This window comes from Hyperolius riggenbachi, chromosome 11 (assembly GCF_040937935.1).
Source record: "Hyperolius riggenbachi isolate aHypRig1 chromosome 11, aHypRig1.pri, whole genome shotgun sequence".
Classification (NCBI taxonomy): Eukaryota; Metazoa; Chordata; class Amphibia; order Anura; family Hyperoliidae; genus Hyperolius; species Hyperolius riggenbachi.
In genome coordinates this window covers 226,225,759-226,355,341 of record NC_090656.1, presented here as the reverse complement: position 1 = coordinate 226,355,341, position 129,583 = coordinate 226,225,759, and the positions used below count along the sequence as shown (strand labels likewise).

The following is a 129,583-nucleotide window of genomic DNA, read 5'->3' as shown; positions in this document are numbered from 1 at the left end:
TCCCTGTCACTCACTCACTACCTAAAGGGCCAACCTGTCACTCACTCACTGCCTAAAGGGGCTCCCTGTCACTCACTCACTGCCTAAAGGGACTCCCTGTCACTCACTCACTGCCTAAAGGGGCTCCCTGGCACTCACTCACTACCTAAAGGGGCTCCCTGTCACTCACTCACTGCCTAAAGGGGCTCCCTGGCACTCACTCACTTCCTAAAGGGGCTCCCTGTCACTCACTCACTACCTAAAGGGCCAACCTGTCACTCACTCACTGCCTAAAGGGGCTCCCTGTCACTCACTCACTGCCTAAAGGGACTCCCTGTCACTCACTCACTGCCTAAAGGGGCTCCCTGGCACTCACTCACTACCTAAAGGGGCTCCCTGTCACTCACTCACTGCCTAAAGGGGCTCCCTGGCACTCACTTACTACCTAAAGGGGCTCCCTGTCACTCACTCACTGCCTAAAGGGGCTCCCTGGCACCCACTCACTGCCTAAAGGGGCTCCCTGGCACTCACTCACTACCTAAAGGGCCTCCCTGTCACTCACTTACTTCCTAAAGGGGCTCCCTGTCACTCACTCACTACCTAAAGGGACTCCCTGTCACTCACTCACTGCCTAAAGGGGCTCCCTGTCACTCACTCACTGCCTAAAGGGGCCTCCCTGTCATTCACTCACTGCCTAAAGGGGCTCCCTGTCACTCACTCACTGCCTAAAGGGGCTCCCTGTCACTCACTCACTTCCTAATGGGGCTACCTGTCACTCACTCACTACCTAAAGGGACTCCCTGGCACTCACTCACTACCTAAAGGGGCTCCCTGGCACTCACTCACTGACTAAAGGGCCTCCTTGTCACTCAGTCACTACCTAAAGGGACTCCCTGTCACTCACTCACTACCTAAAGGGACTCCCTGTCACTCACTCACTACCTAAAGGGGCCTCCCTGTCACTCACTCACTGCCTAAAGGGGCTCCCTGTCACTCACTACTTAAAGGGACTCCCTGTCACTCACTCACTACCTAAAGGGGCTCCCTGTCACTCACTCACTACCTAAAGGGGCTCCCTGTCACTCACTCACTACCTAAAGGGGCCTCCCTGTCACTCACTCACTACCTAAAAGGGCTCCCTGTCACTCACTCACTACCTAAAGGGGCTCCCTGTCACTCACTCACTCCCTAAAGGGGCTCCCTGGCACTCACTCACTACCTAAAGGGGCTCCCTGTCACTCACTCACTTCCTAATGGGGCTCCCTGTCACTCACTCACTTCCTAAAGGGGCTCCCTGTCACTCACTCACTACCTAAAGGGGCTCCCTGCCACTCACTCACTACCTAAAGGGGCTCCCTGGCACTCACTCACTACCTATAGGGGCTCCCTGGCACTCACTCACTGCCTGAAGGGGCTCCCTGGCACTCACTCACTGCCTGAAGGGGCTCCCTGGCACTCACTCAGTGCCTGAAGGGGCTCCCTGGCACTCACTCACTACCTAAAGGGGCTCCCTGGCACTCACTCACTACCTAAAGGGGCTCCCTGGCACTCACTCACTACCTAAAGAGGCTCCCTGGCACTCACTCACTGCCTGAAGGGGCTCCCTGGCACTCACTCACTGCCTGAAGGGGCTCCCTGTCACTCTCTCACTGCCTAAAGGGGCTCCCTGGCACTCACTCACTGCCTAAAGGGGCTCCCTGGCACTCACTCACTGCCTAAAGGGGCTCCCTGGCACTCACTCACTGCCTGAAGGGGCTCCCTGGCACTCACTCACTACCTAAAGGGGCTCCCTGGCACTCACTCACTACCTAAAGGGGCTCCCTGGCACTTACTCACTACCTAAAGGGGCTCCCTGTAACTCACTATCGGGGTCCCTGTCACTCACTACCTAACTGGAGGCACCTGTCACTCACTAGCTAACCTAGGGGTCCCTGTCACTCACCACCTAACTTGGGGGGCTACCATATTAAGGGGGTATTCTGCCTATTTATGTGAAATGCTGTCTATTTATGTGCCTCATGACTGCTGAATTTGTCTTGTTGGGAGCCTTATGGTTTGTTGGGGGCCTCAAGATTGCTGAATTTGTCTTGTTGGGGGCCTCATGATTTGTTGGGGGCCTCATGATTGCTGAATTTGTCTTGTTGGGGGCCTCATGATTTGTTGGAGGCCTCATGATTGCTGAATTTGTTTTGTTGGGGGCCTCATGATTTGTTGGGGGCCTCATGATTGCTGAATTTGTCTTGTTGGGGGTCACATGATTGCTAACTGCGAGACTATGGGAAAAGCTGAATCCTTATCATATGAGACAATAGCATTAAACCTACTTTTTTAGCTTTTTAAAACAGAAAATAAAACTGGGAGGTTCTAAAAAATTGAATACATTTTTCAGGAGTAGGATGGATGAAATTGTTTATCTTCAGTTTATTTTCAACTTGGATTTTCCATAATGTTCATGTATGAGTTAAAACGTTTGTACAGTATTTAGTTTATATTGCTGTTGCCACTTTGCGATAAGTGACTTTTGGGTTGCAGTTTGGGCACTCGGCCTCCAAAAGGTTCACCACCACCGTCCTAATCTAATGTCCCACCATTGCTAGGTTCATGCAAATTTGTCTCCACCCAATACCACACCTATTTTCTGGTCCATGGCCCACCCATTTTTCGGTGCGGCGCGATAAGCACGCCGCACAACGTGATCCTCATATTTTTGGCACGCTAGCTGCAGTGTGCTGAATTCTGCTGCCTACAGTATGTACAGTACACGCTGTTCTCTAGTGCTTGCACTGTGTGCTGATTTACCTCCAGTGTGTACAGTGTAAGGTGTTACTCTGTGTCTTTACTGATTGTAAACCAGCTACAGTATATTGTATGCTGATCCCTGCTACTTTCAGTGTGTACAGTATTAGCTGTAAAGCCTGGTACACACATACAATTTTGATTAGCCAATTTTAGCTCTGTTCATAAAATTCATCATCTGTTGGCCCACTTACTGCACGGGGGTGGTAAAATTGGGGGTCAGTGATTGACCAATCAAAATTGTATGTGCGTATACATCTTTGATCTATGCCTATACTGATTGTAAATTATCTAAATAAAGGACAGGGGGCTCCATCCAATATTTCGATGGGCAGGCCCGTTATCTGTAGCTTACACCGCTGCTAAGTTCATGTACATTTGGCCCACCCACTCACCTCATGGCCACGCCCATTTTTTTGCCGCGACGCATATACCTCCCCACCTGGTGCCCACAGGTGCCCCCGATCTCCAAGGACCCTAGAAACGCCCCTGGTTGAAAGTATTAGAGGCAGAGGATTAGCTGAATAGCCAGGCAACTGGTATTGCTTAAAAGGAAATAAATATGGCAGCCTCCATATCTCTCTCACTACAGTTCTCCTTTAACAGCTGGAGAGCCAAGTTTTCCTGCCTGTCAATGCACTAGTGTACAGCATGCCTGCCTGTCCCTCCATCATTGCCATGTATTGTTAACTGTTGTATCCTCTATAATAAAACCCCTGTGTCTCTGCGTCACGTTGTCCCTGTGTAACTGGGTCCGTGTTTTTTTTTTGTCATGTCAGAAAAGGCTACCTTGTCAGATTTAGCTATCAGTAGCAAAATCTGACAGTAATGCGTCAGACAAAGTGACCCTGTCACAGTGGCGTACCTACCATAATGCTGCAGATGCTCACAGCACCAGGTGTAGCCATGGCTAGGGGTGCCGCTGTGGCACTCAGCCAGTGTTCTCCCCCTGGGACCTTTTATTTATAGAGCAACATTCAGGAAAATAGCAGTAGGCAGTGTATGGGACTGTATTACTTCCTGCACTAGATGTAGCACCCCTCCCCCTTCCTGCCCCATGGGCAATGTGTCTCCTCCCTCTCTACACACAGCCTGCAGTGAGTGAATGTGTAGAGCAGCAGGGTGAGTAGAGAGAAGGATTGCTGTGCTACAGCTGGGACATTAGCAGGGAGAGGTGGCAGGATGTGTTTCTCAGCTCCCCCTCCACCCTGTTGTCTTCCCCAATGACCCTTTACAGATTTTTGTGGTTTCTTTTAACAGCACTATTGATGTCTGCAGTCCTGGTGAGAGGTCTTCCTGCCATTTCTCCTCTCCCACCAGGCTTCTCTGTCTTGTGCCTCTACCTCTTTATCCGCCCTCCTCCTATGCATTCCCCTCTTTTGTAGGTTTCCCTTTTCTGACTGTCCTTAGAGGAGCTCAGTCTTAATTGTGCCATAGTCTAATGTCCTACCATATTATTATTATTATATATGTTTCATAACTGTTCGCTCTGTCCACATCCTGATGACTCCTTTTTCCCATAAATGTGCAGCGACACACTCGCAGGGGCGTAGCTAGGGGGGGTCGGGGTAGGACAAGTGCCCCCGGGCGCCGGGTCCCCAAGGGCGCCCAGCTGAGCTGCGTTTTTTTTTGTTTCTTTTGGGGAGGGGAGCAGCGCAGAGAAGAGGGAGAGCTGTGCGGACGGTGGAGAAGGGAGCCATCTCCCCCCCTTCCCTCACCTTAGGGTGCTCTCCCTCCCTCGCTGTCCCCTCCATTATTGTCCGGGTGGCTGGCAGCGGCAGGCGAAACTCACCTCCGTCTCGCTCCGGCGCCGGAAGTTCGGGTGCCGCAGCCGCTGCTCTGGTCTGGACCGGACCAGACCGAGTAGCGGCAAATCCATCCGGCACTGCGACGAGACGGAGGTAAGTTCCGCCCGCCACTGCCAGCCACCCGGACATTAATGGAGGGGACAGCGAGGGAAGGAAAGCACCCTAAGGTGAGGGGGGGGGGTGGCCCCCTTCTCCACCGTCCGCACAGCTCTCCCTCTTCTCTGCGCTGCTCCCCTATTGCTGGGGGGGGGACCTGGCTACCTACTCTGGGGACATATAACCCTGACTACATATACTGGGCACATATACCCCTGGCTACATATACTGGGCACATATACACCTGGCTACATATACTGGGCACATATACCCCTGATTATATATACTGGGCACATATTATAACCCTGGCTACATATACTGGGCACATATACCCCTGGCTACATATACTGGGCACATATATCCCTGGCTACATATACTGGACGCATATTATACCCCTGGCTACATATACTGGGCGCATATTATACCCCTGGGTACATATACTGGGCATATATACCCCTGGCTACATATACCCCTGGCTACATATACTGGGCACATATAACCCTGACTACATATACTGGGCACATATACACCTGGCTATATATACTGGGCACATATAACCCTGGCTACATATACTGGGCACATATACCCCTGGCTACATATACTGGGCACATATAACCCTGACTACATATACTGGGCACATATACACCTGGCTATATATACTGGGCACATATAACCCTGGCTACATATACTGGGGACATATATCCCTGACTACATATACTGGGGACATATACTCCCCACTACATATACTGGGCACATATACACCTGGCTACATATACTGAGCACATATACCCCTGACTATATATACTGGGGACATATACCCCTGACTACATATACTGGGGACATATACCCCTGACTACATATACTGAGAGAACATATACACCTGCCTACATATACTGGGAACATATACCCCTAACTACATATACTGGGCACATATACACCCCTGGCTGCATATACTGGGCACATATACCTCTGGCTACATTTACTGGGCACATATACCTCTGGCTACATATACCGGGGACATATACCCCTGCCTACATATACTGGGCACATATACCCCTGGCTACCTGTTCTGTGGACATCTATACCACTGGCTACCTGTTCTGGGGACATCTATACCCCTGGTCACCTATTCTGGGGACATCTACACTGCTGGCCACCTATTCTGGGGACACCTATAGACCTGGGGCTACCTATTTTTGGGGAACCACTGCTGTCAGATTGAGTGTATTTTGGGGAACTGCTGCCAGGTGAGAGGTGTCTACCATATTAAGGGGGCATTCTGCCTATTTATGTGAAATGCTGTCTATTTATGTGCCTCATTACTGCTGAATTTGTCTTGTTGGGGGCCTCATGGTTACTGAATTTGTCTTGTTGGGGGCCTCATGATTTGTTGGGGGCCTCAAGATCGCTGAATTTGCCTTGTTGGGGGGCCTCATGATTGCTGAATTTGTCTTGTTGGGGGCCTCATGATTGCTAAATTTGTCTTGTTGGGGGCCTCATGATTGCTGAGTTGGTCATGTTGGGGGCCTCATATTTGCTCATGATTGCTGAATTTGTCTTGATGGGGGGGCTCATGATTGCTGAATTTGTCTTGGAACATGCTGGAGGGTACATACTGAGGGAGGGTGGGTGAGCGTGAGCCTGATAACCTCCATGAACATTTGGCTCCACCCTTAAACACGCCCACATTTATTATGTGGCCACGCCCCTTTTGGCGCGGCGCAGCCTTCACCTTAGGGGGCGCATTGATAGTCTTTGTCCCCGGGCGCTGAAAGCCCTAGCTACGCCTCTGCACACTCGGCGCCCCAACCCGTCAACCCTCCCATCAAAAAATGATGGGTTGTTTGGGGGGGAGGTTTGGTTGTCTATTAATAATCAGCACCAGGTGTCAAATTCCGTAGGTATGCCACTCTCCTGTCAGAAAAGGTAATCTTGTGAATCTGCCCTACAGTAGCCAATATTTTTGTTTTTCCTTGCCGTCACTTGCCACCATTGTTTTAGTTTAATAACCACTTCCTGTTTTGCAGGAGAGAGGATAGCAGTACACCCGCAGGAGCCCTGAGGAAGGGGGGCATGCGTGGCAACTTTCGGCCACCTATGAGCTGTTGGGAAGTGGTTGAAGTGTACCTGAAATGAGAAGTGTCTCAAGTATCATTCATACATAAAAGTTCAGCGCACATCCTTTCATTAAAGTCTTCAAAAATCATAGTCTTGCAATACTTTCCAGCAGTGGCTTCCACCATAGACACCCAAAGTTAAACAGACTCACCAGACGTATTGGTGGGTTTAACTTTGGGTGTCTATGGTGGAGGCCACTGCTGGATAGTATTGCAAGACTCAGTGATTTTTGAAGACTTTAATGAAAGGATGTGCGCTGAACTTTTATGTATTAATATTTGAAAGACTTTGCCTGAGTCTGGAGATAGCACACTCACTGGAAAATTGATGTTGATATATGATGGCTATAGCGCTTTGAAATTTTTATGTGTCTCAGATAAGCCTGAAAGATAAATTGAATTATCGCGATCACGTCTTTCCACATGGGGGAAGTTTGAAGAAGTAGCTTCAAACTTCCCCAAAGTCCTGGCAGGTGCAGCCCGCAGCGTTGGACATACCTTCCGCTCGAGTCGAAATGCTTTCAGACCTCTATAGCCGTCTGCCGGCTCTTTTGCTTGGCAAAACTCCAGGTTCCTGTATGTCACATGACATACAGGAAGTTTTCCGTGCATTCAAGCCTGCAGGAGGCGAAGTGGATAGATGGGGATCGCTGGACTCGTTCTTGAAGCTATGTCCAGAACTGATGCAGCTTGGGGGACAGAGGAGGCACAGAGACAGACACAGGAGACACAGAGAGAGACAGAGAGAAACACAGCGGGCACAGAGACACAGAGGGGGCAAGAGAAAGACCCAGAGGAGGTATAAAGAGTCAAAGGGGAAACAAAGCTTGATTTGAAGGAAATCGTGAATCGAATCGAAATTTCAGACAGAAATCGCTCAATTCAATTTTTTCCTAGAATCATTCAGGCTTAGTCTCAGATATCATACTTACCTGGGGCTTCCTCAATCCCCCAAGAGGCCGCACGTCCCTCGCAGTCTCCGCTGGTGTCTCTTATCACCCGCAATTGTCCCCGAAAGCCTGGCCAAATCACGCTTCATTGCACATACACGACCCGGCACGCTCCCGCGGCTGGGAGTATTCTGCGCAGGTGCAGAACACTCTCGGCAGGGGGGGGGGGGGGGGGGTTTGCACCTGGCCGGGCGGTACATGCACCAAACAGCGACTCGGCCAGGCTTTTGGGTATTAATGCGGGTGGCAGGAGACAGCAAGAGTCGACCGGCCTCAAGGGGGATAAATTAAGCCCCAGGTAAGTGTGGAACCTGAGATGCTTCTCGTCTCAGGTACACTTTAAAGGACCACTATCCCAAAAATCATAACATTTTAAAGGAATACTGTCGATTCACATATTTCTTTCAATTGACACAGGAATTGTTTGGGAAGTGCTGCTGGTGTATACATTTCAGTAGCAACTTCTTTGTTTACTGTTATCAAAATACTTTCAAACTTTACTGACCCCAAAACTGACAGCTGACTGAGCCATGAGGAGAGGGGAAATTCCCCTTATACTAGATCAGTTAACTCTATATGTGTAGCTCTGTGTGTGATAGAGAGAGAGAGAGAGAGATCTCCCAACAGCTGCAGATCCTGTGTCCTGTGTTTCTAACTGACCTGTCTGAAGAGAGCAGAGGAAATGTAACTAATTCTCACAGCTTTTCATACTGTTTTTGCTTTCAGAGTTTGATATGTTTGATATTTGCTTTCTGTAGTCTGATATGCAACTCTGGCTGTGCATTGAAGCAGACACCCCTTCTGCAATTGATTTGTCCCAATATAGCTAAATCCTACCCTCAATAAATTACAGCTTTTGCCTCTGATATTTAACATGAAAAGTAGGAAAATGTTTACACCGCTACTTAGACATTGTTTGCACACTGTCATTTTAGAACACTTGGGTATTGATCGTATTCCTTTAAGTACATGTAAACATCTGCCGCTCGTCCTCCCCACGTGCTGCCGTTGAGGGGGGTCATCATTCTTCCTGTCCTGCATTCCAGCTCACAGTAAGAGCACCCCTAGGAGCTCCAGGCAGACACAGTAAAGTGCACCGGGAGGAGGGGGGGGGGGGGTTGCATTTCACATTAGGGGGCCAGCATCGGGCCAGCAATGCAGCATCACCAGTCTGATACCTAATTGATTTCATGCTGAAATCAATCGTGAATCAGCCTGCGGTGTATGGGCAGCAAGCAGATTTCTCGCTAATTAGATTCGATCAAAGAGAGATTTGTCTTTTGGTCGCATCTGCCCATCATCGCTAGATGTATGGCCACCTTTACAATTTTCATAGAAATATAAACAGGAAACAAAAAATAAACTTTGATGATGACACAAAATACCAGATTTTATAGAGAATTTATTAGGTACAGCTGTCAGTACATTACTGGCAGTATACGCTGAGCTGCTGATCAGTGTTCAGCAATAACAGTGAGGCAGGTAAAGGATCAGCACCCCCCTGCAGGAAGCTGTATATTAATGATGGGAGGAGCTCCAGCATCCCTGCATTAATATAGCGTCCCCTGCTGGAGATGAAGAAATACAGTCGTGGTCCTATGGCCGCTTGTTCGTTCGCGTCTCCCGTCACAGCGGCGCCTCTGCTAAGCGCTGCCATTCTGAACCAGCTGCAGATATTCTTTGTGAAGTTTCTCCTGCGCTTCATACAGTTTCCGGAGCTTCTTGGCTTGACCTTTGCTGAGTTCCTTGCCCTCTGTGTCGTGCGTGGGAAACCCCTAGTGAGGAAAACCAAAAGCATGAACCTTGATTCGCTACAGCAGACAACTTCAAATATACATATTATATATATATATATATATATATATATATATATATATATATATATATATATATATATATATATATATATATATATATATATATATATATATATATATATATATATATATATATATATATATATATATATATATATATAACCTGCACAAATTAAGAACCTACAATTCCTGTAAAAACTTTCATTGTTTTATCAAATTTCCATAAAATGTTATCTTTTTTTTTTTTGTATTGCCTGTGGCCACGTTGACTAACTTATGTCCAGATCTACTGTTAATCCAACCTTAGGCCTGGTATACACTATGCAATTTCCCAATTATAAAAATACAATTGGGTACAGTCCTTTATATAATGAAAAGGGTCAAAAAACACAGTCCTTTTTAGGAGGCAATCCACCTTGCCCACTTAAATCTTTGTTACTTTAAGAAAAGGACTAAGGGTTTACAAAAAAGAGCAACTAGAATGCCGTTTTCTGGTACAAAAACTTCTTCATATAAACTTTATTGACACATATAGCAAAAAATAGCAAAAAGCATTAAAAACGATATCTTTGGTTCCGCATAATTGGTCTTCATACAATCAGCAATATCAAAACACCAATGACTAAGGCCGATGATGGTAATATTCTGGCTTGGCTTGATATTTAGCTGCGACCCCTGGTCGATGTATGTATTAGAAGCGGCAACGACACATGTTCGTTTCGGGCAATTTTACAAAATAATTATGCCCTTCATCAGGCCGTAACACACAGTTCTGCAAGGCTCAGCTAAAAAAAAAAATGCCAAAGATATATAAGCATATATAAGATATATGCAATTTCCCATCAGATCGTCGAGTCAATAATTTCCGCATTTTCTGATAATATTACACAGAAGATAGAGATGTCGGAAATTATTGATTCAACCCATTGATTGGATGGGAAATTGCATGGTGTGTACTAGGCCTAATGCCCTTTTCCTAACCCACAGATGTCAAATTCCAGTCCTCGATCTTAAAGGAGTTATCAGGCGATCTAAAGAAAATAAGTGCTACTTACCTGGGAATTCCTCCAGCCCCAAAGCTCCCAGCACGTCCCTCCGCCACAGCTCTCCCATCAGCCATTCGCCGCAGCTTGCTCCCGGTCCCCGGCGATGACGTTAGGCCGACCTGGTACTGTGCCTGCGCGAGCGGCGCTGTCAATCACCGCCACGTGGGCCGGAGCGGACTGCGCAGGTGGTAGTAGATCTGCGCCTGTGCAGTCCGCTCCGGCCCACGTGGCGGTGATTGACAGTGCCGCTCGCACAGGCCGAGTTGGAGGTCGGCCTGACGTCATTGCCGGGGACCGGGAGCGAGCTGCGGCGAACGGCTGAAGGGAGAGCTGCGGCGAGGGACATGCTGGGAGCTTGGGGCTGGAGGAAGCCCCGGGTAAGTAGCACTTATTTTCTTTAGATCGCCTGATAACTCCTTTAAGCACTGCCTTATATATGGCTCTCGAGGACGTGTGGCCTAACCCAAGAGCTGTAAGGCAGGGACAATACAGGGACCCCATTATGGGGATACAGGACCACATTTATGAGGAAAGCCTCATACACACGCCTGACTAAAGTCGGCTGAGGGAGCCGATAAGGACCGTCTCAGCCAATAGGCGTGTGTACAGAGGCCCCCAGCGACAGCGCTCGGCAAGCAATCCACCAGGCGGACCGACTTTTTTGAAGAAGCACCTGCCAGCAGTGTGACATCACGCACTCATAGCAACAGAATGTATTGTTAGCTACACAGCTGACGCGTCTATACATGCTGCCCAGCGACATCACCCAAGGGAATTGGCTCCGACGGGTGGCATGAGTTGTTAGGAGTGTACTCACCTTCATAAAACTGTCCCATCAGAATCTGTGTTCTTGTGTGGTCACTGCCGATTGGCTAGTTTCCCTCTATAATCACAATAGGCACACAGAGCAAGATAATTCACCATCATCTGGTCAGCATTGTGTGTGGAATGAGGCAGAAGGTGATTGGATCACAAAACATGGATGCCTCCCAGTATTATCAGTTAAAGGGAACCTAAACTGAGAAGGATATGGATGTTTCCTTTTAACCAATACCAGTTGCTTGTCAGTCATGCTGATCTCTTTAGTTGCAGTAGTGGCTGAATCACACACCTGAAACAAGCATGCAGCTAATCCAGTCTGACTTCAGTCAGAGCACCTGATCTGTATGCTTGTTCAGGGGCTGTGGCTAAAAGTATTAGAGACACAGGATCAGCAGGAGAGCCAGGCAACTGGTATTATTTTAAAAGGAAAAATTCATATCCTTCTCCGTTTAGGTTCCATTTAATACGTCAGTGAGATCTGTCCTCTATCCAGTCTGGCTGGAGCTCGGATTGTGTATTTATGATTGGAGAAGATACAATCTTTATTGTTCCCATTTCATGTTTCTGTTCCTGGCTGTCCATATGCAGGGCCATTACTGAGCAGAGAAATTGTAGGCTGTTGCCTGTAGCGTCATTTTCTCTCATGGACACCGCTGCACTTGTCACTGCTGAACAACAGCTCCCAACGTCCCCCTGCTCATCAAAATGCCTCCTTCCCTTTTGTAATAGTGTTGTCCGGATCATGAACGATTCGGATCTTTGATCCGAATCTATTTTGTGAGTCGAATCATCCGAATCATCAAAATGAGTGATTCGGATCGAAAAAGGGGCGGGGCCAAGAGTGACACGCCCCCTTCTCAGCGGGCAGCGGGGTCTTGGAAGCAGAGCAGAGATGGATCGCTCTGTGGGAAGGGAGCCACCCTTGCAGGGACAGGTAGATGAGAGAGAGGGGACATCGGTGCCACTGCCAGATATGTGTAGAGCACACATACTGGCTATAATCTGCTGCTCATTAAAAGCTGTCTGTTCCGTAGTGCTGCACAGTCTTCACATGGGAAGCTTTTGGCTCAGCACAGCTCAGTAACTTTGCAGACACTGTGATTGATCCTCCTGCACTCGGCACTAAACAGCTGCACTTCACTTCTGGGAATGCTTTCTTTCACTGTAGGACGTTTTCTTTCAAAGTGTACAGATGAGCATATAGGAGAAATACATGTAAAGCATATGACTTCAGCATGTGGGTATTGTGTGCAAACAAACATTTCTGCTCTCTGCTCGTCCCTCCGCCCTTCTCTGTCCACTCCCTGCCCTCTGTCCATCTTCTCCCCTTCTCTGTGTGTCCACCCCCCTCCCCTTCTCCTGTCCACAGACCTGTCCTGCTGTTCATTTCACCCACGAATGCTTCAGTAGTAAAATGATCCGAGATTCGGATCAAAGATCCGGATCTCTTCAATGATCCGATTCGAATCATCCGGATCATTGAAAAGATCCGAACTTCCCATCTCTATTTTGTAACAGGCAGGGCCAATAGTAAATAAGGTAAGGCTGCTGCTCACCCCGCCCCCCACTGCTCAACTGAAGAGATTGGGTGGCTGGCCCAATGGCCATATCGTTCCTCATTAAGCAGCACAGGGAAACTGTGCAGGAGGCAGAAGGCACAGTTGGAGCAGGACAGTGAGTCAGTGAATCGCTGGGTATCCTGTGTGGTGCTGTCCAGCTGCTGCGGTACTGAGGTCAGAGGTTGGGCTGTTTCAATTCAGGATAAGTTTCAAGATTCTATGCCTTGCCTAGAAATCTGTGCACAAAACCTACCCTACATACATCCCAGAACTTGTTCACAGGTATATACCAGGCCGTTTCCTCCGCTCCTTCAACAACCTTCATCTAACTGCCCTATGCATTTCCTGCTTCCATGCGCACCTGCAGGATTTCTCAAGAGCTGCCCCCACCCTCTGGGACTCCCTTCCACCGCCCATCAGACTTGCCCCCTCTCAGGCCAGGATTTACATCACAGGAGCCTATAGGCACAGATGTTCTGGCACCCTACACTTCAGCCTCCAAGAACCTACCAACCTCCGCCGAATAAAAGCTGGTGAAACAGGGAGCAGGAAGGACAGTACGGGCCACAGAGAGCGCAAATGGCTTACCAAAACTGCCAGGAGAAACAGCCGTTATTTAATTGTAAGGAACATTATTAGTTCAGGTACTTTGTAATGCCATAAGACAAGTTCACATTGATGTGCGCTACGTTATAGAGCCCATAACACAGCCCACATGCAGCACATTATCACACCCTTCAGTCCTAACTGCACAACACAGCGCACACACACATGCAGCACGTTGTAAACACACCGCTCAGTCCTCACCGTCTCATCAAACTTGGAGTACTTGTCGGTTTCGGATTTGAACATTTCACTCGGGCTCATCTTCATCTTCAGAAGCTTTGCAGCCTGAAAATACACCTTTTATTCAAGCCTACAAAGTAAACCGTTCTCATATTTATACTTCAGTCTGGTTCACACGTCCCAGCCAATAATGCAATATCATTTTATGGTTTTATTTCAAGATATTAGCTGCTTAACCACTTCAGCCTAACTGGACGAGTATATTCGTCCAGTGTAATTGTGGACAGTGCACCACCAGTTTGTTACTAAATAAGGAACATGTGGTATCATTTTATCCAGGACCAGTTGTAGAATACATTTTGGTGTGTTTCAAAGCTTGGACCCACAACACATGAGAAATTGGTAGGGACAAACTCAATCAAACATAAAAATTAATTTTCAAAATAATAATCAAACTTGGTAAAGTATTACTGTAGTATAGCTACACAAGACATATGGGGTGACATTCTAACATATGGGGTAACATTTTAACCGTAATAAGTAGTAGAATAGATTTTAGGGTGTTTTGGGTTAAAGGCTATGGCCTCAATTCACTAAGATCATGCTGGAGATAATAAGGCAAGAGAAAACTTACCTCCACACAGTGAGAGAGTAATCTTATTTCTTCATTCCTTAAGTTACCTCCTCTGTAGTTATTTTACCTCCTCTGTAGTTAATTTACCCTCTCTGTAGTTAATTTACCTCCTCTGTAGTTATTTTCACACGCCTGTCATTAACTCTGGAGTTATTTTAAGGATTAGAGAGTTAACTTAAAGACAGAAAAGTTAACGTTAGGCTTGCCTGAGGTAAAATGTTTCCTGAATATTACATGCCTTATCACCATGGTAACAACTCTAGAAGAGTTATTAAAGACAGGAGATAAGCTTAGTGAATTGAGGCCTCAATTCACTAAGATCATGCTGGAGATAAGGCAAGAGAAAACTTACCTCCACATAAGAGACAGTTATCTTATCTCTTCACTCCTTAAGTTACCTCCTCTGTAGTTAAGTTACCTCCTCTGTAGTTATTTTACCTCCTCTGTAGTTAATTTACCTCCTTTGTAGTTAATTTACCTCCTCTGCAGTTATTTTCACATGCAGTTAATAAACAGCCTGTCTTTAACTCTGGAGTTATTTTAAGGATTAGAGAGTTAACTTAAAGACAGAAGAGTTAACTTTAGGTTTGCCTGAGGTAAAATGTTTCCTGAATACTACATGCCTTATCACCATGGTAACAATTCTAGAAGAGTTATTAAAGACAGGAGAAAAGCTTAGTGAATTGAGGCCTATGGCCTCAATTCACTAAGATCATGCTAGAGATAATAAAGCAAGAGAAAACTTACCTCCACACGTGAGAGCGTTATCTTACCTCTTCATTCCTTAAGTTACCTCTCCTGTAGTTATTTTACCTCCTCTGTAGTTAATTTACCTCCACTGTAGTTAATTTACCTCCTCTGTAGTTATTTTCACATGCAGTTAATTAACAGCCTGTCTTTAACTCTGGAGTTATTTTAAGGATTGGAGAGTTAATTTAAAGACAGAAGAGTTAACTTTAGGCTTGCCTGAGGTAAAATGTTTCCTGAATACTACATGCCTTATCACCATGGTAACAACTCTAGAAGAGTTATTAAAGACAGGAGATAAGCTTAGTGAATTGAGGCCTATGTCTTGTATTCCTTTTAGTGACAAACTGAATCAAAAGCAATAAAAAAATTTGTATATTTTGTATCAAAACTTGTAAAATGAAAACAAAGTGAAAGAATATAAAAGAAAATAACTATATTGTTACCTTAGGAACTTGGCTTTTTAATTATGTATGCAATAAGGATATATTACTGTTATTTTTGCAAATAAGGTTTTGTAATCATTGATAGTGTACAACGAGAAAGCAAAAAAACGACACCTTTAATTCCAAATACAGTATTGTCACCATACATTGTTCTAGGAACATAATCTAAATGTTGTAATAACCAGGATGGATAAGCAAATAAAATTTGTGGGTTTAACTTATAGTTAGTGCTGTTTATTGTAAAGCTGTAATGGATGTAAATGGAGAAATCGTTTTTTTTTATTTTTCCCTTATTTTACTAAACAAGAATATTACTCACTAAAAGCCTAATTTGTCCTGAAAAAAACAATACATAGATCATTTAGGTGTGATAAGTAGTAATAAAGTTTTTGGCCAATGAATGGGAGCAGCGCTGATTTGTGAAAATTGCTCGTCCTGAAGTGGTTAAAAAACAGCATACACAGTATAAACTGACCCATGGTGGGCTAAATTACCCATTACTGAATGTGCTACCGCTGCTCACTGTCATAGTCAAGGTCCCCCTCCCCGATCCCCTTAACTCTGCAGCCACTCCAGAAGTTCCTCTGAGCGAAGCAGAGCAATGAATGAACTGAGCAAGAGCTCAGAGGGGGTAAGAAGTGCCCGGAAGTGGAGAAAACAGAGGTAAAAATAAATAGAGATGGCTTACCTCAATGACATGAATTTTAATATGCACAGGCAATGTGTTTCGTAAGTCTGCGCCCGCTTCCTCAGGACAAATAAAGTGCCAGAGTTGTATCAGAGCCGGGTAAAGAGCGTTGCCTGTGCTTACCAAAATTCATATTGATATGAACTGTTCGTTATTGGGGTAAATCACCTCTATTTTTAGCGTTTTCAACTCGGTTTTATCTACTACTGGGCGCCTCTTACCCCTTTTGTGCTTTTCACCCTCCTTTGGGAGGGGTGCATGCTGGTAGCTAGTGGCTTTGCCACCGATAGGACATTTTATTGTCTTTCCCAAGAGTGTGACCAAATCCAGCTCCAGCCGTACAGTGAAGTTGAGTTTTAAGATCTGCACCTGCTTTCAGCGGTTACCGTGTTTCCCCGAAAATAAGACTCTGTCTTATATTAATTTTTCATCCAAAATATAAGGGCTTATTTTTGAGGAGGTCTATATTTGCAGGGGTAGCCAAATCTTCCTTTAGTATACAGCCAGTTCCCCCCCAGTACATACCGGTAGCCAGACCTCCCCAAGTATATAGCCAAATCCCCTAGTATATAGTAAGCTCCCGTCTCCCCCCTCGCTGCTGCTTCCGATTTACCTCCCCTGCTGCTGGCCCCCTCCTCCAGAATGTCAGATCCCCCTGCGGCTAACGCTGGGCATAAGTCAGCTCTTAGATCAGCAGTGAAGGTGGCTAAAGTTGTACAGTAACAACGCCACCCTATACAGGAAGCAAACAGAGATCACTTCCTGTATACTGGCTCTGTTACTGTTTAAGGTTAGCTGCCTTCACCGCCAATCTAAGATCTGAATTATGCAGAGATAGCCACAGCCCGCGGGGGGTTCCGACTTTCTGGAGTAGGGGGCTAGAAGCAGGGGAGGTAAATCGGCCACAGCATCAACATCATGGTGGCAGGGGAGGGGGGGGGGGGGGGGTAAACGGGGAGCGCAGCAAGGTCTTATTTTTAGGGGAGGTCTTATATTTCAAGTACCGTATGCTTAAAATATAAGATAAGTCTTATTTTTGGGGGATGTCTTATTTTAGGGGAAAGACGGTAGTTGCCTCCTGTGCAACCTTTCTTTGTGAGTACCCTATTCCTTTTGTTTTCCAACACTCTTCTTGTGACATACTGCACCATTTGAGCTCCCTTTGTCTCTGTGTTCTTTTTTAAGGTGTCTGGTCACCATACCGTGCAGTGCACAGGAGCTGAAGCGATTCAGACATCGATCCCTTGGGGCTGTATGGGAAACACTGAATATCCTGTTGAAGAAGAAGAGGACTGGGGACGGAGAAGAGCAGCGGCAGGACATTCAGTAACAGGCAATCTAGCCCACCATGGGCATGACTGCACAATTTTTCCGTCAGTTCAGGAGTACTATAATCTGTTAGGGCTTGTTCACACTAAGCGCGATTTCGCTCTTTTTTTTTTAGTGTTGGCGATTTTAAAAAATTGCCTTAGAACCACTATTGTTCTCACATAAGCAATGAGCTTTCTATCCAATTGCAAATACGGCTCCTGCACCATTTTCTGAGCGTTTGCGATTCAATATGAAGTATAGGGAAATCGTTGCGACTTCCCAAGCGCTTAAATGAATAAATACTTGATTCACAAAAGCGTGCTAAATGTTAGCACGCCAGTGAAAAGCCGCTTATCACGTGCAAACTGCCTCTTCGCGCGCGTTAAGTTTTGCGCCGCTTCGCGTGCCAAGTAGCGTGATCAGCATACTTTGCACGCGAAGCGGTGCGCGCTATACTTTACGCGTGCTAGCACGAGAACAGTAACAGTTTTGCCCATGCAAACTACTTAGCACTCTAGTTTGCACGTGCAAAGCCTTACCACGCGCTAACTGAGTTAGCACTTGTTAGAGAATCGAGCCCATTGCATTTATTCATTTTCGGGTCACGTCAGGAAGAAAAAAAAAAAACACCGCTCCACAAAAGCGCTTTTCCGAACGAATTGTAATACTCTTGTAATAGCGCTTAACACCCCTCCCCCCTATAAATCTCTCTGCGCTTGCGATAGCGCTGGCAATTTATAACAGGGCTGTATAGTCGTAGTTGGAGTCGAGGAGTCAGAGTCTGGGCAATTTTGGGCAATCGTAGTCGGAGTTGGAGGTTTCATAAACTGAGGAGTCGGAGTCGGATGATTTTTGTACAAAATCCACAGCCCTGTTGAGTATTAGAGTAAGGAGTCAGAGTCGAGGAGTCAGAGCCATTTTGGGTACCTGGAGTCGGAGTCGGTGGTTTCATTAACTGAGGAGTCAGAGTTGGAGTCGGAAGATTTTTGTACCGACTCCACAGCCTTGATTTATAATGTGAACAAGGCCTTACTCTGCGCCTGAACTGCAGGTTACCTCTTGCTCCTGCTTCTTCCGGGCCGCCTCTTCCTTCTTCCTCTTCTTCTCTTCTTCAACCTGGAGGAGCAGACAGGCAGCTTTAGGAAGATTCAGTCAATAACATTTAACTGTTTGTACAGACATCAAACTATCAGCCAGCGTGATCATAACTGAATGCATCAGTCGTTATTTTATTACCTGTACAAATTTCCCCTATTGTGTATGGTTGGATGAATGGTTGATTTGGAGGGTTACAACATTGAAAAGATAGACCCAATAAAAATGGAGGAGTGTGTATGTACAGCAGAGTCCCCAGTATCTGGCACCGGCGGGGATCGCCTGATGCCTGTGCTTGCCGGATGCTTGAGCACCCGGCTGAAATAGCACAACCTCCCCCCTCAAATACTTACCGAGGCTGCAGCGATTGGCTGTCAGTCTCCCTGTACCTCCTCCTGGGCTCCTAGCGGCTTCCCCAGTGCACGGAAGCCGGAGTGTCAGCTGACCCGCATCTGGTCACGTGACACTCCGGCTTCCATCCACAGATGCCGGAAGCCGCTCTGAGGCCGCGGGGAGATAGAGGGAGACTGCCAGACATTGCTGGAGCCTCTGTAAGTATTTCTAAGCCTGCCAGCAGCCACAGAAAGCCCCCCCCCCCCCCCCCGCCCCTTTCCCCAAGGAGGTTCCCATGATCCCTCACGCATGCCGGCTAGTTGAGACTTCCGGTTGCCTGAATTCCGGATAACGTGAATCTGTATGGGTAAGTGTTCAATAAGAAATAAGAGTTACGTTTGTGAATTGGTACAATTGTTACCTTTACGCGAATGCCGCGTTCCAATGCCAATTTTCCGTGTCGTTTCAGGTGATCCTAGAAGCAACAGGCTGCTTCCATGATCGCTACGTAAAACACCGCCATGTCCCCCTGCGGGAGTTAGTATTGACGCCTGCCAGGAAGCAACACCGGAAGAGGCCAAGTGCTTTTCTGCACACTTGTACAAAAGCATTTCAGCAAGACACCCGTCTTAACCAGCCCTTAAAGTGTTCCAGAGCTGGTACACAAAGAGTCAATACTTACCCGGGGCTTCTTCCAGCCGCATAAGTCCCTCGCCGTCCTCCCACTCAGCCCTGGTAACTGTCTCAGTCACTCACATCCAGTCTGGGTCTTCTGCGTATGCGAGGACCTCATGCGCATGCACAGAAGGTCACGACTGAAGCGACTGAGTCTATTACCAGGGCTAATCGTTGCTGAACAGCAGACTGCGGGAGGGCGGTGAGGGACTCACACATGCTTATGGGGCTGGAGGAAGACGCGGGTAAGTATTGATTCTTCAAAGAAAACCTGTAACGAAGAAAAAATCCCCTGGGGGGTACTTACCTCTGGATCCTAATGAGGCTTCCCCCGTTCTTCTATGTCCCTCCTTTTCCAGCTGCAGACCCCCGAAGTGCGGCGATGTAAATATTTACCTCCCGGGATCCAGCGCAGGTGTACTAGCGGATCTCCCTTCAGGATAAGGCGGAGATAGCCGAACCCAATCGATCTGCTCTACTGCGCAGACGCGAGTCCTCTTGCGCCTGCACAGTATAGCAGATACGATCGGGTTCGGCCATTTCCGCCGTACCCGAAGGAAGAGCTGTTGCTACTGCGCCTGCGCTGGATCCCGGGAGGTAAATAAAACAGCGCTTATCAGGGGAGGATTCCGGGACACTTCGGGGGAGCCAGCGCTGGACTGCCTGCAGCTACAGGGATGGGGAAGCCTCAGTGGGACCCTGAGGCTTCCTCCTCCCAAGGGATTTTTTTTTTTGTTATAGAGTCTCTTTAATGCCCGGTTACCAGCCCCGTTTCCTGTGATAGAAGCTGCAGAGCTGGTATGAAAAGTGCTTCTGCATCTACATAGAAAACTACACATTGGGAAAACAGGCAGGGAACACACTTGTCTTTCAGTTTTCCGCGCACGTTTTCCTGCATCCAAACACACTTGGTGTGCAGTAAATGTATGCAGGAAAACGTGCATGTTTTTTTCACAGCAGCTAATTTAATTGATAGAAAAAACTGACAAAAATGTGCAGAATTATCATGCAGAATATCAGTTTTTGTTCTGCGCGTGAAAAACACATTAAGTGTGAACTAGCTCACTGATTAACATGAGTTAAGTCTGTGCAGAAAACGTGCATGAAAACAGTCAAGTGTGTCCCCTGCCTCAACGTCAATTCCAGCAGCTCCCGACCAATCAGCTGGTGAATTAACCGGCAGCCAGAGGCTTGGATTGGCTCATTATTCTCTCACCGGATCAGCATGTGAGGAGAAGATGAGGCTGTTAGTGAAGTGTTAGCAGCTGGGTAACCCCTCCCATATCTGGACCCCTGGGCTGGCCTAATTAGAATATGTAGTACAGCCTCCTTATTGCTGGATGAAGTGTTAGTTACCTTTTTCTTTTCCTCTCTTTCCTTCAGTAACGTCTCCTTATCCACCAGCTTCACAACTGTGGGAAGACCTGCAAGACAGGACCATCTCTACTGATGAGCGGACTGTATTGTGGCAGTGGCTGGATAGTGTAATGGTTAAAGGACACATCAAAGCAATTTAAAAATTCAAAAATCCACTTACCTGGGGCTTCCTCCAGCCCCTGACAGCCGTCCTGTGCCCTCGCCGCAGCCCTGCTCACCGCTGGTGGCCCGGGTCCCCTTCGGCGCAGGATGTCCACTGTGCCTGTGCAGTAGTCCTGCACCTGTGCTGTACGGTCTGGATGACATCAGCGCGACCAGTGAGCCGCACGCTGGAGCGCAGAAGAAGCCGACCTGCCGAGGTCGGCATCTCCACCGGAGGGCACAGGACAGATGCAGGGGGCTGGAGGTAGCTTCAGGTAAGTGGATTTTTTTATTTTTAAATTGCTCGGACCTTCCCTTTAAGGGCACCGCCTCTTATTTGTCTATTGTTCTTTACAGAGCTATCTCATCTAACCCATCAGCCCATTTTTCTGCTTATACTGTGTGCAACTGTTGCTCACTGCCCCTCTCCTTCTCACTGCACCCTACCCCACAATACCTGCTCACTGCTGCACACTCCACACTAACCCACAATACCTGCTCACTGCTGCACACTCCACACTAACCCACAATACCTGCTCACTGCTGCACACTACACACTACCCCACAATACCTGCTCACTGCTGCACACTACACACTAACCCACAATACCTGCTCACTGCTGCACACTACACACTAACCCACAATACCTGCTCACTGCTGCACACTCCACACTAACCCACAATACCTGCTCACTGCTGCACACTCCACACTAACCCACAATACCTGCTCACTGCTGCACACTCCACACTAACCCACAATACCTGCTCACTGCTGCACACTACACACTAACCCACAATACCTGCTCACTGCTGTACACTACACACTAACCCACAATACCTGCTCACTGCTGCACTCTACACACTAACCCACAATACCTGCTCACTGCTGCACACGCCACACTAACCCACAATACCTGCTCACTGCTGCACACTCCACACTAACCCACAATACCTGCTCACTGCTGCACACTACACACTAACCCACAATACCTGCTCACTGCTGCACACTACACACTAACCCACAATACCTGCTCACTGCTGCACACTACACACTAACCCACAATACCTGCTCACTGCTGCACACTACACACTAACCCACAATACCTGCTCACTGCTGCACACTACACACTAACCCACAATACCTGCTCACTGCTGCACACTACACACTAACCCACAATACCTGCTCACTGCTGCACACTACACACTAACCCACAATACCTGCTCACTGCTGCACACTACACACTAACCCACAAGACCTGCTCACTGCTGCACACTACACACTAACCCACAATACCTGCTTAATGTCCCTCCCTGCTTACTGCACACAACCCCACAATACCTGCTTCACTGCCCCTCCCCTGCTCACTGCACCCTACCACACAATACCTGCTCACTGCTGCACACTACACACTAACCCACAATACCTGCTCACTGCTGCACACTACACACTAACCCACAATACCTGCTCACTGCTGCACACTACACACTAACCCACAATACCTGCTTAATGCCCCTCCCTGCTTACTGCACACAACCCCACAATACCTGCTTCACTGCCCCTCCCCTGCTCACTGCACCCTACCACACAATACCTGCTCACTGCTGCACACTACACACTAACCCACAATACCTGCTCACTGCTGCACACTACACACTAACCCACAATACCTGCTCACTGCTGCACACTACACACTAACCCACAATACCTGCTCACTGCTGCACACTACACACTAACCCACAATACCTGCTCAATGCTGCACACTACACACTAACCCACAATACCTGCTTAATGCCCCTCCCTGCTTACTGCACACAACCCCACAATACCTGCTTCACTGCCCCTCCCCTGCTCACTGCACCCTACCACACAATACCTGCTCACTGCTGCACACTACACACTAACCCACAATACCTGCTCACTGCTGCACACTACACACTAACCCACAATACCTGCTCACCGCTGCACACTACACACTAACCCACAATACCTGCTCACTGCTGCACACTACACACTAACCCACAATACCTGCTAACTGCTGCACACTTCACACTAACCCACAATACCTGCTTCACTGCCCCTCCCCTGCTCACTGCACCCTACCACACAATACCTGCTCACTGCTGCACACTACACACTAACCCACAATACCTGCTCACTGCTGCACACTACACACTAACCCACAATACCTGCTCACTGCTGCACACTACACACTAACCCACAAGACCTGCTCACTGCTGCACACTACACACTAACCCACAAGACCTGCTCACTGCTGCACACTACACACTAACCCACAATACCTGCTTAATGCTCCTCCGCTGCTTACTGCACACAACCCCACAATACCTGCTTCACTGCCCCTCCCCTGCTCACTGCACCCTACTACACAATACCTGCTCACTGCTGCACACTACACACTAACCCACAATACCTGCTCACTGCTGCACACTACACACTAACCCACAATACCTGCTCACTGCTGCACACTACACACTAACCCACAATACCTGCTCACTGCTGCACACTACACACTAACCCACAATACCTGCTTAATGCCCCTCCCCTGCTTACTGCACACAACCCCACAATACCTGCTTCCCTGCCCCTCCACTGCTCACTGCACCCTACCACACAATACCTGCTCACTGCTGCACACTACACACTAACCCACAATACCTGCTCACTGCTGCACACTAACCCACAATACCTGCTCACTGCTGCACACTACACACTAACCCACAATACCTGCTTAATGCCCCTCCCCTGCTTACTGCACACAACCCCACAATACCTGCTTCACTGCCCCTCCCCTGCTCACTGCACACTACCACACAATACCTGCTCACTGCTGCACACTACACACTAACCCACAATACCTGCTCAATGCCCCTCCCCTGCACACAACCCCACAGTACCTGCTTCACTACCCCTCTCCTTCTCACTGCACCCTACCCCATAATACCTGCTCACTACTCCTCCTGCTTACTACACCCTAACCAACAATACCTGCTTCACTGCCCCTCCCCTGATCACTTCACCCTACCACACAATACTGCTCACTGCAGCATACCCCAAAATACCTGCTCACTGCACCTCCCCTGCTGCTAACTATTACCCCCCAACAGCTAGCTACTCACTGCCCCTCCCCCACAATACCTGTTCACTGCTCCTCTCATTCTCACTGCAACCTACCCTACAATACCGGCTCAATACCCATCCTGCTCACTATACCCTAACCCACAATACCTGCTCAATGCCCCTCCCCTGCTCACTGCACCCTACTACCACAATACCTGCTTCACTACCCCTCTCCTTCTCACTGCACCCTACCCCACAATACCTGCTCACTGCCCCTCCCCTGCTCACTACACCCTCCCCCAAAATACCTGCTCACTACCTCTCCTGCTCACTACACCCTACCCCACAATACCTGCTCCCTACCCCTCCTGCTCACTACACCCTAACCAACAATACCTGCTCAATGCCCCTCTCCTGCTCACTACACCCTACCCCACAATACCTGCTCCCTACCCCTCCTGCTCACTACACCCTAACCAACAATACCTGCTCAATGCCCCTCCCCTGCTCACTGCACACAAACCCACAATACCTGCTTCACTGCCCCTCCCCTGCTCACTGCACCCTACCACACAATACCTGCTCACTGCTGCACACTACACACTAACCCACAATACCTGCTCAATGCCCCTCCACTGCTCACTGCATCCTACCCCCACAATACCTGCTCACTGCACCACATCCCACAATACCTGCTCACTGCCCCTCCCCTGCTGCTCACTATTACCCCCCCCCCCAACAGATAGCTACTCACTGCCCCTCCTCCACAATACCTGCTCACTGCCCCTCCCCTGCTCACTACACCCTCCCCCAGAATACCTGCTCACTACCTCTCCTGCTCACTGCTGCTCACTACAACCAAACCCACAATACCTGCTCACTACCCCTCTCCTGCTTACTGCACCTTACCCAGCAATACCTGCTCACTACCCTTTCTCTGCTTACTACCCCTCCTCCACAACAGCTGCCCACTGCCTTTCCCATGGATTGTGCTGCGCAGTTCTTACCTTCATGATCCTCAAGGCGCACGCCAAGTTCTGGGAGGACGTCGTCCCGCAGAGCGTCACACAGCTGCAGCACCCCCAGCACTGGAAGAGACAAGGTGGGAATTACTATCAAATCTCTCGCTTTCCTACAGCAGATCCGCCACTTCATTACCAAATGTAACAACACAATCATGTAAAAAAAAAAATGAATATGAAGTGGTTTAAAATATCTACTTTCCCTTTCCCTGGAGCCTTATCTCGTGATTACCAGAACTCAGTCAGGCTGACCGTAAGCCCCCAAAACCATTGGCTACTGATGGCATGAAAAAGTCGCTATAACGCTGGAAAAAACTGCATCACAAAGGAAGGGACTATGTAATCCCTTGATCGGGTCCGCTATTTCCACCTGAGCCCAATTAGAAAGCCGCACCTGCACTAGAGCCGGGGAAGGTAAATATTGCAGGTGCTACTGTGCCACACCCCACATCCTTGACTGTCGTTTCGGGAGCTTCCAGCGCTGGATAGCTGGGATGGAGGAGGATAGGGGGAGCCTCTTTAGGATCCAGAGTTTTCCCCTCCCGAGATAAGTATCCCCCAGAGGGTTTTTTTTTTTACTTACAGATTTTCTTTAAGTAACCCTTCAATAGACCACATGTATGAATGTGCTGCATTTCACAAGTGGATTTATGTTTTGTAGTGTGAAAGAGTCCTAAAAGGTTCCCTTGGAAACATGTACGTGTCCATATTTATTATGTACGCCTATGGATGAGGGCGGGTTTCTTATGCGGAAGCGCACTGCCATTGGCCCGCATGCTTCAGTGCGCTGATTGGACTCCTCTGACGGCGGTTTCCATGGCGACGCGCTTCCCTGACGCATGTATCTGCCAATTACGTGAGAGAGGACGGGGCATCTTGAACTGTCGGATGTGCGTCTCCGCTCTAACGCTTATATTCCCCGCTGTTAGTTTCTAACACTTGTGCACATTGGCCTCGGAAGACGCTTGGCATTAACCCTGCGAAACGGTTGTAAGGCCGTGCACCTTTTAGTGCCCACTGCTGCCTCCCCACCATTCATCCACAGTATGGAGACTTGAGTATACAATTTTTACCCTGCACTTTGTCTGAATACAAACTGATGCATTTTTTTGCTGCTAGACTGCATGGCTGCTTCTTTGTACTGCACATTGCTGTCATTAAACTATAGTGCCAGACTTTTCTTTGCCTTTTCAATTTTCTAAAAGGGTCCCTCCTGGGCCTCATGGATGGTCGTCAGGACCATTCCCTTATTCGTGCTCCAGTCCATGTATGAGCGCAGCTGCACTGCGCAGGACAGGTGCAAATACAACCCACGCCTGTGCAGTAGCACGGAACAACTCGTGTACGTAAAAATAACCTTTAAGTCGCTCAGCAACAGTATAGTGTGCTCTGCCCCACGGCACCGTGCCAATCAGAATCCGCTTTTCAGAAGTGACTCTGTACGGAGCTGCTCTGCGTTGTCTCACCTTTGCTCTCTCGGGCGATCTGTCGGACCCCCTCTCTGAACTGGGACAGAACCTGGAGGTACGGCATCACTGTGCTCTCCAGCTAAACAGAAGGATAAAATGCTTTAATTGCAAGAAAGTGCTATTAATAATGAGCAGACCCGCCCATAATAGGGAGGAGTCACGGATGTGCACAGATGTAATGAAAGACTAGCAACAATATGAGAAAGCCGACTTACAGCCACCACATACACTATGGATAACATGAAAAGCGCAACACTCCCTGTGGCAGGAAACACAGTCGAGGGGCCATCCCCTCACTTTCCCTGGGTTGAGGTCACATGATTATGCCTACAGGAAACTGCAGATGCATGCTGGGAGAAGATTTTACTATCTATACTGAATTTTTCCCAGTGTGCATATGAGTCAGCTGCTTCCTGTAGGCATAATCATGTGACCACGATCCAGGGAAAATATAAAAGTCAGTCCCTTCTAGCTTCAACACAAAATATTTAATTAAAGGACCACTATTGCGGAAAAAAAGTTGGCAGTTATAATCTGACAGAACCAACAGGTTTTGGGCCAGGCCCTTTCCTCATGGGGGATTTTCAGTGTTTCCAGCATTTCCTGAAGAGCAGTTGCAAAGTCTAACTGACAAAATAGTGTGCAACTGAGAGGCTGGCTGGTGTCTTACTATTTTGGCAGTTTAAATGCTGTTCAGGAAATACTGTTGAAAACAAAGAAAACCCTGAGAAACCCCCATGAGGAGCTGGATTGGGCCAGAACCTGTCGGTTCTGTCAGATTTTAACTGCCTACTTTCTTTCATTATAGTGGTCCTTTACATGGAGTGCCTGGTACCAATGTCACACACAACACGTAGGTCTGTTACACGCTGATTTACATAAGGACATTGGAGCCTGACAGAAGCTATATGAGAGCAGTGCCATGTATGTCCACTAGAGGAGCAGGAGAGCTGCGAGATGGCGGAAACTGACTGTTTATCTAAGCCGCAGGTGTCCAACTCCAGCACTCAAGACCCACATCCATGCCAGTGTTTAGGATAGACTGAGAAATGTCTTCTACTTGATGAACCCCACCTCTCCTGATTCAGTCCCATCCGTTAACTTGAGCTGAGACAAATTTATGTGAGGTGCTCTGCCCTTCAGTACTAGAGTTCAAAATCCCGAGCTGATCCTGAGACCAGATACATCTGTATCTGGGAGCTACAATCACACTAGTCTGAGTAACAGCATACACAGGACACATTGTGACTTAAAGGGAACCTCAACCGAGTAAATGATTTAAAATAAACACATGATGTACCTGCAAATGAATATTACATACTTACCTCACCATCAGTTCCTTTCAAAAGCTCACCATTTTCATCTTACAGTGATCCCTTCAATGGGGGCTCCTTTCCACTATTTCAGTTGCTGTCAGTTATAACTGAACGGACAACTGATGTGCAAGGTAATATTCTTGTTTCCCTATGGCTCACATAACGATAATACAGTTTAACAGTGTGTGCTGACCAGGAAGCTGTTACGGGGTAATCACCATTTTTAAAAAGGAGGATGAAGAATTCCATTGATCACAGTGGACAAACAGGACGCGGGAGAGGAGGAACATTGATGAGTAGACTCTGCGGGAGGCAAGTATGACCTGTGTATGGTTATTTTGACTTCTATTTTACAAATCAGGTTCACTTTATGGTGTCCATATACAGTATCTAGTGATGTATGGGCAGCTCGACAAATCTCACTCTCTCTGACCAAATCTGATCGGAGATAGGTCTGTTGGCTGCCCATGCGCCGCAGGCTGATTCCCAAACAATTTTAGCATGAAATCTCCCAGGAATCGGCATTGTAACACCACATGGTCACCCTCAGCTAGGGCCGCCTTCAGGGCATCACAGGGGGGACTGCTTTATGGGGCCCTAGTGAATCTGGGGCCCAGCAAACAGTGCCATAAATGGGCTGCCCATTAAAGTGATGAGAGGTGCCGGGATGCTGATCCTGGAGTTAGTGATTAAAGTAAATCTGCAACAAATGGGAGAAAAGGACTTTTACTTACCTGGGCCTCCTTCAGCTCCCTCCATTCCCTTCCGGTCCGATCCGTTCTGCTCCTATGAAGACCACACAATCCAGCTGGGTTGCGGGGCACTAGCTGGGAGCGTACTGTGCAAACGCAGTTGCTGTCTTAATGAACTGAACATACGCAGAACGCTCCCAGGCATGGGAGTGCATGAAAAGCGGTCACAGGAACATTAGTGTGTTCAGGCCTTCAAAGATTGTGATTTTCCATGGGGGGGGGCACATGGGAGTGAGGGGACCCAGGGCTGGTTTTCCCATGAGGCAAGATGAAACATTCGCATCAGGCGGCAGAGATTGCAGGGGCAGTATTTGTGTACTGTGTTTACACCAACAGCATGCAGTCAGAGTAGGAAGAGAACGAGACTCACAGCCTCACAGCCAGCCAGTGTGCTATTGTGTTGAGCTGCAACATGTCATGTGAGAACATTCATTGAAGCAGAGTAAATTGTCGGGGTGCTGTGCGATTGTTCCAAATCGGGTGGGGGTGAGGGGCGCATCCTCACGTTTGACTCAGGTAACAAAAAGTCTAGAACCGGCCTTGGGTGGGCCCAGTATGGGGCCCAGTGGGTTTGCCCAGTATGGGGCCCTCAAATTTCTGATGGCGGCCCTGCCCTCAGCCGATGTCCCTCAAATGTTAGATGTCCCCCCAGCACATGCATGTAAATACTTTACCTGTCTGCTGCACCCGAGTCTAGGCATTTGGGTCCCATATGACTGATGACTTTATAGCTTATGGGGCGTGTGTATGACATCTATATGCCAGTAGTCACGAAGGACGCGAATGTGGAAGTATGGTGGGGACAGTAAAGTATTTACATGCACATGCTGGGGTGGGGCATCCGACATTTGGGGGGACAGCGGCCGGGGGATCCTTCCCGTTTGTCAGTCATCGTGATATTGCATGCAAACCCAAACCACCACATCCTCCCGAGATTTCCCAGTATATCAGATCGATACATTCCACCAATTTCAGCCCGAAAGTGGTCGAATCGTCGATCAAGCAGGCTTGTGGCAGAACCAATTTTCTATATCTGATTCGATAATAATAAGCGAATTGCATTGTCGATCAGCCGCAAAATCGCCAGATGTATGGCCACCTTTACAGGCTGCAGACTCTGACCAGCATACACAAGCAGAACAGAGGATTAGCTTGACTTGTAGCAGACAATGAGGCAGAATTACTAAACAGACACATCAAACGCTAATTCTCCAACGCTGCGGCTTACATTCATGTTCTGTCCGCTTCCTCCCACCGGGAATCCAATAGGCTCCTCCCCCTCTATGGCACCGAATATCTGAAAAGCAACCGTATACATTGTGAGTGGCCAATTACACTTTCCACACACACAGCAGACAATTAGCAGGATTGTGTACCGACCCATAAAATCCCTAAAAATAATATAAACATAAAATAGGTATACTGTAAATTCAAAATTATTTAGACAAGCTATAAACCCTGGAGTCTTTATAAGAATTCCCACATGATTGAATGCAGTCTAGAGGAATAAAATGACCGGAGGAGAGAGGACAGTCATACAGTAATCTGTTCTTTGAAATATCTGGATCTATTTAAAGGACATCCGAGATGAAAATAAGATGATGAGATTAACAATTGTAACTATTCTCCAACTCCTAAAAATGACTTTTCTTTAAAGGACTTACGAGGCCAAAATCTGCCCCCAAAACGTTAAAAAAAGTTAACTACCTGCATGACTTTGTAAGGCACGGAGGACGCCGTCCGCACCCTCCGTGCCGTTCCGCCTGGTCCCCTCTGCTCAATAGCTCCCCTGAAAGGCTGCGACCCCATGGTCCGGGTCGATATCTGCAGCTTGCATAAAGATGGCCGCCGGAGCTGGCCACGGCTGCGCAGTCCGCATAGCCGCTACTGCGGCTGCGCAGCTCTAGGACCAACCCTCCGATCCACGCTGCCTGTTACGTGGATCGGCTCTAGAGCTGCGCAGCCGCAGTAGCGGCTATGCGGACTGCGCAGCCGTGGCCAGCTCCGGCGGCCATCTTTATGCAGGCTGCAGATACCGACCCGGACCGTGGGGTCGCAGCCTTTCAGGGGGGCTATTGAGTAGAGGGGACCAGGCGGAACGGCATGGAGAGGGCAGACGGCGTCCTCCGTGCCTTACAAAGTCATGCAGGTAGTTAACTTTTTTTATGTTTTGGGTCCAGATTTTGGCCTCGTAAGTCCTTTAAGATATCTTACAGTTTTATATTTAAATCTACTTTTTAAGTTTTTACTGTTTAATTGTCTCTGCTCAATGACACATGCATTGAAGTATGCCAGAGCTAAAATCTATGAACTATTGACCCTTTGTATCTCTTTCCTGCTTTCAGACACCATTTTCTGCCAGGAAAGTGTTTTATGGCTGTAATTCCTTATCAGTGAGGGTTACCCTATAGTCCCACCCAGACAGAAACTTGCATACCTGATGTTTAACACTTTCAGGCAGAGAAAGGAAAAAAAAAGGAAAACAGCATAGTTATTTGTGTGCTTGGCACTGCAGGTACACGTTTATCTCACCATGTCACGTCACTTCGGTCGTCCTTTAAAGCGGTTTCTAGTGATAATAGCTGTAAAGTTCCGCTTTGTCAGAGGATCTAGACAGCTGCCTCAGATCAAGAGGAAGTTGCAGTGCTAATAATCTACTGATGGATGAATAAAGCTCTAATTCTTTACCTCAGTGCCCGGCACCCCTCATCGATAATGCATGGATAATAGTGCCATGCAGACCTCTCCGTATAGCAGCACACGGACCGGCTGAGGGAGGGGACCATGGGATAACTTACCTTCAGCATCCGCGTCAGGTAGGTGCTGATGCTCTCCAGTAGCATCCTGTTGGGCGGCTGTTTGGCGGCCTTCTTGGACGCGATGTATGAATTGGACAGGCTGACGAGAGAGCGCATCTCTTCCATGACGGTTCGCGTGTCGATGTTATCGCACAGAGCTGCGTGGACGGCCGCCTTCTTGTTGTAGAAACTGCAGAGAGAGAAATGGTGGGATTGTTATAAAGATGGCTGCCAAGCATGGCTCCACAGAGCACAGGAGGAAGAGGGACGGTCTGTCTGCAGAGCAAGCCTGGAATGTATTCCCACACAAAGATCTTATGTTAATGTGTATTTCCGGATTGAGCACGTGACACACTGGTAAATGCTGCCAGAAATACAGTAAGTTAATTACCTTGCTTTTCCCCTCTCAACTGAGCATACAGCAGTAAATGCATACAGACACGCCCCCTGGGGTGGAGCTATATGCATTCACTTATATGTATAGATCCACCCTCAGGAACCTGTCCAAGCTCTGTAATCTCAGAAGTTAAATCCACACTGAGTGTACTGCTAGACATGCCCCCTGGGGTGGAGCTATATGCACATAACCTATATGTATCCATCTGTCCTCAGAAACCCACCAAAGCTCTGTAACCCCAAGAGTGAAATCCACACTGAGTGTACCGCTAGACACGCCCCCTGGGGAGGAGCTATATACACACACACACAACTATATGTATAGATCCACCCTCAGAAACCTGCACAAGCTCTGCAATCCCAGGAGTGAAATCCACACCGAGCATACTGCTATAGACACGCCTCTTGGGGTGGAGCTATATGCACATACCTATGTGTATGATACGCAATAGACATTTAAAACATACGTCTGAACTAGGCCTTCAGCGTATATCTGAAAAGCATAATGCCTGCATTAAACACACTGACAAGCCATTACCTTATTTCTATCCGCCTGAACTTGGTTCTGGTTTGCCAGGTGCCCTCCGTGAATTTTAGCATCTAATGACTGCAGGAAAGACTTTAGGCCCCTCCTATCCCCGCCCACACAGTGACAAGGCTACACCACTTCATCATGCTTGTATTAAAGAGATCCTGTAGTGACATATAGTAGAATGCAGTAAAGAGGCCCTGTAGTGACATATAGCAAAATGCACTAAAGAGGCCCTGTAGTGACATATAGCAGAATGTAGTAAAGAAGCTCTGTAGTGACATATAGTAGAATGCAGTAAAGAGGCCCTGTAGTGACATATAGCAGAATGCAGTAAAGAGGCCCTGTAGTGACATATAGTAGAATGCAGTAAAGAGGCCCTGTAGTGACATATAGCAGAATGCAGTAAAGAGGCCCTGTAGTGACATATAGTAGAATGCAGCAAAGATGTCCTGTAGTGACATATAGCAGAATGCAGTAAAGAAGCTCTGTAGTGACATATAGTAGAATGCAGTAAAGAGGCCCTGTAGTGACATATAGCAGAATGCAGTAAAGAGGCCCTGTAGTGACATATAGTAGAATGCAGTAAAGAGGCCCTGTAGTGACATATAGCAGAATGCAGTAAAGAGGCCCTGTAGTGTCATATAATAGAATGCAGTAAAGAGGCCCTGTAGTGACATATAGCAGAATGCAGTAAAGAGGCCCTGTAGTGACATATAGCAGAATGCAGTAAAGAGGCCCTGTAGTGACATAGTTGAATGCAGTAAAAAGGCCCAGTAGTGACATATAGTTGAATGCAGTAAAGAGGCCCTGTAGTGACATATAGCAGAATGCAGTAAAGAGGCCCTGTAGTGACATATAGCAGAATGCAGTAAAGAGGCCCTGTAGTGACATAGTTGAATGCAGTAAAAAGGCCCTGTAGTGACATAGTTGAATGCAGTAAAAAGGCCCTGTAGTGACATAGTTGAATGCAGTGAAGAGGCCCTGTAGTGACATATAGTTGAATGCAGTAAAGAGGCCCTGTAGTGACATATAGTTGAATGCAGTAAAGAGGCCCTGTAGTGACATATAGCAGAATGCAGTAAAGAGGCCCTGTAGTGACATATAGCAGAATGCAGTAAAGAGGCCCTGTAGTGACATAGTTGAATGCAGTAAAAAGGCCCAGTAGTGACATATAGTTGAATGCAGTAAAGAGGCCCTGTAGTGACATATAGCAGAATGCAGTAAAGAGGCCCTGTAGTGACATATAGCAGAATGCAGTAAAGAGGCCCTGTAGTGACATATAGTAGAATGCAGTAAAGAGGCCCTGTAGTGACATATAGCAGAATGCAGTAAAGGGGCCCTGTAGTGACATATAGTAGAATGCAGTAAAGAGGCCCTGTAGTGACATATAGTAGAATGCAGTAAAGAGGCCCTGTAGTGACATATAGTTGAATGCAGTAAAGAGGCCCTGTAGTGACATATAGCAGAATGCAGTAAAGAGGCCCTGTAGTGACATAGTTGAATGCAGTAAAAAGGCCCTGTAGTGACATAGTTGAATGCAGTAAAGAGGCCCTGTAGTGACATATAGTTGAATGCAGTAAAGAGGCCCTGTAGTGACATATAGTAGAATGCAGTAAATTATTCTGGATACTTTTACATTAAGTATCCTGGTTTCAGCATCAGATTCACTTCCTCCATCTATATATTGCTGTGTATTGTTATGTAGCCCTGTAACATCCCCAGCAGGAGAGGGAATCCAGAGAGGCCGGCGACCTCTGACTTCTGGAAATACAGGTCTGTGCAGCGGTCCACACGTGTATCACTAAGCCATGGGCCAGCCAGTGCAGTGACTGAGCCCCACCTGTTGTTCAGGTCGATCTCCGTGGATTCCCATCGCACAAAGCGGCCGGTGGTATCTGTCGGGGTCCTCAGGACATCCTTCACATTTAAAAAGAATTCCTGGAAAACAAAACCCACCGTTGCTTTAACCTTCAACTCCGGCACATGTAAATGCACTGACAGGTATACACTTATACTCAATCAAAAATGGCTCCTTTGGCCCAAAGCAGCAAAGCTTCCTGTCCCTCTACGGTTTCTGCTACCACTGGAATCCCCCTTTATGTAGACCAATACCAGAACACCTAATATAAAGAATGTCACATGATTTACTCCTATCATTGTCACTGACCATCATAACTCGCTATTGTTTGCTGGATGCTTCTAACTGAGGGCCCTTTCGCACTGGCGTGGTGTGGCAAACTGACGCAATGCTACTGCAGCCTAATGTATCCTTATAGGGAAGTCCATACCAATTTAACACTAGCGCAGAACTAAGGTACCGTGTGGGACCCGCAGCGATCTGCGTCAGCCCGGAAGTCATGTTAGTCTAGGGCGACACACTTTTCTTTACAAAAAAAAAAAAGTTGGCATCGTAGCGCGCAGAAGTGTACTTTTACACTACGCTTCCACCTACCCGAAACAGGAAGTGACCGCAAGTGCGCATCACTTCCTGCTTGGCTGATTGCCAGAGAACACCGTGTACTAACGCGGTGTTCCCTGAAGGCCTGTTTTTGGCAGTGTGATGTGCGCGACGCACCGCTAACGCCAATATACAGTGTGGAAGCAGCCTAAAAGTAACAACTAGGGATCATGGGAAGTGAAGTCCTGTGTCTGCTTTCAAATTCTTTCAGTATCCTGACAATAACACCATGTCAGCCTTAAAGAGAACCCGAGGTGGGGATCGTACAAAGAAATCTATACACAGAGGCTGGGTCTGACTATAGTGCCCAGCCTCTGTTGGTAGGTGAATCCTCGCTAAGTCCCCCCTGCGCTCTGCTCTCCCCCATAAATTACAGCCGTGCTGGCGATACACAGCGTGTCGCAGCGGGCTGTATTTACCTCACTAGTGTCACTCATGGCGCTCCCACGCCTCCTGCAGAGCGCCGGCCTCCGCCCACGTCCCTTCCCTCGCCGCTGATTGGAGGGAAGGGACGCGGGTGGGGACCGGCGCTCTGCAGGAGGCGGGGGGAGCGGCGTGAGTGACATTAGTAAGGTAAACAGCGCGGCCGTAATTTATGGGGGAGAGCGGAGCGCAGGGGGCACTTCAGGGGGATTCAACTAGCAACAGAGGCTGGGCACTATAGCCAGACCCAGCCTCTGTGTATAGATTTCTTTGTACGATCCCCACCTCGGGTTCTCTTTAAAGAGAACCAGAGGTGGGTTCTAAGAATGCTATCCGCATACAGAGGCTGGATCTGCATATACTGCCCAGCCTCTGTTGCTATACAGTTCCCCCCAAAGGCCCCCCTGCGCTCTGCTTGCCCCCCATAAATCATACACCGAGCTGTCGACACACAGCGTGTCACAGCCGGCTGTTTACCTCTGCATCTATCAGTCTCTGCCGCTTCCCCGCCTCCTCCATAGCTCTGGTCCCCACCCGCGTCCCTTCCCTCCCCGCTGATTGGAGGGAAGGGACGCGGGCGGGGACTGGAGCTATAGAGGAGGCGGGGAAGCGGCAGAGACTGACAGATGCAGAGGTAAACACCCGGCTGCAACACGCTGTGTCTCCACAGCTCGGCGTTTGATTTATGGGGGGCAAGCAGAGTGCAGGGGGGGGGCTTAGGGGGGGGGGGGGGGAAATCGGTATAGCAACAGAGGCTGGGCATTATATGCAGACCCAGCCTCAGTATGCTGATAGCATTCTTAGAACCCACCTCGGGTTCTCTTTAAAGCAGTACACTAGCAGTAGTGCTATTGGGAGGAGTTTATGCTGTCCAGTTGTGTACTGGACACAAACACACACAAACACACAGTCTTTCTTAGATTTTATCCAGAGCTCCCCTTAAAGGGGCACTATGGCGAAAAATTGTAAAATTAAAAATATGTGCAAACATATACAAATAAGAAGTATGTTTTTTTCGGAGTAAAATGAGCCATAAATTACTTTTCCCCTACGTTGCTGTCACTTACAGTAGGTAGTAGAAATCTGACAGAAGCAACAGGTTTTGGACTAACCCATCTCTTCATAGGGGATTCTCAGGAATTTATTTATTTTCAAAAGCACTTAGTGAATGGCAGTTGCTTTGCACAACTGCCAAAAAACTGTGTAGTGAGCAGGGAAGCTGGCCAGGGTAATTGTTTTAATCCTTTTTAGGGAAAATCTTTATAAAGAATAAAAGCCTTGCTGAGAATCCTCTATAAAGAGATGGACTAGTCCAAAACCTGTCGCTTCTGTCAGATTTCTACAACCTACTGTAAGTGACAGCAACATAGGAGAAAAGTAATTTATGGCTCATTTTACTCTGGAAGAAATTTCTTATTTGTATAGGTTTGCACATAATTTAAATTTTACAATTTTTCACCATAGTGCCCCTTTAAGTCACAGCAAGAGGCCACTTACACTCATGAATTTCTCGTATTGGACGGCAGACTCCATCGTGTTGGTGGAATAATCCAGCGTGTCCTTCCAGGAGTGCATGAGGAACGCCAGACGCAGCTGCCGGGCTGTGGGAAGAAATGGCTGCAGGGTTAGGCTGGGTTCACACACGTGTACAGTTCCAGGGGAATAATGTGAAATATCTCATTTTAGTAGGAGAGTTAAGCTGGGATGATCCTTTCCACCAGTTTCCTTGTACATTGCAGTGTGCTTACAGTTCCACTGCCTGAAACTGTGACTCAGTGTACCACCCTGCCTCATAACCCCCCTGTCTGCTGTATGCACCCTGAGCTCTATTCTAAGCCGGGAGGATGTAAGAAACAGACTCTCGCTGCCATGGAGGAGGGGCACAAGGGACAACGTGTCACGGGCTGGCAGAATGAAGGGGAGGAGTTTCCTGTATCTCTGCAGTGTAAACACGCTAGGTGAAATGATTATAACCGCATCCGCTGAGAACCTAGCGTATGTACGGCCCCCCCAGACACCCCATCCAGCGATCAGCGCAGTGGATCAACTCAGCCTACAGCAATGCCCCCAACCCGCCTGCTGCGTGATGATACTTGTGCATTGCACCGTCACCGCCCTGCATAGCAACAGAGTGCGCTGCTACCCTACACCTGGAGACGCATTTGTACAGCCTCGGCCCTGCAATGTCACCTGAGGGGTGGGGTCCCGGCTTTACTCTCTCACGCCGAGGTCCGGGAGACGACAATCACATGACTACAGAGCCGCATTTTGTTAAACACTAAAGGTAGCCATGCATCCAGTGACTTGGCTGTATGATTGACTATTCAGTTAGATCATTTTATAGAATCGAGAAGAAATCGTGTGTGTTCCGGAATTCCCAATCGATGAAAAGTGGCTGATTTGATGTCAAATCGACCAGCTTAGTCGATTGAGCAGGATGCAAGATATCTGTCAATCGCACAGGAATCAGCTGCTGTTCACATGCCATTCGATCGACTCTTAATCGATTTTTGCATTCAGAGCATGGAGGCACAACATCGGTCAAATTGAATGTGAACCTGGCTAGGTTGGCCCCTGCACCGGAAGCCCGCAGCGTGGGACATGTCAGCTGCCAGGGGCTGGAGGAAGCCCAGGTAAGTAGATCTTTTTTTTAATTGAGCCTGGACATTCCCTTTAAAGAGACACTGAAGCGGAAAAAAAATATATGATATAATGAATTGGTTGTGTACTATGAATAATTACTAGAAGATTAGCAGCAAAGAAAATATTCTCATATTTTTATTTTCAGGTATATAGTGTTTTTTCTAACTTTGCATCATTCTATAATATGTGCAGATTACACAACACTCAGCATTTAAAATGAGTCTTTCAGAGCAGTCTGTGAAGTAATGACCTCTCCTCTGGCAGAGGAAAAGTAAACAGTTCAATTACAGTTGAGATAATAAAAGTCAGATAACAGCCCTCTCCATGACTAAAGCAGCCCATACACTCAGCCGATTTTCTGGCCGACCGATCGATCGCGATCGATCGATCGATCGATCGCAAATCGGTTGGCCAATCGACCGATCGACGGCCGATTTCGATCGATTTCGATGGATTTCCATCGAACTAGCAGGGTGGAAAATTTAGGTCGATCTGATGAGATTGCTTATCAGTTTGCATTGGCCTTAATGGAAATCTGATGGCAAAAAATGCCATCAGATCGAATTTCAACAGATTTCAAACTGAAATCTATTGGAATTCTATCCTGGTAAAAAATGTTCTAAAAACGCATCAGATAGATCATCAGATGCATTTCTTATCTGTCTGCTGCCAATCTGACGAGTGTATGGGCACCTTAAGTTAGTCGGAGAGCTTAATAGCTTTTTTGCATAGAGATAACAACTGGAGTTTCTCAACTCTTCCTGTACTGGAAACAATTAGACTGATGTATCTGATCTTAATGTTTTTTTTCTTAGCTGTACTACACATACAAATCATAATATCATCATTTTTTTCCGCTTTAGTGTCTCTTTAAGTAACATGAGGGGTTAATGGCTGCAATACTGTATGCAGCACAGTTATTAACCCCTCATGGGCCTTAAGTGCAGCTGTTTATTCTTCCTGGTAGACTTATACTTGAGCCAATAAAAAAAAATCCAGCTTAAGAGGGTCCAATATTGGAGTCGACTTATACATGATGTCGACTCATATTCAAGGATATACGTAATCCACTCAACCATCTCCCGGAGGAGCTGCGGTCGCTACCTGTGTTTCTCCGCAGGGCATCTTTTATAGTGATGAAGTTCTTCAGTGATTTGGACATTTTGCAGCCCGCGATGGTCAGGTGACCCGTATGCAGGAAGTAGCGCACCCAGTGGTCGTTATCAAAGTAGGCCTAGAAGAAGTGACACTGGTCAGCTGACAGGAAGAGGAAATGCACAAACTCAGCCACACAACTGGGGAAACTCTCATCCAATCCTACCTCTGACTGAGCCAACTCGTTGTCATGATGGGGGAATCGCAGATCAAAGCCTCCCCCGTGAATGTCCATGGATTCTCCGAAGATAGAGCCCGCCATCGCTGAGCACTCGATGTGCCACCCAGGCCGACCCTGCGATACAACAACAGTGTGAGACACATAAGCAGCCTGATGTGCATAAAAGCGAGCTTTATAGTGGATAATGGTACACCCTCACTTACTACCTTGAATGGGGCAATTAATCAAGTCATCTTTTATTAAAGAAGCGCTGCAGTGGAGATAACATAATGAATAAAACTGCTTATTGTTTATAATATTCATTTATAGATTATCAGTGTCTGTAAAATCTTTCCTCTTCCTGATTTACATTCTGGTGGTGACATCTTTACTTGTGCCAGGTGATCTGTGTGGAATGTTCATTACTGAGAGTTCTAAGCATAGAGGGAGATACTGCTTGCCTGGCAGTTGGAAAAAGCCGTTATTTCCCACAATGCAAGAAGGCTCACAGACAGGAAACTGTCAGGACCATGGTCATGACATCACACTGTGGGAGGAGTTTTACCACAATATCAGCCACAGATCACCCCACTGATGATCTATTAGAGAAAAGGTAAATATTTCTCGTGGGAAAGGGGGCATCAGCTACTGATTGGAATGAAGTTCCTCTTTAAAGGGTTACTTATAAAAAATGAGGTGCACCTACTAAGTTCCAGCAAATACAAGACACGTGGCTGGCAGCATACGAGAGGAATCGCCGCCGGTAGACTTGGGCACAGGGTACAGCCGGTATATGGCTGATCCTGCTGCTGCACAAGTCCCGGCGGCGTTAAATACTATTCCCCCTCCAGGCTACCATGGATGGTGGGGAATGAAATAATTCGGCTTCCAGCTATTGCTGGAGGCCAAATTATTGTGTTTTAAAAGTAACTTCAGCTCCGTCTGACGGCGCCAAAGTTACTCCCTGTGCGCTGCTATAGATGTAATTCCTATTATGGCCTATGGTGGCGCCCAAGTCTCCAGCGCTGGATTCACTGTGTTTGTGGCTGGCCTGTGCAGTTACTTCAGTTACATGCCACTATGTAGACTCTGTAACAGTCTGAGGAGTAACCATATAATCTGAGAACAGAATTTGTATGAGATACGGTGTGACCCCGCAGTACCCACATTATACAATGCCTTTCTGTAGACGGTTTGTACCAGTTCTGTGCAGCTGCCATGTTTCAGCAGCCATGGCATTACATCAGGTGGAGGGAACGGATCATCCACTCACTGTCACTGGCTCCTCAAAGGACACCTGAAGTGAGAGAGATGTGGAGGCTGCCATGTTTATTACCTTTTAAACAATGCACATTACCTGGCTGTCCCGCTGATCCTCTGCCCCTTACACTTTTAACCATAGCCCCTGAACAAGCATGCAGCAGATCAGGTGCTCTGACTGAATTGTGACTGGATTAGCCGCATGCTTGTTTTTAGGTGAGTGATTCAGACACTTCTGCGGCCAAAGAGATCAGCAGGGCTGCCAGGCAACTGGTATTGTTTAACAGGAAATAAATATATCAGCCCCCATACTCCTTTCACTTCAGGGGTCCTTGAACTTTTTCCTCTCCCCCATTATTCAGGTATCCTGGCCTTGGCTGGCGTCATTCTTTAAAAAACAACTGTAGCGAAAGAGATATGGAGGCTGCCATTATTATTATTATTATTATTTTTAGTATTTATATAGCGCCGACATATTACGCATGTGCCATATTTATTTCCTTTTAAACAATACCAGTTGCCTGGCTGTCCTGCTGATCTTCTGCCTCTAATAATCTAAGCCATATCCCCTGAACAAGCATGCAGCAGATCAGGTGTTTCTGACATTGTCAGATCTGGCAAGATTAGCTGCATGCTCGTTTCTGGTGTTATTCAGACACTACTGCAGCCAAAAAGACTAGCAGGGCTGCCAGGCAACTGGTATTGTTTAAAAGGAAATAAATATGGCGGCCTCTATATCCTTTCAATTCAGTTGTCCTTTAACCCCCTTGGCGGTCTAATTATTTTCGGATTTTCTTGTCTAAAAGCGGTGCAATTTTTTAGCATGCCTTTAGATCCTAAAACCTGGAAAAAAAATAAAAATAATTACACTGCAGAGAGATCTGCAGCAGCCCAGCACTCACTCACCTCCCTGGGATCCAGCGCTGCAGTTCTCCCTCCATCCTCCTGGTGGCGCTGTAACCCTATAGTGAGATTGCCAGCTGTCGTCATGGTGAAAGATGGCAATCTCACCAGGGGAAGAAGAGCCTCGGAGGAGCGGAAGAAGAAAGGCAGCCGACGTCAGGATCTTCTAGTAGGTGAGTTAAAGGATTCCACAGCCGACAGGCTGTGGTATAATAGAAGCTGCAATGTGTAGAGAAAGAAATACACATACTTACCGCTTCCCTCGTTCCCTGCCGTCGGGTCCCGCTCGTCTCCTACAGCTGCCGGTACCGGCCCGACTCTCCTGACCTTTCACCGGGATATACTGCGCTGCGCATGCGCAGCATGTCCTATACTCTTCGCTTCTGCCGTGCCATCATGGGATAAACGGGGGTAGCAGGCACTCACTCCCCCTCCGCTCCGTCACCAAATGGCCGCTCCCAGCGCTACTCCAGCTAGCATGTCACGCTAGCTTTATACTGGAGCGCACACGCTGGGAGAGGAGGAGGCGGGGGAGGGTCCGTACTTCTGCCGTCATGATGGGACGGCAGAAGCGAAGAGTATAGGATGCGCAGCACAGTATGTCCGGGTGGAAGGTCAGGAGAGTCGGGCCGGTACCGGCAGCTGTAGGAGACGATCGGGACCCGACGGCAGGGAGCGAGGGAAGCAGTAAGTATGTGTTTTTCTATCCCTACACACTGCAGCTTCTATTATACCACAGCCTGTCGGCTGTGGTATCCTTTAAAATGCATTGCTCTGCATAGACCTCCTGGCGGCTACCACTAATTCAGCTTGGGATAACCTATCCTAGCTTGTTTTTCCACCCCGAGCTTAACTAGTGATAACCGCTAAGGAGATTAAGTGCCAGGATAAGAAATCAGCTTGACTCTACCTTTCCCCATGGAGAATCCCAGGACGGCTCGCCGGGTTTAGAGGCTTTCCACAGGGCAAAGTCGTTGGGCGATTGCTTCTCGCTGAGCCGATCTGCAGAGATGCTGAGGTCTCCTGTGTGGAGGGGATGGATAGACAGGTGAGTATACAGTGAGGTCACCTTCAGCCCACAATACCAGCTTTATTTATAGAAGAGATTCTGCTACCTTCTCCCTCCTGAAGGGCCTTCTGATCCCCGACGGCCTCTGGCACCAGCTTGGCATAGTAGTGGTTATCGCTGGCGTGGAATTTGGCCGTACTGAAGTACACAGAGCCGTTGGACACATACCTGGAGGAGAACACGTTTTCTTATATTAAAGTCGCACATGGCTTCATCAGAGCAGACAGTAACTCACAGATCGTCACTACCAGATCACAGCAGGACTATACTAACAGGGGAAGCTCTGCAAATTATTCCTACCAGGGCTGTGGAGCCACTACATAAATCATCCAACTCCTCAGATTATTATACCACCAACTCCTCGACTCCTCTAATTTGCATATAACAATCTTGTTGCCTGAAAGTATGTAACATGAAAGGCATTTTATTGCTGACAAAGCTTAGGAATTTTAAAGCTATATTAACCAATTGAGGACTGTATGCTTATAACCCCCTAGTGACCAAGCTATTTTTTTTTTACAATTTAGGCCACTGTAGCTTTAAGGCCTTGCTGCAGGGCCTTACAACCTAAGGCCTCGTTCACATCAGGGCCGTTTCTGTGTGCTTTCCACAGCGCACTGCCCTGTGCGTTCAGCAAGGTATTGATTTTTCCATGTAACTAAATGTAGCTGGTTCACATCTATGCGCTGCGCTGAGCAGCGTTACATAAACGTAGTGTTGCAGGCATTTCTGTGCGTTGAGCTGGAAAGCGCACAGCAATGCAAGTGAATGGGTCCGCTTTTTTAGCGCATAGAAGCGCGTACAAGCGCATAGAAGCGCATGCGTTTTTTACCCCTAATTGGAGAAAAAAATACATTTACATACAAAAACAAAGTTTTATTGACAACTGCTGCTGCTACATTAAGCAAAACGTGCTTTAAAGAAGCGCAGCGCAACGCACAGAAACGCGGACTAAAGCGCGCACAAGCGCATGCGTTTTTTACCATGCGCTTTAACACGTTTTTCAGCGCAGCAGATGTGAACGAGGCCTAACACACAAATGATTCCCCCCCCCCCCCCTCTTTTTCTGCCCACCAACAGAGCTTTCTGTTGGTGGGCTCTGATCCTTGCCGGTATGTTTGTTGTTTTTTAAAAAAAAATGAAATAAATTTTCCCTTTTTAAATGTATTTATTTTCCCGCCTCTCCCTCCCCTTGCCAGCCAATCACAGCGATCGGCTGTCATAGGCATTAGCCTAAGATAGCCGATCATCCTCTTGCCTCCTGGGGGGACAGCCGCGTCACACGGCTGTACCCAGTACAGCGCTGCTGTAGATCGAAGCGCTGTACAATGTAAATAGATGGCGGTTTCACCATCTAACAGGCGATCGCCGCTGGGAGACTGATGACGGAGCAGAGCTCCTTCATTCAAGGGGAGATGTGCATGCATAGGCGCGTGCAAACGCCTGCAAAAAACCCGCCCTAGGACTTCACGCCAATTGGCGTTGAGCGGTCGTTTAGAAGTTAAGATGACATAAGAACATATCAAATTAATGGATTTCATGAGCAAATCATGCAGAATTGGTACAGGAGCTGACAATAGTTACATGTGTTATATTATGTTCTGACCAAGTTCACAGTAGTGCATTACAGTGCGACTTTATGGGGGCATCTTAATGCAAAAAGTCACACTGCAATAGCAAGTCTATGTGACATTTATAGAGCATGCAGTGCATTAGATCCTAAGGCTCCTTTCACACCTAAAACCTCAAAAGGTCGGCGATTACCGCTACCGTTTTGTGATTTTACGTGATTAACGCTAAACGCAAACGCGAGCTTACATGGGCTAGCGGTTTTTAAAAACCGCTAGCTTTTTGCGCTGAGCAGGAATCTCTTGATTTCCGCTCAAGTGTGAATGGGGCCAAAAGGTTGTATAACATGCGCTGTGACTTTTTATTCTGTTTGTGTTTTTACAAGGAATGCAACGCAGCTTCCACTGTGAATGCAGCCTTAAAGAGAACCCAAGGCGAGAGGGATATGGAAGCTGCCATATTTATTTCCTTTTAAGCAATACCAGTTGCCTGGCTGTCCTGCTGATTCTCTGCCTCTAATACTTTTAGCCATAGCCCCTGAACAAGCATGCAGCAGGTTGGGTGTTTCTAGCATTATTGTCAGATCTGATAGGATTAGCTGCATGCTTGTTTCTGGTGTTATTCAGCCACTACTGCAACCAAATAGATCAGCAGGGCTGCCAGGCAACTAGAATTGTTTAAAAGGAAATAAATATGGCAGCCTCCTTATACATTTTCACTTCAGTTGTCCTTTAACAGGCCACTATCGCAAAAAATGATAAAATTCCAAATGTAACATATAAAAATAAGAAATGTATTTCTTTTAAAGTAAAATAAGCGAAAAATTACTTTTCTGCCATGTTGCTGTCACTTACAGTAGGTAGCAGAAATCTGACAGAACCGACAGGTTTTCAACTATTCCATCTCTTCATGGGGGATTCTCAGCATGGCTTTTATTCTTTATAAAGACATTCCCTGAAAAGGATTTATACAATGATGCTGGCCAGCCTCCCTGCTTACTGCACACTTTGACAGTTGGACAAAGCAACTGCCATTCCCTAAGTGCTTCTGAAAATTAACAAAACCCTGAGAAACCATCTGTGGAGATGAGCTAGTCCAAAACCTGTCAGTTCTGTCAGATTTCTACTACCTACAGTAAGTGACAGCAACATAGGAGAAAAGTAATTTATGGCTCATTTTACTCTGGAGGAAACTTACTTCTTATTTATATATGTTTACGCCTATTTTAAAATGTTTGCAATAGTGGTCCTTTAAGTCAACACTCAAATGCACTTGTTTAAACAGATTACAGCTCACATAAAGGTATTACACATTTGTAATATACTAAAAGGCATAATAAAATGATATATGAATGTCAGCTTGCATAATAGCTCAGCTGGATGTCGCAGTACTAGGCAAGGACAGTGAGATGCAAATCATTCTGATTGCTTCATTTTCATACAAAAGTTGCACAATCAACTCCTGCAAAGATGGAATTTGATTAGTCCATTGTCGTGCTGCATAAGTTTGCATAAACCTGCATCAACACTGAACTATATGCATCTCAATGACCTTCCCTACTAGTGATACAACTACACATCAGGCTTTAGTCTTACAGCAGGGAACCCTCCTGGCGGTCTATTAGAAACCGCCAGGGGGCAGCGCAGCAGTGTCCTGTAATCTTTTTTTTTTTTTAAATCATGTAGCGAGGCTAGGGCTCGCTACATGATAGCCGCTGTGCAGCGGCATCCCCCCACCCACTTCGATCGCCTCCGGCGATCTTTGATCAGGAAATCCCGTTCGAAGAACGGGATTTCCTGGAGGGCTTCCCCCGTCGCCATGGCGACGGGCGGGATGACGTCACCGACGTCGTCACGTCTAAGGGAGTCCCGATCCACCCCTCAGCGCTGCCTGGCACTGATTGGCTAGGCAGCGCACGGGGTCTGGGGGGGGGGGGGGGGGGGGGGGGGCGCGGCACGGCGATCGGCAGCTAATCGGCGGTGATCGGAATGCACACGCAGCTAGCAAAGTGCTAGCTGCGTGTTGCAAAAAAAAATTATGCAAATCGGCCCAGCACGGCCTTAGAAATCCTCCTGCGTGGCATAGCCCGAGCTCAGCTCGGGCTTACCGCCAGGAAGGTTAAATATAAAAAATTCCTGTGTACACATCAGATATACAGTCACAATCACTTGGCTGGATAGTGGCTGGATAGTGTAATGGTTAAGGGCTCTGCCTCTGACACAGGAGACCTGGGTTCAAATCTCGGCTCTGCCTGTTCAGTAAGCCAGCACCTATTTCAGTAAGGAGTTTCTTGGGCAAGTCTCCTTAACACTGCTACTGCCTACTGAGTGCGCTCTAGTGGCTGCCTCACAAGCGCTTTGAGTCCGACAGGAGAAAGGCGCTATACAAATACTGCCATTATTATCACTTAAGTATATCTGACTTTAAAAATACGGTGACTGCCTTATTGCATCAGCACAAGTAAAATGTTTTTTGATTGGTTTATTATTTCATTTTTGTGGACTAAGCACAGCTATTAATGTACATACAAGTTATTTATGATGCCTATTATCTGAGAAATAGAACATTTTAACATATTTTTATTTAATTACAATGTATTAGGAGTCTGAGCATTTTTTTTTTTCACTCAAGTATTGCTCGGACTCAACAACGCCGATTCTACTGCCTCAATTCCTATTCTAAACATGACTATATAGCAGGCAAATAGGAGACATGCAAGGGCTCTCAGGAAATGTCCCTTTATTACACGCTGCTTAATGAATGGATCATTTATCAGGATAAAGCAGAGCTCACAGAGATTTGCTGGTTTTCAGGGAGGGAGGAGAAGAACTTACCCATAGCCATTACCCACAATCCTCTGCACAAACTCTACAATTTCCGGTACGTATTCGCTGACTCGTGTGAGGACATCGGGAGGCAGGACCTGACAAGAAGGAAACACAGAGTACAACATATCAGTCTCCAGAGCTGTGAGGGTTCATCTGCTCGGGACGTCTGATGGTACAAGCAATAAGCCAGATATGGAGAAAGGACCTCCAGCCTCACAAATAATAGGAATGGCTGAACTACGTCACTCGCAGTGGGTGGGGCTGGGAGGGTAGGACAGAGGTGACACCCAAACAATATTTTCTGTATCTCTGTACTGCATTGTGTAACACCAAGCTAGTGGTTGCGGCGCTCACAGCCGCACTCCATCAGATAACCGCTGACATCGCAAGAGGTAACGTGGCACTGCCCAGGGAAACGATAGGCATCAGCCAGATAGTAAACCTACATGAGAGTGTATGGATGGCTTAAAGGGTACCTAAAGTGAATAAAAAAAAAGTTAGACACCTCAGTAGCGTATAGCACAGGCTGTCCAACTAGCGGCCCGCGGGCCAAATGTGACCCCCGGACCGCACTTACTTGCCGGACTATTTTTTGTGTCAGGCCCCCCTTTTGTTTGTGCTTGGCTCCGCCCTGAAGCCAGGACATTGATGCTCTGCTCCCTCCAGATGAAAAATCTGGAGCTAGACACACACCCTTGCCCATGAAGTTGGACAGCACTGGTTGAGAGGTTTTCCCAGATCCTCCTACAGCCCACGGTCCAGCACAGGGTCAGTCTATACCCAGTTGAACAGCAAGCAGAATAGATTTATTCTGGCCATGAGTGCCACTGTGGATGAGTGTATCCAGGCATTAGTAAGCTCTGCACGTGCCCAGTAGAATTGGAGCCGCACGTGCACAGAGGAAAAAACCATGCACAAGCGGCTTCATTACATTGGGCATGGGCGGACCTTACTCGCACATGCCCAGTCCGGTTAAGCTCGTACTCCGTGCAGCCAGGAAAAAAAGAGGGTCCCTGCGCTGGAACGGTGAGCTCTACAAAGATCCGGGAAACATCTGGACCATCTAGAAGGATAAAAGTCAGCATAATTAAAGCGAATACGTGTTTAGTAACACAATGCAGGTACAGAGAGCAGTGATTATTACAACCTGCAAGCTGTTTTCATTTCTGTGGCCAGTAAAGTTTTTAATTCATGTCTGAAATCTCTAATAGTGGTCTATGGACACAGGAAATCAGTCCCCTGGATTTGCCTTCTTCTGCATACGTTAGAATGACGGTTAATCCCCCTGAAATGTTTGTTCTGCTTCGTTAGAATGTGTCGATTTGTAAATGGGACAAAAACTGGTGGCTATGGGCAAGTAGCACAAATAGTTCCCATACGTGAGGCCCGGTACAGGCTGACTGCCGGCCACTAATCCAGACAGGAATGTCACATGACCACTGACAGCCGCAGCTGGCCAACGAGAGTAGCTGTGCAGGAGGAAGGGGCGGGCTCAACTCCAACTCAGATCATACGCAATACAAGTAATAAAAGGCAATTTTATAATATTTGCCCACTTTAATGTCAGAGTTTATACAGTTTTTTTTCTTCTAAGGTTTAAAGAGAAACTCCGACCAAAAATTTAACTTTATCCCAATCAGTAGCTGATACCCCCTTTTACATGAGAAATCTATTCTTTTTCACAAACAGACCATCAGGGGGCGCTGTATGACTGAAATTGTGGTGAAACCCCTCCCACAAGAAACCCCTCCCACAAGAAAAGTACGTACTTTTTTGGGGCAGTTTCCTGTCTGTGAACCTTGTTGCATTGTGGAAAATAGCTGTTTGCAGCTGTTTCCAACTGCCAAAAACCATGCAGCAGGTACATCACCTGCCAACACTAAAATGTTCACTGGAGTTCCTCTTTAAGTATTGAATTCAAATACTGTAACTAGTATGATCATTATTAGGGTGAGCATTGTGCCCATTCCCGAGAGGGAATTGGGACATTTTCTTTGTGGCATCATCTTCGGAAAAAAATTTTTTTTTGTAATATAACACATTTCATGAAAATGAGTAAGTTCCGAAACAAATGATATATTGTTGTGAAAATACAGAGTTATGTAAGTTTTGATGTGAAAATGTCTTTGTCGGGAACTGAGGAGGAGTCACTCACATTCAGTGCGTCCATGTCCTTGTGGTATTCCCCTTCCCAGTAATTGGGCAGCTGAGAGAAGATGGAGTTCTCCGTCACCTGGGCTCCTTTTTGGCCATCCAACCAATCAGAAAGCAGATCCGCAGACTCCGCCAGCAAAGTCTACATAAGTCAGGATACCACATATTAGTAAATATAACATTGTAAAAAAAATTAAAATAAATATATCTGCCCACTCTAAATTCTCCAACCTGGTAGGAACCCACTTATTCTAATGTGTCTAAGTCTGACACATATGAGAGGAGGCGTGGCTACTAACCAGGGCGTGGTCACACAATGGACACTCCCTTCCTGCCCAGCGATAGATCTATTGTGTTCCACAATGAGAGGGGGGTGTCAGGTGAGCGCACTTACCTCTGCGTATCGCTGCACTTCCTCGCTGGCCTCTGGTTTCCCGATTGCAGCTTCCAGTGGATGAAGAGCTGCTGTCACCGCACTGTGAATCTTTTCCAGCATCTGCTTCTTGTCCGGGTCGGTCGTCTCGCTGAGTTTTTGTGTAAAAGGCTGAGGGGAGGAGCAGGAGAGCAGCAAGGAACGTTATCCGTATGCAGAATTTTATATCATGGGAATTACGCCCTCGTATATTATTAATAACAGAAACCCACAATTTTATCAGAGCCATTCTCTTATGGCCACAGAGCAGTGTCTGCTGGAAAATGCCAGAGGTCAGCATTACTGCCCATCACACCCCTACTATCTCTACAGATATCACACCCCTAAATCTTGTATAGATATCCCACCTCTACTTCCTGTACAAATAGCAAACCCCTACTTCCTGTACAAATAGCACACCCCTACTTCCTGTAGCGATATCAAACCCAGGCTTTGCGTAAAGATATCACACCACCACTTCCTGAACAGATATCACATCCCTACTCCCTGTACAGATATTACATCCCTCATTCCTGTACGGATATCACACCCCTACTTCATACCTCCCAACATTTTGAGATAAGAAAGAGGGACACTTAAGCCATGTCCCTGCCACACCCCTATTCACGCCCCCAGCACACCCCCTAGTCACGCCCCCGGCACACCCCTAGTCACGCATACCATAAAGATTTTATAAGAAAAAAAGTGTTTTATAATTCAAACCTTACTGGTGCTTTCTTTCCTACTTCATTTTCTTACATATAAACATTCAAAAATAAGAAATATATCAATTTAAGGGCCAGTTCAGACAGATGCTTGGTGGGCGTTTACCGCTGGCACCCGAGACTTGTTGTTAAAAGCTCCCATTCAAGTGAATGGGAGCGTTTGTATCAGGCTTCTACCAACGTTTGTGTGAACGCAGCATTCTAATCCTGATATTCCCATTGTTTCAGGCGACCCTGGATGCCACATACAGTGTCTAGGGTCGATTACCACCGCTTCTTCATGTCCCCCTGTGGTAATCAAAAACGCCAATCACAACAGGATGCCGACAAAAGCTTGAAAAAGACACCGCTGAAGGAGACACCGCTGGAAGTTGGGCAAAGGTCCGTGTGAACTGGTCCTTAAAGATGGGAGTAAAGTTGAGAGTCAATTAAACATATTTTTCTATAGAAAAAAAAAACATAAAAACATATTACACAGCTCTGTACATCAGTCCTGAAAGAGGAACAAATGAGGAGGAAAGAGGGACTGTGGGGAGCTTTGAATTAATGCAAGGGGAATCAAAAATAAATTAGTAAAAGAGGGAAGGATGGTCCCAGGAAAAAAAGTGCCTTGCTCACTGCAACTGTGCTTTGTAAGCAAAGCAGAGAGAGAGGGCAATAAAATGCCAATAAAGGTGCTAAAACAAGATTGACAAGAGTTAATCTTGTTACCTTGGAAAACAAAAGAAAGATGCAGATCGGGGATAAGAGGAGTGAGCAGCATGATATAATTACCCATTCAGCAGGGACAGTGAGCAGCGCTAACTCCCGGCCAGCGTCACTTGATGAGAGACAGACACAGGCTGGCGAGCGAGCGAAAGGAGAGAGGGAGATCAAAGCAGCTGACTGAGCAGGAGAAGTTACCCAGAGAAGCACCGAAGCCGCTGATCAGCCAGTGCTCTGGCCAGGTTGAAGAGGACCCACCTGTCAGGCAGACGCCAGGAGCACAGTCTGACCACGGCTGCCTGCAGCAATAGCAGACTGCACACTGCACAGCTAACGGAATGATGCGGTATTTTTATCTTTTACTCCTGGTAGGGCACCTGCCAATACCGGGATTCTGCCCGTAGAGATCAGGAACTGGGATAGAACGGCCAAAAGCGGGAGAATCCCGCGAAAAATGGGACAGTTGTGGCCTATGCTTCTTCATGAATCCCACCCCTACTCCCTGTAGAGATAGCACACCCCCACTTCCTGTACAGATATCACACCTATACTTCTTGTACAGATATCACACCCCCACTGTCTGTACAGATATCACACCCCCACTTCCTGTACAGATATCACACCCCCACTTCCTATACAGATATCACACCCCCACTTCCAGTACAGATATCACCCCCACTTCCTGTACAGATATCAAACCCCCACTTCCTGTACATATATCAAACCCCCACTTCCTGTACAGATACCACCCCCCTACTTCCTGTACAGATATCAAACCCCCACTTCCTGTACATATATCAAACCCCCACTTCCTGTACAGATACCACCCCCCTACTTCCTGTACAGATATCACACCCCCACTTCCTGTACAGATACCACACCCCCACTTCCTGTACAGATACCACACCCCCACTTCCTGTACAGATACCACACCCCACTTACTGTACAGATACCACACCCCCACTTACTGTACAGATACCACACCCCCCACTTCCTGTACAGATATCACACCCCCTAGACTTCATGTACAGATATCACACCCCCTAGACTTCATGTACAGATATCACACCCTTACTTCCCGTACAGATATCACACCCCTACACTTCCTGTACAGATATCACACTGGCTGGTGTCTCCAGTACTTTCCTTTATATTCGGCAAAAAGTGTAATAATTTTTTTTTATTTTTTTTTATATTTTTAAAGTATGAATAATTTTAAATGAAGTTGTGTAAAAACAACTGCCCCGGATGCATTACCGCTGGCAGTCACCAGAGGGCATGTATTCCTCATGGACAATGAACAGCTGAGGGATGGGAGCAGGAAAACTAAAACTAATGTGACTTTTATACATAGCAGCTGTGTACATACCACAAGCGCGGTCCTCACGTCCTGCAGTAATGCCTCTGGCTGAGGCCGGCTCGCCTTGTACTGTTCAAATAAATAGTTCTGTCTGGCCCGCTTAATGATCTGAAAATGCAACAAAATACAGCAAAGAATAAAACCTACCAAGTAGGGTATGTTCTAATTACCCCTATACAGACCATATAAAACATCCAAACAAACATTAAAAGGATAACACTGCTTTATAACAAAGAAACTTAACCCATGAAATCACTAAACAAGTCATTTTATATCTGAATGTTAATGCAAACAGGAGAGCTCAGCTTGCATTACGAACTATGAAGGCTGCCATCTTGACTTCTAAGAAATGGCTGTAATACTGTCCTCTAAAGCTACATATACATCTCTTTAGTATTGGTCAGCCAGAGAGATCACTCTGGAAATGAACGTTGTACAGAAGCTTGTCTGGGCAGCTGCAGCCTAAGGCCCGGTTCACACTTGCGTTTTCTGCAAATACTGACCGGTGGCACGGATTAGTTCCGGTCCATTCTGAGAACATCCGTTTGCCATCCGGGTCTGGTCAGTTCATGTTCAGTTTGCATCCAGATTTACTTCCGTTCTGCATGCGGATTTGGACCTGTTTCCGTTTTTAAAGAGGGGTCTGGAAGGTCTGGAAAAGTGCTGGCCTCATTTTTGGAGAGAGCCTGCTGTGTGGACATCATCCTTGGAGAGAGAGCCTGCTGTGTGGACATCATCCTTGGAGAGAGAGCCTGCTGTGTGGACATCATCCTTGGAGAGAGAGCCTGCTGTGTGGACATCATCCTTGGAGAGAGAGCCTGCTGTGTGGACATCATCCTTGGAGAGAGAGCCTGCTGTGTGGACATCATCCTTGGAGAGAGAGCCTGCTGTGTGGACATCATCCTTGGAGAGAGAGCCTGCTGTGTGGACATCATCCTTGGAGAGAGAGACTGCTGTGTGGACCATGGATCCAGTGGTCTGCATGCCCCTTGTCCCGCGGGGCTGCGCCTGGACGGTCGGGGGTACTCTGGGAGGCTGTCCGGCACTGGGCACGTGTTTCGCTGTCCAGATGGCCGCCTGTACCATAGAAACCTCACAGGAATTGGGGTAGGACAACCAGCTTTCATCCGGAAGTGTGCTGTGCACTTCCGTTTTTGGTTCCTGTTGTGCTGGGTAATTTGTCCGGATCCATTCCGGCGGCGGTGGACGGCGCAGGTTGGAAAAATCCGGACCGCAGACCGGACCGCAATCCGCATGCGGAGGAACGGACGAGTGCATACGGATCCATTGATAAACATTGGACCCTTTCTCGTCCGTTCTGTTTCCGCAGTATGTGGTCCGGCTGTGGTCCTCAAAATAACGCCAATGTGAACCGGGCCTAAGAGGCGGAGACACAGGGAGGGTCGTAGACACACAGGGGGAGAACAGGAGGACACGTGAAGGTGCAAACACACAAGGGGCAAAGACAAGGAGGGAGTGGTAAACACGATAGGTGAGGCAGATAAGAGGAGCGGATACACAGGGGGAAGTGGACAAACCAGGGGGCAGGCACATAGGAGGAGTGGCCTCAAATGAGGAGCCAATAGTGGTTTAGTAGGGCTATGATTCTAACTGCAATAATTTCAGCTATATGGAGAATTTCTCTGTTGGTGGCTACAAGATTAGCTACTTACACCCTGTGGATATTTGTCAGACTGATGTTCTGTGATTAGTTCAGGTGACAGTTTACCCAAAGTCACTGTAAAGACACAACGCTGGAGAGGAGACAGGGAAGCTGGAGCCTTCGGCTGCAGTGTGGAAATACAACAGCAGCCAGCCAAGGCGTTCCCATCTGGGTGGAATGCTTAATATTATTGTACAAAGACTATCACCTGAAAGGATCACGTATAATGACTAAGGGTCACTGTGTGTACGTGGCATTAATAGTGTATAGTGTGTAAATTGCACAGGATGGACATGAGGCCTCGGGAGGTCACATACAGGGCACTCACCTTGTCGTCAATGTCTGTGATATTCATGCAGTAAAAAACATCATAATTGAAATAGTCCCTTAAAACTCTTCGCAGGATATCAAAAGATATATATGACCTAAAAGATAGGATAAAAATGCATTGAATGCTGGGAAAGCAGGTGGGGAGGAGCTTTAAATGCATCTGAAGACACAAACACTTCATATCTACAGGCTGAATAGACATGGCTCCACCTCCAAGCATCAGACACCTCAGGGGAAGGGTGTGGGAGGAGCTATAAATGCATCTGAAGACAAGACAAACACTTCATATCTACAGGCTGAATAGACATGGCTTCACCTCCAAGCATCAGACACCTCAGGGGAAGGGTGTGGGAGGAGCTATAAATGCACCTGAAGACAAACGCTACATATCTACAGGCTGTACAGACACGGCTCCACCTCTGAGCATCAGACACCTCAGGGGCAGGGAGGGGGAGAAGCTATAAATGCATCTGAAGACAAGACAAACACTACATATCTACAGGCTGTACAGACACGGCTCCACCTCTGAGCAACAGACACCTCAGGGGCAGGGAAGGGGAGGAGCTATAAATGCATCTGAAGACAAGACATAGATGCTACATATGTAGATCTATTTTCTACTGCTATTTTCAGGTATAAGTACCTATCATTAGTCTATGGGAGATAACACTGCAGGATTCAGGCTTTACAGACACACCTCCGCCTCCGAGCATCAGACTCCTTGGGGGCAAGGTGGGAGGAGCTGCTGGGGAGACTTGGTTCCACCTCCGAGCAGTGTGTATAAAAGTCATGTGTCAAACTACCTGGGCAGCAATAAGAAACCATTTTGCAATGCTCTTTCTGTAACTTTTAAATTTATTTTAACATGCTGGGGAGGGTGAGGGAATCCACAGCTTTTCACTAACATCACAGAGGTAGGCGGAGCCAAGGTATCAGCTCTGTGCTCACTGGCTGGTTCTCCACTATACATAGTGTAAGCGTGCACGATGTATACACACCTGGCATGGCCCATATGGGAGGCATCGTATACTGTGGGGCCGCAGCAATACCAGGTCACCTTATTGCCATTCTGCGGAACAAACGGCTCCTACAGGGGAGAAACAAAACATCTTCACTGTGACGGCCACTATCAAATCCATATGGAGAGAAAAACACATCAATTATTATAAATGTGAGAATATCAGCCCTGCCAGAAGAGAACATAGCAAGTCACACAACGGAATCTACTCCCCTCACATGTCACAAATATCCATAGATACATGGAAGTTTTGCAGAGCCTTAAACCCGGTGGGGAGCCTAAAGAAAAGTTTTGCCCTCTGGTGCCTTCAGGTAAGCGTTGCAGTCTAATGCCTCCAAGTAAATGTCACTCTACAGTTATGGGTCTCATGGTCAGGGTGCTCACTGCTTGTTTAGAACACGATAGCTCCATCTAGAACATACAGACCCAAGAATGAGACACTGGCTCTGGGGTTCCCCTGAATACATGCAGATATGGAAGTAAACGGAATCTCCCCTCTCTATTAGCAATCAGCAGGGGGATGGCCAATGAATGGGTCGGGTCGGCGATGGAGGGAGTGGTATGGGAGAGGGGTGGGACTGTGGCGTGTTCATAGCACCTCCCAATGCGTCTAACCCCACGCCCCTGATGAGTCAGGGCTGACGAAACCGGTAGGGCGGGCTTAGACGCGGAAGAGAGGACGAGACGGACAGTGTGGCTGGTGTAAGAGGAAAGTGCGCGGTTTGATGGGCGGAGATGAGAGCGGACGTCCCACACCAGTCACTGCACAGCCTGGCGGCAATAGCGGGGGAGAGCCCGTGTCCAAATTACTCTAAGCGCTTTATACTCCATGGGAAATGTGAGTGCATTTTAAATCCATTTTACAATAACTGCTAGCAGGTTTTATACTATGTGAAGCATTTTTTTTTTAGGTACATGCTGACTGGGAACGTGCAATCTTGAGGAAGAGGATGACCCATATCTATTGATCGTGAGGTGGGGGACGACCCGTGAATGGTCCCAATGCGCTGCTAGACCTGATTGAAGGTCTTAGTAATCGGCGAGCCACTCACAAAGGGTGAGGTGGTGGCTTCTTTGTCCAATAGCGGTAGATTTATGAAGAAAGTAAAGTTTATGAGCAGGATTAAGCACATGCTGAGAGGACTGTCCTTATTTATGCAAGGTACTGGACTGTATTCTTTTATTTGTAATAACGGCTGTTGAACGCCATCCTCTGATATACAGATATAGAAGTGACTGTGACAAACAATCTCTATTCGTCTGAATTCAGTGCAAAACCTGCAATGGGAACTACAGAGTTCCCCTTAAAGGTGGTGTGTGTTACAAATAAGTTCCTTTCAGAGACAAATTCCACAGCCCCTCCCAGAGAAAGACCCGAGGGAAGAATTAATTGCCATAAACCTGGTTTCCCCCCTCCACTTAACGGCACCACTAGAGCGAATCTGCATGCATTGGCCGCATGCAAATTCGCATAGCCAATACAAGTGGATGGGACTGTTTCCACTTGTCAGGATTCCTTTGCGTTTTTCTGTGCAGAAAAAATCTGCACGGCAGAGCCATCAGAATTCGCATACCGCTATGCGAATCGCATACAATGTATTTAATAGGGAATTTCGCATGTGGCATTGGTATGCAAATTTTCATGCGAATTCGCATACGATTTCGCATGGAATCAATGGAAAAGCACACAGGCACTGCCATGGTTAAATTTGCATACATCGCCATCCATGCAAATCGTATGCGAATTTGCACAAAAATTTGCATACAACCGCATGTGAAATTCGCATCCGCATGCAAATTTTTACCGCGGCGATTCCCACCGCACAAGTGGAAACAGGCCCTAAATCTAGCCCTGACAGCATGAAACGCTTCAGGGGGAGCAGATGTGGATTGACCACAGATTAAAACAGAAATAAATAATGGTCATTTTTGTCATATTTCAATAGTTTTGTTAATGCCAACCTTATGCAAGGAAGGGGAATTGAAACTTACGGTAACAAAATATGAGTGTTTGAAGAGGTGATTCATAATTGTGTATCCTTCCAGAACGGAGTTATTAATTTCTCCAATGCAAAATATAATAAACTGCCAGAGCTTGATATGCAGGAATTTATGAGCTCATGCTGAAACTGGAGCTGATCTCATTGTCTTATGTGTTGCCAGGGAGATATGGCATCCTCCTGTATTTCATACTAATTTCTATAATGAGGGGGGTGGATCTGGTTTAGAATTGCAGAGTCCATCCCTCTCTTCTTAAAGAGAACCCGAGGTGTGTTTAAAGAATGTTATCTGCATACAGAGGCTGGATCTGCCTATACTGCCCAGCCTCTATTGCTATCCCAAACCCCACTAAGGTCCCCCTGCACTCTGCAATCCCTCATAAATCACAGCCTTGCTGTGAGGCTGTGTTTACATCTGTAGTGTCAGTCTCAGCTGCTCCCCCGCCTCCTGCATAGCTCCCTTCCCTGCCCCCGTCCCTTCCCTCCAATCAGCAGGGAAGGGAAGGGATGCAGGCAGGGACTGGAGTTCTGCAGGAGGCGGGGAGAACAGCAGACTGACACTATAGAGATAAACACAGCCAGCTCTGACAAGCTGTTTGTCAGCAGCGTGGCTGTGATTTATGAGGGATTGTAGAGTGCAGGGGGACCTTAGGGGGGTTTGGGATAGCAACAGAGGCTGGTCCGTATAGGCAGATCCAGCCTCTGTATGCAGATAATATTCTTCAAACCCACCTCGGGTTCTCTTTAAAACTCCTTCCCGGTAAAGAGAATCCAAAGTGGGCAGATGGGACACAGAGGCATATAGCCCCCCGAGTTTAGTAAAAATATTTGTCGCTATCTCAGAGGTAAACATAGGGGAGAGGGATTCCCTGTTCAAAACGCCTGCCAGGGGCATTCCTGCAGGGTTTCCAGAGCTGCCATTGGGCAGCTCTCTTTCCCTGGCCGTGCCCCCTGCCTGTGAGAGACACACTGTCTCTTGTTGCAGCGTCGTGACCTGTAGGAGCAGCGGAGTGTGGCAGTTTTCTGCGGCTACCTGATCCGCTCAGCCCCCAGATCAGGTAGCCTAGTTTTTTTTTATTTTTTTGAGCCCACCTCGGGCTCTCTTTAAAAACCTTTGTCCCAGACTCGCAGATATCCTTTGCCAGATCTAATACCATTGATCAAATTAACAAAAGGTTGCTGGACTTGTTACAAGGACTTACCAGAACGTTGGACTTCTAAAAACTTAGCGGACGCGCAGGTTAATCTCACAAACTTTCTCAGCACCGGTTATTTTCTTATTTTGAATCCCTTTTAATTTGCTATCTAATCTCAGTTCGATTGTTAGATTTTGTTTTACAATTATCTTACAATCATTTTTATGCACTATTTCATAATGAAATAAATGGTTGATCCATTTCGGTCCTGCCCTTGTTCTGAATGACCCAAAAGAGAATCCTGCATTCTTTGTTACCAGATGGTTGTATTATTGATATTGTTAGTTAGGTGGTCTGGTATAACTTTTCTCTTACAGGAACTAGTCAGACAGAATTCTAGGTACACACAATGCAATTTTCTGACAGATTTACTGTCAGATCGACTATTTCCAACATGTGTGATCTGATTTTCAATCGATTTTTTCAGAGAAGTGAATGGAAATCAGATCGGACATGTTGGAACTAATCCATCTGACAGAAAATCTTCCAGAAAATTGCATCCTATGTATCTACCATTAGGTACACAGTGCACAGTGAGGAAGGCATTCTGGGGGCTCCCAGTGGCTGGGACCAGGATTGCAGCTGTGCACAGAGGGGACAGGATTGGAGACAAAAGACAAGACAAGACAAATAACATTTATATTGCGCTTTTCTCCTTGCGGACTCAAAGCGCCAGAGCAGAGCAGCAGCCACTAGGGTGCGCTCTATTGGCAGTAGCAGTGTAAGGGAGACTTGCCAAAGGTCTCCTACTGAATTAGTGCTGGCTTACTGAACAGGCAGAGCCGAGATTCGAACCCTGGTCTCCTGTGTCAGAGGCAGAGCCCTTAACCATTACACCATCAGCCAACTGGAGGTCACAATGACAAATCTCTATTCATGTCGGAGTTGTGATGTGTATCCTCTGGTTTCATGTGTGCTGATCAGGTGATTTCTCGTGATAAAGGAACACTCTGCAGACACAGATTGCGGACAGACGCACCTTGTTCCGGGTCAGACTGTTGTACAGGTGCAGTCTGGGCTGTTCCATCACTTCTGGAGGAGACCATGGCGGCTGTGTGCGTCGCCCTTTACCTGCAGGGGACAAGGCATGACAATTATGAGTTATATTATTATTGTAGGTTATTGTTTAAGCCATGCTTAGCCTGCATTACATAGAGAGAGTCTCACATAATCTGTTACACGGCTTCCGGTACTCCCCAGCACAGCAGCACTCACAGGGAGGCGGAGCATAACGTGGCCAATCATTCTCTGTATACAGAACACCACAGCAATCTCATCACCGTCCAATCAGCAGACAGAAAGTGTCTTACATAATCTATGACACGCCTCTGGTACTCCCCAGCACAGCAGCACTCACAGGGAGAGTGGGAGGCGGAGCATAACATGACCAATCATTCTCTGAATACAGGACACCACAGTGACCTCATCACTGTCCAATCAGCAGACAGAGAGCCTCTTAGATAATCTTTGACACGGCCTCCAGTACTCCCCAGCACAGCAGCACTCACAGGGAGAGTAAGGAGGCGGAGCATAATGTGGCCAATCATTCCCTGAATACAGGAATCCACAATATATAGATATAGGAAGTGTTTCTTATGCTGAAACCAGGAAATATTACCATAAAAGTGGCTATCCTGAATAACTAAAGCAGTAGAGAAGGAGAGGAAGGGACAGAATAGGAATCTCAGTATTTATTTTAGCGAGCAACTCCTGCAATTGTCTGTCTAGCTAGCTGCATTCCCTCCACTTAAGGTTCCACTTAAGGTTTGTATACACGTCCGATAAAGATCGTTTGTTACGAACGATTCGTGACGTTTACACGATATTCAAATTAGACCGAAAAGATCGTTCGTAATGAACGATTGTGTACACACGTGAACGATATAAGTATAAAGTACTGAACGACGAACGATAAAAAAATGCGTGCGCAAACGGAAGTGACGTTATGACAGGCAATAAGAACATGCGTACTACTCCACAGATAATCATTATCGGATGATCTTTGTACACACTGCAACGATTATCTTTCGGAAAAATCCGCCGGGTTGGATCGGACGGAGTGAACGATAACGGTCGTTATCATCCAAAAAAAAATTTGGAACGCACGATTATCGGTCCAATTGTCGTTATCGTTCGTTTTCGAACGATCGTTATCGTACGTGTGTACTCAGCTTAACTCTAGTGAAAAAAAAAATATATAAAACACACACCTCTGAGTCTAAAAGTTTACAACTACAGGCAGTCCCCTACTTACAAACAACCTGAGTTACAATGCTTCATAAACACAGTTGTCTGCATGTACACAACATACCAATGGCTTCCAACCCTATAGTAAAACATCACACCAAACACTCAGATCCCTGTGACACAGCACATATGTATAGTAGAAAAATACTAATAATAACCACAAAATGGACGGAAAGAGTGCATTATCCCGAATACACTTAAAATGAAGCCTAAAACCTTTCAGGAATATTAATAATAACAATCATAGGGACAGTTAGGCAGCCCCTCCCCCACCCCCGATTTGGAATGTTCGCACAGCACCGACAATTAGCCCAGTGATGACGCCTCTCCCCCCCCTATAGGTAGGTAGCCAGGTATAGGTGTCCCCAATATAGAAAGTCAGGTGTAGGTGCCCTCAGTAGAGGTAGGCAAGCGCAGGTGCCCCTAGTATAGGAAGTCAGGTGTACATACCCTCAGTATAGGTAGCCAGTCATAGGAAGTCAGGTGTAGGTGCCCTCAGTATAGGTAGCCAAGCATAGGAGCCCCCAGTATAGGAAGTCAGGTGTAGGTGCCCTCAGTATAGGTAGCCAAGCATAGGAACCCCCAGTATAGGAAGTCAGGTGTAGGTGCCCTCAGTATAGGTAGCCAAGCATAGGAGCCCCCAGTATAGGAAGTCAGGTGTAGGTGCCCTCAGTATAGGTAGCCAAGCATAGGAGCCCCCAGTATAGGCAGTCAGGTGTACCTGCCCTCAGTATAGGTAGCTAAGCATAGGTGCCCCCAGTATATGAAGTCAGGTGTACCTGCCCTCAGTATAGGTATACAAGCATAGGAGCCCCAGTATAGGAAGTCAGGTGTAGGTGCCCTCAGTATAGGTAGCCAAGCATAGGAGCCCCCAGTATAGGAAGTCAGGTGTAGGTGCCCTCAGTATAGGTAGCCAAGCATAGGAGCCCCCAGTATAGGAAGTCAGGTGTACCTGCCCTCAGTATAGGTAGCTAAGCATAGGAGCCCCCAGTATAGGAAGTCAGGTGTAGGTGCCCTCAGTATAGGTAGCCAAGCATAGGAGCCCCCAGTATAGGAAGTCAGGTGTACCTGCCCTCAGTATAGGTAGCTAAGCATAGGAGCCCCCAGTATAGGAAGTCAGGTGTACCTGCCCTCAGTATAGGTAGCTAAGCATAGGAGCCCCCAGTATAGGAAGTCAGGTGTAGGTGCCCTCAGTATAGGTAGCCAAGCATAGGAGCCCCCAGTATAGGAAGTCAGGTGTACCTGCCCTCAGTATAGGTAGCCAAGCATAGGAGCCCCCAGTATAGGAAGTCAGGTGTAGGTGCCCTCAGTATAGGTAGCCAAGCATAGGAGCCCCAGTATAGGAAGTCAGGTGTAGGTGCCCTCAATATAGGTAGCCAAGCATAGGAGCCCCCAGTATAGGAAGTCAGGTGTACCTGCCCTCAGTATAGGTAGCTAAGCATAGGAGCCCCCAGTATAGGAAGTCAGGTGTAGGTGCCCTCAGTATAGGTAGCCAAGCATACGAGCCCCCAGTATAGGAAGACAGGTGTAGGTGCCCTCAGTATAGGTAGCCAAGCATAGGAACCCCCAGTATAGGAAGTCAGGTGTAGGTGCCCTCAGTATAGGTAGCCAAGCATAGGAGCCCCCAGTATAGGAAGTCAGGTGTACCTGCCCTCAGTATAGGTAGCTAAGCATAGGTGCCCCCAGTATATGAAGTCAGGTGTACCTGCCCTCAGTATAGGTATACAAGCATAGGAGCCCCAGTATAGGAAGTCAGGTGTAGGTGCCCTCAGTATAGGTAGCCAAGCATAGGAGCCCCCAGTATAGGAAGTCAGGTGTAGGTGCCCTCAGTATAGGTAGCCAAGCATAGGAGCCCCCAGTATAGGAAGTCAGGTGTAGGTGCCCTCAGTATAGGTAGCCAAGCATAGGAGCCCCCAGTATAGGAAGTCAGGTGTACCTGCCCTCAGTATAGGTAGCTAAGCATAGGAGCCCCCAGTATATGAAGTTAGCTGTACCTGCCCTCAGTATAGGTATACAAGCATAGGAGCCCCCAGTATAGGAAGTCAGGTGTAGGTGCCCTCAGTATAGATAGCCAAGCATAGGAGCCCCCAGTATAGGAAGTCAGGTGTACCTGCCCTCAGTATAGGTAGCTAAGCATAGGAGCCCCCAGTATAGGAAGTCAGGTGTACCTGCCCTCAGTATAGGTAGCTAAGCATAGGAGCCCCCAGTATAGGAAGTCAGGTGTAGGTGCCCTCAGTATAGGTAGCCAAGCATAGGAGCCCCCAGTATAGGAAGTCAGGTGTACCTGCCCTCAGTATAGGTAGCCAAGCATAGGAGCCCCCAGTATAGGAAGTCAGGTGTACCTGCCCTCAGTATAGGTAGCCAAGCATAGGAGCCCCCAGTATAGGAAGTCAGGTGTACCTGCCCTCAGTATAGGTAGCCAAGCATAGGAGCCCCCAGTATAGGAAGTCAGGTGTAGGTGCCCTCAGTATAGGTAGCTAAGCATAGGAGCCCCCAGTATAGGAAGTCAGGTGTACCTGCCCTCAGTATAGGTAGCTAAGCATAGGAGCCCCCAGTATAGGAAGTCAGGTGTAGGTGCCCTCAGTATAGGTAGCCAAGCATAGGAGCCCCCAGTATAGGAAGTCAGGTGTACCTGCCCTCAGTATAGGTAGCCAAGCATAGGAGCCCCCAGTATAGGAAGTCAGGTGTACCTGCCCTCAGTATAGGTATACAAGCATAGGAGCCCCCAGTATAGGAAGTCAGGTGTACCTGCCCTCAGTATAGGTAGCCAAGCATAGGAGCCCCCAGTATAGGAAGTAAGGTGTAGGTGCCCTCAGTATAGGTAGCCAAGCATAGGAGCCCCAGTATAGGAAGTCAGGTGTAGGTGCCCTCAATATAGGTAGCCAAGCATAGGAGCCCCCAGTATAGGAAGTCAGGTGTACCTGCCCTCAGTATAGGTAGCTAAGCATAGGAGCCCCCAGTATAGGAAGTCAGGTGTAGGTGCCCTCAGTATAGGTAGCCAAGCATAGGAGCCCCCAGTATAGGAAGTCAGGTGTACCTGCCCTCAGTATAGGTAGCTAAGCATAGGAGCCCCCAGTATAGGAAGTCAGGTGTACCTGCCCTCAGTATAGGTAGCTAAGCATAGGAGCCCCCAGTATAGGAAGTCAGGTGTACCTGCCCTCAGTATAGGTAGCTAAGCATAGGAGCCCCCAGTATAGGAAGTCAGGTGTACCTGCCCTCAGTATAGGTAGCCAAGCATAGGAGCCCCCAGTATAGGAAGTCAGGTGTACCTGCCCTCAGTATAGGTATACAAGCATAGGAGCCCCCAGTATAGGAAGTCAGGTGTACCTGCCCTCAGTATAGGTAGCCAAGCATAGGAGCCCCCAGTATAGGAAGTCAGGTGTACCTGCCCTCAGTATAGGTAGCCAAGCATAGGAGCCCCCAGTATAGGAAGTCAGGTGTACCTGCCCTCAGTATAGGTAGCTAAGCATAGGAGCCCCCAGTATATGAAGTCAGGTGTAGGTGCCCTCAGTATAGGTAGCCAAGCATAGGAGCCCCCAGTATAGGAAGTCAGGTGTACCTGCCCTCAGTATAGGTATACAAGCATAGGAGCCCCCAGTATAGGAAGTGAGGTGTAGGTGCCCTCAGTATAGGTAGCCAAGCATAGGAGCCCCCAGTATAGGAAGTCAGGTGTACCTGCCCTCAGTATAGGTAGCTAAGCATAGGAGCCCCCAGTATATGAAGTCAGGTGTACCTGCCCTCAGTATAGGTATACAAGCATAGGAGCCCCCAGTATAGGAAGTCAGGCGTAGGTGCCCTCAGTATAGGTAGCCAAGCATAGGAGCCCCCAGTATAGGAAGTCAGGTGTACCTGCCCTCAGTATAGGTAGCTAAGCATAGGAGCCCCCAGTATATGAAGTCAGGTGTACCTGCCCTCAGTATAGGTAGCCAAGCATAGGAGCCCCCAGTATAGGAAGTCAGGTGTACCTGCCCTCAGTATAGGTATACAAGCATAGGAGCCCCCAGTATAGGAAGTCAGGTGTAGGTGCCCTCAGTATAGGTAGCCAAGCATAGGAGCCCCAGTATAGGAAGTCAGGTGTACCTGCCCTCAGTATAGGTATACAAGCATAGGAGCCCCCAGTATAGGAAGTCAGGTGTATGTGCCCTCAGTATAGGTAGCCAAGCATAGGAGCCCCAGTATATGAAGTCAGGTGTACCTGCCCTCAGTATAGGTAGCCAAGCATAGGAGCCCCCAGTATAGGAAGTCAGGTGTAGGTGCCCTCAGTATAGGTAGCCAAGCATAGGAGCCCCAGTATAGGAAGTCAGGTGTACCTGCCCTCAGTATAGGTATACAAGCATAGGAGCCCCCAGTATAGGAAGTCAGGTGTACCTGCCCTCAGTATAGGTAGCTAAGCATAGGAGCCCCCAGTATAGGAAGTCAGGTGTAGGTACCCTCAGTATAGGTAGCCAAGCATAGGAGCCCCCAGTATAGGAAGTCAGGTGTACCTGCCCTCAGTATAGGTAGCCAAGCATAGGAGCCCCAGTATATGAAGTCAGGTGTACCTGCCCTCAGTATAGGTAGCCAAGCATAGGAGCCCCCAGTATAGGAAGTCAGGTGTAGGTGCCCTCAGTATAGGTAGCCAAGCATAGGAGCCCCAGTATAGGAAGTCAGGTGTACCTGCCCTCAGTATAGGTATACAAGCATAGGAGCCCCCAGTATAGGAAGTCAGGTGTACCTGCCCTCAGTATAGGTATACAAGCATAGGAGCCCCCAGTATAGGAAGTCAGGTGTAGGTGCCCTCAGTATAGGTAGCCAAGCATAGGAGCCCCCAGTATAGGAAGTCAGGTGTAGGTGCCCTCAGTATAGGTAGCCAAGCATAGGAGCCCCCAGTATAGGAAGTCAGGTGTACCTGCCCTCAGTATAGGTAGCTAAGCATAGGAGCCCCCAGTATATGAAGTTAGCTGTACCTGCCCTCAGTATAGGTATACAAGCATAGGAGCACCCAGTATAGGAAGTCAGGTGTAGGTGCCCTCAGTATAGGTAGCCAAGCATAGGAGCCCCCAGTATAGGAAGTCAGGTGTACCTGCCCTCAGTATAGGTAGCTAAGCATAGGAGCCCCCAGTATAGGAAGTCAGGTGTACCTGCCCTCAGTATAGGTAGCTAAGCATAGGAGCCCCCAGTATAGGAAGTCAGGTGTAGGTGCCCTCAGTATAGGTAGCCAAGCATAGGAGCCCCCAGTATAGGAAGTCAGGTGTACCTGCCCTCAGTATAGGTAGCCAAGCATAGGAGCCCCCAGTATAGGAAGTCAGGTGTACCTGCCCTCAGTATAGGTAGCCAAGCATAGGAGCCCCCAGTATAGGAAGTCAGGTGTAGGTGCCCTCAGTATAGGTAGCCAAGCATAGGAGCCCCAGTATAGGAAGTCAGGTGTAGGTGCCCTCAATATAGGTAGCCAAGCATAGGAGCCCCCAGTATAGGAAGTCAGGTGTACCTGCCCTCAGTATAGGTAGCTAAGCATAGGAGCCCCCAGTATAGGAAGTCAGGTGTAGGTGCCCTCAGTATAGGTAGCCAAGCATAGGAGCCCCCAGTATAGGAAGTCAGGTGTAGGTGCCCTCAGTATAGGTAGCTAAGCATAGGAGCCCCCAGTATAGGAAGTCAGGTGTACCTGCCCTCAGTATAGGTAGCTAAGCATAGGAGCCCCCAGTATAGGAAGTCAGGTGTAGGTGGCCTCAGTATAGGTAGCCAAGCATAGGAGCCCCCAGTATAGGAAGTCAGGTGTACCTGCCCTCAGTATAGGTAGCCAAGCATAGGAGCCCCCAGTATAGGAAGTCAGGTGTACCTGCCCTCAGTATAGGTATACAAGCATAGGAGCCCCCAGTATAGGAAGTCAGGTGTACCTGCCCTCAGTATAGGTAGCCAAGCATAGGAGCCCCCAGTATAGGAAGTCAGGTGTAGGTGCCCTCAGTATAGGTAGCCAAGCATAGGAGCCCCAGTATAGGAAGTCAGGTGTAGGTGCCCTCAATATAGGTAGCCAAGCATAGGAGCCCCCAGTATAGGAAGTCAGGTGTACCTGCCCTCAGTATAGGTAGCTAAGCATAGGAGCCCCCAGTATAGGAAGTCAGGTGTAGGTGCCCTCAGTATAGGTAGCCAAGCATAGGAGCCCCCAGTATAGGAAGTCAGGTGTACCTGCCCTCAGTATAGGTAGCTAAGCATAGGAGCCCCCAGTATAGGAAGTCAGGTGTACCTGCCCTCAGTATAGGTAGCTAAGCATAGGAGCCCCCAGTATAGGAAGTCAGGTGTACCTGCCCTCAGTATAGGTAGCCAAGCATAGGAGCCCCCAGTATAGGAAGTCAGGTGTACCTGCCCTCAGTATAGGTAGCCAAGCATAGGAGCCCCCAGTATAGGAAGTCAGGTGTACCTGCCCTCAGTATAGGTATACAAGCATAGGAGCCCCCAGTATAGGAAGTCAGGTGTACCTGCCCTCAGTATAGGTAGCCAAGCATAGGAGCCCCCAGTATAGGAAGTCAGGTGTACCTGCCCTCAGTATAGGTAGCCAAGCATAGGAGCCCCCAGTATAGGAAGTCAGGTGTACCTGCCCTCAGTATAGGTAGCTAAGCATAGGAGCCCCCAGTATATGAAGTCAGGTGTAGGTGCCCTCAGTATAGGTAGCCAAGCATAGGAGCCCCCAGTATAGGAAGTCAGGTGTACCTGCCCTCAGTATAGGTATACAAGCATAGGAGCCCCCAGTATAGGAAGTCAGGTGTAGGTGCCCTCAGTATAGGTAGCCAAGCATAGGAGCCCCCAGTATAGGAAGTCAGGTGTACCTGCCCTCAGTATAGGTAGCTAAGCATAGGAGCCCCCAGTATAGGAAGTCAGGTGTACCTGCCCTCAGTATAGGTATACAAGTATAGGAGCCCCCAGTATAGGAAGTCAGGCGTAGGTGCCCTCAGTATAGGTAGCCAAGCATAGGAGCCCCCAGTATAGGAAGTCAGGTGTACCTGCCCTCAGTATAGGTAGCCAAGCATAGGAGCCCCCAGTATAGGAAGTCAGGTGTACCTGCCCTCAGTATAGGTAGCTAAGCATAGGAGCCCCCAGTATATGAAGTCAGGTGTACCTGCCCTCAGTATAGGTAGCCAAGCATAGGAGCCCCCAGTATAGGAAGTCAGGTGTACCTGCCCTCAGTATAGGTATACAAGCATAGGAGCCCCCAGTATAGGAAGTCAGGTGTAGGTGCCCTCAGTATAGGTAGCCAAGCATAGGAGCCCCAGTATAGGAAGTCAGGTGTACCTGCCCTCAGTATAGGTAGCCAAGCATAGGAGCCCCCAGTATAGGAAGTTAGGTGTATGTGCCCTCAGTATAGGTAGCCAAGCATAGGAGCCCCAGTATATGAAGTCAGGTGTACCTGCCCTCAGTATAGGTAGCCAAGCATAGGAGCCCCCAGTATAGGAAGTCAGGTGTACCTGCCCTCAATATAGGTAGCCAAGCATAGGAGCCCCAGTATAGGAAGTCAGGTGTAGGTGCCCTCAGTATAGGTAGCCAAGCATAGGAGCCCCCAGTATAGGAAGTCAGGTGTACCTGCCCTCAGTATAGGTAGCCAAGCATAGGAGCCCCCAGTATAGGAAGTCAGGTGTACCTGCCCTCAGTATAGGTAGCCAAGCATAGGAGCCCCCAGTATAGGAAGTCAGGTGTAGGTGCCCTCAGTATAGGTAGCCAAGCATAGGAGCCCCCAGTATAGGAAGTCAGGTGTAGGTGCCCTCTGTAGAGGTAGGCAAGCATAGGAGCCCCCAGTATAGGAAGTCAGGTGTAGGTGCCCTCAGTATAGGTAGCCAAGCATAGGAGCCCCAGTATAGGAAGTCAGGTGTACCTGCCCTCAGTATAGGTAGCCAAGCATAGGAGCCCCCAGTATAGGATGTTAGGTATAGGTGTCCCAAGTATAGATAGCCAAGCACATGTGCCCCCAGTATAGGAAGTCAGGTGTTGATGCCCTCAGTATAGGTAGCCAGCTATAGGTGCCCCCAGTGGCATGTGCTGTCGGCAGAGGCTCACTCAACAACTCCATGCTTTCCAGCACTGACGTCACTATTCAGCACTCGCTCAGTCTCCCACCTCCCTGCTCCATTCTGCCTCCCTCTCTACTCAAAGTTAGAGTCGGGCTACACAAAAATGTATTGTAGCTCTGCTCTTACTACTGACGGAGTGGAGGAGGCAGAGAAAAGAAGTGGGGAGAGAGAAAGTGCTAGACACAGGGGACAAGGCGAAAACAAGCATGCAGCCACTGGAGTCACACCTGGAACAAGCATGCAGCTAGTGGAGTCATACCTGGAACAAGCATGCAGTCAGCAGTCATACCTGGAACAAGCATGCAGCCAGCAGAGTAATACCTGGAACAAGCATGCAGCCAGCAGAGTAACACCGGGAACAAGCATGCAGCCAGCAGAGTCATGCCTGGAACAAGCATGCAGCCAGCAGAGTAATACCTGGAACAAGCATGCAGCCAGCAGAGTAATACCTGGAACAAGCATGCAGCCAGCAGAGTAACACCTGGAACAAGCATGCAGCCAGCAGAGTAACACCTGGAACAAGCATGCAGCCAGCAGAGTAACACCTGGAACAAGCATGCAGCCAGCAGAGTCATGCCTGGAACAAGCATGCAGCCAGTGGAGTAACACCTGGAACAAGCATGCAGCCGGCAGAGTAACACCTGGAACAAGCATGCAGCCAGCAGAGTAACCCCGGGAACAAGCATGCAGCCAGCAGAGTCATGCCTGGAACAAGCATGCAGCCAGCAGAGTAACACCTGGAACAAGCATGCAGCCAGCAGAGTAATGACTGGAAAACGCATGCAGCCAGCGCAGTCTTACCTGGAATAAGCATGCAGCCAGCTGAGTAACACCTAGAACAAGCATGCAGCCAGCGGAGTCACACCTGGAACAAGCATGCAGCCAGAAGAGTCATACCTGGAACAAGCATGCAGCCAGAAGAGTCATACCTGGAACAAGCATGCAGCCAGAAGAGTCATACCTGGAACAAGCATGCAGCCAGAAGAGGCATACCTGGAACAAGCATGCAGCCAGAAGAGGCATACCTGGAACAAGCATGCAGCAAGCGGAGTCACACCCTGAACAAGCATGCAGCAAGCGGAGTCACACCCGGAACAAGCATGCAACCAGCGTAGTCACAGCTGGAACAAGCATACAGCCTGCGGAGTCACACCTGAAACAAGCATGCAGCAAGTGGAGTCACACCTGGAACAAGCATGCAGCCAGGCAGTGAATTCACACCTGGAACAAGCATGCAGGCAGAAGAGCCACACCTGGAACAAGCATGCAGGCAGAAGAGCCACACCTGGAACAAGCATGCAGGCAGAAGAGCCACACCTGGAACAAGCATGCAGGCAGAAGAGCCACACCTGGAACAAGCATGCAGGCAGAAGAGTCACACCTGGAACAAGCATGCAGTCAGCGGAGTCACACCCAGAACAAGCATGCAGCCAGCGGAGCCACACCCAGAACAAGCATGCGGCAAGTCGAGTCAGACCCGGAACAAGCATGCAGCCAGCAGAGTCACCCCTGGAACAAGCATGCAACTTGCAGAGTCACACCTGGAACAAGCATGCAGCCTGCGGAGTCACACCTGAAACAAGCATGCAGCAAGCGGAGTCACACCCGGAACAAGCATGCAACCAGCGGAGTCACAGCTGGAACAAGCATACAGCCTGCGGAGTCACACCTGAAACAAGCATGCAGCAAGTGGAGTCACACCTGGAACAAGCACGCAGCCAGGCAGTGAGGTCACACCTGGAACAAGCATGCAGCCAGGCAGTGAGGTCACACCTGGAACAAGCATGCAGCCAGGCAGTGAGGTCACACCTGGAACAAGCATGCAGCCAGGCAGTGAAGTCACACCTGGAACAAGCATGCAGCCAGGCAGTGAGGTCACACCTGGAACAAGCATGCAGCCAGGCAGTGAGGTCACACCTGGAACAAGCATGCAGCCAGTGGAGCAACAGCTGAAACAAGCATGCAGCCAGCAGAGTAACACCGGGAACAAGCATGCAGCCAGCAGAGTCATGCCTGGAACAAGCATGCAGCCAGCAGAGTAACATCTGGAACAAGCATGCTGCCGGCAGAGTAACACCTGGAACAAGCATGCAGCCAGCAGAGTCACACCTGGAACAAGCATGCAGCCAGCACAGTCTCACCTGGAACAAGCATGCAGCCAGCGCAGTCTCACCTAGAACAAGCATGCAGGCAGGCAGTGAAGTCACACCTGGAACAAGCATGCAGCCAGCAGAGTAACACCTAAAACAAGCATGCAGCCAGAAGAGTCATACCTGGAACAAGCATGCAGCCAGAAGAGTCACACCCAGAACAAGCATGCAGCCAGAAGAGTCATGCCCGGAACAAGCATGCAGCCAGAAGAGTCATGCCCGGAACAAGCATGCAGCCAGAAGAGTCATGCCCGGAACAAGCATGCAGCCAGAAGAGTCATACCTGGAACAAGCATGCAGCCAGAAGAGTCATACCTGGGACAAGCATGCAGCCAGAAGAGTCATACCTGGAACAAGCATGCAGCCAGAAGAGTCATACCTGGAACAAGCATGCAGCCAGAAGAGTCATACCTGGAACAAGCATGCAGCCAGAAGAGTCATACCTGGAACAAGCATGCAGCCAGAAGAGTCATACCTGGAACAAGCATGCAGCAAGTGGAGTCACACCCTGAACAAGCATGCAGCAAGCGGAGTCACACCCTGAACAAGCATGCAGCAAGCGGAATCACACCCGGAACAAGCATACAGCCTGCGGAGTCACACCTGAAACAAGCATGCAGCAAGTGGAGTCACACCTGGAACAAGCACGCAGCCAGGCAGTGAATTTACACCTGGAACAAGCATGCAGCCAGAAGAGCCACACCTGGAACAAGCATGCAGGCAGAAGAGCCACACCTGGAACAAGCATGCAGGCAGAAGAGCCACACCTGGAACAAGCATGCAGGCAGAAGAGTCACACCTGGAACAAGCATGCAGGCAGAAGAGTCACACCTGGAACAAGCATGCAGCCAGCGGAGTCACACCCAGAACAAGCATGCAGCCAGCGGAGTCACACCTGGAACAAGCATGCAGCCAGCGGAGTCACACCTGGAACAAGCATGCAGCCAATGAAGTCACACCTAGAACAAGCATGCGGCCAGTGGAGTCACACCCGGAACAAGCATGCAGCCAGTGGAGTCACGCCTGGAACAAGCATGCAGCCAGCGGAGTCACGCCTGGAACAAGCATGCAACCAGCGGAGTCACACCTGGAACAAGCATGCAACCAGCGGAGTCACGCCTGGAACAAGCATGCAACCAGCGGAGTCAAGCCTGGAACAAGCATGCAACCAGCGGAGTCACACCTGGAACAAGCATGCAACCAGCGGAGTCACACCTGAAACAAGCATGCAACCAGCGGAGTCACGCCTGGAACAAGCATGCAACCAGCGGAGTCACACCTGAAACAAGCATGCAACCAGCGGAGTCACGCCTGGAACAAGCATGCAACCAGCGGAGTCACACCTGGAACAAGCATGCAACCAGCGGAGTCACGCCTGGAACAAGCATGCAACCAGCGGAGTCACACCTGGAACAAGCATGCAACCAGCGGAGTCACACCTGAAACAAGCATGTAGCAGCCAGTGGAGTCACACCTGGAACAAGCATGCAGCCAGGCAGTGAGGTCACACCTGGAACAAGCATGCAGCCAGTGGAGCAACAGCTGAAACATGCATGCAGCCAGTGGAGTTACACCTGGCTGCATGCTCATTCCGGGGCAGTAACAGTTTAGCACAGAAGTCCAGAAACCGGCATTGTATGTAACTGGATGACTATGGACTCCGCTGAACAGCAGTTGGTACTGGCATCAGTCAGACACACGCATGCGCACAGTGTTACTCACATGAGTGTGTGTGATGGGTGGTGCCGGAGGAGATTGCCGCTATGTGACGGTACCATCGCACCACATGGAAGTAATGATCCGGAGGGGGGCCTGCCAGGCGTCGGAACACCTCTACATCAGCCTGAGAGAAGGTAAAGCCCTGGATGTAACTGCGGAGGGCGAGGAACTCGTGTAAGGCGGATAGCCGGGCCTCCTCATCGCTAATGCAGAGTATAGACTGATAGCCGAGAGCTGCAAGAGAGGTACACAGCGTTCAATGCACGGTGCCCAGTACACGGCATTCAGTGCATGGCATTTTATACACTTTTTTTTGGCAGCACATCCTAAAACCAGGCCACATCTGAAATGACTACCAACAGAGGCGTGCAGAGCCCCCTAGAGGCCAATACACACCTTGTATTCAAAACAGATGCTAAACTATGCACTAGAGCAGGGCTCAGGAACCTTTCTGGCTGGAAGAGCCATAAACGCCACATATTTGAAAATGTATTTCCATGAGAGCCATACAATATGGTTCAAACTGGGACAGTGCGCATGCGCAGCAGAGGGCTGTCCCTGTTGCCATGGTGATGTGTATACAGCTGACCCGCTGGGCAGTGGAAGTGTCAGACACGTCTTCAGCTTCTCTTGGGTTTCAGCAACATCAGCAATTTCCCAGACAGGAGGAATACCGACTAACAGCTTGTACAATTAGCTAGCAGACTTGGGGTTTGATTGACTTTGTAGGACGAGATCCCCGCACTTTCGCCCAATAGGCTGCCTGTCAAGTGACAGGCAGTCTATTGGGCCAATTAAAGTGTGGGAATCTCATCCTACAAAGTCACTGGAGCTAACAGGGTCCAAGGTGGGAAAATTGGAGCAGCTGTTCATTTTTGGAGCACGAATTAAGGTGCGTACACACATGCGACTATAGTAGTTTGAAACGATCGTTCCCCGATCATTTCAAACGACGATCGTTTGAAAAAAAGCAGCCAACGACCATGAAGTCTAACGACGGACGAACTAGATCGTTCAAAACGAATGATCTAGCTTGGCGGATTTTTTCCAACGACGATCGTTTGCAAAAGTAGTACATCGTTGGAAACGATCGTTCGTACTAGGCTTGACATGTGCATTTCACTATTTCTCCATGAAACTTTTCATTTTTATGCGCAGGCGCAATCGTTGCTTTATTTGTTGTAACGTTCGTTTTAACGATCAGATCGTTACACACCTTTTACAACTAACTTTACTTAGGTCGTTCTTTCTTCAATTAAAAGTTTGTTCATCGTTCATAACGAACGATCGTTGTCGCATGTGTGTACGTAGCATAAGTCAGTAGTGCATGCTACAGCAGTAGTGTGCCTACTTTGAAAATGTTATTTGCGCTGCCACACTAAGCTGCGCTGCTTGAGCAGTGTAGCTTAGTGAATCAACCCCTACTGATTGTCTGTGAGCCAGATGTAGCCATCAAATGAGCCACATATGGCTCCAGAGCTATAGGTTCCCTACCCCTGGCTCTAGAGACCTAAACTCTGAGTAAAATGGATTACAAACATGAAATAGAAAATGGGCGCAGCTAGCCATAAGGTAAACTAACATTTTTTTAGACAGCAGAGATAGGTGGCAGCATTACCCAAGACTGCATCTGAATGGCTATCAGCATAGGTGTGCAGAGCCTAATTTACAGACAGGATACACATCTTCCATTCAAAACAGATGCACCAAATTAACATTCATGGAGGATGTTAGCTTCCAAAATGCATGCAGAGTGTTCCAAACTGGACCCTGCCATCGCGATGAGGCCATCCTTCTGGAAGGGTCCCTAACCTCTAACTATTTACCAAACAAACATAGAGAGAATTAAACGGAATGCAGACATGAAATAGCAAATGGGAGCAGCTAGCTATAATGTAAACTTACATTTTTTAGACAGCTGGGAGAGGTGTTTGAATTCCATTTATATTCAAAATGTAAGGCTTTAGTGCATAGTTTAGCATCTGTTTTGAATACAAGGTGTGTATTGGCCTCTAGGGGGCTCTGCACGCTTCTGTTGGTAGTCATTTCAGATGAGGCCTGGTTTTAGGATGTGCTGCCAATTCTTTCCTGTTGTGTAAACCATTTTATGGCCAGCCACTCCCAGGTTCACACTATGCTTGTTTGGTAATTAGTCAGAGGTTAGGGTCCCTTCCAGAAGGGTATCCTCATTGTGGCAAAAGGGTCCAGTACGGAACAATCTGCTTGTAGAATCTAACATCCTCCATTAATGTGCATTGGTTTTTGCATCCGTTTTGAATGAAAGATGTGTATCCTGCCTACAAATTAGTCTCTGCACACCTATGCAATCAGTCAATGTTATTCAAATGCAGCTTGTCTTGGGAAACGCTGCCACATCTCTCTGCTGTCTAAGAAATGTAAGTTTACTTAATGGCTAGCTGTGTCCATTCGCTATTTCATGTTTGCACTCCCTTTTTATTCAGATGTTAGGGCTCCAGTGCATAGTTTAGCATCTGTTTTGAATATAAGGGGCTCGATTCACAAAGCGGTGATAACTCAGTTATCACGCCTAAAAGACTTTAGGCGTGATAACCTTTGCACCACTGAGTTATCACCGATTTGTGCTGCTCTTCGCGCGAAGCTACCGCGCGCGCAAAGTCCCATAGGGCTTAATGGGAGCTTCGCGCGAAGCGCCGGGTGCTGCGCGCGCGCTTGCGCGCGGAAAACTTTGCGCGAGTTTCTTCTTATCACGCCTAAACTGAGTTTAGGCGTGATAAAGGGCTTTTCACAGGCGTGCAAACACTTTGCACCGCTTTGTGAATCAAGCCCAAGGTGTGTAGGTTGCCTCTAGGGGGCTCTGCACGCCTCTGTTGGTAGTCATTTCAGATGTGGCCTGGTTTTGGGAGGTGCTGCCATCTCTCCCGTTGTCAAAAATTTTTTTTTTTTTTAAATGTGTAAACCCTTTTATGGCCAGCCGCTCCCAGGTTCACACTATACTTGTTTGGTAATTAGAAGTTAGGGACCCTTCCAGAAGGACGGCCTCTTCGTGGCAAAAGGGTTCAGATTCAACCTGACTGGCATCTGACAGAAATCTATCTGATGGTCAAAACTGCTGCAAATCTATAAGTGTATGGCTACCTTAAGTGTAAGTATAAACTCTCACACACACTGTATCCATCCATGGGGGAATCGCCCAGGTTTCACAGCGGCTGCACGCCTGCTCAAACCACAGGCAACCAGACTGCCATGTTACCAGTAATAATGACTAGCCAGAGAAACCATTTTCTAGCGGCTAGCTGGGCTCATTGCATGCAGCAAGCGCAGACAGGTGCTCATTATCAGCAGCAGACAATTTCCTATCGCTGAGCCAACAATGATGTCTCAGAATGCACTGTAATTAGTGAGCTGCCACAGCGATGGATTGCAGTGACACAGCGCTGTCGCCAGGGGGAGCACTGAGTGCTGGGGTGTCCTTGGAGCTGTGTACACAGTTTTATTACACACCTCTTCTATCTGCTGGCAGCAAATTAATGAACTATGAGCTGTCACAGCCATGGATTGCAGTGACCGAGCGCTGTCACTAGGGAGAGCACTGGGGAAGTCCATGAAGCTATGTACACACATTACTACTATTATATTGTTATGTACACAATTTTGTTCTATCAATAGGCAGCAATGATTGCATAGTGCGTCTCCCACGCTGTATATTGACAGAATAATTACCCTCTGCCCACGACGCAGACTAGCCTAATAAACTTTTCATATTATTATATGTGTAACCAAGCGAGGAACATGAGCCAGGGAGTCCCTCACCACTACAGACAGGCAATTATACACTAATAAATCACCTTGCATGCAAACTGTAGGAAGCTCAGAATCTAGCCAATCAGAACAGGCAGTGAGCGAATCTAATTTGCCTAGTATTACTGCCTGCCCTGACCTGTGCTTGGTTACTGTCTGCTCTGACCTATGCCCGATTACTGCCTGCTCTGACCTGTGCCCAATTACTGCCTGCTCTGACCTGTGCCCAATTACTGCCTGCTCTGACCTGTGCCTGATTACTGCTTGCTGTAACTTGTGCCTGATTACTGCCTGCTCTGACCTGTGCCTGATTACTGCCTGCTCTAACCTGTGCCTGATGACAAGCTGCTCTAACCTGTGCCTGATTACTGCCTGCAACCTGACCACTGCTTGTCCTGACCTATGCCTGACTACTGCATGCCCTAACCTGTACATGATTACTGGCTTGGTTGCTCTGCCCTGTGCCTGACTACTGCCTGCCCTGTGCATAAAATGGACAGCAAGGGGGAAGGGAAACTGTCCCACATCTCACCAATATAAGGGGGGGGGGGGGGGGGGGTGTCACATCACCAGTATGAAAGTACATGGGAGAAGGGGAGCTGTCACACGTCAATAAATCACCTTGCATGCAAACTGTAGGAAGCTCCGAATACAGCCAATCAGAAAAGGCAATGAGTGAATCTAATTTGCCTAGTATTACTGCTTGCCCTGACCAGTGCTTGGTTACTGTCTGCTCTGACCTATGCCCTACTACTGCCTGCTCTGACCTGTGCCCGATTACTGCCTGCTCTGACCTGTGCCCAATAACCGCCTGCTCTGACCTGTGCCCGATTACCGCCCGCTCTGACCTGTGCCCGATTACCGCCCGCTCTGACCTGTGCCCGATTACCGCCCGCTCTGACCTGTGCCCGATTACCGCCCGCTCTGACCTGTGCCCGATTACCGCCTGCTCTGACCTGTGCCCGATTACCGCCTGCTCTGACCTGTGCCCGATTACCGCCTGCTCTGACCTGTGCCCGATTACCGCCTGCTCTGACCTGTGCCCGATTACCGCCTGCTCTGACCTGTGCCCGATTACCGCCTGCTCTGACCTGTGCCCGATTACCGCCTGCTCTGACCTGTGCCCGATTACCGCCTGAGCAAATTCAGAAATGACTGGGTCTCCACCTGGATAAATGCAGTTATAGCTTAAATTTTATTGCACCATAGTGACAGAGAAACACGTCGTGTTTCTCTGTCACTATGGTGCAATAAAATTTAAGCTATGACTGCATTTATCCAGGTGGAGACCCAGTCATTTCTGAATTTGCTGATGTGGATTGCAACACCCTTAAGGATCCGGGTGGGGATTGGTCGACTCCCTGGTTCATATACATTGTACAGTTGAGCTCCAGAGACTGTCTGTTACTGTTACCCGATTACCGCCTGCTCTGACCTTGCCTATTTACAGCCTGCTCTGACCTGTGCCTGATTACTGCCTGCTCTGACCTGTGCCTATTTACAGCCTGCTCTGACCTGTGCCTGATTACTGCCTGCTCTGACCTGTGCCTGATTACTGCCTGCTCTAACCTGTGCCTGATTACTGCCTGCAACCTGACCACTGCTTGTCCTGACCTATGCCCGACTACTGCATGCCCTAACCTGTACATGATTACTGGCTGCTCTGCCCTGTGCATAAAATGGGCAGCATGGGGGAAGGGAAACTGTCCCACATGTCACATCACCAGTATGACAGTACAAGGGAGAAGGGGGGCTGTCACATCACCAGTATGTGGGGGAATAGGAGCTGTCACACATGTCACTAGTATGGGGGAAGGGGAACTGTCACACATGTCACCAGTATGGGGGGAAGGGGAGCTGTCATACATTTCACCAATAAGAGGGGGGGTGGTCACAGGTCACCAGTATGGGGGGGGAGAGGGGAGCTGTCACACATCACCAGTATGAGGGGGGGGGGAGGAAAGCTGTCACACGTCACTAGTATGGGGGGGGGAGCTGTCACACCTCACTAGTATGGAGGGGAGGGAGCTGTCACAGATGTCACTAGTATGGTAGTGTGGGAGGTAGCTGGCACAGATGTCGCTAGTATGGGGGGGTAGCTGTCACAGATGTCACTAGTATGGGGGGTAGCTGTAACTAGTATAGGGGTAGCTGTCACAGATGTAGCTAGTATGGGGGGTAGCTGTCACAGATGTCACTAGTATGGGGGGGTAGCTGTTACAGATGTCACTAGTATGGGGGGTAGCTGTCACAGATGTCACTAGTATGGGGGGTAGCTGTCACAGATGTCACTAGTATGGGGGGTAGCTGTCACAGATGTCGCTAGTATGGGGGGTAGCTGTCACAGATGTCATTAGTATGGGGGGTAGCTGTCACAGATGTCGCTAGTATGGGGGGTAGCTGTCACAGATGTCACTAGTATGGGGGGTAGCTGTCACAGATGTCACTAGTATGGGGGGTAGCTGTCACAGATGTCACTAGTATGGGGGGTAGCTGTCACAGATGTCGCTAGTATGGGGGGTAGCTGTCACAGATGTCACTAGTATGGGGGGTAGCTGTCACAGATGTCATTAGTATGGGGGGTAGCTGTCACAGATGTCATTAGTATGGGGGGTAGCTGTCACAGATGTCACTAGTATAGGGGGTAGCTGTAACTCGTATAGGGGGTAGCTGTCACAGATGTCACTAGTATGGGGGGGGGGGAGGGGGGGGTAGCGGTCACAGATGTCACTAGTATAGGGGGTAGCTGTAACTAGTATGGGGGAGCTGCCACAGATGTCACTAGTATGGGGGTAGTTGTAATTAGTATGGGGGGGCTGTCACACATGTCACCAGTATGGGGAGGCGGCTGTCACACATCACTAGTATGGGGGGCTGTCACACATGTCACCAGTAGGAGGAGTCAGGCAGGGCCCCTCCTCCCCCGGTGTATTGGCGGGCCTGGCTCTAGTCTCACCCGCAGGCTCCCCGGCAGGACAGGACATGGTGGCTTCTCGTCTCTCCTCCTCCGCTCCCCAGAATCTGATGCAACCATCAACAGAACGTGTCCGGATGTTCCTGCTCCCTCATTTCCGGTGTCCTGGCTGTCGCCTGGCAACCGCGGCTTTGCGGGTCAGAGAAGAGAAGGAGTCACCAGGGACTTCCGGTGTGCTTCCTGCCTGGGACGCATGGGTGTCTTCATGGCAACCGGGGGGGGGGGTGTGGAGAAACCCCCCTGGCAGCTGCGCAGAATAATCTACGTGATATCCGTCACCACGCAGCTTGTCTACAGTATAATATACCGGAGGCGGAGCATGCAGCTCCTGATCACGTCACAGTAGGTACAGCCGATGCTGCTAAGGACAGAATGGTCCCCGGTGTAGTGTGACAGAATGTGCAGCCCTGCATGCGCAGTAGGAGCCCGCGTCTGATTAAAGGAGAACTGAAGTGAGAGGTATATGGAGGCTGCCATATTTATTTCCATCAAAGCAATGCCAGGCCCTCCTGCTGATCTACTGCCTCCAATACTATTAGCCATAGCCCCTGAACAAGCATGCAGTAGATCAGGTGTTTCTGAAATTAAAGTCAGATCTCACAAGACTAGCTGAATGCTTGTTTCTGGTGTGGTTCAGATACTACTGCAGAGAAATAGACCAGCAGAGCTGCTAGGCAACTGGTATTGATTAAAAGGAAATAAATATGGCAGCCTCCGTATACCTCTTACTTCAGTTCAGTTGCCTGGCAGCTCTGCTGCTCTATTTGGCTGCAGTTGTGGCTGAATCACATCAGAAACAAGCATGCAGCTAGTCTTGTCATATCTGTAAAACTTGTAAGAAACACCTGATCTGCTGCATGCTTGTTCAGTGTCTATGGCTGAAAGTATTAAAGGCAGAGGATCAGCAGGATAGCCAGGTAACTGGTATTGCTTAAAGGGATACTGTAGGGGGGTCGGGGGAAAATGAGTTGAACTTACCTGGGGCTTCTACAGGTCCCCCGCAGACATCCTGTGCTTGCGTAACCACTCACCGATGCTCCGGCCCCACCTCCGGTTCACTTCTGGAATTTCAGACTTTAAAGTCTGAAAATCACTGCGCCTGCGTTGCCATGTCCTCAATCCGGCTGATGTCACCAGAAGCATACTGCGCAGACATAGACCATACAGGGCCTGCACAGTATGCTCCTGGTGACATCAGCAGGATCGAGGACAAGGCAACGCAGGCGCAGTGGTTTTCAGACTTTAAAGTCTGAAATTTCAGAAGTGAACCGGAGGTGGGACCGGAGCATCGGTGAGTGGCTGCGCGGGCACAGGATGTCTGCGGGGGACCATTAGAAGCCCCGGGTAAGTTCAACTCATTTTCCCCCGACGCCCCTACAGTGTCACTTTAAATGGAAATAAATATGGCAGCCTCCATATCCCTCTCACTACAGTTCTCCTTTAAATTGTGCAGCCACGTAAAACATCCTAAATATCTCTGCTTCCACACCACGTACAGTCCCGAAGTTTTCAGGGTAGGGAGGGGAACCACGTCCCCCGATCTAGCTCTGTGCCGAATTGCAGTCCCCGAGACCCGCTGATTCCCGAGATAGGTTTGCTGTGATCCGTCTCGGGAACCAGCAGGGCTCGGGGGCTGCAATTCGGCACAGGGCTAGATTAGTGGGTCCCCTCCCTACTTTGAAAATTTCGGGAGTGTAGGTGGTGCAGAAGTGGAGATATTTCAGGAAAATAATATCTAACTTCCCACTAAGCATGCGTGACACTCAGTGAGGAAGGCTACTTTTAGGAGGCACTATCTGATATTACATCAGCCATTATCTGGTGTTCCATCATTACATCAACATAGCATACAAATGCTACTGAGAATGCACAAAATCCTGCACTCAGGGGCGTAGCAATAGGGGTTGCAGAGGTTGCGACCGCATCGGGGCCCTTGGGTCAGAGGGGCCCCGGAGGGCCCTCCCTCAACTACAGTATTAGCTCTCTATTGGTCCTGTGCTTAAAATAATCACTTCTATAGATGCTTTGAATAGTGGTTGTCATTAACAAACTGTTCCCCATCCCCTTCTTACACCTCTGACACTGTAGCTGCCATTGGCAAGTTTTGGTGCGCCGTATCAATTGTTATTTATAGAGTGCTTGGGGAGCCCCATTGTAAAACTAGCATCGGGGCCCACAGCTCCTTAGCTACGCCACTGCCTGCACTCCTGACACCATCACCAGTGTGGGGAATGTTTTTGCAACTGGTTGCACTAATTTCTAGGTAATATCAGAAAGTGCAACCCATAGCTCCCAACTGTCCCTCTTTTGGAGGGACAGCCCCTCTTTGTGAGCCCTGTCCCTCTTTTTTCCTCATCCCTCTTTCAGGACTTTGTCCCTCTTTCTATGTAAATATACATACACTCAGCTAAAGGATTATTAGGAACACCTGTTCAATTTCTCATTAATGCAATTATCTAATCAACCAATCACATGACAGTTGCTTCAATGCATTTAGGGGTGTGGTCCTGGTCAAGACAATCTCCTGAACTCCAAACTGAATGTCAGAATGGGAAAGAAAGGTGATATAAGCAATTTTGTTATTGCCAGAGGGGCTGGTCTGAGTATTTCACAATCTGCTCAGTTACTGGGATTTTCATGCACAACCATTTCTAGGGTTTACAAAGAATGGTGTGAAAAGGGAAAATCATCCAGTATGCGCAGTCCTGTGGGCGAAAATGCCTTGTTGATGCTAGAGGTCAGAGGAGAATGGGCCGACTGATTCAAGCTGATAGAACAGCAACATTGACTGAAATAACCACTTGTTACAACCGAGGTATGCAGCAAAGCATTTGTGAAGCCACAACACGCACAACCTTGAGGCGGATGGGCTACAACAGCAGAAGACCCCACCAGGTACCACTCATCTCCCCTGTAAATAGGAAAAACAATTTGCACAAGCTCACCAAAATTGGATTGTTGAAGACTGGAAAAATTTTGCCTGGTCTGATGAGTCTCGATAGAGTCACAATTTGGCGTAAACAGAATGAGAACATGGATCCATCATGCCTTGTTACGACTGTGCAGGCTGCAGGTGGTGTAATGGTGTGGGGGATGTTTTCTTGGCACACTTTAGGCCCCTTAGTGCCAATTGAGCATTGTTTAAATGCCACGGGCTACCTGAGCATTGTTTCTAACCATGTCCATCCCTTCATGGCCACCATGTACCCATCCTCTGATGGCTACTTCCAGCAGGATAATGCACCATGTCACAAAGATCGAATCATTTCAAATTGTTTTTTTGAACATGACAATGACCAGCAGTTGTAGGAGAAAGGCAAACCGGGCACCAATAGTTTGCAAAACACCAATTTATTTCATCCCATCCATAGACAAACACAGGCAACAAGTAGCTGGTCTAACAGCCGTTTCGCAAGCTAGGTTGCTTGCTTCCTCAGAGACAACTAGAGCTAAATGACAAACACATTTAAATACCTAGCAAAGTGAAAACAGACAGAGTTGGTGGGGGAGGGACTCACTGCAGCTGAATCCGGTCTGTTGCCGAGCGGTTCACATGTCCTGGATGCCGCCCCGAGCCTCCGGCGTGCACTGCGGATAGTATCCGCCCCTTTCAGGGCTGAATCAAGCAGGAGTTTCCTCCTACTGGCGTCACCACTCCAAATCACGGTGACGTGACAAAATCTCGCGTGCTTTCCGCCGGGGGTATCAACAAGCCGGAACTTGAGCTCCATGCTGGTCAGTTGCCATGGCAGCGCAGCACAGCAATTCAGATCATCCCCTGCCCCTGTGAAAAAAGAACAAAACATAGATAACCATAAGTGACATATATAAATATCAGTAGAAAATACCTTTCCTTTATACAATTTAAAAACAATCAAGGCTGAAGCGACCTTTTAGTTAAACATTAGACACAGCAACAACATTAAGAAAGAAGAAGATTAATTGTCCTAATCTATATTCCTCACTAAAACCAAAACACCTACTAGAACGGAGGGGGCCTGTTGCATAAAGGGGAGGGAAAGAAAAAAATGGGGGGATAAAGAAAAAGGGGGGGGGGAAAGGGTTGGGGGGAAATTTATCTTAAAAATATATCTAGCAAGGGGCACTTTAACCACCCTGGCGTTCTATTAAGCTCGCCAGGGCGGCTGCGGGAGGGGTTTTTTTTAATTAAAAAAAAACTATTACATGCAGCCAACTGAAAGTTGGCTGCATGAAAGCCCACTAGAGGGCGCTCCTGAAGCGTAATTCCGATCGCCTCCGGCGATCAAAATTTACAAGGAAGGCTGCAATGAGCAACCTTCCTTGTTTTGCTTTCCTCGTCGCCATGGCGACGACCGGAGTGACGTCATGGACGTCAGCCGCCTCCGATCCAGCCCTTAGCGCTGGGCTCCAGCGGCTGGAGGGACCCTCTTTCGCTGCTGCACGCGGCGGATCGCCGCGCTGCGGTGGCGATCAGGTAGCACACGCGGCTGGCAAAGTGCCGGCTGCGTGTGCTGCTTTTTATTTGAAGAAAATCGGCCCAGCAGGGCCTGAGCGGCAGCCTCCGGCGGTAATGGACGAGCTGAGCTCGTCCATACCGCCAGGATGGTTAAACAAAATCTGGCTTAAAGGACAGGGTAGAAGATTGTGGTTTATTGTATAAAGGAAAGGTATTTTCTACTGATATTTATATACGTCACTTATGGTTATCTATGTTTTGTTCTTTTTTCACAGGGGCAGGGGACGATCTGAATTGCTGTGCTGCGCTGCCATGGCAACTGACCAGCATGGAGCGCAAGTTCCGGCTTGTTGATACCCCCGGCGGAAAGCACGCGAGATTTTGTGACGTCACCATGATTTGGAGCGGTGACGCCAGTAGGAGGAAACTCCTGCTTGATTCAGCCCTGAAAGGGGCGGATACTATCCGCAGTGCCCGCCGGAGGCTCGGGGCGGCATCCAGGACATGTGAACCGCTCGGCAACAGACCGGATTCAGCTGCAGTGAGTCCCTCCCCCACCAACTCTGTCTGTTTTCACTTTGTAGGTCGGCCTGATGTCATTGCTGGAGACCGGGAGCGAGCTGCGGCGAATGGCTGAAGGGAGAGCTGTGGCGGAGGGACATGCTGGGACCTTGGGGCTGGAGGAAGCCCCGGGTAAGTAGCACTTATTTTCTTTAGATTGCCTGATAACTCCTTTAAGTGTCCCTCTTTCTCATCTCAAAAAGTTGGGAGGTATGCACCCCAAGCATTGACTGGAAGATCAGAGCAAAATGGAAAAACAAATTCTACTTACCTGGGGCTTCCTCCAGCTCCTGGCAGCCTATCTGTCCCTCGGCAGTGCTGCTTGCAAATTTTCACCAATGCATTTTAGTTTTCGAGATTGTTTTGCATTTTTGCCGTATGTTTACCAACTTTCGTGGCTAACAGCAAAGTGCCCTTACCAGCTAGAATCACCAAATTTGCACGGTATGTTAAGGAGAAAAGTGGGTACAAGTGGAAAACAAATTTTTCAAAAAGACCTTCTAGTTTTGGAGAAAATAAATTTTAAAGTTACAATAGGAAAAAAGTATACATACATACATATTAAATACTGTAAATGACAGATAATGTAGCAACCTAACGATAGTGTAAATTTCCATATATCAAAAGAAAGCAATGAATTTCATGACGTGGTGTCCAGGAGGTCCAAACACAGTGTGTACGGACCCCCTGGAATTTTCGCTTGACGAAGCAAAAATTTTTCTTATTTTCGCGAAAAGAAGAATATTGGCATTTAAGCTCATCACTGGTCTATTGACGTTTGTCTATAGTCTATTGATGATTGTCTGTTGACAATTGTCTATTGACGATAGTCGACTCTCTTGATGACTGTCTATAGATCATCGTCTAATGATGATTGTCTATTGTATCTTGACGATTCTCTGTTGAGGATTGTCTATTGACAATTGTCTATAGTGATTGTCTATTGACAATTGTCTATTGACGATTATCTATTGTCTATTGACAATTGTCTATTGATGATTGTCTCTTGCAATTTTCATTGAGCTTGCGCCCGACAGGGCGCCGTAACAACACTGCGCATGTGTCCGATAGGACACATAATAAACAATGTGCGTTCCAATACTCTTATTTGGAAGGAAAGCACGGAAGCCTATTAGTGATGAAACGAATCTGGCCATCATTTTTAACGGAATGGTAGAACTAATCCCCTGTGTTTACGTCGTAAAGGAGATTGGCGATCCCCAGCCTCTGATTGGCCGGGGATTACCGCCATCTGATAGGCTGAAGCCTATCAGAGGCGGTACAGGACGGATCGCCGTCCTGTACTGCCCATGGAGGGAAGGGGAGGGAGGGGGGGAATAGCGCTGCTGAGGGGGGCTTTGAGGAGCCCCCCCCCGCTAGGCACACGTGAGCGGCGGCGATCAGACCCCCCCCCCCCAGCAGCACATCCCCCTAGTGGGAAAAAGGTGGGGCAGTCTGATCGCCCTGCCTGCCACCTGATCTGTGCTGCGGGCTGGAGAGCCCACACAGCACAGATCTTGAAAATGTGAGCTGGTCCTTAAGTGGTCTTCACTCTTTTATGTTGCCTTCTGTGTATCCTGTGATGAAAGGACACACCATCTCATTCTGAACCTTCTCTTTATCTCTTAATATGCTATCTCTATCCATTAATAATATCTCTCTTTGTAATTCAATCAGAGTATGCCGTTCATAACCCTTATTTTCAAACTTTTCCCTTCATTTATCTGTTTCTAAATAATAATCTACCATCTCCCCACAATTCCTCCTCATTCTTAAAAATTGCCCCTTTGGAATTGCACGCAACCAATTTGGATGATGGCAACTTCCCATTGGTATAAAGCTGTTTCTATCTCTAGGTTTGGAGAAGCTACTAGTATTTATCCTTTCATTAGAGTTTCTTATATTCAAATTCAGAAAGTGTATTTCCACTTTACTGTACTCACAGGAGAATTTAAGATTGTCAGACTTCCCAATCAATCTTTCAATATATTCCCCCAACGACATCTGATCACCACTCCACATAAACAGTATATCATCGATAAATCTTTTCCAGATGACTAAACTCGAATCTTCTTCCCTATATATTGACTCTTCTTCCCACAGGGCCATATATAGATTTGCCATACTTGAAGCAAACTTGGCCCTCATGGCCACACCCACCTTCTGGATATAGTATTCCCCCCAAAACCAAAAATAATTGTGTTCCAAGGCGAACCTTGTTCCTTCTTTAACCAGAAAATACTCTATGGCTTTTAATCCATCCCCATGAGGTATGACAGTATATAACGAAGTAACATCTGCAGTTGCTACAAATGGGGGTTCCTCAAAGCATAAATCTTTCAAAATATTGATATCATGCTTGGAGTCTTTAATATAATACTCAGTTTTTACTACCAGGGGTTGAAAAAATGTATCCACATACTCTCCTAATCTGTAGGTTACCGATCCAATCCCACTTACGATGGGTCTACCAGGGGGGTTCTTAATACTTTTGTGGACTTTTGGTAAATAATGTATGAACGGTGTTCTCACTACAGAAGGAATTAAGTACTTAGCCTACAGTATAGGGTGACCAGTAGATGGCAGCAATTGATATGTATTAGTGAGGAAATGCTGTATATTAATACATGTTTAGATGAAAGTTGTTTTTTATGTATTCATTTTATTTTTTATATGTATATTTACTTGTTGTGTTATAAACTGATTTAAAGTATGGAGCAAGTTACTTGGAGTGCCTGACAGTTCTACCATTCCGTCAAAAATGATGGCCAGATTAGTTTCATCACTAATAGGCTTCCACGCGTTCCTCCCAAATAAGAGTATTGGAACGCAAATTGTTTATTATGTGCCCTATCAGACACATGCGCAGTGTTGTTACGGCACCCTATTCGGCGCACGCTCAATGATGTTACGACATGGCTCTATAGAGATAGGTCACTGTGCATGTACATCCGTGCGTTTCATACGACGGAATTACGTTGACGTGGCGCCGGATATGACGTTACGTTACCTGGCGGGGAGGAAATACGCCATGGAGGAGGATCTTCCAGATATGGCGTACATACTTAAACTGCCGAACTTTCACCATCCCGTTTGCATGCCCCTGATGACGCTGTCGCGAAACCGGTCAGGCTTACGGGTGGTAGACGAGGACGGCACTCCAGGAGTTTTATTGTGACACGCAAGATAAGATTAAGGGTCCCTGTCACGAGCGCCCGGAAGTGAGTACTGTAACTGTATTTTACCTTGGATGTGCAATAAATGTGCTTGTTTTTAACGGAGTACACTTAGATTTGTCCCGGTTATTATATCTTTTATGCTGGGAGCGGCTGCTGGTATAAGGAGTGGTTACACGAGCCTTCAAGGATTTATAAGAAAGTTGATCGTTGTGGTGATCGCAAGCGTGATCCGATTGAGCCTTTAGATCTTATAATCTTGGTCTCGTCATAAATTGGTAAGCCTGCACTTTGAAGGGTGTGTTGTGACGGAAATACTAGCCTGAGATGATTTATAGCGCTGAAGTTATTGAAGGACTATTGTATACAGATCACAGAGGCGCTGGGCTAACACTGCACCACTTCTCAGCTGCTCCTTGTTTTTTGTATTTTTGCCTGAGGAAGCGGGCTGCGGACCCGTGAAACGCGTTGCAATTTTTTGTCTCGGAGTTCAGATTAAATGTCTTTTGCAATTTGACCACATTGGTTGTGTTTTGATACTAGGGAGGTAAGTCCACCCTTGCCCCCCATGTTTTATCGTTTTTAATATACGGTTCTCCTTTTATCCTGTTGGCGCCTCTGTTACTTCTACATATTGTCTATAGACGATTGTGTATTGTCTATTGACTATTGACGATTGTGTATTGTCTGACGATCGTCTATTGTATACTGTCTATTGATGATTGTCTATTGTCAATTAACGATTGTCTATTGACGATTTGCTATTAACGATTGTCTATTGATGATTGTCTGTTGACAATTGTCTATTGTCTATTGATGATTGTCTATTGACGATTGTCTATTGTGTTTTGACTATTGTCTATTGACTTTTTTTTAATTGATGACTGTCTATTGATGATTGTCTATTGTCTATTATTGAATGTCTATTGACGGTTGTCTATTGACGATTGTCTATTGTGTGTTGATGATTAGCTATTGACGATTGTCTCTTGAAGATTGTCTGTTGACAATAGTCTTGTTTGTTGACAATCAACTATTTATGATTGTCTATTGACGTTTGTCTATTGATGATTGTCTATTGATGATTGTCTACTGACGATTGACAATTGTCTATTGGTGATTGTCTCTTGTCTATCGATGATTGTCTCTTGTCTATCGATGATTGTCTAGTGACTATTGTCCAATGACGATTGTCTATTGATGATTTTCTATTGTCTATTGACAATTGTCTATTATCTATTGACGATTGTCTATTAACTACATATGTTTTTCCGTTGACGATTGTCTATTAGTGTTTGATGATTATCTTTTGACGATTGTCTCTTGAAGATTGTCTATTGACTATTGACAATTGTTTATTGACGATTGTATATTGTGTGTTGATTATTATCTATTGACAATTGTCTCTTGAAGATTGTCTATTTCCTATTGTCTCTTGAAGATTGTCTATTGTCTTCTGACTATTTATGATTGTCTATTGTCTCTTGACGATTGTCTATAAACTACAGATGTTTGTTTATTGTCGATTGTCTGTTGATGATTATCTATTGACGATTGTCTCTTGAAGATTGTCTATTGACTATTGACGATTGTCTATTGACGATTGTCCATGGTGTGTTGATGATTATCTATAGACGATTGTCCCTTAAAGATTGTCTATTGACGATTGTCTATTAATGATTATCTATTGACAGTTGTCTATTGACTATTGTCGATTAATGATTGTGTATTGTCTATTAACGATTATCTATTGTCGATTGTATATTGACTATTTTCTATTGATGATTGTCTATTGTATATCGTCTATTGATGATTGTCTATTGTCAATTAACGATTGTCTATTGATTATTGTTTATTGACTATTCTCTATTGACTATTGTATATTGTCTATTGTCTGACGATTGTATATTGACGATTGTCTATTGTATATTGACGATTGTCTATTCAAAAGTGTCTATTGGTGATTGTCTCTTGTCTATTGATGACTGCCTAGTGACTATTGTCCAATGATGATTTTCTATTGTCTATTGACAATTGTCTATTATCTATTGACGATTGTCTATTAACTACAGATGTTTTTCCATTGACGATTGTCTATTGGTGTTTGATGATTATCTTTTGACGATTGTCTCTTGAAGATTGCCTATAACCAATTCCCTATTGACGATTGTCTCTTGAAGAGTGTCTATTGATGATTGTCTATTCGCTATTGTCTATTGACGATTGTCTATTGTCTGTTGACTATCGTCTATTGACAGTTTCCTATTGACTATTGACGATTGTCTAATGTATATTGTCTATTGAGGATTGTCTATTGTCAATTAACGATTGTCTATTTTCTATTGTCTATTGACGATTGTCTGTCTATTGATGATTTTTTGTTGACAATTGTCTATTGTTTATTGACGATTGTCTATTGTGTTTTGACTATTGTCTATTGACGATTGTCTATTGATGATAGTCTATTGTCTATTATCGAATGTCAATTGACGATTGTCTTTTGAAGATTGTCTATTGACGATTGTCTATTGTCTGTTGACGATTAACTATTTATGATTGTCTATTGTCTCTTTAAGATTGTCTATTAACTACAGACGTTTGTTTATTGACGATTGTCTATTGTGTGTTGATGATTATCTATTGACGATTGTCTCTTGAAGATTGTCTATTGACTATTGAAGATTGTCTATTGTGTGTTGATGATTATCTATAGACGATTGTCTCTTAAAGATTGATTATTGACGATTGTCTATTTTCCATTGACGATTGTCTATTAATGGTTATCTATTGACAATTGTCTATTGACTATTGTCGATTAATGATTGTGTATTGTGTATTAATGATTATCTATTGTCGTTTGTATATTGACTATTTTCTATTGACGGTTGTCTATTGTCAATTGATGATTGCCTGTTGACTATTGTCGATTGTCTATTAAGGATTGTCTATTGTATATTGACGATTGTCTATTGAAAATTGTCTATTGACGCTGATCGATGATCTATTGACTATGGTCTATTGAAAATTATCGATTGTCATAGTTTTTGGAGAAAACCGATTTTAAAGTTACGATAGGAAAAAGGTATACATTTAAATGCGGTAAATGACAGATAATATAGCAACCTAAGGGTAGTGTAAATTTACATATATCAAAAGAAAGAGCAATGAATTTCATGATGGGGTGTCCAGGGGGTCCAAATGCAGTGCGTTCGGACCCCTGGAAACCCCGTGGAAGTGGCAATGCTTTGACCAGGGATCGCTATACAGCTGCAATAAGGCTGTATAAGGAGCCCTGTCAACTTTACCTATTTTTTTTAAAAAAAAATTTGTTCAGAGAGTAGGAAATTTAAAACAAAATGACGTGGGGTTCCCCCTCCCAAGTCGCTTTAACACCTTGTCCCCCATGCAGCCTGGGATAGCCATGATGCGGAGCGTGGGGCTTCACACTCTGAGCAATACCAGCCTGCATGGTCCATGATATGGGGGGGGGGGGGCTGGAGCAAATCCATGGACAAGGGGCTCTTACCAACCTCCAGTGCCCCAAGAGGAGGTGGGGACGACAATGCCCTGGGGGGGTTCATGGTGGTATCTGGGAGTCCCCTTTAAGAAGGGGACGCCAGATGCCCTCCCAGGAGAGATGAGTATAGGGGTACAAAGTACCCCTTGCCCATTTCCACAAAGGGTTAAATGAAATAAAAACACAAGGACAAAAGTTCTTTATTATTCTTAATTAACCATAAATACTTACCTCTACCTTAAAAAAAATGTTTGCATGCCAATATCCTCAGAAATTACTCACGCCAATATCCTCTAATGTTGCGATCTTGATTGCAGATCTCCTCACACCCCTCGCTACACACCGCTGCTCCCCACGCAGCTCTAGCTTTACTAAGTGTAGCTAAAGCTGATGCCTCTTTGAATTTGGCTCCAAAGCACCCCATTAATCTATTAACTGACCAATGAGGATGCTTCTGATCCCCATTGATCTGTTAATAGACCAATGGGTAGCCTTGGAGCCAAATTTAAAGATGCTTCAGCTCTAGCTACACTTAGTATAGCTAGAGCTCTGTCCTCCGTGGCTCACGCTCTTCTCCCCGCCCACTGTAACCATTTAAATATACACTGCTTTTGGAACACCAGCAGTTGCAAATAATTACAGCTGCGTATGCGCAGTTATGCACAGTCCATACAGCGCACATGCGTTGTACAGACCGTGTCACTGACTGCCCTCAGAGGGGCTCACAGTCTAATCCCAACTATAGTCATATGTCTATGTACTGTACATACAAGGAAGGGAAGAGGATGGCTACATACGGCTCCACACCCTGGAGTCCTGCACGGCAGATAAACTTCTCGGGGGGGGGGGGGGGGGAGATAAGGGAGTCTCAATCTGTGCGGTGAGACCTCCCCATCCACAGTCCTAGCCCTGCTCAGTAGCCTGATGTTAAAGGGACACTATCGATTAACATGTGTTTTTTAACCTGAGCTTGAGAGAGTTCCTGAAGTGCTGGTAAATAATGATTTATACATTTCATTTGCTCATCTCTTTTGTTTACTGTAACAAATTCCTTTCACTCTGGACTGATGGCAGTCTGCTCTAATCTGACTGAGAGTGAACCATGGGGAAGGGGAATTCCCTCAGTGTATCTGTTAACTCTGTGTGTAAAGGCGAGTACACACGCACTACCGCCGGCAACGACGACGAGTTGTCGGCGGACTGATAAGGCTGTTTCTGAATGATCCGTCCTCACGTGCTACTGTCGGCTGAACGTTCGCCCAGCAGGAGGGTCTGGCGGACCTGTCATTGCCGGCGGTAGTGTGTGTGTATGCACCTTAACTCGGTGTGTGAGAGTAAGCTATCAAAAGCTGGCTGTGGGTGCTCTCCAAAATTAGCTGGATGGAGCACCCGGCTGTCATCGGCTCCCTCCTCATCCTCCTATGCTGTAAGCAGGGTTGCACCGGCCCTGCATTCCCCGGTCATACCCCACCCTGCTACTTTTTTATGCCAACCGGTGTGAAAAAAATTCTGTTTGTGAGCTTTGCAGTCTTTGGCGGTCTTTGGCTTCAATAATTTGCATTGAAATGAAACAAATCTGGTTGGCTGTTGTAGCTCCACCCCCTTTTATGAATTTTAACCCCAGTCCCCCGATGACCAACTGTACCAGGCTTGAGGCTTGTGCCATTAACAGGGCAAGAATGGCAGCAATTAAATATTCCCCTTGAAAAACAATAGGTGAATGTTGATTGGCCTTTGTAGTCTCCACCCACGTTTCTGAATATGAATCCCAGTCACCCAGTGACCAACTCTGCAAAGTTTCAGACCCTTGCCATTAACAGTGTAAGAATGGCTGCAGTTTACATTTTTCCAGTGAAATTTGTATTTGTCTCCACCCACTTTTTGGTTATGGGGATAAAAAGTATCCTAAATGTTATTCCAGGTAATGTACTATGTGTGTGCCAAATTTCATTCAATCATTCAGCCATTGTTGCATGATTGAGTAACAAACATCCAAACCTCCAAACTTTTGCATTTATAATATTAGTAAGTTAAGATACAAGTGCTATATAATCTGGCCAGCAGATGGCGAAAGTATATGTCAACTGAGTATGATTCAGTATTTCTCTTTTATTCATTACAACATGTAATTATAAATGTGCAATATGATGTCCTGCCACTAGATGGGAGTAATGTATAAGGCTGAGTTCACAGCTGGCTGCTTAGTTACAATGGATTAGTCCTTTCTGTTCATCCTCACGTGTCAGTGTCCATAGTAACGAACAGATCATAGATACACTATCACGTGCCTTTCGTGCAGCATCCGGAATAGTCATGCAAGGCGGGGCTTTGTCATCAGTTGCTGCAACAGACACGTTCAAAACAAACGTGTGAAGAGATGCCAAATATAAGATAGGATGGGCTAATAGGTAGGTAGCCTGGTAGAAGGGAGGGTGGGCTAAAAGGTAGGTAGCCTGGTGGAAGGGTGGGTGGGCTAATAGGTAGGTAGCCTGGTAGAAGGGAGGGTGGGTGGACTAATAGGTAGGTAGCCTGGTGGGCTAATAGGTAGGTAGCCTGGTGGGAGGGATGGTGGGTGGGCTTATAGGTAGGTAGCCTGGTGGGTGGGCTAATAGGTAGGTAGCCTGGTGGGAGGGAGGGTGGGCTAATAGACAAGACAAATAACATTTATATCTCACTTTTCTCCTGGCGGACTCAAAGCGCCTGAGCTGCAGCCACTAGGACGCGCTCTATAGGCAGTAGCAGTGTTAGAGAGACTTGCCTAAGGTCTCCTACTGAATAGGTGCTGGCTTACTGAACAGGCAGAGCTGAGATTTGAACCCTGGTCTCCTGCGTCAGAGGCAGAGCCCTTAACTATTACACCATCCAGCCACCCTCGGGACCCTCAGAAGAGTGGCAGACAGTAGAACTGCAGCGAGGGACACAGAGGCTTATAGGGGCTAGAGGGAGCCCTAGGTAAATAAATTAGCTGGGTTTTTTTCAGCTCATGTATCCTTTGAGGTGCCCATCCTTTAAGGTGCCCTCAGTGTCCTCTGGTCCCCCGTTGCCAAGATTGGACCCTCCAAAGATTACAGACAAGGGCTGATGGATAATCTGATCTGGGCCACAGTCTTCTCTAAGCATGAGCGCTAACATACTGTTGCTATGCAAATACGGCTACGCTTAGCAGTAAGCTTGGGCCACTAATGCGGTCGCGCTAGTGTCAGAAGAGGTGCACGGCCCTGATCAGCTGGATGGTCTATAAGCGGCAAAAGGGGACCATAGGACAGCAAGAGAATCCTCATCAAGATCCAGAGCCTGGTGGGAGGGAGGGTAGGTAGCCAGGTGGGTGGACTAATAGGTAGGTAGCCTGGTGGGTGGGCTAATAGGTAGGTACTGGTGGGATAATAGGTAGGTAGCCTGGTAGGTGGGTAGGTAGCCGGGTGGGAAGGGTAGGTAGGTAGGTTGCCTGGTGGGAGTGGTGGGTGGGTAGGTAGCCTGGTGAGTGTGGTGGATAGGTGGGTAGGTAGCCTGGTGGGAGAGGTGGGTAGGTAGGTAGGTTGCCTGGTGGGTGGGTAGGTAGCCTGGTGGGTGGGGTGGATAGGTGGGTAGGAAGCCTAGTGGGAGGGGTGGGTGAGTGGGTAGGTAGCCTGGTGGGTGGGTAGGTAGGTAGCCTGGTGGGAGGGGTGGGTAGGTAGGTAGCCTGGTGAGTGGGTAGGTAGGTAGGTGGGTGCGTGGCTAGGTAGCCTGCTGGGTGGGGTGGGTGCGTGGTTAGCTGGTGGACTAATAGGTAGCTATCCTGGTGGGTGTGGGGGGCCCAACTCCAATCCTCCCTCCCTCACCGCCCTTCCGGTATGCACGGCGGAAGAACGGCAGATATAGGAAGGCTCCGGCAGTTCCAGCAGGCGCTAGAGGTTCAGCCGCCTGGTCCACATTGTCTCCTCTCCTCTGTATGCTGCTCACTACTTCCTGGTTTAGTGCGAGCGACATACAGAGGAGAGGAGACAATGTAGACCAGGCGGCTGAACCTCTAGCGCCTGCTGGAACCGCCAGAGCCTCCCTATATCTGCCGCTCTTCTGCCGCATGAGGGGGGGGCCCGAGGTGAGGGGGGATAGGAGTTGGGGCCCCCAAGGAAAAGAAAATAATAATAAAAAAAAAACAGCAATACTTAATGGGCCCCGCCATATGTCTGCCCCAGACGCCAGCCCCACTTCTGGTCTCGGTGCAGGGGGGACACCCCATTCCGTGCGCCAGTGGTTTTTGAATATGAATCCCAGTCACCCAGTGACCAACTGTGCAAAGTTTCAGACCCCTGCCATTAACAGTGTAAGAATAGCTGCAGTTTACATTTTACCAGTGAAATTTGTATTTGTCTCCGACCTACTTTTTGGTTATGGGGATAAAAAGTATCCTAAATGTTATTCCAGGTAATGTACTATGTGTGGGTCAAATTTAATTCAGATCCGTTCAGTCATTGTTGCGTGATCGAGTAACAAACATCCAAACCTCTAAACTTTTGCATTTATAATATTAGTAAGAGCAAGAAGTTTTGAATCAGGATGATACCATTTATTGGCTAACTTAGAGATGGATAAACAGTGAGCTTTCGACTTATAAAAAGCCTTCATCGGACTGGTTCCTGACCAAAACTGAAAAACACAGCTTATATACACTGACATACAGAGGAGAAACATTCTTTAGCAAACATAAATGTAATTAGATGCCTCAACTGTTACTGAGGAGGCTTTGCCAGGCATCCTGTCTAAATTGATAAGATTAATAGAATCCTCAACATGACATAAAGCAGACTCTGGTGATGGGGAGACATCGTAAATTCCGAGATCAAATTGTACCTGGGCTGGTTACATGCACCATTAATTCTAAGCTTAACACTATTTCCCTTGAAAAAGCTTCCATTAATTTAAGGAAGTGAAACCTGTCAGGTTTTTGGTGGGGGTTAGTGTAATCATATGTCAAGCCAGGCCCGTTTCTAGGGCCATGCGGCCCGTGCGGGGGCCCTGGGCGCCGAAGGAGTTGTGGGCGCTGCAATGGAGGGGGGAGCCGCAGCCGCGGGGAGGGCAGCCCGATCTCTCCCTCCTTTCCTCTCCACGGGCCGCCCTCCGTGCTCCCTTCTCCAAGTGTGACTGCAGGGAAGGGAAGCGCTGTGTACAGAGCGCAACTCACCTCCCTGGTTCCAATCACCGCTGGTCTCCTCTTCTATTCATAGCCGCTGATACACACGCTGCTTCCTGTTTAACCGGAAGCAGCGTGTGTATCAGCGGCTGTGAGGAGAAGACAGAAGAGGAGACCAGCGGTGATTGGATCCAGGGAGGTGAGTTGCGCTCTGTACACAGCGCTTCCCTTCCCTGCAGTCACACTCGGAGGGAGGAGCATGGAGAGCGGCCCGCGGAGAGGAAGGGAGGGAGAGGTCGGGCTGCCCTCCCTGCGGCTGACTCCCCCCTCCAAACTGGGGGGCACCTACCTATCTAACCTATACTGGGGGGGCACCTACCTAATCTAACCTATACGGGGGGCACCTGCCTAATCTAACCACACTGGGGGGGGGGGGGGGGCACCTACCTAATCTAACCTATACTGGGGGACACCTACCTAATCTAACCACACTGGGGGGCACCTACCTAATCTAACCATACTGGGGGGGGGGCACCTACCTAATCTAATCTATACTGGGGGGCACCTACCTAATCTAACCTGGGGGCACCTGCCTAATCTAACCACACTGGGGGGCACCTACCTAATCTAACCTATACGGGGTTGGGCACCTACCTAATCTAACCTATACTGGGGGGCACCTACCTAATCTAACCACACTAGGGGGCACCTACCTAATCTAACCACACTGGGGGGCACCTACCTAATCTAACCTATACGGGGGGGGGGGGGGGGGGCACCTACCTAATCTAACCTATACTGGGGGCACCTACCTAATCTAACCTATACTGGGGGGGGGCACCTACCTAATCTAACCACACTGGGGGGCACCTACCTAATCTAACCACACTGGGGGGCACCTACCTAATCTAACCTATACTGGAGGGCCCCTACCTATCTAACCTGTATTGGGGGCACCTACCTATACTGAGTGCAACTAGACCTGGCTAACCTATACTGCGGGCATGTATACCTGGCTCCGCAGGGGGGGGGGGGGGGGGGGCACAATTTTAACACCCTCGCCCTGGGTGCATTTTAGTCTAGAAACTGCCCTGTGTCAAGCCATGATGTTATAGGGATTTGAGGATTAGCCCTCTGCTACATATATATATAAACTCATATCCCTAGCATCATTGATCAGACATTTGGATTTTTTGGCAGTTTTTACCATTGTTTTTATACTATGAATTAAAAGTTACGTTTTAGTTCCCTAATCAGGATAGTACTGTGTTGTTTTTATCTTATTTAACCCGTTAGCATCTTCAAAAGAAGTAGCACACTGATTTTAATCTCAGTTGGCAAAACTTGTTGTTCTGCCTACTGAGGTCATGCAGAGCAGCCCAGGGAACGTTTTTATAGTTACCTGTTCTAGACACTGGACCAGCTTCCTCTCTTCATCCACCGCGGCACTGCACTCCCTGCATCCTCTTCTGATCACGTTTATTACATGGGATCGGGGCTCAGAAGATAGTGTCAGCCCACCTGGTGGTGGAACAGTCTCTTCCGTCACCCCTCTTCCACCACCGGAGCCTACCCATTACCGGACAGAGGGGATGGCAATGGAATTTGAAATCAGGACCTAATTGGCACAATATGACACTCAGAGCGATATGTGCATATCCATGACGGTAAGACTATAGACAAAGTAGCACAGTGTGCACTGGGTATTGCATATACATTGAAAGATGCATTGATTACCAGCAATATAATAAGTGGAGTTATGTTTACTACTGCTAATCATCATGATGTCATTGTGAGGTCACGTTTTATGGGTGGGGTATTGGGTGTTAGTTATGTATATAAAGTGCTTTTGATATGCCATGTAACCACATGCCTTGATAAAGGGGGACCCTGCGTGGCCCCCGAAACAATTGTTGGAACATATTGTGGAAACTGGCACAATAAAGTGTGTGCTATAATCTGTGGTGTGCTGATGATATCTATGGATTGTCTTCCACCACCGGGTGGCACAGCATCTCTGATTTTATCTCCGGAGCCCCGATCACATGTAATAACGTGATCGGTAGTCAGAAGAGGATGCCGGGAGTGCAGCGCCGCGGGTGGACGAAGAAAGGAAGCCGATCCAGCGTCCAGAACAGGTAAGTATAAAAGCTCCCTGCGCCACTATTTATTTATTATTTAGCCAATATTGGCCTATTGTAAAATCTTTCCTCTCCCTGATTTACATTCTGAAATTTATCACTGGTGGTGACATCTTGTCCTGCCAGGTGATCTGTACGGAATGTTTGTTACCGAGAGCTCTATTCAAAGACGGAGATATTGCTTGTTTGGCAGTTAGAAACAGCTGTTATTACCCACAATGTAGTGAGGTTCACAGACAGGAAACTGTCAGGACCATGGCCATGACATCACACTGTGGGAGGGGTTTCACTACAATATCAACCACGCACTTTACCTGATGATCTATTTGAGAAAAGGTAAAGATTTCTTGTGGAAAAAGGGGGTATCCGCTACTGATTCCTTATACAATCCTGGGTTCAAGTTCCACTTTAAGATTATTACAAAAGGACAGATGTGACAATAGCCCACACCACCCCTGCCCTGCACATCTCCAGCATCCAGGACAACAATCTAAGTGCCGTCCAGCCAGGGGTGACAGGGTGGGGTCTGGGCGTAACCAGGGGTGACAGTGTGGGGTCTGGGTGTAGCCAGGGGTGACAGTGTGGGCTCTGGGCGTAGCCAGGGGTGACAGTGTGGGCTCTGGGGGCAGCCAGGGGTGACAGTGTGGGCTCTGGGCGTATTCAGGGGTGACAGTGTGGGCTCTGGGGGCAGCCAGGGGTGACAGTGTGGGCTCTGGGCGTAGCCTGGGGTGACAGTGTGGGCTCTGGGTGGAGCCAGGGGTGACAGTGTGGGCTCTGGGCGTAGCCAGTGGTGACAGGGTGGGCTCTGGGGGCAGCCATGGCTGACAGTGTGGGCTCTGGGGGCAGCCATGGGTGACAGTGTGGGCTCTGGGCGTAGACAGGGGTGACAGTGTGGGCTCTGGGCACAGCCAGGGGTGACAGTGTGGGGTCTGGGCGTAGCCAGGGGTGACAGTGTGTGCTCTGGGCACAGCCAGGGGTGACAGTGTGTGCTCTGGGGGCAGCCAGGGGTGACAGTGTGGGCTCTGGGGGCAGCCAGGGGTGACAGTGTGGGCTCTGGGGGCAGCCAGGGGTAACAGTGTGGGCTCTGGGGGCAGCCAGGGGTGACAGTGTGGGCTCTGGGGGCAGCCAGGGGTGACAGTGTGGGCTCTGGGGGCAGCCAGGGGTGACAGTGTGAACTCTGGCTGGAGCCAGGGGTGACAGTGTGGGCTCTGGGTGCAGCCAGCAGTGGGCTGAGCTTTGAGGGCAGACAGGGGTAACGGTGGGCTCTGGGGGAAGCCAGGGATAACAGTGTGGGCTCTGGGGGCAGTCAGGGGTGACAGTGTGGGGTCTGGGCGTAGCCAGGGGTGACAGTGTGGGCTCTGGGCACAGCCAGGGGTGACAGTGTGTGCTCTGGGGGCAGCCAGGGGTGACTGTGTGGGCTCTGGGGGCAGCCAGGGATAACAGTGTGGGCTTTGGGGGCAGCCAGGGGTGACAGTGTGGGCTCTGGGGGCAGTCAGGGGTGACAGTGTAGGCTCTGGGTGGAGCCAGGGGAGACAGTGTAGGCTCTGGGGGCAGCCAGGGGTGACAGTGTGGGCTCTGGGGGCAGCCAGGGGTGACAGTGTAGGCTCTGGGTGGAGCCAGGGGTGACAGTGTAGGCTCTGGGGGCAGCCAGGGGTGACAGTGTGGGCTCTGGGGGCAGCCAGGGGTGACAGTGTAGGCTCTGGGTGGAGCCAGGGGTGACAGTGTAGGCTCTGGGTGGAGCCAGGGGAGACAGTGTAGGCTCTGGGGGCAGCCAGGGGTGACAGTGTGGGCTCTGGGGGCAGCCAGGGGTGACAGTGTAGGCTCTGGGTGGAGCCAGGGGTGACAGTGTAGGCTCTGGGGGCAGCCAGGGGTGACAGTGTGGGATCTGGGGGCAGCCAGGGGTGACAGTGTAGGCTCTGGGTGGAGCCAGGGGTGACAGTGTAGGCTCTGGGTGGAGCCAGGGGAGACAGTGTAGGCTCTGGGGGCAGCCAGGGGTGACAGTGTGGGCTCTGGGGGCAGCCAGGGGTGACAGTGTAGGCTCTGGGTGGAGCCAGGAGTGGAGATTTTATCACCCAGTTTGTAGCCCAGCCTGAAAGCACTTTCTGAACTTATTCTTTCATTTTGCATGCTAGTCTCTGATCATACAAACAGGACAATAAAACCTTTACTTTTGCCACAGAAATTAAACATGACTACCCTGCTGTGTAACATTTTTGGAGTAACCATTATTATTTATTTCTCAATGGCCATGATCTCTGTCCATTTATTTGCACATTGCTCATCGCTGAGACTTAAAGAGGAACTGTAACGACAAAACGGCCCCTGGGGGGTACTCACCTCGGGTGGGGGAAGCCTCAGGATCCTAATGAGGCTTCCCACGCCGTCCTGCGTCCCTCGGGGGTCTCGCTGTAGCCCTCCGTACAGCGGTGACGCAATATTTACCTTCCTGGCTCCTGCGCAGGCGCTCTGATGCCTCTCGGCGCCGAAGTAGGCGGAAATACCCGATCGCCGTCGGGTCTGCTCTACTGCGCAGGCGCAAGTTTCCGGCGCCTGCGCAGTAGAGCGGACCCGACGGAGATCGGGTATTTCCGTCTATTTCCGTGCCGAAAGTCGCCACAGCGCCCCCGCTGGAGCCAGCAAAGGTAAATATTGAACTGACAGTTCGGAGGGCTGCGGCGAGACCCCCGTGAGACAGAGGACGGCGTGGGAAGCCTCATTAGGATCCGGAGGCTTCCCCCACCCGAGGTGAGTACCCCCCAGGGGAGGTTTTTGTTGTTACAGAGTCTCTTTAAGTCAGCCATACATCAGGAGATGATGGGCAGATTCGACCAAAAGACAATTCTCTCTCTGATTGAATCTGATTAGAGACAGATTTGTCGGCGGCCCATACACTGCAGGGCCGATTCCTGATCGTTTTCATGCTGAAATCTCTCAGGAATCGGCTTGTGACGCTGCATCCGATAGCCTGGCGTTGTCCCCCTCCTAATATGCCCCCTGCTGGCCAATCCACATACACGCACCTCATGTGGTTCCCGGCGTATACTTGGGCGTGTATATGTAATCGTTGTTTGGGCATGTTCTTAGGGGGGACCAATTTTCATCTGATTCGATAATAATTATCGGATCTGATGGATGAATGGTGGATTGCCCACCAAGTTGATAGATGTATGGCCACTTTTAATATATGTATTCACTTTATGTTCTCAGCACTTTTCACTATTGCGCAGTGGTCCCCAACCTTTTTCGACCCAAGGACCACTTCCACATCAGGCACTTTTTCCAAGGACCGGTGTGTGCATACGCGGTTGTGGTAACGGGGGGTGCCTGTTTGATGGACTGTGTCAGTACATAAGGAAGTCCTGGAAGCCCCAGCCCCTAGCCACCAACCTAATCACCCTCAGCACTTTGGACTTTTATTTTTTTGCTGACTGGGGCAGTGCTCACTGGTGGAGTATGGAGCAGTGCACAAGATACATTTGGTGTGCAGGTGGAGAAATTAAGGGGGTACTGCCTGGGCTTCCCTATCTACTGGTGCAGTCACCCCCAGCCTTTCCTGCCCTCATCTGCCTCCCCACACTCACTTTAACACTTCCCTCCTCCTCACATTCGCTTTTACCCTTACCTCCTCCCCTCACTCACGTCTACCCTTCTCTACACTTTAGGCCTCGTTCACATCTGCTGCGCTGAAAAACGTGTGAAAGCGCGTGGTAAAAAATGCATGCACTTCTGCGCGCTTTAGTGCGCGTTTCTGTGCGTTGCGCTGCGCTTCTTTAAAGCACGTTTTGCTTGTTGTACCAGCAGCTGTTGTCAATAAAACTTTGTTTTTGTATGTAAATGTATTTTTTTCTCCAATTAGGGGTAAAAAACGCATGCGCTTCTATGCGCTTGTACGTGCTTCTATGCGCTAAAAAAGCGTACCCATTCACTTGCATTGATGTGCGCTTTCCAGCTCAACGCACAGAAATGCATGCAACCCTACGTTTCTGTAACGCTGCTCAGCGCAGCGCATAGATGTGAACCAGCTACATTTAGTTACATGGGAAAGTAAATACCTTGCTGATCGCACAGGGCAGTGCACTGTAAAAAGCGCACAGAAATGGCCCTGATGTGAACGAGGCCTTAAGCCTTCCATTGTAACTTCATTAACTTTTTGCCTCAGCTGCTTACCTCACCTAGGTGCAGACTCTGTGGTTGGCAAGAAACCAGAGTATCCCAGTCATTCTCACTGCTGCCACCCGGTGTCCGTACAGACAGAAAACATGCTGCTTTACAAATTACTGACACCAGGTGGCAGCAGTAGGAAAGGCTGCAGACAGCTCTGTTTCTCTTTAGTTTCCTGGTTACTGCAGTGACGTAATGTCTCTAACTTTGTGAAGTCAGACTGCACGGCCCAGCTCAGCACAGTCTGCAGCCCGGCAGTGGGCCGCGGACCGGAGGTTGGGGACCCCTAGCACATTGGCACCATCTTTGCACTCAGCACTTTCACGGGAGTGTCCCCCTAATGAAGCCCCCTTTGGGGGTGAAACGTGTAGGGTATCTCATGGTGTTAAAGGGGAACTTCAGCCTAAACAAACATACTGTCATTAAGTTACACTAGCTATATTAATTAAAATTGATAGGTCATATAATTTCTTACCAACCCGGTTTCAAAAGAACATGCAAATGTTTGTGATTTCATGGGGGACAGCCATATTGTTCATGGGGGCAGCCATCTTTTTGGTTGAAAGGAGGTGACAGGGAGCTGGAGACACAGTTCCAACTGTCCTGTGCCTTGATCACACTTCCAAGCTGCACACACCAGGCTTCAAATCTCAAATTAAAAGAAAAAAAAATTGCACCAAAACAGCAGAACGAGAACAACAATATCAGCAATCCCATCATGCTTTGCACAGCATCAGGGGAAAAATGCCCGGGCTGTTTTCTTCTGTGTAGCTAGTTGAGTTTTGGATAAGAAAAACAAAGTTCTGATGCTGTGAAACTGTTAAAGAAACACCAAGCCTTTTCAGTGCTGCTGAGTCGATTTTTAGTCTGGAGGTTCACTTTAAGTAACCACCATTCATCTAGTGCAGTCAGGTGTGTCTAAATGGGTAGTGGCTGGTTTGAAGTACTAATGGTCAAAGTTATTATATCTTTTTGCACCTATACTGTTTGTGTATTATTTAGACCAGTTCTATTCATAGCACATTTTAGATTGACATTAAAAGTTATGTATTTGATTTGTATATTAACACAGAGAATAAGCAAGTATCTGTAACTCTGACTTTTTTTTAACCTCAGGTTTACACGAAGCTCCAGTCCAGAATGAGTTACATCAGCCGCCCACATCATGTGGTGAGGGGTGCTCCCTGGTAGCCAGGGCCCGATTTACCATAAGGCACTGTAGGCATGTGCCTATAGACGCCTGATGATGGAAAGGTGGCTCACTCCCCTCCCAGAGCCCCTCCCTCCTTCCTTATGCAGAATCCTGATGAGAGTGTAAATGAGAGGTTACTCACCCTGCTCTCTGCATTCCACAGATGAGATCTCCCTTCAGTCCAGGGCACCTCTAGCTACTTAATACTGAGGTTCTTCTACCTACCTAATACTTGGTGGCACCTCTACCTACTTAATATGGAGGGTACCTCTTGCTACTTAATACTAAGGGGCACCTGTAGCTACCTATGACAGGCAAGGGAAGTAAGGGGGAAGTGACAGCTGGGACAGCCAACACACTTGCAGTGCGTTTCAGCAGGGGGTTTGTAGGCTCATGGAGGGCGGAGTCTAAGGTGCCAGGACAGAGGACATCTGTGCCTATAGGCTTCTGGGAGGTAAATTCGGGCCTGATGGTAGCACAGCGCATAGCACTGGAGGTGCACATGGGATTTGTGTTATATGCTGGCAATAAAGTATAATCTCGTTATAATAAACTCTGGTATAGTAAACATTTGGGTATAGTGAACTACCTCTTCTGGTCACAGCTAATCTCCATTTTAAGAATATGGGAGCCATGCCTGGTATAGTAAACCTGGATATAATAACATTTCTGTTATAGTAAACATGTTTTTGGCCACTATGTGATGCTGACTCTGGCTATAGTAAACAGTGGGCGGGGCATGTGTCATATGTCAGTGTGAAACCCACGGTCTGCCGCTCTCTTCAGGCTGGTTGCAGGTGAGCTGATGCCTGATAACATTTGTAAGACAAAAAGAATGGCACCAGCGCTAGACATGCAATACTGAACAAATAAGCAGCCTGCAGAAAATGAGGAATCATGTGACCAAAAGAGGATACAATGTTACCACTTCCACTTTGCAATCCCAGATTGCACGCAATTACGGGATTGTACGCACTCCCGGGGATCTCTTCCCTTGTTAACAATGACGCTCCTGGTAGTGTGTGGAGCGCACACTAAACTAAGGAGAGTGGAGAACGCTAAGTCCAGCCAGTAGAGGTATTGGAGTCTGTAACGCGAGTGGCTTATCAAGAGGCTTCATGATTGGCCCAAGTGTGAGCAGAACGTTTTGCAGGACACATGCTGCAAGTCCCACCCACAGAGGTATCAGAAACACTCACAGGAAGCGAGTGGCTGCCTCTATTCAGTGACGCCTGCAATTTTTAAGAAGCCCTGGATACTGTACCAGCAGTTTGTCCAGCCTGTCTATTCAGCTCTAAGGTATACATAACCTCGTAGTCTACCAAATGTGCAAGTTCTTGTTCTTTACCTCCAGTGGGAGGACATAGTTGGTCCTTTGCAGTAGAGAATGTCCCAGGGCATGATGGGCCATTTCTAGGATAATTTTGGATACAGTAAACTTCTGATATAGTCAGCCACTTTTCCTGGTCACTTGGAGTTTACTATAACGAGATTATACTGTATGTGCAGGCAGTACGGTGTTACGTGTCACATCATGAAGTGAGTGCTGCTCCCTGGTAGTGCAGCGCATAGCACTGGAGGTAAGTATGGCATTTGTGTTGTTTGCTGGGCAGTTCAGCGCAGTACCCGCCTGGAATATGTATGTGGGGTGCCGTGACTTAATGCCACATTGTTTCTCTTTATACCCCGAAGTTCAGAATACTGATGGATTACTCTATAGTGAGATTCTGGTAAAACATAAGGTCATATTACAGTAATGCTATGTATGACGGAAATGTGCAGAGAAATCATCTATAATTCTGTACATAACGACTGTCGTCTGTTACATTCTTCTGCTGGCCTCTGGCAAGTGGAAAGTTTCAGTTTATTAATAAGCAGTACAGAGTGACAGGTGCCCTGCAGTAACAATCCGCATTATTTCCATTCTTCGCAACACTCCGGAACCCAGACGTCACTAAACTGTATATGTATATGCCCGTGTCTCTGGACACATCCTGCATTCACGCCTTGCTGGCCTATTTTAATAAACAGTTGTGTGTCATGCCTTGCTGCTGTGAGGGGTTAATGGCATTTTGTTTTCAGTCATTTCTGGAGGTTGTGTTGTGGACTTAGAGGTAACCCGGATATCCGAACTTTTTTCAGCTATCCGACTGAATTCGGAATTCCAGATACCTCGGTCCAAATCCGGACAGCTATCTGCGGATAGTTGGTCGCATATCCAGTGGATATCCAGATCCGAATACTGTAACTAAGGAGATGACATCATTGAGCCAATCAGAGGGCTCCCAGTAGAAGCCCTATCAACCAATCACAGAAGGGAACCTTGGCTAGCCCCACCTAACCTCATTGACCCAATCAGAGGGCTCCCAGCCTAAGCCCTGGCACCCAATCACAGAAAGGAACCCTGGCCAGCCCCCCCCCCTGAGGGTGCCATGATGAGAAATCTCGTCCTGTGTGACTGCTCAGTCACTGAGAGACATGCTGCAGTGCTGCTGGCCTAGCAAGTGCTGTATACAGTGATAAACCTAAAGCTGTTCAGTGATTAACCCCTTCACTATCACTACACTATTTTGTATTGTTAATTAGCTTGATTTCATTCAGTGAGTGACAGTCAGAGTGTGTGCTGCAGGCAGCTGCCATGTGTCTGTGTGTGTGTTGTGCACAGAACAGGCCAGCTGCTGCCTGCTGGCCAGCTAGCCTTAGCTACAGTATAGGTTAGGTTAGGGAATAGGATTACTGTGTTATTGTGTAGTTAGTACTGTAGTACTGCAGTCACTGCTAGTTAGTTGTTAGAGTAGTAGTACTACTGTGTTAGCTTACTACAGAACTGCTGTGCTGTGAGCAGTGCCAGTGTGAAAGTTAGTGTGCACTAGTGTCTTCTGCTCTGCTGTCTGACTGGCACTTGGCACTTTGCATGTGGCACTTTGCACGTGGCACTTTTCAAGTGGCACTTGACACTTATCACGTGTCACTTGTCATATGGCCTTTGGCATATGGCACTTGGCACGTGTCACGTGGCACTTGTCATGTGGCACGCGTCACTTGGCATGCATCACGTGGCACTTGGCATGGGTCACGTGACACGTGCCAGTTGCCACGTGACACGTGCCAATTGCTACGTGCCATATGCCACGTGCCAATTGCCACGTGCCACGTCCGGCATGCTCCTGGCACACGTTACACCTGCTGCTGCTGCACTGCCCTGCTCCTGCTGCCTGTGCAGCTCCCACCACCAGACCAGGGTGCCACAGGCCACTGATACCACCTATATTTAACCCAAAACACAATTGCTGCGTAATTTTTTGGAGGTGTCTTGGCTGAAAACTGTAATGTCCCAGTTGTGCGATTGGACTTTGGACACAACGTGGGCTGCACGACCGCTGTCTGGAACCTAGTCCTGATGTTAATTGACAGCCATTTTTTTGGGGTGGGTGGGGGGGGATTTTAAGTCCCCACATCATTGTAATAAATCACCTTTAGCTCCGGCACCAGCAACTCATCAGAGCTGCAACTCACAGCGACAGCATACAGGAGATAGAGCGGAGACAGCCTTCTTCACCTTTCAAAGGGGTTTATTAAGCATCTTGTGTTACAGTTTGATTTCTTCAAAGTATAAATAGTCTTTCCTATGTCCTATGTACATCACATATATTTACAGCATACATACAGGAAGCTAGTATTCTAACTAGGAAGCATAGAGAGCCGGATAGCTGGAAAGTAGAGTGCAGACCCTTTTCCCTCCGTGCTCCCTCTTTATATGAACCAGAAAGAGTTAAATGTGACCTCATCTGAGCCATCTATGATTGGTTCAGATCCCTTGTGATGTCAGGACACACACCTACTCGATTAATATTCAATAATATATTATGCCCTAGTTGCAAGAATGTTATGTTTTATAAATATGGCCCATGTTGATTGTTCCCGTAGTCCATTTGTCTGGGGCAGTGTAGGCCTAAGACCTTGGACTAGGAACATCTTCTCAGTATCTGCTTGTATCATTTGCTTCAAGCAGACACTGAGATGCTTCTGCCTGCATCACGAGAAACTCTATTTAAAGGTATATTCTGCGAACAAGCCTTTTACCTAAAACTCAGTCCCAATAACTGAGGCCTACTTAAAATATAACAATCCCCCCTAAAATGGCTTGATCCGCAGATCCCAGCTTCGGAACCCAGCAGTACCTGGTTTCTTTCCTTTATGTTTCACTTTTCGATGCTCGTGCTCACACACCTTCTCTGCTCTAGACGATTACCCCTTGAAGAGAGAGAGAGCACGACCCTTTGGTCTTCCTGTAACCAGGCTCTCTGGGGAGGCCCTACTTCTAAGTCCCTCTATACCACATGCTCAGCATTTGCGTCACTTGCGTATCACTCACAAACTTGCATGACCTCAGAAAAGTGAAACTTGTGTGTTTGTTACTCAATGGAGCAGTGCCAGGTGCCTTCTAAAAGAGCGCCTTTATACAATCAGCTCCATCACAGGTACTACTAAACCTATACCCGTAACCCTGTATATCCCTTAATTTGAAAATATCGGTTCAGGAGATTGTTTATGAGGCACCAATCTCTGGACCAGGTTAATTTGTTTTACGTAATGTTAACACGCAACCTCACCTGGATAATGATGCCTAAAGTTGTCATCCCCATCCAGACGACCAGTGGGTGTAGAAAGAACTTTGGAACTGCAGAGGCCCAGTCCGAGTGTCCCTGGAACATCACCGGAAACCTTTTCCACCAGGTCAGACTGGAACTCACCTGCTTATTTGTGCGTTCTACCTCGTTAAGATCACCTGGATCATGGTGAAATCTTACCTCTAACTTAGTGTACTGTTTGTTTACCTTTGTAACAAAATGTGGTCGTCTTGGATCAAAACCTGTTCCCCTTCGTCCCATGTCATGTTCTCTTTCAGGACGGGAACTACCCGTGAAACTTTGCACTTTAGAGTTCTCTTAACAATTTGAGAAATAACGTCATCCAACCTGGATGACTGGATCCATATGGGATCTCCACTCACCCAATATGTTCCCCTTGACAGATCCCCCTTATTGGAACAATTATGAACATGTACCTTGAATGTGTCCTTAGACAGGATGCTAAAAAAAACAAACCTTTCCTTCAGCCACCGGAACTATCGGTTGGGCTTCAGGGTGGATCTTTTGAATGGTAGCCTCGCATTCTGCGTTATTGAGCCCGCAGGCTTCTTCACTAAATTTGACTTGCCCCGGCCAACGCAGGTACTTCTGCAAGAATTGCCCGCATGAGGACAACTCTACTTGTTTCACCTCCCCGTCTAGCACCAAAAAAGGTTGACCTCTCAGGTCTTGGTGGAAGACACGGGTTGAGGTGGGAACTAAGGAAGTGGCGGTGCCTAAAGGAATGTTGCGCCGTTTCCATTTGTTCACCCAAACATCTCGAAGCTGCCATGCAAAAGATCCTTCTCCAGAAAATTCGATATACCTCCCCTTGTCCAATCTCAGTTGCACATGATCTTTACGCATCTCCCTGACAAAATATGCCCCCAACTGTCGTGATTGGACCTCTTCCCCCCTTATGTCCTGAGGCACAATATGTACCTGAGGTCGGGAAGACTGTACTCTCTGCAATCTTTCAATTAAGAGTACCTCTTCACTTACCCAACTAGCATGAGGATAAGTGGCTGCATATGGACTGTGTAATATCATCCCCTGTTGTGACCCGTGTGGTGTGAATGGGGTTCCCTGTGTTGGCTTTCCCTCCCCCGGGACTGCTCTCCCCACCCTCTTTGTCACCTGGAAATGTGGCTTGAACTCGATTTTTACTTCTTGTTTCGAGAACCACCAACCCTCGGCTTTCCAGCCTTTACGTGTGTATAGTTGTTTCAGAGGCACTCTCTGTTGGTAGCTCCAGAGTGTGATGTTGTCCCCTGCGTCTCTCTGGTAGAAGAATTGACGCCTCCTGCTCGTTCCTCTCCAATCTGGAACCATCTCACTCTGCATAACCAAGACAAGGTACCCCTGAATCACACACTCCACCTTTTGCATGTACCCATTGTACTGCAATGTACCTTTTAACAACTCTTTGGATCGGTGCATCGATTCTGGGAGTGTGACATTCAATAGCAGGTTTATACTGCCGTTCACGTCACCCTTCCAGCACACCTGACCTTTCAGACCTTTCACCCACATTGTGCCATGAAATTTGTTTGCACCTGGCACTTGTATTTTCATTAACCCCTTATTATACATGAGAATGTCCTCTCTTCGTTCTCCTAGGACGAAATGGCAACCTAGGATCACCATCAGCACGGTACTCTTCATTATAAAAGCACCACCTTGGGAAAGAAAAACATTAGCAATTTGCACTATGCTTTGCTCAGTCAGTTTTTTTTAGACGTTTTCCGATCTCAGGAATCTCGTGTTTTAGTCTCTTTCCAATTTCAGGAATCTCGTGTTTTAGTCTCTTTCCAATTTCAGGAATCTCGCGTTTCTCCAAACTTAGATTGGCATCTGGAACCTTTCGCTTATCCGACTGACATCTCCATCTTTGCTGTCAGCACTGCCGCTGTCTCGATTCCATATTGCCAAACTCCTGAAATCGAAATACAAACAAATCAATTCTTATTAATGATTTGGGTTTATGCCCTGTGGCTTGTACTCTGTACACTTTAAATGAATCAATATCTACCGTAATTGATCTTGTTTCTTTATAGTTTACTTGAACTTTATTAACTTTTTGATTATGGGAAGGCTCTAAAGCTCTCTCCCTTACTTTATGTACCATAGCATAAGTACTTATCTTGTTACAATGTGCTTCCCTCGGATCTCACCTTTTGAAGCACTGACCTCTACATCCCCCCTGTACATACTTCGGCCGCAACGCTGACCGCAGTATGTACTGAGTAGGGACCACCTGCCCACTACTGCAACGCGCAGTTGAGCTTGAAATGTTCTTACCCCTTTTAGGGTACTTACCTAGGACTTCATATATCGCAACCAGTTCTGCCGGAAGTCCTATTTGTGAACCAATCGGCAATGCTACTACCTCTGCACTTGCCCCAAAAACAAACACAGCTACTTCCTGTAGGAAGGTGTGCTTTCTCTGTTAACTAAGCAGAACCCAATCCAGGGATTCACATGACAGTTTACTACAACTGCATGGGAGTCTCTTACTCCTGACTGTGTAGGGGATCCTAGACTGAACATAGGACTACCACCCCCCAAATACACTGTCACACTATACACGGCAATCTCGCCCCTTGGACTGCTGTCAGTCCTGTGCATTGTGTGAACGCTTGGTACGAGCTGGAAGAAGAAAAAAAAAATACCTTTTGACCAATCCGCAGACGCAGAAACCGCACAAACTGCCCAGCCTTGACCTCTGTCAAACTCTGGCTTTGTCCCGGACACAGGGCCGGATTTGTACTTTCCAGTGCCCTAGGCCTGCAGTCACCAAGCGCCGCCCCCCCCCCCCCCCCCCCCCCCCCAACAAAAAAAAATTGTCCAACACTGACTAGCGATCATTGGTTTCAATGGGCTCATTTCAGTTGTGCTGCTCTGCCCCCCATTCAACAAATAATTCCTGTAATTTGCAGTCCTGCCCGAATGTGCACAGCAGCCGGTAGTGTTCAGGACATGCATACTTGAGAAATGACGCTGATGTATGACTGGTACTTGTCAAGAATACATAACACTGTACCGGCCTCGGTTGCTGTGCACATCTGGGCAGGAGCGAGAAATTACAGGGAGTGCGAGTGGCCAGAGCATGCGCTGCTTCTTTGTCCTCTGTGCGACTGGCTGCAGTCAGAGCCACAAACAGGTGACAGGGAGTGCGAGTGGCCAGAGCATGTGCTGCTTCTTTGTCCTCTGTGCGACTGGCTGCAATCAGAGCCACAAACAGGTGACAGGGAGTGCGAGTGGACAGAGCATGTGCTGCTTCTTTGTCCTCTGTGCGACTGGCTGCAATCAGAGCCACAAACAGGTAACAGGGAGCACGAGTGGCCAGAGCATGCGCTGCTTCTTTGTCCTTTGTGCGACTGGCTGCAGTCAGAGCCACAAACAGGTGACAGGCAGTGCGAGTGGCCAGAGCATGCGCTGCTTCTTTGTCCTCTGTGCGACTGGCTGCAGTCAGAGCCACAAACAGGTGACAGGGCAGTGCGATGGAGAGAAGCCCATCCAAAACAGAGAACAGGTAAGTAGCAAACATCCTGTCAGGACCCACTTTGGATGTTTTGTTGTAAATATAGTGGACCTGAACTCAGAACTTCCTCTCTGCTCTAAAAGATACGCAACAACATAACCTTCAAATAAAAACATTTCTTTGTTACAGCTGATACAAATCCTGCAATAAATCTGCAGTGTGTCTACTTCCTGCTTTTATGGAAGCAGACATATTTTTAACATCCTGTGCTTTCAAATGAGCTTAGCTGTTTTGGCAGTCAGGTGACACAGTGTAGAGATTAAATTACAACTTGTGACACAGAGGAGGGGGAATTAGACAGGCTCTCTAAATACATACAGGGTACAGTTCTCTGTTTTCCTTCTGTCCTGTGCAAGAGTTCAGCTCCACTTTAAAGCATCTGAATGACATTTATTTATATTTGCTGAAAAATCTATGCATCTCTTTTGAATGCTGAATGTACATATGGTGGTGTGCTCTAACATATTGGCAGTATACGGGAACAAAGTCTGAAGAAGGCTTATTTAAATTGCCTTTATCCAGTTCGGCCTATCTGGACGAGTTTCCTCGTCCAGATAGGCACTGGTGCTGCCGCCGGCTCGTGCGCGCGATCGGGCGCGCTCCCGCTGCCCGCCGCTAGCCCCCCGATCAGTGAATGGGAATATAATTCCCATTCACCGATCTAACTTCCCCGCAGAAATACCGACGCTTTCTCTCCAGAGAGCGCGGTATTTCTGCCCCCAGGAAACAACTCCTCAGCATTTTAGTTCCTAGATGCGAGCTGGTTCGCATCTAGGACTTTTTTCACTGTGGCCATCTTGTGGCCAAATAGTAAACTGCACCCACATACATTTTTGATTAAAAAAAAACATTATTTTACATTTAAAATTAGCAGTTTCCCTCCCACACCAAAAATTACCCACATACACTTTTTTTATAAAAAAAAAAAAAAAAACAATTAAAAAAAAAAAACAACATAAATAGTTACCCAAGGGTCTGAACTTTTTAAATATGCATGTCAAGAGAATATGTTATTATTTTATTTAAAGTTATAAGCTTATAAATAGTGATGGACGCAAATTGAAAAAATGCACCTTTATTTCTAAATGAAATATCGGCACCATAAATTGTGATAGGGACATCGTTTAAATGGTGTAATAACCGGGACAGATGGGCAAATAAAATACATGCGTTTTAATTACGGTAGCGTATATTAATTTCAAACTATAATGGCCAAAAACTGAGAAATAATGAATTTTTTCCGTTTTTTTCTTATTCTTCCTGTTAAAATGCATTTACAGTAAAGTGGCTCTTAGCAAAATGTATCACCCACAGAAAGCCTAATTGGTGGCGGAAAAAACAAGCTATAGATCAATTCATTGTGATAAGTAGCAATAAAGTTATAGGTGAAAGAATGGGAGGTGAACGTTGCTCGGATGCATGAGATTTTCGGCACTGCGGCGCTGAACCGGTTATAACGTTGTTTAGGGTAAATGAGGCATGTAACATCATGTTTTTTTAATGATGTGGGGACTTAAAATCCCTCTCTCTCTCTCTCTCAGATGGGAAATCCGAGTTTGCTCGGATAGTGCTATTCAGATTTTAAAAATATCCGAATTGCTATTCAAAGTTCGGATAGTGGAAAAAGTTCAGATTATCTGGGTAGTTCGGATACCCAAATATTGGATGAGCACCACTGCTCAGGTGTCATTTAAAATGACAATTTAGCAATGAAAGGGAAGAAAACAGCATTTTTTATCCTGCAGTCTCATAGATTTTAGGAGCTGGAGCACAGAAAATGAGTCAGGAAAGAGTTAACTAAGGAACAGAAGAGACCACTGCTAGCTAGGAAAAAAAAAAGTCTTAACAGTAGTCATAAATTAGGATTAGATAAATTAACATCTGCTGAGGTCAGTGTCAAAGTTGTAAAAAGAGGAGAAGAAACTGCAGAGCTCACTGATGTTTGGGAATGCCTGCATTAAAACTCAGCGGAACTTAGTTCTATCTGCTTTGTAATGTAAATCTCTGGTATTTCTCACATCGATCTGTAAGTCTATCATACAAAGAAAGGAATGGATTATCAGATGACCGTTATGATTGATCCTGATTGTTTTAGCACATCAGGAAGTGAGAGAGAGATGCAGGGATTGGGAAACTCTGGAATTCAGCTATTAGTGCAGAGCAGGGCGCTGGATGGCTGCGCTGCGGGAACAGAGGAGATGATTTACTTTGACATATGACCTCTTCTCTCTCCAAGTCATGCCGCCCTTCTTATCTTATCTAATTTTATCGCCCTAGGCCGTGGCCTTTCTGGCCTTTCCAGAAATCCGGCCCTGCCCGGACAAAAACCGAAAAACGCTTACCGCTCTGTAACGTTCCGACAGACGGCTCGATTGGTCAACCCTTTTTCTGTATTATTTTCTTTTTTTTCCATTGCTCTGTACCCTTTTATCCCCCTGACCTCTATCGGGGAACTCATGTTACAGTGAATAAAATCACTACCGGCACCCCCCTGATATGCTCTAAGTTATATGAATGCATACTAAGGGAGCTGCTTCCTATGTCACCAGTAGCCATCTGACAGCTACTGTGCTTCCCTTGTCTGATGTTCTCCCACTCAAATTGTGGCCACACTCCGTGGAGTTATATCCCAGCTTCACTTGCTCGTCAGGGTGCTTCTGTATTAGCCCAGCACTCAGCATAGGAAACAGCAAACACCTATGGTTGGTACCATTCCCACAGGCCCTACTGAGTTTCCTACGCTCTCCTCCTCCACTCCTACCTCCCTCACTGGGGGCGGGGGTGAGGGTTCGTCCCTGGGCTCAGAAGACTCTCCCATTAGAACGTCATGACTGCCTGGGATCCTCCCCCCTGAAGCCTGGGACACCATTTTGAGTCATGGAACATCAGACAAGATGGCCGCTATGCAATCTCCCATAGCAAACTCTCTGCATGTATGGAAAGAATAAAACAGTTAGAAAAAACATTGCATGCACACTTTAGCATATCACATTGCAACAATACAACTGAATGTAACACACAGCTGAGGAAAAACTCTGAACCAGCGCACGCAGCAAGTACGCTCTGGAATGTTACACACCTCGAACATTAATCACCCCTCCCACACGAGAGGGCATAACTCATAACTGTACGAACGGAACTACTAGCTAAAGCGCAGCTTCATATCCCTCTCTCAGGAATGCGAAACGAAAAACCTCACTAAACAGATAACTCATGGACAAGAAAACATTTTCACTGTTATGCACGCCTTACTAAGCTCGAAAAAAAACACGTAAAAAATGACATGCCGTATTGCAGCTTCACAGAAAGGCAAAGGGTAAAAAAACAACAGCATCTCTCTGTCTCTCTCTCTCCCAAACTCCGAGGAATATAACCCATAGAACATGAGAGAGAGAGACACACACACAGACACACAGCCCCCCCCCCTGTCTCTGCTGCAGGGGGGGGGCGCCGCACTGACAAGTAAAAGAAAACATGTATAACACCATACTCGCCTTATCAAAACCTCTTGCGGTGTGTGGCCTCTGTACCAGAAACGAGCTCTGAGTCTCCCAGCAATCTTGGCCCAAGTTTTCCTCACAGGCGTCGGATGCGCTGAAGGTCCTAATGGGATCTGGCCAAACCCATTCTCTTGGACTGCCTTCCCCTATGTGTGGCGTACGTCCACTCCAATTAGGGCGCCCACATCGACCCTGCCGCTGGGATTTTCCCGACTCACTCCGCACAGAGCTTATCTCTGCTTGATAAGCTTTGCACTTCTCGTCTCTGGCCTCCGTAGTCCGCTCTTAACTCTTCCAGCTCAGCTCGCTCTGAGCTTCTCCTGTTCTCTTGTGCTTGCCTCACAGAGATCTAAGTCGCTGCCTCGAGAAGTCTCAATTAGACTGACTCTTGTGCCCACCTGGATCACCAATCAACGACCTGGGATTGGCCTAGGGTTTTCACGGCACCAACTGTAATAAATCACCTTTAGCTCCGGCACCAGCAACTCATCAGAGCTGCAACTCACAGCGACAGCATACAGGAGATAGAGCGGAGACAGCCTTCTTCACCTTTCAAAGGGGTTTATTAAGCATCTTGTGTTACAGTTTGATTTCTTCAAAGTATAAATAGTCTTTCCTATGTCCTATGTACATCACATATATTTACAGCATACATACAGGAAGCTAGTATTCTAACTAGGAAGCATAGAGAGCCGGATAGCTGGAAAGTAGAGTGCAGACCCTTTTCCCTCCGTGCTCCCTCTTTATATGAACCAGAAAGAGTTAAATGTGACCTCATCTGAGCCATCTATGATTGGTTCAGATCCCTTGTGATGTCAGGACACACACCTACTCGATTAATATTCAATAAGATATTATGCCCTAGTTGCAAGAATGTTATGTTTGGTAAATATTGCCTATGTTGATTGTTCCCGTAGTCCATTTGTCTGGGGCAGTGTAGGCCTAAGACCTTGGACTAGGAACATCTTCTCAGTATCTGCTTGTATCATTTGCTTCAACCAGACACTGAGATGCTTCTGCCTGCATCACGAGAAACTCTATTTAAAGGTATATTCTGCGAACAAGTCTTTTACCTAAAACTCAGTCCCAATAACTGAGGCCTACTTAAATTATAACAATCATCAATTAGTGTTTCCCTTTAAAAAAACATGATGCTACATGCCTCATATACCCTAAAAAACATTTAAAAGCAATTTAAAGGCCACTTCCGGGTTTTCTATCCAGATATCTGCCCGGATACTAGGGTCGGATATCCGATTCGGATTGGAAAATTTTGAACTCGGATATCCGACCCTGATCGGATATCTGGGTATCAGGATCAGAATTTTGAAAAGGGGTATCCGAGCAGCACTGGTTCCAGCTTTTCCTGCTGGCGAGGGGGGTCCAGGAGGGCTGAATAGCTGTACTTGGTGACTACACCTATATTTTAAAGTTAAAGTGAACCTGAAACGAGTAAAATTATTTAAAATCAACACATTATGAACCTGCAAATGAATATTACATACATCACTGTCCATTAGAGATGGGAAGTTCGGATCTTTTCAATCATCCGGATGATTAGAATCTGATCATTGAAAAGATCCGGATCTTTGATCCGAATCTCGGATAATTTTACAAGGGAAGCATTCGGGGGTGAAATGACTAGCAGGGCAGGAGAAGGGGAGGGGGGTGGACACACAGAGAAGGGGAGAAGATGGACAGAGGGCAGGGAGTGGACAGGGACGAGCAGAGAGCATAAATGTTTGCTTGCACACAATACCCACATGCTACAATCATATGCTTTACATGTATTTCACCTATATGCTCATCTGTGTACTTTGAATGCAAACGTCGCACAGTGAAAGAAAGCATTCCCCAAAGCATTACCAGAAGTAAAGTGCAGCTGTATAGTGCCGAGTGCAGGAGGATCATATTGCACAGCAATCACAGTGCCTGCAAAGTTACTGAGCTGTGCTGAGCTGAGCCAAAAGTTTCCAATGTGTTCACTGTGCACAACTATGGAACAGACAGCCTGTAATGAGCAGCACATTATAGCCAGTATGTGTGCTCTACACATATCTGGCAGTGGCACCCATGTCCCCTCTCTCTCATCTACCTGTCTCCCTGCAAGGCTGGCTCCCATCCAACAGAGCGATCCATCTCAGCTCTGCTTCCAGGACCCCGCTGCCCGCTGAGAGGGGGCGTGTCGCTCCTGGCCCTGCCCCTTTTGCGATCCGAATCACTCATTTTGATGATTCGGATGATTCGACTCACAAAATAGATTCGGATCAAAGATCCGAATCATTCATGATCCGGACAACACTACTGTCCATTCCTCTCAGAAGCTCACCATTTTCTTCTTACAGCGATTCCTTTCAGTTCTGACAAGATTTTGTCAGAACTGAAATATATCAGTTGTTGTCAGTTATATATCAGTTGCTGTCAGTTATAACTGAAAGGACAACTGATGAGCAAGGTAATGTCCATGTTTCCCTTTGGCTCAAGCTGGCGATATTACAGTTTAAAGGAGAACTGGAGTGAGATGTATATGGAGGCTGCCATATTTATTTCATTTTAACCAATACCAGTTGCCTGGCAGCCCTGCTGATCTATTTGGCTGCAGTAGTGGCTGAATCACACCAGAAACAAGCATGCAGCTAATCTTGTCAGAAACACCTGATCTGCTGCATGCTTGTTCAGGGTCTATGGCTAAAAGTATTAGAGGCAGAGGATCAGCAGGACTGTCAGGTAACTGGTATATTGCTTGCTTAAATGGAAATAAATATGGCAGCCTCCATAGTCCATACACCTCTCTCTACAGTTCTCCTTTAACAGTGAGCTGACCCGGAATCTGTTATGAGGTAATGGCCATTTTCAAAATAGAAGACGGAGAATTCCATTGATCACAGTGGCCAAACAGGACCCGGGAGATAAAAGAGATTGATGAGCATAATTCGCAGGTGGTTAGTATGACATGTGTATGTTTACTTTGACTTTTAATTTTCAGCTCAGGTTTGCTTTAAGACTATCCAGAAAGAAGGCTTGAGGGTCAATGGCAGATACTGGGGCATATTCACAAAAGGCTAGCAGGCATGCTTCAGAGTTTCCTGCAATGGTTTTGTATAGCTGAAATGCCAGCTATCAGTCACCTATAGCAGAACATTGGCTGTTGGAGATAGTAGGGGGCGGGACTCCAGAGCTAGCGGTGAAGGTGCACCAGAGTTACTGGTGGAGGCAGGGGTCAGGAAGTAGCACATGAAGATTGGCGGAGCTAAAGGCGACGGTTGGGTACTCATGTGCGATGCCCAAACACCCACAGACGCCACACCCACCCACAGACACAAACGCACGCCACACACACCCACAGACACGCCACACATCCACAGATGCCACATGCACCCATGTCACACACACCCACAGGCATGCCACACACCCACAGCACATACAACCTACAGACATGCCACCCACAGACACACCACCCACTGACATGCTACATATACACATACCACACACTCCCAAAGACACGCCACACCCCCCACACACACCCACAGACACATCACACGCCATACTCCCACACACACATGCCATACACACCCGCAGACATGCCACACACACTTACCGACAAGCCACGACACACTCCCACAAACACTCCACACACCTCCACGGACATGCCTGCCACCATCCCCAGACACTGCACCCCCACAGACACGCCACCACCCTCATAGACACACCTCCCCAGATACACCACATCCCCTAGACACGCCCCCCTCAAGAAACGCCACACACACAATGCCACAGACACATCACCTCCCCACAGACACACACCCCACGCAGACACACCACACGCACCCACAGACATGCCATACACACCCTACAGACACGCCACCCACACCCACGCACATGCTGAGATAAATGATGATTTTGCCGTATGTTGTCTTTACTGTGCATTCCTGACTTTTCCTGCAGCATCGCTGTACATTTTGTATCAGCTACTTCTGTCATCACCTGATCTATAAACTGGCAACAACTCTCATGAACCTGCATATGAGCTGGTAACTCTATTAGGAAGTCACTTTGTCAGGCGACATCACTTCCTCCCAATAGCCCTGCTGCTAGGATAGTGCACTGGTGAACGGTGATGTCATCAGGATAGTATACACAATAATCAGATATCCGATGCTTTATTATTTAGAGGGAAATGTGGAGTGTGAACAGAGATGTACTAGGATCTCCACCATGGCAAACCAAACCCCGGAACCAGAACTGACATACAAGTGAGGCCTGGGCTAAATATGAAAGCGACAAGCATGGCAAACATTCAGGTCAGGCCATGACGGCTGTCATATGACCATTACATTCCCCCTCCAGCTGCCCCGGACCAGCAGATTATACACGACACGCAGTGATTCATACTTCCCTGCAGTAATGTGCATTATTGGCATTCCACCTGCTTTATAATGCGAACATTTCAGGCCTGTTGAAGGTATTTTATGTCACAGGACTTGTAGCAAAACCTCAGCCTCCTTCTTACGCACAAAAACTTACAAAAACTCCAGGGGAAGGGGGGGGGGGGGAATTGGATCCTGTCCCTTAAAGGATGTCTGAAGCAAAACTTTAAAGAAAAACAAAAAACAGATACTTACCTAAGGAGAGGGAAGGCTCTGGGTCCTATAGAGCCTACCCTCACCTCTCCTGGTCCCCGCGTTCCAGCGTTGGCTCCTCCATCAGCAGTCTTTGACCAATGGGTCGGAGACTGCTCTCTGCCGCTACGGTTGGCTTAGGAAGTCTTCGGGAGCCTTTACTGCACATGTGTGAGCACACTCTTTTGCACACTCTCTTGCGCATGCGCAGTACGGAGCCGCCTGTCTTTGGGAGCACTCAGGTTTTCGAAGACTTCAGAAGCCTCCCCCAGTGGGTGATTTGAACGGAGGAGCAAGCGCTGGAACGAGGGGAACCAGGAGAGGAATGGGAATTCTCTATAGGACTTAGAGCCCTCCCTCTCCTTAGGTGAGTATCTTGTAGCAAAGGCTGTAGTGCTATGCAGGTCACATATGTGTATAGACTTCTCAGACTATATTTGATCACTCTAATGGTGGCCACTAATGATCCAATCTTTTTCATCCAATCTTACCATTTCTATGTAATATAAGGTAACTGCCTGAAGTATCCGTTCAGTATATTTACTCAATTTACCCTTATACTACATAGATTTGGTAAGATTGGATGAAAAAGATTGGATCATTAGTGGCCACCATTAGAGTCCCTTGAATGTTTGTGCAATCCACCTGTATAGGCACTCCAAGTGCAAGCTGAGAGTCCCAGTCAACTTAGGACCCTCCGTGGCTGTTATGGCATCCTACCCCGAGTGGTACTATGAACCCTCCGTACTGGTATGCTACGTATTGGTCACACCTCTTGCTCTCGTCCCGAGTAACTTCGGCTCACACCGTCATCCAGGGTCACTTGTGAAAAGAAACTTACATTGTGGTGGGACGTAGGGATGCTCAAAAAACGGATTCGGATAAAATCCGAATAGGTGTTATTTGGATTTCATCCAGGTAATTAAATCACCTGTGCAGGTGGGCTAGGGGGGGGGGGGGGGGTTAATCTTACCTATCAGGCATTTTCTTAGATCCATCCCTCGGCGCCTCCCACGATGCGTTCCAAGCGCATCACGTGACTACAAAAACTTCCTCCTGCGACCGGAAGGAGGAAAGAGGACATGCTGTCTCCCTCCCACTCTATGACCCACTCTATGACCCAGCGCGTGTTTACACATGACGCGCTGGGTCATAGAGTGGGAGGGAGACAGCCTGTCTCCTAGTGCAGCTGCTGCCCGCTCGCTCACGCGCTGGGTCATAGAGTGGGAGGGAGACAGCATGTCTCCTAGTGCAGCCGCTGCCCGCTCGCTCACCCAACGGGGATAAGGTAATTATCGCTGCTAATGTAATTGCAGCAGGGTACCGGGGAGCAAAGGGGTAATGGGGGGGCCCCAACACTGAAGTTTGCCCCAGGGCCCCTTGAACCGGCCCTGGATGGGAGATATTCTTAAAGATGTAGAAACCTATCAGGTTCTCAAAGCATATCCAGGGTTGGAGTATATGAAATAAATGTGTGACTTGATAGAGGATGGGAAGGAAGAGGGTATTCTTCTGGATAAAAAAGCTGATTACTTGAGTCCCTCTTTTTTTTCCGTATTATAGAGCAACACAATAGAGAACCCTCAGGCTTAAAGTGTTGCTTGATAGATCAAATCACGAAGAGATGGAGAGGGAATAACATGGATTGAGATCTATCACAAGCAGAAATGAGATGGATTATAAAATTGAATAGCTTATACTCGAAAGGTTTAAATATTGACTTTGACCGTAACCGTTTTCTAGCCAACTCATAGACTTGGAACAGCTTGAAGATAAGGCAAAGAAGAGACTTTCACTAATCTCTTGGTAAAACTAAACAGGGCAGCCATCAGGGGGGTACAAGAGGGACAGTAGTATTGGGCCCGCAAGGGTTCTGGGGCCCAAACAGTGGCAGTGCCACTCGAGCCTCTGCTGGCAATTATTTTACTGTGGCAGTAGAGTTGTGTGGTCATCTCCCTCTTCCCTGCTGCGTGATTGGTGAACACGCATCAATGCAGGGGGGAGGGAGTTATGGGCGACAGGCAAGTTGCTTTGACTCTACCCCACATACCGTGGGTCTGCCCCCACACAATCTATCTATCAGGTTGGCATGAGGGGGGCCCTGTAGGTTTGCCAAGTATGGGGCCCAGAAAATTCTGATGGCGGCCCTGAAACTAAACATAGAAAAATATTTATTGAAAAGGCTGACTTTAATAGATATTCTAGAAACTGGACCAGAGAATTTTGAAGACAATAAAAAAAAAAATGTAGTCGGGATGAGAGCGGACAGTGTGACCAATACGCAGCACACCAGTACGGAGGGTTCACAGTACCACTCGGGGTGGGAAGCCATATCAGCCAAGGAGAGTCCTAAGTGGATTGGGACTTGGAGTGCCTATATAGTTGGATTGTACCAACATTGAAGGCAGGGGCGTAGCAATAGGGGGTGTAGCGGTAGCGACCGCATTGGGGCCCTTGGGCCAGAGGGGCCCCAAAGGGCCCTCCCTCAGCTACAGTATTAGCCAGGGGCGTTTCTAGGGTCCCTGGAGATCAGTGGCACCTGTGGGCACCAGGAAATGGGCGTGGCCATGCGGTGAGTGGGCGTGGCCATGGGTGGGGCCAAATGTACATGAACTTAGCAGCGGTGTAAGCTACGGATAACGGGCCTGCCCATCGAAATATTGGACGGAGCCCCCTGTCCTTTATTTCGATCATTTACAATCAGTATAGGCATAGATCAAAGATGTATACGCACATACAATTTTGATTGGTCAATCACTGACCCCCAATTTCCCACCCCCGTGCAGTAAGTGGGCCAACAGACAATGAATTTTATGAACAGAGCTAAAATTGGCTAATCAAAATTGTATGTGTGTACCAGGCTTTACAGCTAATACTGTACATACTGAAAGTAGCAGGGATCAGCATACAATACAGCTGGTTTACAATCAATAAAGGCACAGAGTAACACCTTACACTGTACACACTGGAGGTAAATCAGCACACAGTGCAAGCACTAGAGAACAGCGTATACTGTACATACTGTAGGCAGCAGAATTCAGCACACTGCAGCTAGCGTGCCAAAAAAATGACGATCACGTTGTGTGGCGTGCTTATCGCGCCGCACCAAAAAATGGGTGGGCCATGGACCAGAATATAGGTGTGGTAACGGGTGGAGACAAATTTACATGAACCTAGCAATGGTGGGACATCAGATTAGGACAGTGGTGGCGAACCTTTTGGAGGCCGAGTGCCCAAACTGCAACCCAAAAGTCACTTACCGGTATCTATCGCAAAGTGGCAACAGCAATTTAAACTAAATACTGTACAAACGTTTTAACTCATACATGAACATTATGGAAAATCCTAATTGAAAATAAACTGTGAAGATAAACAATTTCATCCATCCTACTCCTGAAAAATGTATTCAATTTTTTAGAACCTCCCAGTTTTATTTTCTGTTTTAAAACGCTAAAAAAGTAGGTTTAATGCTATTGTCTCATATGATAAGGATTCAGCTTTTCCCATAGTCTCGCAGTTAGCAATCATGTGACCCCCAACAAGACATATTCAGCAATCATGAGGCCCCCAACAAATCAGGAGGCCCCCAACAAGACAAATTCAGCAATCATGAGGCCTCCAACAAATCATGAGGCCCCCAACAAGACAAATTCAGCAATCATGAGGCCCCCAACAAGACAAATTCAGCAATCATGAGGCCCCCAACAAATCATGAGGCCCCCCAACAAGACAAATTCAGCAATCATGAGGCCCCCAACAAATCATAAGGCTCCCAACAAGACACATTCAGCAGTCATGAGGCACATAAATAGACAGCATTTCACATAAATAGGCAGAATGCCCCCTTAATATGGTAGCCCCCCCAAGTTAGGTAGTGAGTGACAGGGACCCCCAGGTTAGCTAGTGAGTGACAGGCGCCTCCAGTTAGGTAGTGAGTGACAGGGACCCCGATAGTGAGTGACAGGGAGCACCTTTAGGTAGTGAGTGAGTGCCAGGGAGCCCCTTTAGGCAGTGAGTGAGTGCCAGGAAGCCCCTTTAGGCAGTGAGTGAGTGCCAGGGGAGCCCCTTTAGGCAGTGAGTGAGTGACAGGAAGCCCCTTTAGGCAGTGAGTGAGTGCCAGGGAGCCCCTTTAGGCAGTGAGTGAGTGACAGGAAGCCCCTTTAGGCAGTGAGTGAGTGACAGGAAGCCCCTTTAGGCAGTGAGTGAGTGACAGGGAGCCCCTTTAGGCAGTGAGTGAGTGACAGGGAGCCCCTTTAGGCAGTGAGTGAGTGACAGGGAGCCCCTTTAGGCAGTGAGTGAGTGACAGGGAGCCCCTTTAGGGAGTGAGTGAGTGACAGGGAGCCCCTTTAGGGAGTGAGTGAGTGACAGGGAGCCCCTTTAGGGAGTGAGTGAGTGACAGGGAGGCCCTTTAGGGAGTGAGTGCGTGCCAGGGAGCCCCTTTAGTGAGTGAGTGCGTGCCAGGGAGCCCCTTTAGTGAGTGAGTGCGTGCCAGGGAGCCCCTTTAGTGAGTGCGTGCCAGGGAGCCCCTTTAGGGAGTGGGTGCGTGCCAGGGAGCCCCTTTAGGGAGTGGGTGCGTGCCAGGGGAGCCCCTTTAGGGAGTGAGTGAGTGCCAGGGGAGCCCCTTTAGGGAGTGAGTGAGTGCCAGGGGAGCCCCTTTAGGGAGTGAGTGAGTGCCAGGGAGCCCCTTTAGGGAGTGAGTGAGTGACAGGGAGCCCCTTTAGGGAGTGAGTGAGTGACAGGGAGCCCCTTTAGGGAGTGGGTGCGTGCCAGGGAGCCCCTTTAGGGAGTGGGTGCGTGCCAGGGAGCCCCTTTAGGGAGTGGGTGCGTGCCAGGGGAGCCCCTTTAGGGAGTGAGTGAGTGCCAGGGGAGCCCCTTTAGGGAGTGAGTGAGTGCCAGGGGAGCCCCTTTAGGGAGTGAGTGAGTGCCAGGGGAGCCCCTTTAGGGAGTGAGTGAGTGCCAGGGGAGCCCCTTTAGGGAGTGAGTGAGTGCCAGGGAGCCCCTTTAGGGAGTGAGTGAGTGACAGGGAGCCCCTTTAGGGAGTGAGTGAGTGACAGGGAGCCCCTTTAGGGAGTGAGTGAGTGACAGGGAGCCCCTTTAGGGAGTGAGTGAGTGCCAGGGAGCCCCTTTAGGGAGTGAGTGAGTGCCAGGGAGCCCCTTTAGGGAGTGAGTGCGTGCCAGGGAGCCCCTTTAGGGAGTGAGTGAGTGACAGGGAGCCCCTTTAGGGAGTGAGTGAGTGACAGGGAGCCCCTTTAGGGAGTGAGTGAGTGCCAGGGAGCCCCTTTAGGGAGTGAGTGCGTGCCAGGGAGCCCCTTTAGGGAGTGAGTGAGTGACAGGGAGCCCCTTTAGGGAGTGAGTGAGTGACAGGGAGCCCCTTTAGGGAGTGAGTGAGTGACAGGGAGCCCCTTTAGGGAGTGAGTGAGTGACAGGTAGCCCCTTTAGGGAGTGAGTGAGTGACAGGTAGCCCCTTTAGGGAGTGAGTGAGTGACAGGTAGCCCCTTTAGGGAGTGAGTGAGTGACAGGGAGCCCCTTTAGGGAGTGAGTGAGTGCCAGGGAGCCCCTTTAGGGAGTGAGTGAGTGCCAGGGAGCCCCTTTAGGGAGTGAGTGAGTGCCAGGGAGCCCCTTTAGGGAGTGAGTGCGTGCCAGGGAGCCCCTTTAGTGAGTGAGTGAGTGACAGGGAGGCCCCCTCTCTAGCCGCCGCCGCTCCCCCCCCTACCTCTCAGCAGACCTCAGGATCAGCGGCGACCCGACCAGATGTACGAGCGGGCGCTGGACGCACCCGCTCGATATGCGGAAGTGATGTCACTTCCGCATATCAGTGCGGGCGCTGGGTCCTAGCGCCCGCACGATTGGTCGCCGGCTCGCCGCCTGATCCTGAGGTCTGAGACGCGGCGGCGGCGGCTGGAGGGAGCCGCTGACAGAGGGGGCAGCGGCGGCCGGGAGATCCGTGGCACCCCAGGAAAGATTGGGGGCACGTGCCCCCCTAAAACAGGGCTAGCGACGCCCCTGGTATTAGCTCTCTATTAGTCCTGTGCTCATAATAATAATCACTTTGAATAGCAGTAATCATTAACAAGCTGTTTCCCATCCCCTTCTTGCACCTCTGACACTGTAGTTGCCATTGGCAGGTTTTGGTGCGTCGTATCAATTGTTATGTATAGAGTGCTTGGGGGGCCCCATTGTAAGACTTGCATCAGGGCCCACAGCTCCTTAGCTACGCCACTGATTGAAGGGACTCTTAGGCCTGGAACCCACTACAAATTGCAGATTTATTTAAGTAGTGTTTTGTAAGCGATTTCATGAGCATTTTCCAGTGATTTTGGGAGCGATTTTAAAAAGTTTAAGCTTCTTTGCCAGCGATTGTGATAGCGATTTGCGATTTGAATTCTGATTGTTCCTTTCAATTCATTATAATTTTTTTACAGTTTGCAGTCATGAAAAATCTCACACAAATCGCTATGAGCGATTTGCCAGCGCTTCAATACTTTACATTGAAGCGCAAACTCTCCGAAAATGCTGCATGTCCTGCGATTGTGATTTGCTAATCGCATTCGCTACTGTGGAATTTGTTACATTTATTTACATTGGCAGAGTGTGTAGGGAAATCACTCCCTAAACGCTCGAAAAAGCGCTCCAGTGGGTTCCAGGCCTAAGAGGGATCAAATATAGCAAAGGTCCCCAAACGTTTTTGGGTCGAGGGCCGGGTCAACATACTTCAGACTGCTGAGGGGCCGGAGTATACATAAAATGAAGCATATCCAGGCGACAACCTGCGGTCAGCAGTGTCACCTGATGCAGAACTGGAATGGAAGCCAGGGAATGACTGCTCACTGGCTTCTACAGTATGTGGATGGGTGATGCCAGCACTGCTATTCTATATGCGGGCTGCCAATATTTAAAGGTACAGTGGGCTGCGTCTAGAAGTCATACATTTTGTGTTTTGGAGGGCCAGTGAAAAGGCCTCGGTGGGCCGCGTTCGGCCCGCAGACCTTAGTTTGAGGACCACTGAAATATAATCTCAGAAGTCTGTAAACATATGTGACTTGCATAGCACTACAGCCTTTGCTACAAGTTGTCTAATGGATGAAGGAATTTATCCGTCTGTGGCAGCAGTGCATTTGTTAAAGTCACTCACTATACTCATACGGTATTGTGGATGCGCCTCTGTTTTGTTACTGACCTTAGGTGAGTATCTGTTTGGTTTTTTTTGGTTTTTTTTTATTCGCTTCAGACTCACTTTAAAGTGGACCCAAATTAAAAATACAAGATTTCAGAAATAAAATCTATTTTCTAAATTATAATAATAAATAGCAGCCTTTTTTCAGTTGCATGATGACACATATAAAAATTTTTACATTTATTGGAGGAACCCCTCCCTTCCTTTCAAATTGCCGGCATTTTTTCGGCAAACTGGTGGAGTAGATGGTGTCCGGCAATGGAGGAATTGCTAATGGCTGCCCCCAGTATAACCCTAGCTATGAAAAGAGAAGGGTGAAAAGCATGCACTGAAATGCTCATAGGTTTAAAGGAGTGTTTATTTATCTTTGTATGAGTCAGAGTGGTGCAACTAAATATTTTGAATAAAAAAAATGTTTGGTTTGGGTCTGCTTTAAATGACAATACATTGATAAACAACTGTTTCTATTGGAAATAATCACAAATCTTCCCTGTAATCCCATTTTGCTATTATTGGTGAAAGTAAACCAGAAACAAAAATAAACTTGTGAGATAATGAACTGTATGTGTAGTACAGCTAAGAAATACAACATTAGTAGCAAAGAAAATAGTCTAATGTTGTTTTTTAGTACAGGAAGAGTTAAAAAACCCAGTTATTTATGAAAAAGAGCTTCTTTGAGCTATTCGACCCACGGGGAGGAATACAGTCCTGTTTTGTGAAACACTTAAACAGCAAAGAACAGTAACATACAGCTTGAGATAAGATTTTACTGCAGGAAAGCTCAAAGGGTCATTCTGACTATTTTGTTATATAGTTTAAAAGACAGAGGCCCATATGCAATACATGTTTTCACCTGAGTTATCTCCTAGGAGATCATTTTCATCTTCTCTTTAAACTAAATGTTCAGCATTTTACAATTGAAAAACTATTCAAAAGTTGGTGAAAAAGTTCTATCAATTATATTTTGAGCATTTTCTTGTTTGCTGGTGGCTTAAAAGGCATTTTATGACAAGTTGTAAAAATATCACCTAAGAGAAAACTCCGGAGAAAACGTGAATTGCATATGGGCCAGAGTGTGGTTTCTAAACTGCAATTATGACAGAATGATGCAATGTTATAAAGAATAGCTATATAACTGAAAATAAAAAAATGAGACCCTTTTCTTTGCTACTGATATTCTATTCCTTCCTCTATTCATAAGTTTTTTATACGTCTTTTTCGCTGCAGGTTTGCTTTAAATATTTGGTTTTACCTCTGAGCTGTCTGACTGCCATCTGTTGCCATCTATCATATATTCTGCTACCATGCAGAGTAATGATGGCCCACTGAGCTCCTAGTCTCTACCCTGCTGTCTGGAGTGTGTCACAGTCATAAACACATTTTATGACCTCTGATTATCGAGTAAAGGTGGCCATACACTGGTTGATTTGCCATCAGATCGACCAACAGATAGATCCCTCTCTGATCGAATCTGATCAGAGAAGGATCGTATGGCTGCCTTTACTGCAAACAGATTGTGAATCGATTTCAGCCTGAAACCGTTCACAATCTGTGGTGGTGGTGCTGCCGCCGCTCCCCCCCGCATACATTACCTGCTCCACCGGCGCGACTCCCCTGGTCTCTGCTGTCTTCTTCTCAGCTCTGGTCTGGTCTCCGGGTTCGGCAGGCTTCACTTCTTCCTGTCTGGGGGAGGATTAAACAGTAGAGCGCCCTCTACTGTTTAAACTTCTTGCCGGGACAGGAAGAAGTGAAGCCTGCTGGATCCGGAGCCCAGCGCGGAGATGGAGCAGCGGAGACCAGGGGAGTCGCGCTGGCGGAGCAGGTAATGTATTGCAGCTGTATTGCGTCGGTCGCCGGGCACTGGAACGCCACTAGCGACGCGCTCCTTACCTGCGGGCGATCGACGGTAATTTCCCGCACGGAGTGATCGACGGGATCGATCTATTTCGGGACGAAATAGATCGAAATTTAGCGTTAACGTTAACGATTTGACAGCAGATTCGATCCCAGTGATGGAATCTGCTGTCGATCGGCGGGGAATCGGCCTAGTGTATGGCCAGCTTAACAGTGTGCTGTAGTCAGACTTCACCAGCTGCAGGGAGACTGTGATTTATACTACAGAACTATAAGAAAATAAAAAGGCAGAGTGCTGCATGTACCTCTTTGTATCTCGTCATGCTTCCTGTCACTACAGATACACATTAAGGCATCTGCTGATGATACACAGAACTCTTATACAGGACGTGAGTTGTTTTAGCATTTAATAAGCCAGCATAACAGTGCGTAATATAAGGCC

The 129,583-nt window shown here is 47.7% G+C and overlaps 1 protein-coding gene across 2 annotated transcripts; it reads right to left on the bottom strand.

Annotated features, from left to right (window-relative positions):
* Positions 1–9,130: 9,130 nt before the first annotated feature.
* Positions 9,131–79,729, bottom strand: CARS1 (cysteinyl-tRNA synthetase 1). 2 transcript variants are annotated; one of them, XM_068260661.1, is made up of 23 exons: positions 79,506–79,729; positions 72,773–73,003; positions 59,597–59,688; positions 55,402–55,490; positions 54,402–54,498; positions 52,420–52,518; positions 49,603–49,752; positions 49,210–49,350; positions 47,061–47,149; positions 42,704–42,825; positions 42,499–42,611; positions 39,432–39,560; positions 39,215–39,344; positions 36,965–37,068; positions 34,427–34,524; positions 31,659–31,848; positions 30,089–30,157; positions 26,790–26,871; positions 25,309–25,389; positions 21,062–21,129; positions 18,659–18,718; positions 13,798–13,881; positions 9,131–9,521 (listed from the first exon to the last, which is right to left on the bottom strand). In XM_068260661.1, the coding sequence occupies exons 1-23, from the start codon at positions 79,531–79,533 to the stop codon at positions 9,390–9,392; spliced, it is 2,478 nt and encodes an 825-aa protein (XP_068116762.1). In that variant the 5' UTR covers positions 79,534–79,729; the 3' UTR covers positions 9,131–9,389. The 2 variants fall into 2 exon arrangements, with proteins under 2 accessions (XP_068116762.1, XP_068116763.1); XM_068260662.1 differs by lacking the exon at positions 72,773–73,003.
* Between the last annotated feature and the right edge of the window lie 49,854 nt (positions 79,730–129,583).

Coding starts and splice junctions, on each gene's coding strand:
- CARS1 (XM_068260661.1), bottom strand. CDS start 79,533: ATGTCCTGTCCTGCCGGGGAGCCTGCGG. Junction 73,004..79,505: donor TCCTGCCGGGGAGCCTGCGG/GTGAGACTAGAG, acceptor CCTCTCTTGCAG/CTCTCGGCTATCAGTCTATA. Junction 31,849..34,426: donor GAGATCGACCTGAACAACAG/GTGGGGCTCAGT, acceptor CTCTCTCTGCAG/TTTCTACAACAAGAAGGCGG.